The sequence below is a fragment of the Gouania willdenowi genome, chromosome 6 (assembly GCF_900634775.1).
Source record: "Gouania willdenowi chromosome 6, fGouWil2.1, whole genome shotgun sequence".
Lineage (NCBI taxonomy): Eukaryota > Metazoa > Chordata > Actinopteri > Blenniiformes > Gobiesocidae > Gouania > Gouania willdenowi.
Genome location: NC_041049.1, coordinates 4,220,052 through 4,364,230, shown reverse-complemented (window position 1 = coordinate 4,364,230; position 144,179 = coordinate 4,220,052). Strand labels below are relative to the sequence as shown.

General features: G+C 38.4%; 1 protein-coding gene across 1 annotated transcript; it reads right to left on the bottom strand.

The window, feature by feature from the left end:
• Positions 1-59,594: 59,594 nt before the first annotated feature.
• LOC114465285 (membrane-associated guanylate kinase, WW and PDZ domain-containing protein 2-like) lies at positions 59,595-121,021 on the bottom strand. The gene is made up of 3 exons (XM_028450194.1): positions 120,566-121,021; positions 59,862-59,978; positions 59,595-59,644 (listed from the first exon to the last, which is right to left on the bottom strand). Exons 1-3 carry the CDS (start codon positions 120,864-120,866, stop codon positions 59,595-59,597), a joined length of 468 nt encoding a protein of 155 aa, XP_028305995.1. The 5' UTR covers positions 120,867-121,021.
• Positions 121,022-144,179: the final 23,158 nt, after the last annotated feature.

Genomic DNA, 144,179 nt, shown 5'->3' with positions numbered 1-144,179 from the left:
CAGACGGACTTTTATTCTGCTGCGTTTGATAAAATTGATCTTGCATCATGTTTTCCACCTCACACTGATGGCAGAGACGTAATGTGTGTGTCAATGACATTTCGTCAAAGAGTTATTGATGCTCTGAACTCTGAATCTGTGAATATCTGACAACTTTACCCAACAGTGTTATGGTCCTAATAGTATCCAGATAAACTGGTGACTTTTGCTCCCGGTCCAGACATAAAAAGAAGCAATGCATAAGTCACATTACTGGTGAATTGAAACGTTATAAATACATAAATAAATCAAAACCAAAAAATGAATGTTATATAAAACATGCACGTGATATGTGGAACCAGAGGTGGTGTAATGAATCTACTAGTGCTCCTCGTTTTTTGTGATCAACTTCCGTGTGTGTTGACGGCTGCAAAGAACAAAGGGTACACGGATTCCGAATGAACTTGTTTTACGAAAACTAGAAAGTTAAACTGCATATGATAAATAAACATTTCAGTGCGTGACCCTGACATCGATGGTCTCGTCCACAACACGACACAACTTTTCCCACAGATCTTCTGTAGCTTTGATGAGATGTTAACACAGTTTCACAGGCACAGCAGAGTTAAGCAGGCACTGGTCGGCTCTGTATTAAGGAGTTAGTGATGATTTGCGTAGTTTTTTGGCAGTTTAGACGGGGTTTCAGGCGGTTTAGACGGTGTTTAATGCAGCCAAGACGGAAGGGGGAGGGCGGTGCACCTAATGAGCGCTCCCCGTAAACATGTCCCCATTAAAAAAAAACTGTTTCTTGCCTCACAGTGACGCATCTCATGCCAATTCTATCCATTTAATTCCGCCTGCGATTCCGTTAACGTGGATTTTATAGGGCCCTATACTTAACTTGTGTAATTAAAGTAAATTAGTGGTTCAATAAATGGGAAGAGATTCAAATTCTGATGGTTATGATTTACAGTTCGCATAAACAGGACTGAATCATAACATAACATAACCCAACCTCTAGAGCGGACATGGGCTCGTCTGTGAACAGTCGCATTTACAGACCTTGGAGTCGCTGTTAGCTTACCAATAAACGGGAAGAGATTTGTCACTTTTACAATAAGTATTGACTAGGCCACTGGGAGTGAGGCCCAAGGCCAAGGCTTGATAATAATGTATCATGTTGTTCTGCAGTCAGTGTCTTCTCCTCGTTCTTCTCTCTCTGCTCTGTTTCAGGTGTCGTGAAGCTGATGATGGCAGTTCCTGATCTGTGGTTCATGGCTCAACTAGTCTGGGACACTCTGATGTTCTATCTCTCTATCCTGTTCTGTTGGTCCTTATGTCCACTAACCCCAACCAGTCTACGCAGATGGCTGCCACCTCTAAACCTGGTTCTGCTGGAGTTGTTTCTTCCCACTGTCACTAAATGCTTGTTCATGTGGATCTTGTTGGGTTTTTTTCTTTCGTATTATGAATTTTATATTTTGATAAGCGCATTGAGATGACTTTGTTGAAAATTGCGCTATACAAATAAAGTTTAATTGAATTGAATTAACGCTAGCATTAGCCTTTCAATAAAATTATTAACCTAAAATTAGCAATAGCCTAACATTAGCACTACAAGCATTATCATTAGCTTAGTATTAGCATTAACCTAGAGTTAGCAATAGCCTAACAATAGCATTAGCATTAAGATTAACCTAGCATTAACATTAAGATTAACCTAGCATTAACATTAGCATCACCCTAGCATTAGCATTAGCCTAGTAACAGTATTAGCCTAGCATTAACAATAGCCGAACAAGGGGGGCTAGGTTGGGGTGCCTGGGGGCCGGCGGGGGGACTCCCAGCGGCCCCCTGGTGCCTTATGCGGCTTGGGGTGTGGTCGTCCTCCCTGGGCGGGCTGCTCCTGGTGCTGCATCCATTCCGGGTCCTTCTGGCCTGGGGTCGGGCCCCTGCTGGCTCTGGGCTCGCCGGCGGGTGCCCGCCGGCTGCCCGTTCGGCGCGGCTCTGGTCGTCTGCTGGGCGTGGGCTTCGGTTCCTCCGCTGGGGCCTCGGGCAGGGAGTTCTCTGGGCCCTCCCCTCGGGGGGTTGGGCGCGGGGGTGTGTGTGGGGGGGGGGGGTCGGTGGGGTGGGGGGTCTGGGGGTTGGGGGTGGGATCGGTGGCGTGGTGCGCTGGGTCCTTGGCTCCTTGGGGCTTTCTCGGGTGTGTATGGGGGGGGCGATGGCTGCCTCTCGGCTTGGGACCTTGGGGTCGTGCGGGGGGCTGCTTGGCCGTGGGGTGGTCGCCGGGGGCCCTTAGGCTGCCCGCTCTCGCTGCTGGCCTGACTGCTTCTTCGGGCCCGGGGGCGGCTCGTGGGTTTTGCAGTGGCGGTTCTTGGAAATACATTTGTCATGTATGCACTGGCCTTGGGCTGTGGGATAACACTCATACTGGGCTCAACCTTAGACACCTTGTTCCCAAATACCTGTTTTATGGAATTTCCACTCACCTCTTCCTCTGTTCACAGCCACCACTATTATTCCTAAACCGCACACTGGTCACCAAACTGCACAATATACACAACCACAATTTCACATCGCATCACTTGGAACCTAACAACTATTCCCCACTCATTCCATATCCTATCTTGTATCCCTCTTCCCTGTTAACTTCCCCACCCCCCTCCAACCCCTCACCTTGGTGTAACACTGCCCTCTCTTTTTTTACATCCTCCCTTTAATAAAGTATTTCTTACCCTTCCCTAGGGAGGGCTGGTGATGGTCACAATTATGCAATGAAATAAATAAATTTATTTAATTGCAATAATAAAATATGCATTGCTGTTAAAAGATTGCACTTCTTGTAGTGTTAACCTTCGACAGCATGTGCAGACAAGGTAAAAAAAAAAAAAAAAAAAAAAAAAAAAAAAAAAACAATAGCCGAACAATAGCACAAACCTAGAATTTGCATTAACATAGCATGAGCTGAACATTAGCAATAAGGTTGAAACAAGTTAAATAGTTTAAAAAGTTGTAAAGTTAGAAAAAAGCTAATATATAGCATGAAGGCCAGAAAATATTTGAACATTTTGACACCAAACTTGAAAAATTAGGGAGTAGTAGGATGAAAACGGAGGAATAATAATAACCAGAATAAGGTTTAAAGATAACAATAACACCCAACCCTGTTCCTAACAAATGTTGCAACACTCAAACTATCTCGACCTATCAGCATGGGTCAACTCTCCGCACCGAGCGCCACAAAAGCAGGAAATGACCCTGGACGACCCACATTAGCTTCCATTGGTGGCGTATGGGGGACAATGATGTGTCGGGTCATTTTCTGAGGTGTTTAACCTGATTATAGTCCTCTAGGTAGTCATAGCGTGGTCATTACCCCAGCGGGGCTCAGCTCTGACAGATGGATCTCTATTATGTGTCATTTGGCTTCTTCTGCCATTACGAGGTAATTTTATAGGTGTTGCTAGAAGTGCCAGAGCACCACTGCTGGTAATAACCAATAAAGGTTACACAGTCAGTAGCACAAATACTGAAAATACTGGAAATACTGGAAATAAGCCATCCTGCTGATTTAAATCCATAACTATCTCCACAAATAGAACGACAAAAGAAGGAAGGAAGGAGGTGGTGTCAAAAAAAAAGTCCGAGATGTAACGAATACAAATTACACCCGGCAGGAAACGTCATTAAAAAGACTCGTGCTGCGTTCCAGGCTCAGCACATCGAAATGTTTAAAAAAAGATGGCTGACCAGGAGTATAGTATTTAAAACTATACTTATTCAGAAAAGACAACAATGTGTAGCACATTTCAGCGACAAGGTATTCAAGGTGATTCATATAAGGCATTAAAACTGGACCCAAAAATAAAACTAAAAAAGTCATGAAAAATATAATAAAAGCATATGAAGCAATATGAAAATAATATATCAATAACTAGACAAACTGCATTTAGTGAGTATGCTGATATTTGTGACAAAAACAATAAAATATTGAAAATGTTACAAGAAAAATAGAAAAAGATAATTCACAAATAAGGTAAAACAAAAGAAATAAATAATAAAAATGAAACAAAATACATAAAACTAAATGAAGTAAGAAAATATATAATTAAAATACAAAATAAATAGTTTAGTTTTAGTCAAAATTTTGTCATCAGGACTATTTCAGTTATAGTCTTATTTTAGTCCATGAAACAACATCAAGACGTCAGTCGACTAAATCTGTTGGATAAAGTCGACTAAAATACAAAGATTCAATGACAGATTTGATGTGATCAATGGTTAAAACCACATGATCACATGACCTCTTTTTGGATTTCATCCCATGTCACGAAATTATCGTTCAGTTTTTATTAGTCAACAAAAATATCAATATATTATGATATAGTTTTCATCCACATGTGTTTTTTTCATTCAATTAGTCGAAGTTTAGTTACTGTCACTTTAAAAAAAGTAGTCGACAAAAATACTGGTCCATGCGCCATTTTCCAAATCTCTACAGTATCTTTCTCTAACTTTATGCTAGGGCTGGACGGTATACCCAGTTCATACCGAATACCGGTGTATTAATCTTTAATACACCGTCGTATCGGTGTATTTGATTATACAACTTTCTAAACGTTACGCTGCGCTGCGTTTCAGACCGGACCCTTTTCAACGTTGCACTTCTAAATATGAAGGTAAACAGTGGTGCTCTGGTGTTAGTTATGGTGTAAATCATACGTGTAAATGGATCAGAAAGATACAATAAAAGCTCTGAAGCTGCATGTGCGCGTGTGACTGCGTGCACATGCCTCTGCTACAGGAGAACAACACTCACGGACAAGGAGGCACGGTTAGCTTAGCATGTCGGCAGTTCGACAGTAATACACAAAAAAAGAGAGCAAAGGATCGCAATTTGTAATTCCTATAATGCGGAAATAAGTAGTGGTGGATCTGCAAACACAACGCTACATTATTCACCATAAGAAACCACTGAGTATGCAGCATTTAAAGCTAGAAATCAAGCTAATGCTAAAGCTAAGCTAGCACGGCAAAAAGACATTGGGCTGCTGTTGTAAACCTTTATACTGACCAGCCCTACTTTATGCTATCTGCTGCTCTTCTTCCTACCCACAATGCAGTGCACTATACATCACTGTTGGTTTACTTCCTGTTTGTGTTTCAACCACAACCGAATCACGCAAGATTCTCACTTTGGTTTTGTTTTCACACCAAAGTATGAACCCTGACACAGTGAATGACGTTTGCAGGCAGAATGATCCTGCAGGGAGAGGCGTGGCCTCAACATTTCATAACGTAACATTAGTGGTTTTGGTTGATTATGAGTGAGAAAGACTGAAGAGGAAGTTTTACGTACGTCGCTTGGAAACAGTAATGAAAAGCTTTCAAGAATGAGGGACGGGCTCTTCTGGGGATGGAAATAAAGACAGAACAGTTCCCCCTTAATGAGCGTATGCACGCACACACACACACACACACACACAGAGATAGACACACACACACACACACACACACACACACACACACACACACAAACAGCATCTCCCTGTCAACAAGAGAGGGTTGAGTATTAGAGCATGAAGAGGAGAGATGGAGCACAAGTGATGCTTTGATGTAGAGTGATGGACTGGCTGAGACGGGACCACGCTGGCACAAAACTGACTTTGAATTGACAGGAAAGAGAAAGAAATTACACAAAAGAGTGAAGACGATGATCAAAAACACATCAGGATGTTTAGATATAAAAGATTCAGTCGTCTGTAGCAGAGGAGAAGCTCAGAGATGGGAGAAGACGTGCGTTTCTGTATCTTTAAGTGATGCTCTCAGTCTTTTCACGGAAGAAAGATTCACTGTGGCAACGTGAAGATTTGTGACGCTGAGCAGTGGATGTGAGAGTGAAGGAATGAAGAAGATGTAAAGACAGGAGGAATAGAAGAGTAATAACAGAGGAAACCACAGCAGCAGCGAGTGGAAAAACACACAAACACTCATAATAAACATAGTGTAATAAACATCTTTATATCATTTAAGTGCTTCAAAGACATAAACACATGAACTTGTCATAATAAATCTGTGTACCTTTCGTTTTATGGTTATTTCATTTCAAAACCAAATTGAAAAACTGTTTTTTTTTGTTGTATTAATTTAAAACCAGAAACATAAAAACCACAAACCAAACAAGCAGCATTTTTCTGTTTTCAAATGAAATCTGTTTGTGTGATATTTGGATATTTACGGGGAAACTAAGACGAGAACGTCATGATTTTACCACTTTTTCTGTCCATTTTTGGCCACTCTAACTTGCAACTTTTAACCAAGTTCTGTGGTTTCTTTCACCACCATTTTTGATCAATTTAAACCCATTTTATTTCTGATTGAAACAAGGATTTACATCTTTAAGATGACTATATACTATGGCACACATAATAATATAAACGTTCCTGGATAACAATGGATATTATTGAGACAAATAAATAAATGAGGTTATCACAGATTCATAGAACAATGGACCATCATTTTACTGACTTTATGGATGGACCCCAAAAATCTCTCCCCTTTATTCCCCCTTATAGATGGTCCTGTCTCCACATGACTGTTGTTCAATGTTCATGTCTGTGTTCAACCACCTTCAGCTACAGTGGGGGTCCCCGCTCTCTGGAACCGTTATTTTGGGGGCTGAAAAGGATGAGAACCACTGATTTAAAGGACTTTAAGGTGTCTTTTGCTTTCTGTCCTGTGATGATAATCCACGGTTAGAATTGGCACGTACTAGCCTGTAACTGCAGCAGAGAGCACGCTGAATGAAAGGTGAAGGATCAAAAGGTGGGAAGGGAATGAAAATAATAATTTAATAAGCGTCCGCCCCCTGACTACAGGCAGCACAAAGGAGACGGGGCAGGTTGTGAGAGCGCAGCACGGATGACTAGAGGCCGACAGCTCTAATGAGTGTGAGCGGAAGGTCTACATCTTACTGTTGGAGCTGTTGGTCAGAGAAAAAGAAGAAGCAGAAAGTCCTCATAGAAAGGATTTGAAAGACCCAAAATCCATGGCCCGGTGCAAAATTTACGACTTATTCCCTTAAATGTTTTTGGTAAAAGAGACGCGAGTTAATTTACTCACGGAGATACTCAAGGGCATCCATTAGGTCTGATTAATGGCTGTAATACCTGTCTGAGTGTGATTAGATCTGCCTTAAATTACATGATAAATAGCAGAACATTAACACCTTGTTTACATGGTGGATGAGTTACAGATCAATAAATGTCTGCTCGGAGAATTTAAGTCAATAGTGAGCTGCTAATAAAGTTTTTGAATCAGAAAACGGGTATAATCACGGAGAATTAAACTCCAAGGCTGAACCACAAACACACACCACTTAAATGAAGGAAGCTCATTCACAGTGGATCAGGGGTAATTAAACTACGCTATATTTGAACATAATTTAGATTAATTAAATTAGTAATTAGTATAAAGTGCTGGGCAACAATTAAAACTCTTAATCCGAATAATTACAGTTACTTACATTTGCGAACTGTGATGGATTGTAATGATGTAGCTCGCTTTATTTTTTAAAAGCGCGGCAAAAAACTATCAACAATAATAACTATCATTAGAACCTTTATTCATCCGAATAACAAATCCTGTGGAGATTAAAACAACCTCTTCATAAACTCACAATCAAGATAATAAACTAAAATAATTCATTGACTATAAAAATGCAGTTAGTTTAAGATTATGCAGTAAAAAAAAACAAAACTAAATTTAAAGTAACAGGATTCTTACAATTACTATTGAGACAGTTATTATTATTATGTTGTTGTAAGTTCTATACTTATTAATTAAATGATGATTTTTTCCACAAAAGGAAGGAGAGAGGCTAAGGAAGTGCTCACGTCCTCTATTTATACCTTTATTGCTATCTATAATCATTATCATGCTAATGTTTGTTTACCAGCTGCATCTCTCTTAAGATATCATAATTTGACACTAAAAGGTTGTATACAGCATATTATATATTCACCTTTTAATATTGTTATTGTTACATAAATTAATACATATGACAGTGGCTCCCAATCTTTTTTCAGATCATGACCCCATTGTAAGTGCAAGTATAAAATACAGTGTTTTAATTTAAAAAAACAATAATAACTAAATATTTCCAAAAATTATTTTGAACCGGTATTTTTAATTATTTATTTTTATCATTTATTAGACATTTTAGGCGACCCCGAGGTTGAAAAACACTGATTTAGGATGTGTTTTGATTTCGTAAAGTCCCTATTATTTCCCATTAAATCTCATGAAAAATTCCCAACTTTGAAAGATCCCAGAATTTCACAACCCTATTTGAAATGCTATTTTTCTTTTAATTACATTATTTTGCATGAATGCTAATATTTATGTTTGGCTCCACGACAGTTATCTAAAACAATTCCCCATTTCCAGTTCATTCCAAAGAAATAAGTCCCAAGAAAACTTTATATTTTTCAATATTCCAAGTATTTCCGAGCTTAAATTCCAAGGAAAATTCTCTCTTGAAACCATAATCAGAAATTGCAAAACAAAACATGCTAAATGCAGTTACTTTTGTGTGCTAATGCTAGCCGGTTGCTAACTACGCTAGCAGTTAGTATTCTGTATAAAGGAAGCCCAGTTTCTCCTCTTTGCAACCACGAAGGAAAATAAACCTTCCAAGGTATAATTCTGAAGAAAAGTAAAACATTTGAGTGACTACTTTTGTGTGCTAATGCTAGTGAGTTGCTAACTAAGCTAGTAGTTAGCATTCTATATAAAGGAAGTTCAGGTTCTCCTCTTTCTTACCATGTTGGAAAATAAATCTAACATATATTTTTTTCTTTCATGGAAATTCTTGTTTGCAATTCTAATCAGAAATTGCAAATAAACCATGTTAAATGCAGTTACACTGCTTAAGTCGGCTGGTTGCTAGATAAGCTAGCAGCTAGCATTCTGTTTAAAGGAAGCCTAGTTTTTCCTCTTTGCTGCCACGTAGGAAAATAAATCTAAAAGCTTTAAGTGAGTGAGTTTGTGAGTGGTTCAGTCCACTCAGTCTGGGTTTACTTACTGATAACAACCGTGTGGATGCGAGTGTCCGTCCTTGCATTGGAGCAAAGTGATGAGTCATGGTGAGTCAGCACCAACGCTGACGACAGAACACAGGATAGATAGAAGATGGCTGAAGGCTAAAGAGTTGATCATGTTGTGATAAATCATCTTTGGTTCTTCACCTTTCTTTACATCCAAGAATAAAACGGACTAACACATTGGCCACGTTTACGTGATGTTTTTTAATTCGGAATTATTTATTCCGGTTTAAAATCATTCAGAATTAAAGTGTTCTGCTTTGTGTTTACGTGGAAATGGTAATTCCCAAACAAGGTTTCCATGGAAACTGGTTTATTCAGTGTTATTTAATTCTGCTTTAGGTCTGGGGGTTAGGAAGGCTCTGATTGGACAGGGGGAGAACGTGACGTATCACGTCTATCAGGAAAAACACAACAAACCTTTTATTGTCGGCTGTAACACAGACGACCACACATGAGAACTGTTTTCACCTTTATTTTGATTGTAGTGTTGAAGCAGCAGCTGGACAATAACACACGGTTTCAGTTTGGACAGCGGAGCGGAAGAAGTTAGGAACTAATCACTGGTAAATAAAGCCCAGTAAAACTCTGTAAAACAGTCACCAGGAATAAATATTTGCTCCCTGGTAAAGATAGTAGCTCTAATAACTGGTACAATGATAAACTTATGATATTACAGCCTGTGAATGCAGTACGGGGACGCATTTATTCCGCCTCCGGGTCCTAGTGCCAGCCGTCTGGTGAAACCTGTTCCGTTTACCGAGGTCCGTGTGTTTAATAAGTTCGTGTGAAAGTCTGCATGTTTATGCCTCTGTCCATCCACTGTTTTCATTATATCCATGTATTTTAAGGCTCTCATGAAATAGTCTAGCCTGGAGTCCGGGCCGCCGCCATCTTAGATTATGTCAATCAATCAATCAATCAATCTTTTATTTGTATAGCGCCAAATCATAACCAATGGTATCTCAAGGCACTTTACAGTAGAGCAGTCTTAAGGACGGACTCTTCATTTTATGGATACACACATACACACATATGCATATATACGTATATACACATACATATGTCATCACCCGCAGGTCAACACGCAGGCGCAAAGCGATGCGAATTACCCAAGTTAAGTGTTTACAAGAAAGAGGAATTAATGGCTGTAAAGCTCCCATTGTAAACGTAGCCTAGCCACGTTTACATCGGAGCGTTAATTCCTCTTTAAAGCAGAATGAAAGTGAATTCCTCTTTAACCTGACCTTGTAAACACTTCATTCCTAATGCTAATTTAATTCCGAACTAAACTTAAATCCGTATTAAGTGGCTGGTTTATTCCATTTTTAATTCTGAATTAAATAATATCTCTTTCTTGTAAACACTTACTGTAACTTGCTTAATTCCGCTTTGAGTTAATTCCGGTCGTTCTGCGCTTGCGCGACTTGTTGACGACACTTGTGGCCGAGGGCCGACACTATTTAATAAGACCCTTAAAAGACATAATCTAATGAAAAGAGTGGATGGACGGAGGCATAAACATGCGCACATTCACGCGAACACATGGACTTATTACATACGTAAAGGAAGAACAGCAAACAAAATGGCAGACGTTCTCTCCCTGTCCAATCAGAGCCTTCCTAACCCCCAGACCTAAAGCGGAATAAAATAAAGCTGAATAAACCTGTTTTCCATGTAAACCTCAATTCGGGAATTACTATTTACATGTAAACACGAAGCAGAACACTTTAATTCCGAATGATTTAATTCCAAATTAAAAAAACATCATGTAACCATGGCCACTGTGCTTGTGTTTTACCTGCGTAGACATTAGCACGAACCAGTAGCTTTGAGTTGATCAAACAAATCGTGTTTTTCCATAACTGGTGTGTAGAACATGCCTTTCACCTTAAATATACACAATAACGATCTGAATCATTGTCACAAAATACGTAAGAGGTTGACACAAAAGGTCGAGTCATGTTTCACACGAAATATGTAAAAATGTCAACTGTAGTCCTTGATCATTAAAGAGATCAGAAATAGCTTTAAAGAAACTTTTCTATAAATACTGGTTTTCATTGAACGAGGAATGCATCAAAAAAAGTGCAAGAAAAGACTTTTATTTGGAGGAAATATTACATTGGGTAGAAGAGAAGCTTTGACATAAAGGGAGTAGAGAAGTATGAAGGAGTGCCAGGTTAGCACGGTGTCACACAGCTGTTGGTTGTTAGTGGTTTAACTGGTGACCTTCCTCTCCAATCACTTATTCTGGCACACTTATCATTTTGAACTTCTCCACTTTATAATTACATTCAGATCTGCACAAGGCAATGATTAAACTCAAACTCTGAAAGGGAAAAATAAAAAAAATATTTTGCAGAAATAGACAAACTTTATTAAAAAGTGGGGAAAAAAAATGTGGGCGAGATGGTATTTTGGAAATATTAACGCTAATGAGGGAAAGCATCAAACCATCTGTCTTCATGATGATGGATGCCATTGTAGAATATCAGATATCAGACATGAGGCTATGTTCACACTGCAGGTTCATTCAGATTGTTTTGCCCACATGCGTCTGATTTTGTTCACGTTTATGTGAACAGTACAATTCAGACTTTTTCAAATCCATTTTCTTCCGCTTTATCCGGGGCCAGGTCGCGGAGGCAGCAGTCTCAGCAGAGATGCCCAGACCTCCCGATCCATACACACCTCCTCCAGCCGTTCTAGGGGAACCCCGAGGCGACACCAGGCCAGCTCAGAGACATAGTCCCTCCAGCGTGTCCTGGGCCTTCCACGAGGCCTCTTCCCAATAGGACATGCCCGAAACACCCCCCGAGAGAGGCGACCAGGAGGCATTCGAAACAGATGCCCGAGCCACCTCAGCTGGCTCCTTTCAACGTGAAGGAGCAGCGACTCTACTCCGAGCTCCTCCCGGGTGACTGAGCTTCTCACCCTATCTCGAAGGGTGCGCCCAGCCACCCTGCGGAGGAAACTCATTTTGGCCGCCTGTATCCGTGATCTTGTCCTTTGGGTCATTACCCTAATCTCATGACCGTAGGATTTTCAAATATAAGTGAGTTCTGTAATGTGGCTTAATTGGGGGAAGGTTTGGATGCCAAAACAGAAAAATATCAAGATTCTCGATGGTCCTACTATCATCACATCCCCAAAAATAAACAATGTACAAAGTCTTGTTCATCAAAGAAAGCTTTTGTTTTACAAACCCTTGATGCAGAGCAATTTCTAGCTTTTTGGGAGCCTTATGTATGATGCAGATTGGGATTAGGATTATCAAATATGATCATTTATGCATTTGGACAACTTTCATTTATTTCAGTTGAAATAACATTTCAATCATGCAAAAATGTCAGAAATTCAGGAATTTTTGGTAATTTTTTTTTTCTCGACTTTGTCTGCACATGCTGTCAAAGGTTAACATTACAAGAAGTGCAATCTATTATTGACAGCAATGCATGTTTTGTTATTGCAATTAAATAAATGAATGTATATGCATATTCCCTAAGAAAGGGTAAGAAACACTTTATTATAGGGCAGATATAAAAAGAGAGGGCAGTGTTACGCCTGGGTGAGGGGGGAGGGGAACAGGGAAGATGGAGTCAGGGTAGGGGGTGGGGCATTCAGTTTTAACTCTATCGTTGTATTCTGTAATAGTTGTAGTTTTTACATGAAAATGATGAAATATGACACAGTGTTAACCCAAAATAATAGTTTGCTAGTGCACCTACCCACTGTGTGTACTGGTTAGTGACATCAGGTGACCACGTCACTGCCATATAAGGTCATAGAATAATAATGTTGCACATTTTCTCAGGTATTCACCAGAGATGAATCATACTCAATCATTCTCTCATAGAGTTATCACCACATCCTACTGCTAGCCTGGATATTTGAGACATTCAAAGATACAGTACTGAGTTGATCCCTACAACAAAACTGCTCGTGAAACTTTTGATTTTGACTACATTCACGGCACGCTGAAAACACAGAGGACAAGGACATCCTCTCAAACGCTGACATAAGTGATATGAAGCCATCGCTAAGACCGTCACACAAGAGGTTGTGAATACACATCAGAGGGCTTCCTGCAATCTCATGAAGGACATCAGACAAGGTTCAAGAACTTGTGCTGAAGGCGATCAATGAACATTGATGAAATGATGGTGTTGTGAAGGACAGCGTTTCTCAAATGGAGAGAAAATTGACAGATAAATAAAGTGTGAGTCTTGGCTCCAGCCCAGGCGTGAGATGACCACAAATAATAAAAACTATAGATAGAAATCTATTCAGGAGCCACTAAATCAGTGTTTTTCAACCTTGGCACCGGGACCCCATGTGGGGTCGCCTGAAATTTTTGAAAAATTTAAATAGATTTTTGATATTTTTTAATAATTGTTCTTATTAAAAAAAATAAATAAAACAACACAATCTTAAACAACTGTATTTCTATAATTTCACTTTGTGACATATAAATCTAGTCCAACTAAAATGCAGTAAAAATATATATCTGAGCTCAAACATGATCAAAAATGTATTCTATAAAAAAAAAAAAAATGTCTTTGGGGCGCCAGAAATTCTTGGTATCAAAATGGGGTCACGATCCAAAAAAGGTTGGGAACCACTGCAATAAATACTGTTTATTTCCACTTATTTACAAAATGAGATTCTTCAGAATGAGTGTTATCACTCGTTCATTCCATCATTATGATCTATAGTTGTTTTTAAATAGTTTCCTAAATGAAACGTTGACGTCGGGCAAAGGGGGGGTACTTGGATTCAAAAATAAGAGGAAGGGGGTACTTGAGCTAAAAAAGTTTGAGAACCACTGGTGTAGGAGAATAAGTTCCTCAATCATTCCCATTACAGCTCACATACAAATGTTCCAATGACTTTTTCTACTTAAAGGTACAGTCCGTAACTTTCATAAAAGTGCCTTTTTGTCATATTTGCTAAAGCTGTCACAATGTAAGAACAGCCTTACATGAAACTAGTAATTTGCGTAAAAAAACAGGCTCATTGAGCCCCGCCCCCAGCTGCTCCTGCCAATGCACCGCGACTGAGCAAAAAGAACCAATCAGAGCCAGGATTGTGTTTGAAAGACTGTCTGACAGCTGTTGCTCACAGGCCCCGCCCCTTTCAGCTGTGGCCAAAACACAGCAATGCTCAAAGCAAGGTAGTGCCTGGAGCGCCGTCTTTTTTACAGTGTATGGTGTGGAAGAGTAGAAGATGGAACTGGTGACTTTTCTGCTTGAAAGGTAATTACTGCTGCTTGATTTGTAATTGTTACATTAGAACTCTGTAGTGCATGTGTTGTTCATGTGCGCGCTGTCATCACAGCAGCCTCTGTGTGGGCTGCTGTGAGTGACACTATGTTGTTGCTCCTGCTGCTGATAGATTGGTGTGTGCACATTGAGAGAGAGAAGTGCTGCAGTAATATGCTTTTAACAGAGCATGTTATATTACTGTGACGTTGCTGTCGGGCTAACGATAGCTTGTTAGCTCCTCTGAGGGAGGGACTTTGGAAAGTTTGGAGGCAGGGCAAGAGAGCAACAGAGAGGGAGGGGGAGGGAGGGACTGAAAGTTACAGACTGCACCTTTAATCCCGCCACTAAAACACAAGCAATGAATGAGAGGTCAAACACCTTCAAACCAAGCTGCATGAATTGTAACAGGAAGTTTCCTGAGGCTGGAGCAGTGTGTGTGAGTCACAGATTGTTTGACAGGAACAGATTCAGTGGCCAAAAAGGCAGAAGGGAGCAAAGCCAGAGCCACATGGAGCAGAAAGTCCATTTCACCAAAGCAGCTGTTCCTATACTTGACATTTTGACAGACGTGTTCCTATACGTGCTGCCCCTGATGGAGGTGTGGACGTCCTGCATGGAAGGAGGTGTGACTGAGGCTGAAATAGTGCTAATCACAACAACATGGCAGATCATTCTGCATCTGAGGAGACTCATTTTTTTTTAGCTCTGAAGGGATTTAACGTCACAAACTTCTTCTTCTTCTTGTGTCTTTGATGCAGGAATTCATCCCAGTTTATCTGGACTGTCTTTAAATGGATCCACACAGGCAACACAGCCAGGTGTAATAAACCATTTAATTAATTCCTCTTCTTTCCGTTCACAGTCTCGTCTTTGCTTACAATTATGGAACGCCGTTTCAGCATAAATTTGATATCTTGATATTTTGGAGTGTATGTACTTATTTACTTGTTGACTTTACTAGTGAAATAAAAACTGTCCCTCGTAAGGGTGTAAGAAAAAAAATCAATTTCACGATGTATCGCAATATTTCACTTCGCGATTATTATATTGATCCAAAAAATGTCCAAATTGTTTTTTTTAATTAATTATGGTTTTTAACGAAAAAAAAAACAAAAAAAAAAAACATTTAATTGCGCTAACATATGCAAAGCACGTAAACACCCAGTCACTAGGTGTCAGTGCCCACATCAGACCTTAAACTAACTCACTCATCAATGACTTTTAGCTGCAAAGTTGGACATACTGGGCACTTTTATATATGGTACCTTAAAAAAAAAGAATTTAAGAACTTAACAGAATCACAATCTGTTGTAGAAGCAAAAGTTATTATTCATTCATTCATTTTCAGACCCACTTATTTCTGTTCAGGGTCACGGGCTTCTGCTGGGGCCAATCTCCGGCTCTCATTGGGCGCTGGGCGGGGGTACACCCTGGACAGGGCGCCAGTCCATCGCAGGGCAACACAGACAGACAACCACTCAACAGTTATTATTATTTAAATGTCATTTGACAGTTTGATAAACACGCCACTTGTTTTTGATATTAGTACTTAATAATTACAGTTAGTAACCATTTACTTGTCCTCGCAAGTTAAAAAAAAAAAAAAATGTATTGCATTTCATTCCATTTTGTACTTGTAAAGGTGAAATTTGTAATTACTGACATTGCGATATATCGCAATGTTTATCGTATTGTTTAGTATCGAGATATATTGTATCGTGACATGCAAATTGTATCATCAGATTCATGGCAACGCACACCCCTAGTCCCCAGTATTACTAGTGATGCAAAACGTGCCACTAGGAAGCATCATATGCTAATAAGGGGGCGGGGAAAGCAAATTCAGGCTTGCCATTGGCTTTTGAAAATATGACAACCAATCAGGGAGCTGGATTTGGTTCTAGTCCCTCTTAATTCATTTGCATTAGGTCTACTAGTGCTACTGATGAATCCTTTGGCTTTACCAGTACTAATAGTAGACTAAAATATTCTACTTGTACTAATGAGATATTTTGTGTGTACTAGTTGTACTAGTAGACTATTTCTATGATACTAGTTGTACTAGTAGACTATTCGTGCACTATTAAACCAAAATTGAATATACATACTACAAAATTGAGCACTAATAGAGCTTAACAATGGTTAATATCGCTGATATCAAATTTATGCTCCAATGGCTTTCCATAAACGACCTCTTTTAAACCCTTTAACTTCAGCTCATACAATAAAAACAATACAATAAAGCAACAATTCACAGATCACTTCACACCAGCCATTACACCGTAAAATATCAGCAGATAAACAGCTAAAAAGTAATTATTACTTCTAGAGATAATTATGGTACACAAGCAGAGCTTAATTGATGGGAACGCATCAAGCTTTTATGGCTTTTAATCTGACAGAAAATAAAGATGTAGTAGTTTATGAGCAACACCTATAAGATTAAATATGTGTTCATCACTGCGGAGTGTAACCTTTGAATTTGGAAAGAAAATAACAAGTAATGATTAAATAAATTAAAGGTTGACATTTGTCCATTCAGTTATTTATTCCAAACATGATTTAATTAAAATATTCAGCGCTATTCATGAATGTTTCATGTTTTCTTGAAATATTAAGACATGAAAACGTTCTGTAATCTCGATCAGGTTATGTCAATCCAAAGGGCTTTACAGGATTTAACTTAAGTGATTGACAAAAGGTAAAATTATTAATAAAAAAAAAAGAGAGAGAGAGACTAATGCACACAGAAGTAATTCAATAAAACATTTAAAGGTTAACAATTAAGAAAGAATCAGATATTAAAAAAAAAAAAGCAGAGACGGGAATAATCTATAAAATATGAAGCATTCAAATTTGCAAAAAAAAACAGTAAACGTGAAAAACAATTATAATAAAAGATTCAACATGTCAAAAAAGTCAAAGAATAAAATTATAAAACGCTACATAAAAGCCAGACTGAATAAATAGGTTTTAAAATCATAATATTCTCAGCTCCTCCTACAACAGTATAGTATAGTATAGTATAGTATAGTATAGTATAGTATAGTATAGTATAGTATAGTATAGTATAGTATAGTATAGTAAAGTCTTTACACTGGCTCCCAGTCAGCCTCAGAATAGACTTTAAAGTTCTGCTGCTGGTGTATAAATCTGTGAATGGGTTTGGTCCAGAATACATCAGTGAGATGTTAGTCAGGTATGAACCCAGCAGGTCTCTCAGATCTATAGACACAGATCAGATAGTGGAGCCCATAGCTCACAGTAAACATGGTGATGCTGCTTTTAGTTGTTATGCTGCAAAGAAGTGGAACAAACTGCCAGCAGAGCTGAAGTCAGCAACACGTGAACATTTTTAAATCAAAGTTAAAGGCACTTTTTTTCTCTACTGCATATGATTGAGAGAGAGCTTTTTTGTCATGTTGTTGATGTAATGATGATTTTACTGATGATTTTAATTGATTTTACTGATGATTTTAAATGTTCTTATTGATTTTAAACAATTGAATGTTTTATCATGTAAAGCACATTGAGTTGCCTTGAGTATGAAATGCGCTATACAAATAAATTTGCCTTGCCTTGCCTTGCCTATAGCATAGCATAGCATAGCATAGCATAGCATAGCATAGCATAGTATAGTATAGTATAGTATAGTATAGTATAGTGTATAGTATAGTATAGTGATGCCATTTTGGTAAAAAATAGGACCTTCTCGGTTCCAAAAACGGTTGAATAAGAATTTTTTAAATGCAATTTAATGTATTAAATGCACTCAATGGATTGAGGACACATTGTGACGTGCAGCAGCCACGCATTCCTGATTTCCTGAGGTTTGTGTGGCTCATTAGTGCGTGAAGTGACATTTGCACACGTTTTAATACCCCTAAACCTTTAGTGAATCAGCCCCATAATGTTTTACACATTTTTTTAACACAAAGTGAGGCAGGCAGTACTGTTGCCTGAAGTAAGGGGCGATAGTGAGCCCAACAATTCTTCTTCTTCTACTGTACAGCCTCAGAGTAAGAACAGCCAGCGTTAACCCTGAACAATAAACTGTTAAAGACCATTTCAGATGACACTTAACATAGAAAGCTAATTTTAAACCTAATCTCTCTGCTTTAAATGTGTACAATAAATGTCTCCATCACCATCAGCATCATCGTTCACTTCATTCATTTGATTATGTTCTTTAAACATCCGCCCACACAAATCACATCAACAGTTAAAGAGCGCTGCTTTAAATTCACTATTTTAAGTGTGACGTGCTGACGCCAGATGCTTTGACATCTCACATCTCAAAACACTTCAAACTAAACACAAGTGTGCTTGTCTGAAGCTGTGGCATTTTGACTTCGGTAACGTTCATTACTATGTCGGAGTGTGAGAGAAAAAGCTCCAAACTGTTCAAATCAAAAGCCTTCGTGTCTACCACACGCAGCTGATTATGTATCACAGTCGAACCGTTAGAAAACAACAAACCTTTCAAACTAAGAATAGATAGAATGAAACACCTTTATCGTCAGTGTCGATCACTAGATAATGTTACAGGAGGAAACATACAGTAGAGCTGCTAAGAAAACAATAGTTTTTAACATTTAAGAACAAGAAGAATGTCATTGATCCACAATAAATCATTCTTTGACCAAATATAAACCAAGGCCTGTTCCTAATTGCAAGGTTGGGGTCAATTATAATTGAAATTGCATAATTGATAATTAATTACAACTATGACATAATTTTATTTATAACTGTAAAAAATCAGTTTCTGATGTAATCATAATTTAATTGTAATTGACTGTGTGATTGTAATTGGCAGAGAAATTCTATTTAATTAATTGCAAACTCGGGGAACCATGTTACAGTTCTATGGCTAACACGTATGTAGTTAATTATTACAATTCAACTGTTCCCAGTACCTGTCACTTTATTCGAAAATTATTTTACCATTTAAAAATAAAAAAAAATGAATCTAAATCTAATGCTATACGGACACAAAAGGGTCAGAATTGACCTGTTTTCATAAGAGATGCTAACAGAAAGCTAACACAAGAGGAAGGTTATGTTTTATTGGGTTATGTACGGTAATTGACTTTCAGGTGAAACATAGCAATTGTAATTTTAATTGTAATTGGAAAAATTCCAGTCAACATAATTGTAATTGAGTTGTAATTGAACATGGATAATTGAAGACGTACTGTAATTGTAATTGAAAAATGCCTCCTTGCTATTCCGTTATTGTCACCTCTCTAGCCTATTGTTTTCTCTTTTCAAGTTACTGGCAGTTCTTCTTCCTACCCACAATGCTGTGCTCACTACATCACATTTGGTGTTCAACAGTTTGAAGCTGGACTAGAGTCTGTTTCTTTGACCTGAACCAGAGTCTAGATTCCAGATGAATCCTTGGTGTGACTTGGACAAGTCAAGATAAGTTTATCAGATAAAGACAAGGTGTTGTTTAGTTGGTTTTGATCTCCACATTCTCCCTGCATTGCATTGTGGGATGCGGAGTCACGTAGACGGATGCGCTTAAGTGATTCTACTCCATTCTTATCAAAGTGACTTCCCAACACATTTTGGGAGTTTTCACTCAAAGTTGCAGCAAAACAATGAAGGATGTTTCTTTTTATCAGAATGCGGCCGGAATTGAATGTTTCGCAGAGTGAGGGGATATCACTGGTAATAGTGGGAACAAACTGGAATAAAAATGCAGTCAAGCCAATCACTGTCCTCATAGTATGGTGAAGTTAAAACACTACCGGACTCCACATTCCACAATGCAATGCGCTAAACTTTTCCAACAAGCTTAAAGGGCCAATGTTACGCTAAATCAACATTTCTGTGCTTTAAACATGATAAAGTGTTATTAGGGCTTCATACACATGTCCAAAGTGTTTTATTCATTGATTCCATCAATCGTTTGATGACGCGTTCCCACTTTGATGATGAATTTGACGCGGCACTGAGCTGGAGAAGCCACGCCTCCAGGAAGCTCTCTGACGTGATTGACATGTAAACAAACACGCCCACGGAGGTGATTATTTCAGCGTCCTTCCTGAAGCGCTATGTATGTATTTTCTACAGTCTATGTATGTACAGGTGAACGCCCCGCCCCCACGCTCTGTCTCATGTTTATAAAGCAGCATGAGCTCGGCTACGCAGTGGGTGGGAGGAGGACGGGCCGTCCTCTGGCCCTACGTCACCCTGTGGGGAGGAGGAAGTCAGTGTCTCGTCTATAGACACGCCCACTCATGAATATGCATAAGTAGGCCACAAATCAGCCTGTTTGTGTAGAGTTGCTCAGAAAGTGCCTTTTCAGAGGCTAAAACTCTGGAAATCAGGCCAGTTTGGGAAAATAAACCTCAAATACTATGTTTTTGGTGTTCTTAGAACAATTGGAGATGGGTGAAAAATAGCATGACATGAGACCTTTAACAAGCGAGTGTTTACACAAAAAACATTTACACCTGCATTTTTAGAGCAAATAGTCTGTGATTTATGTGGCCTACACGATGTCGTTATCTGATAAAAAGAAAACATTGCACTGAGCAGCTTTAAGTTCACTGAACTACGGAGGTTGGCTGATTTTTAAAGATTGTCTAAAATGTGCCCACCATGGTAATCTTTACCACAGTACACAGTGAAATGAATGAGGTGTGATACTCTCCATCCTGAAACCAATGGTGAAGCTGGTCTGAACTGGTCTGAACGGAGGTAAACTGTGAGCTGCAGGTGAAAAAGTAGCAGCGATGAACCGAGAACGTTGAAGCATTCACTGGAGCGACTCTCGTGCGCTTCTCCTCTTCAATCAACATCAAGCTCACTTGATTTGTCCTCTCCTTCACTCAATGGTTTCCCAGCCTCCTAACATGTCTACCTTTGCCTTTTCCATCTCACTGAGCGCACACACACACACACACACACACACACACACACACACACACACACACACACACACACACAGAATAGAAATCAGAACTATTCAAGAGTGACGAAAACACTAATATTACTAGATACGTAACTGCTCCGTAACGTCGTCGCTGCATTGACTGCTGTCCGTCAATCCCCATCGCCTCCATCTGTGATGCATAACTGTCGCGGCAAGGACTCAGGATATCTCGTTAATTCATGCTTCAATTGTCGCGCAATATAGCGAGTTGTAGTCAATACAAAGACAACCAAAGACATACAAACAGTTAACTGTGTTTTTGGAGAGGAGTAGAAAGAAATCGACTCCATGTAGATCTTCAGCTTTTCAGGAGATTATTGTGATTCAACCATGGATAAGTGCAATATTTATATGTGAAATACAATCCACTACTGCCCTGTCCAGGGTGTAGCGCCACCTAGTGCCAGAAGAAAGCTGGAGATAGTCACCAGGAGACCCCCGTTAACCCTGAAAAGGAGCAAGAGGGTCGGAAAATGGATGGAAATACAAACCGCCGTAAACACGGAGTATTTTATTTAGAAAATAAACCAGATATTTGGAGCCATGTCCGCTGCCCTTCACTACACCGCGGTATACGCTGATCGAATGGACTAACTCAGTGAAAAGGCCACATAGGTCCTCAGGGAGCAGCTGGACCATCTACATCTACAGTCAGGAGGAGTGGGAAAAGTGTGGTGTGTGAGTCACAGGAAAGGCTTTAAAGTGGTAACAAAGCCACTGGACTCCCAGCGAAGTTCAGCTTTAAACATTCTTCATGTCAGAGCTGCAGCGGCTTGGCAGAGAAACGGGTCACTGTGCATCACTGCAGCTCGTGCACAGCACACACACACACGCACACAGTAAATAAAGTCACTGAGGTCAGGTGGGGGCGTCCTTCAGTATAAAAGAGGGAGGGACGAAGACACTGAAACACACGTTGAAAGAATTCATGCAGAAATGGAAAAAACATTGCAGGATTTTAGCAACAGTTCATTTCAGTTTTTGAAACAGCCTCTAAAAACAATAACACACAAAGCATCAACAGACATACATTCATTCCAAGCTCCAGAAACATCACCAAATATGACCAGAATGTCAAAATTAAAGCTAATCAAGGAGCAAAAGTACAGAATTAAAATGCACGATGCTCAAATATTGTTATTCTTTTATAAATACAGAATTATCTGTGTCGTTTTGACAGGGAGAACATGCAAGCTCCACAAAGAAAGAAGGAAAAATCATCATTAATACAGGAGACACTTTAAGACGTCATCATCATCTGTTCTGTAATGTGTTTTCATTCTGATTTATTGTCTTATATTTCTAACTTTGTCTTTTATCTGCCTCAGGACTGCAGCTGCAAATGAGCATTTTTCCTCTAAAATCTGTCATGTTTACGTCTATTTCTCCATAAATAGATTTTCTTTAATGTGCATTGTCTAATAAACAAACAAGATGCCCCAGTAATGTAACTTTACATAACTTATTAAGTATTTTCTTTAGTAATAATGTGTTTATTTCAACACTTTAGGATGAATACAGATATCTATATCATTTATGTAAGTGGACATTTTGATTTTTTTGTCCACAGTGACTGAAGAGAAAAACAAATGATGCACCCCGGGGGATGATTCTGGAAATGTGTGTTTCTGTGCAAACAAAGAGTGAGTGAGGCATGAGTTGATAACAGCAGAAGAGATTTTTTTTTTTTTTTTTTTAAGTTTTTTTTAAAGGTACAGGCTCAATACGTAGAGCTTCCGATTTTCCGATTCAAAATTTCCTCAATTCTGTTTCAGCTCACCCGTTTCCGCGTCAGTTCACACATTGACCGTTTCATCAGCTTTCCTTAATCAGATGTCATTACATTGTCCAAAACATACTTACTTTCAATATTTCTGCCTTTACACAGCAGAAACACAACAGAAACAAGCACACGCTGAGTTCTGATGTCCAGACGTTTACCACACTTTCAAAAGTGGAAAATATGGTGAAAATGTGTGATATTGTTCCAAAACGTGTGAGGGTTCAGTCAGTGTCATATCAGAAGGTGAAGCCCATTATATCATGTCATATTTCATCAGAGTTTGCGCGAAAAATTAAATTTCCGACAGAAGTAGAAAAGTAGAAGTAACTGTTCCACTTTAACTTCTCCACATCTTTGGCAAACTACTCGACTCTGCCCCCTGTGGTTGATTTTTAGTTACAGAACAGTCTCCTGGTCAGTTCTGCTCAGACTAACCTAAGCAGGCCAGATACCATCGTACACTGATAGCACTCACCAAGGCCTCTGTCCGAGAAGGCTCCGCTCTGCTATGACTACCGCTATCAGCAACACATGTAACACTGAGAGACACATGCTGAAAGCTAGTTTACTCCTAATCCCAGACTAGTCTGTTCTGCCCAAAAAACCTTTGACATCACAAACCCTGTGTCCACATCTGACCAGCAACCCTAAAGCTAGACTCCATCTCATTCATCAAAACCGCCATAACAGTGGTGGTACTGCTCTGATTAGTCTTTACTCGGAATGTTACAGTAATGATAATATCAAGATACCGCACTATTACGAGTGCCTTGATATCATTGTGGTTATGTTACGGTATAAAATACTGAGTCGTTGCACTAAAAAAAATAAAAATGTTTCGGGTTGGCTGTAGCGGACCTTTTCAGCGTAAAAGTACTATAATGCTGTGGGGCGTGGTCATAGGTTACAGGTGGTTGAGCCAATGCTGCGGAGGTCAAAGGAAACATATGGTAGATGGTGGCAGCAGCAGAGTGAGGTAGAAACAGAGGCGTTTGTAGAACTTGTGCATGATGCAGCGGCTACAAGTCAGAGGAGTGGAAACATTTTGGTTTCACCACATCACGAAACCGTAACGGAGAAAAGGTGGACCATATGTAAACACTGCAAGTGTACCGTGCACTACTATTCTGGAAATACGAGCTACGTGAGAAGCTACTTGACAAACGTTTAAGGATTGTGTCAAACAAACAATCCAGTCTGGTTAAAAAAACATTTACAACAAAACTCCCTCAGAACAGCTGAAAAACTCAAGAAATAACGTTGCTCAGTTACAATTTTAAATGCTCAGAGATTACTTCTAACCTTAATTGTTGACTTGTTCATCTTTCTCTAGAAAAATCTCAAATTAAGCTAAACACAGATTGAGAAAGTTTGCACTACTTTGATTTCCTTGGCTGTTCTTTATTATTACTTTATTTATTGTTACTAGACTGTTTCTATACCTTTGTTAGTGCACTTTAGTGAAATAATCTATACATGTTAGCAGGTAGTATTAGATTTATAATGTCATACATGTAAAGGTTTTTCTTTATTTAAGTAGGGACAGTACATATCAATGAACATTCAGCAAAATGTAAATATGTCAGATTTTAGCCAAAGGCTAATTTCCATCTGTTGTCCCTCGACAGGCTGATGTAATAAAATGTCACACTTAACAATAAAACATGGTGAGACACAAAACAATATACAAAAGGATTACATACAGGACAAGGAACATAGGGATCATAAAATACAGTAAGTTTTCATTTAAATGAAACACTGGGATCAGAACAACTACATTATCAAGAGAATGGACAGGATGCTGTAGGGCAACAGTTTCTCAATAGTCATCATTCTTGTTATTGTTAGCATTGCTGCAAACTGTGTATCTTCCTGTAAAACCATGAGTTTTCCCACAGTATCACAATAAATACCGTACTGTAAGGTTACTGCCGTGATTATACCAAACCGTGAGATTTAGATATCGTTACATCCCTCGTCTTTATCCATTGTCTTCTAATTCAAAGCAGAAATATTAAAGACAGATAGAAGGCTGTCAGGAAGAAGCAGAAGGTAGTAGAACTTTGTGGAGTGTAGAAACCAGTGTCCGAAATGCAACTTATCATTGGCCGTTTCATCTTTGAATCCAATTTGTGCTGCTTTGGCTTAAAGAGGAGGATGGAACCAAAGCTTGACCTTGTTGTTTTTGGTCCATCACCTGAGCTCCACACAAGCCCTTCTTATATTACCGATATGATTCCCAAAAGAAAGCAAAAGAGACTCTAATCGATAGCTCGCCCTTGAAAACCCATCGGATCTTTTGAACCAAGTGATCCAGGTGAGGCTAAAGTGCTCTTTCCTAATCTTTGAGTGTAATGCTGATGGTGAAGCAGGTGGGAGAGTGAGCTTATAGTCTCACAACCGCTGTCTTTACGTCTGTCTCCATGGCGATGCGGAGGAAACAGAGGAAGAGAGACAGCGACGGAGGGAGACGGACGGAGAAAAAGAAGCGTCGGAAATCCTCCAGGAGAGGTGCAAAGGAACAGAGTGTCAGGAAGCTACTGGCTTGGAATGCTAATGCACGACACACACACACACACGCACACACGCACACGCACACACACAGTGCTGCTCTCAGTTTTGTCAACAGTCTGACGGTATCAGGTGAAAAACACCCTTTGAGCACAAATGTCAGCAGAGCCAGCAGTGACATTAAAGCCTATTGGACAGCAGACACAAAGACGGATGAATGTGAAAACCTCGTTTCAGATCTAAAAACTCAGTTTTACAATAGAAAACAAACAAAACAATGAAAAGGACCTTGAAGAGGAACCAAAGCAATGAGTCACAACAGGAATTCAATTCAATCATCACAAATGTCCTGATGCTTGAACTGATGACTTTAATTCTTTTATGAGTCACTCACTAAATTGATCTGGTTCCTTTGAGTCATTTGGTGAGTCCCCCAATCCAGGTCCTAAACCCACATGATTGGTGGGTCAACTCTGCATCCAGTGATGCTGCTACCTGCAGATACCTGAACCAGATCATTTCAGTCCTGAGGTTTCTCGTGGTTAAAGGCGTTTCCGAGATTTCGGGACAGAGGATTAACTGAACTCGTTGAGTTTAAGGTGAGTTTTGGTGACTTTACATCCCTTTGTTTGTATAATTAACACCAGGAGCTTTTTAGATGATTCATCAGATTCTTGAGTCCATCAGGATTGGGGTCAATTACATTTTTAAATTACAATTATGTCTTCAATTATCTATGTTCAATTACAATTCAATTAAGATACTGATAGATACTGGCAGTTCATCGTGGTTGATGGCATTTCCGGGATTCCAGGATAATTAATCATTTCTAAGGCTGAACGATTAATTGCATTTGCGATATCACAAAATGCAATTTTCTAAACGCAAAGGCTGCAATTTTTCATTTATATTTTTTTTTCTTGTCCCGTCTTGTTAAGTTCAGAGAGTGTTTATAAAGTGCAGTCCACATGTTCACATGTTTTATGAAATGTGACGTTAGTTAGATATGTTGAAGAGGTAAAGCCGCAGATTTGTTTGCTTTATTGTTGTAATATGTGCTTTAAAAATTACATTTTGTATTTATTTAAAGTTTAAATAAATCTGAAATTGTTTATTATGAAACAGATTGATTTATTGCTTGTGTTCATTGAAAAGAGGCCCTTGAAAAAATTATCGCATATTAAATCGCAATTGCAATATTGAGGGGAAAAAAATCACAATTACATTATTTTCCAAAATCGTTCAGCCCTAATCATTTCAACTGTATTCTGTAAGCTCTCTATGTTTAAGGCGAGTTTTGGCTACTTTAGGTCCTTTTGTATCATATCAAAACTTTGGTTTGGGGTCAATTACATTTTTAAATTACAATTGTTTCTTCAATTATCTATGTTCAATTCAAGTCAATTGAAATTATGGTAACCAGCACTTTTTCCAATTACGGAGATTTAAAATTAGAGTTATTATTTTCCCTCTGAAAGTCAATTACAGTTACGTTCTCAATTGTCAAAGTTCAAATGAAATGAATAAATAAATAAATAATAAAGAAATAACTAACCCAATACAACTGTTTTATTTATTTTACACCTGTCTTGTTTTATTATCTATTGGTTAACTTGTTAGACTTCCTTATCCATGAAATAAAGGTATTAATATTTTTGGTAATTTTGTTTATTACACCCGTTTTATTTGATTTTTTAAAATGGTAAAATGATACTCAAGAGAAAAACTCAATTGTACATACAGTATATTGTGTAAGCCACAGAACTGTAACATGGTTCCACAGGTTTGCGTTTTAATTAAATTGTAATTGACAATTTTTATAGAATTTCGATGCAAATTACAATTACAAAGTCAATTATCTGAACTCAATCAAAATTCAGTTATGATTACCATAGAAACAGATGTTTTAAATTATAATTAGAATTCTAATTACATCATAATTGTAATTATTGGTCAATTGCGTGATTGCAATTAAAATTGAGGCCAACCCTTGTCCTGATTCAGTACAAAGATCCGACTCTTTAACCCGGATTGTTCATTAATCAACCAGGTCTCCCAGATACAAACTGGTGCTGGTCAAAGAACAATCCCAGCAGCTTCGTAAACACGTTAGCGAGTCGACGATTGTCATTTATTGCACTTAAAAAACGACTTATGGACACGCCCACTCGCATATTTCCTGAAGTCACTTCCTCTCCCACAGTCCCATGCAGTCACTCCACTACCTGGTTGCTATGGCGACATCTCCAGCGTACGCACATGCTGTGAATCACAGCCTTTCAGAAACATTAAAGGAACCTTTGGGTCGCTACGATTCATTTGTGTTCATGTGCTGAATAGAGTTGGAGAAAAAGAAGAGCAATGGTGGAGAGCGAGGGCGACACATCTAAGGTCGACTGCAGTTCGTGCACCTTGAAATTGTAAAAAAAAAAAAACAAAAAAAAAGTCTTTTTAATGCAAGTAACCATTAATGGTCGAAGTAGCAGCAGCAGCAGAAGTAACAGAGTCTATAATACAGTAATTACAGCTCTGCTACCAAACCTGAACTCTGTATGAATACATGTTTGAACACTCCTGAGAAAAAGCTGCATTGGGTAATCGCTGCAAACCTTCATTTTATTGTGAAAAATCACCTGTGTTGTTGTGATGGACTTCTTTCATATAAAGAGTTGGGGATGATGAAAACAGTGGATGTTATTGCATTACTACATTTGTTTTCTCCTCCGTCGGAGCTAAAGTGCAGCGTCATTGACTTATTGTGCCTCCATTGGTCTTTAACGTCAGCACTCGTAGATGAATAAACTTAAATAGACTGCAGTTATCAACGTCAACACGGGCACAATATGACATCTGGGAATATATTCCTCCTTGTATGTAAACCTGTGTCGGCTCAGGGAGTCACACAGACGCTCTAAACATGTCTTGAACTTCAATGAGTCTAGAAACACAAAAACAAAAAAAAACTTCCAAAAACACAAAAAAATGACTTGTGTGACTGTCAATGACCCTTGAAAAAACATAATATGACTCTGTAAACAGATGAAACGACAACAAAAACCCACAAATTAATACATAAAATGACTCCAAAAACTTATATTACGACAAAAAAACCTAAATAAGCAAAAAAAATATAAAAAATACACAAAATGACAACAAAAATACATGACCCTTTTGTTAATAAACAGTCATCTTTCAGGGTCATCTTTCCCTAATTATTTGACTTTACTGGCTATTAAAGGTTTTGAAATCATAGGGTTAATAGAGTTAATCATGGACTGTTGAAGAACTCTCTATCCTCAGGGTTTGTGTGTCTTCAACACTCCGTCATTAACTTCAGCCACCAGAGCATGTCAGCGCACTGTTTAAGGGTGAGTAAAAGTCACCAATTTCTATTTAGTTAAGGAAAATATTGTGTCGTAATTTGATGAAAACTGAAGAATTTTGTACGAATTTTGTGTTTTTTTTTTTTAACAGTTTAACATTAAAAAATACTGCAATCATGCAACATAAGCACTGATAAAACTCATTTACACAATGATTAATGATTTCTATGTCAGTTTTACTTTCTCCTGCGGGCAGAATTTGGCCCCCGGACCATGAGTTTGACACTTGTGATATAAGCAATCGTATGAGATTCTTACATAACTACAGACTGTGACACTTTTCCAAAGCACACAGGTGGAAAATGCTTTAAAGACCAGTTCTTTAAGATGCTTTTTATTTCTTTTTAATTCTGCCAGAAGCTAAAATTAAAACCTAGATCGAGCGTGTAAAGCTTATCAGTTTGACGGCGAAACACTTCAAACCGAAAGATGGCGTATCAAACAAGACAGAGAAAATTGGAAATACAGGCAGGCAGGATGCACACACACATGCTGGCTCATAGCAACGTCCCCAATGTAAGGTTAGTTTCTGTAGTCATTTCTAAAGATCCCCGAGGCGTTTTATGTTTGTGACTTCCATCTCATATTCCAAGTCTTCTGCTGGCAGTGATGGCAGGTTTGTGTGTTGGCGCCACATCTGCGATACAGTCCTGCTCGCTAATCCAAGTGGATATATGATGTGATGGTGAGAGCCGTATTCAGCAAATTGACTCCTGCTACATTCTACTACATTACTGCTATGTCTCCTTGGGACGTGTAAAAGCGCCGAGCAACAGTTACATAATTTCCGAGAGGCCATTCCGGGATAGCCATTGTCCCTTTTCTGGCAGTATTTGACTGAGCATCTTGGCAGCTGCTAATAAAAAGGATTTGATGACAGATTGGGTTGGTTAAAGAAGATTAAGACTTAAAGAGATTTAGGTAAAAACCTTGGATTCGACCTGAATGTATCCTCACAGGAACGAGACACCTGCTGGGGAGGCGGGAACAAAGGAAGCCAGAAAACAGACATGAGGAAATCCACAAAATGTGATCATCTTGTGTGTTTCTTTACAGCTTTGATCTAAAGTAAATGAATCACCCTGTAGGCATCAGAAGGAAAGACGCTCAGGTTGTAGATCTACTAACGGAAGAAGCAAACGCTGCTTTCTCAAGAAAATGAGCTAGGACATTTTCGTCAATGCTTGTTACAGTATCAACCCGGAATGATATTTGTCCAGTGGCTTGTTAATCTCTATGAATTTAAAATGTGGTGGAAACGTGACTTATAACTTGCCACTTTGTTCTTGCTAAGAATATTCAACAATGCATGGACCAGAAGCTTTTGGGTAAAGTTCCTAGCACTGAGTGTGGTTTTTAGTTCCAGGGTATGTTTTAATTTTTGTAGTTTTGAGAGGTAGTTGTTCGAAGGATACATTTTTTATTTTGGGATAATTCCTTAGTTCAGGGTTAAATTCTTATTCTTGGTCGTAAAGTCTTTGCTTCAGGGGTTTGTATTTAGTTAAAGTAGTAAGTTCTTAGTTCTGTGGGTAAGTTCTTGGTTCAGGGGATAAGTTATTATTTCAGGGGTAGGTTCTTAGTTTTGGGGGTAAGTTCCGAGTTCAGGGGGTAAGTTCTTTGTTCTGGTGGTACGTTTTTACTTCAGGGGTAAGTTCTTAGATCTGGGGTAGGTTCTTAGTTCAGGGGGAAGGTTCTTAGTTCAGGGGGTAGCTTCTTAGTTCTGGGGTTAACTTCTTAGTTCAGGGGTGAGCTCTTAGTTGAGGGGGTAAGTTCTCCGTTTAAGGGATAACTTTTGAGTTCAGGGGGTAAATTCTGAGTTCTTGGGGTGAGTTCTTAGTTGAGGGGGTCAGCTTCAGCGTTGGAAATGTGCGTAATGAGGCCAGGCAAAGGCGACGCAGGCAAAGTAATTATGGAGAAGGCTTAATTAGTGGAGATGTGGATCCAGCTGAGGAAACAAAGCAGAGAAAAGGACAGCGTCCTGCTTTTATCATCAGCCTCTGAAGCACAAAGGCTCGTGTTTTCCCTTCAAGGACGAGGCTGCGCTAGAACTGTTTACCACTGCGTTCGGAGGTTGGTTCATCAAAGCGTCCTCTCTAGGCTGAGGCCTCTTCGTCTCTACTACCTTTTCTCCAGATATTGATTCACCTGTTTTGTAAACCTTTTGTGATTGAAGCTACTACAAAGTAATTGCTTATTAAGCAACTACTTTGAAAGGTTTTTATCGTTGTAATATATTCACTGTTCATCCACTTCTGCATGCTAAAAACTGTATTTGAAATAACATGTGGCCAAATGGTGTCTATTTTATGAAATACAGCTACAGCGGCCGGCTTAAGTGGACGACACAAAATAAGTATTTTACATCTAAGGTTAAGAATAAAGTCATCCTCAAAGGATGTGGTGTAGCAACAAGACTATATTCTTCAAAAAGCTACCTCCAAGATGCCGCCTCCTCAGGGGAAAACAAGTTTAGTCATTTTAATGTGGAGGAACTTGCACAAATAAACATCTTACTAAGCTAATGGACTGTGGTTTAAATCTCAGCCAAGATAAATTTGTCCTGTTCAAAAACACAAGACGAGATGAATAGGGTTAGTGAATGTAGTGTCTGCGTGAGCATGTTAGTGTCGTCTAACATTACAGACATTGTTGGAATTGTTAAACCATTCAGATTTTTTCTTATTGAAATCAATGTAGCTGCTTTTGACACATTTTTTCAGGTAGTTGTTCAGTTTCTTCACTGTTAGTGTATTTTACTCATGAGCTACGTAGGGGTTGCAAAACATCGATTCATTAATTAACAATTCAATTACACTGATTCACAATGAAAACATGATTAAACATCGTCATCTTTAAGATACGCCTTTATTTTGAAATTCACATAGCACCTCTGTACATCCGTACCACCATTTCCTGCATGGGGATGGTGGCATAACGTAGCTAACGCCACGCGACAACAAAGCCTTGCAACCCCTACTGCAACCCCAATTTGTACACGGTGTTATGCAGCCACCGACCAGTAATGCCCCGCTGCCACTTCCTGAATGTGGAGCCAACCGATATAAAACACCAACGAAGAAGACGCGGAAGTAACCAGAGTGTGGCACAGAACCTGCGTTGTTTACATTGTTGCTCGGCAAAGCGAGGAGTCAAAGAGAAAAACGCACGAGAGCAAAGAGGTAAAAATGATGAACTATATATCAGGATATGGAATAATAATGAAAGCGCAGCGCAATAGTAGTGATGTTGATTTTAAGACAATAAGAATTGGGTTGAAGAAGGTTGTTTAGCTAGGGGTTTAGCATGCACGTGAGTGCATGCTAAACACGATCTCATGCAAACTGAGATCGTGATTCGGTCTGTGCTCGTAAATGGGTTGATTTATACTAACTTCCCACAACAAAGAGCGTCTGTTCATGTAAATAAACATGACTATTGAATAAAAAGTGTCTGGAAGACCACTTGAGATATTTATTTAATATTAAAGAAGAAAAAAGTATCAAAACCATATATGTATTATTATCCGTGTAACCTTTGTTCTGTGGTTATTCCATTTTAATGTGGTTATTTTTGTTTTACACAAATTCATCATATGCCTCTTAAAATACGTTATTATACTTAGTTATATAACAGTGTGGCATCATTAACAATGTTAAAATAATAATAATATTATTAATAATAATGTGCCAGTGACACTTTTTTCCTCATCTGGTTACAGCTTGTTACAGTGAAACCAACAGTTTTTAAAGCCATATTTTTGTATTATTAAAAACGTAACTCACACAACTGAAAGTCCAACAGTTTGTTAAATGTTACAGAAAGGTGTTTATACTGTTTATTTAATGCCTGATACCTGAAAGACCTTAGAAATAAAATGGTCAAATCATATTTCAGTTGTTTTTTGGGAGTTGATATACATGTAAATGATTGTGTGAGATGGGGATATGACATCACATCATATCGATCGCAGGCTTGTGAATCGAATCGAAATCGTATCGTGACAGACTTTGTGATATCGGCAAACATCGTATCGCCATCCAAACAAATCTACATCGTATTGTATCGTATCGTGACGAAGCTGGTGATTTACACCCCTAAGTTTTATACGTAAGGCTGACATTATGCTGTCATTATCATGAATAAGGTGTCATGAGGGCTGTCATTAATTGTTGTTTGCTAAATTATGACACCTTTGGAGCTATGTTGGAATTTTTTGGGTTAGGTGGAGAGATCTAGTGGGGTTAGGTTAAGGTTAGGGTTAAGGTTAGGGTAACAAATTACACTTAATGACAGCCTTCTTGACACCTTATTCATGCTAATGACTAGGGATGTAACGATTCACTCAACTCCCGATACGATTCGATTCACGATACTGGGTTCACGATACGATTCGATTCACAATACTGGGTTCACGATACGATTCTCTCACGATTTATTTTACAAAATGGGACTGTAGACAAAAAACTGTACTGTTTTCCTTTTATTTTTCATTGTCAAAATAATCCCTTGATAAACTACTAAAAACAATGCAATTTAACTAAAAATAAATCTTCAATTAAATAAATAAAGGAATAATACAAATGAAGAAGAAGCCTATTAATTTAAATTCTGGTTCTATAGTAAACAATGCAAAACTGCATAATAGTTATTTTTCTTTTTAAAAGTGCAACTGCAAATGTATTTTGTGCCTTAATAATTGGACTTAAAAAAACCCCCACTCATTTCACTGCATATACGTCAGATATTTGTTTGGACCAGCAGAGGGCGCTGGTAACCCAGTGGTTGGTTGGCATGCAGACATCTTGCAGTGAAGGAGAGATGCTATGCTAGCAGACAGAGCTAATAGAAAAACGTGACTTTTACAGATATTAACGTAATATTACAGATATTCTTTCGGTGATAAAGGGGGAAGGAATTATTTATGAATATGTTTAAGAGTAGAAGGTGGCCAGAAAGAGAGTAGTAGCAGATTCCGCCCGCCGCCTACACTTTTGGATAGCGCTTTCTGCTGTTTAAAAAAAGTACTGCGATTCAATTTTCACAGTATCGATGTGAACAGTGATACCTATGAATCGAATTTTAACTGCCTTACGATTAATCGTTACATCCCTATTAATGACAGATGTCATAATAATGATAGCATAATATCAGCCCTATGTATAAGTCATGTTCTAATCTTCGCTAGTAGATACTGTTGTGTTTTGGATCTCTTGGCATCCATTTAACTGGTGAACAACCTGGTGTCATATTTAAAATTCCACACCTGCTACAAATTGGCTTTTCTCTAGTGTTTAATTGACAAATTTCAGGAAGAAACAAGTTGGTTTGTTAGACTTCATACACACATACAAACACGCTTTGTTGGTTGTACGGCTAATCCAATCCCAGTGCTCTAATTGGCAATGTGCAACCATTTTCTCTCTACTTTTTCGTGTGGAGATGTGTGCATAAATGAGTCACACTGAGGGTACAACCCCTCTAAGAAAGGACTGAAAGGATCCCACCCACACACACACAAACCCAGCCACAACAGAAGGACTGCTAGTGAAACGACAGAGACGACTCCACATGTGCACAGCGGCCTGTTTCTGATGCTTCCTCGTGTTTCTGACGCCCCACAGTGAGACCGTGTGATGAATGGATCGGAGCAACCGAGGCCAGGGCTCCACGCACTTACCCCGAGCTCACCTGAACACTGCAGAGGGACGTCTCGCCTTGATGTAAATATCAATAATGGATGCCGCCTGCGGCCAAACACCCCGTTACACTGTTCACACAGTGCTCGTGTCTCATAAACACTGTCACATACACTGTTCTGCTCTCATCTCACGATGCAATATTAACGATTTATGGCAAATTTATAGGAACTTTTCCATAGACTCCAAGAAAATAAAAAACAACTACTATCAATCAATGTTTTCTTTTGCTATTAAAAAAAAACAAAACATTTGGGTTTAACTCTCAAGAGGTAGGACAATCTAACACAAAGTCAAACATGTATTTTCTTAACCTTCCAGACTTCTTCTCATGATATAGTCAGTTAATTAATGTGTCATATTTTTACATAACAATGAAATTAATGATGTTTGCCATTGATCAACTGTGCCAAATATTTGGGTTTTGTACAATTACATGCACCCTAGCTTCGTAATGTTGCTAAAAATGTTATAAAATGTAATTATTGAAGGAATAATCAATGATATGTAATTGTATTTGTTGTTTACCAAATGGTTGATAGCAGTGGGTCTTCTCATTCTTCCTAGTCTACAAAGTAAGACAAAGTACATTTTTATCATAGTTTTCCTTGATGAGCCGTTTAAACTATAAACAGTGTTTGATCATTGTTGATTGTACTTTAAAAACCAAACAAATTAGAAAAGTCTAGCTTTTTACATTGTTTTGTAATGCTTTATGCTAGTTGCTAATAAATGGTGCAAAAATGGTCATTTATTATTTATTAAGCCTAAAATTGCGTGAGCTACATGCTACAATCTCAGCTAATCTATGTAGCGTTACGTTTGAGAGCAGAACAGATACAGTCAGTGTTACAGAGGAAACTTCTCAAAGCCAAAAAGCTGCAGGGTTTCTCGCTACTTGGGAGGTTTCAATCGATGATAATATAAGCAGTTGTACAAGGAGAAGCACACCTACACACACACTATTTTTACCACGTAAAGCTGGCGTTCACTTTAAAGATACTTTATGCTGTTTCTGTTTTCTTCCTTTAATATATGGAGGAAAAAAACTACACACAATCTGATGTTGCTCACATGGAAAAACAGCTACAGGGTGCCTGTAATCCTGATTTACTCGTCACTTTATTCATTAGTTTGAGCTTCATGTCATTCGTCAACACTTCAAATTACATTCAGCGGCATTTATCAAAACTTTCTGAGCAAGAACAGGGAAATAGCTGCTTGTAAAAGCCTTATAAGAAGTAAAAGGTGGCACAAAATGACAAGCTAACGTCATTTAATTGGTGAATAAACTCAATTGGATCAATTGGTTTTTCAGATTCTTTGAATCTGAAAAACTAGGTCCAACAGTCAATTGCCAAATCCGTTAAAGAACACCAATACAGAAAGTTTAAAGTAATGATGCTTTTCATATGAACAGTACTTTATTTGTGAAGTGACGTGTCGCAAACTTTCTTCAGTTTATTTTCAAAGGTTTCAAACCCCTCTAGTGAATCTTTTCCAAAAAAGCATCAAATATAGCTTTTTTTGTGTTACTGGCAATGGGAGAACGTATTGTTACTCTTCTTAACAAGAAGCAGGTGGGGCCATAAGCCCCTCCTCCATCCCAAAGCACCCACAGGTGGCCCACCAGTTCTCACGTGCTAAAATTCCTTGTTTTTTTAAATGAACTTTGGTGAGACATTCAGGGTGTGTGGAAATGCAAAAATAAAAATAAATCTGGAAGTTAAATGCCCCAAAGCCCTGGACAAGGACGGTGCTTCTCAAAGTGTGTAGCGCGCCCCCCGTGGTGGGGAATGGACGCAACAATCTTACCAATCTTCCTAAAAAACCTTTCTTCACTAACAATCAGTGTTGGGCAGTAACGCATTACTTGTAGCGCGTTATCGCCCCAACGTTACTTTTGACAGTAACTAGTATTCTAATGCAATATTTAAAAAAATTATAAACGCAGTTACCGTTACAACATGGTGCGTTTGTCCCTTACTTTGCTAGCTGCAGTGTACTTCCTGTTTACAGTGGCGCTACATATTTTTGTGGGATGCCGTGCCAACCACGGTAAAACAGAAGAAGAAGAAGCATTGTCGGCGTGTCTCTGTTTACATCACGTGCGCTAATCATGCTGAGTCAATGCGAGAGCAGCAAAAGTTTCTCTTAGCTCAGTGAAGCTAAGCTAACGCTGCGTTGGTGGACGTGACGGAAGCCTCTGCACCGAAACAACAGCGTATGTTGTCACAGACTGTGACAGTTATCCAGGGACAGATCAGCCAAACTCTTGCACGGTATGTTGTTGTAAATAAGCAGCCTGTCGCTACTGCTGAGTCACTGCTAACAGCAGCTCGTTAGCCTGATATGTTTAGCTTTGTGTAGCTGAGAAAAATGCTGTGAATGAGTTTTTCCATATTTATTTTTATAAGCATTTTCAACAGTAGAACGTACACTTGGAATATGCACAGCTTACTTTACATTACTGTACTAAGGTTGAAAAATTACTGTTTTAATTTTGGAACAGCTGTTTTGTGCTTCATATTATGCACATCATTTATGGTTGTTTTATAGCAGTTTTTGTAAAGCAGAGCTGGTCAAAATGTAATCTGAATGTTATTCAGATTGCTTTCATTTATTTATTTTAGACATTTTTTTGTGTTTATGTTGAACATTGTTGCTAGTTTTTGTATTAAGGCTGTAAGGGAACATTCTAAGGCTGAACACAACCATTTTTATAATGCCGACGCCACTTTAATTTTTGATTCTGAATAATATTCAGGTTGTTTTGTGTTGTTTATTTCACAATTCCTTGTAACATTTTCAGTTTCTGCTGGTCTCAAGTAAATAAACTGGTATTGAAAGAATACTTGGTGTTTTGAGTCAAATTGGTGTTTGTAAAGATTAATACTGAGCAGAGTTTAGTACTGTTAATGTAAATGATTATAAAATGTAGGGTTGGATACAATAACATTTCATTTTATCCAAAGCAATGTTAATACAGGAGCAGTAGTGGTAGGAGGGATTCAAACCACTGACCCAGCTTCCGTAACCACTATTCCTCCACTGCACAGTTGATAAACAGTGCATTATTTTATTATTACAGCACTGATATGAAGCTGTATGGACACTAATGACCCACAACAATAATATATTATTTCAAGTAACTTAAAAGCTACTTTTTACAGTAACGCATTAGTTTTTGGGGTAAGTAATCAAAATAGTAACTGAAGTAACTAGTAACAGAAACTAGTTACATTTTTACAGTAACTAGCACAACGCTGCTGACAATAAAGATCATTAACACTAAACAAAACGCCTACACACATTAGATATGCAATCAGTAATGAAATATAACGTGGAAGTTTAAATTTAAAAATAAAAATTAATAATTGGTTTTCTTAAGCTTTTTGTCACAGATTCTAAACAATGTTTGGTTATTTCCTGTATTTTTGACTACTGTACTTTTACATTTGTGCATTTATGGAGGTGATTAGTTTAATTTAGTTTTTGAGTTTATGAATTATGCTACTTGTATTATAAACATTACGTGCTTTCTGTTCATTCCATCCTTAAACTGAATTTCCTGTTTTGTTTGTTTTTATGCAGGTAATTAGTTTAATCTAGATTTAGATTTTTGATTTCTTTAGATGAAATATGATGTTACTTCTAGGGGTGGGAACCTCTGGGTACCTCACGATACGATACGCGATACAAAGATCACGATAACAATTATTTCACGATAAACGATTATCGATATATTAGAAATCAATCTATGATAATCTATGACATAACAAGAAAAAAAAGATTAAGTGAAAAAATCCAATGTTTATTTTATATCTGAAAGACAATACATTTAAAAAGTGTCCTATGAACAGTGACACTATTTTAGTGCAACATTTCTGCGAAGACGTACCTGCACATTTTAGTGAAAAAGCAGAAAAGGTTTTGAAAAAAATGAATAAATAAAAAAAATAAAATTGATAGTGCAAGCATATAATCCATCATGTGGAAAAATATTGCGATAGATCGCCGTATCGAGATATCGTCACACTCCTAGTTACTTCTTTCCTGTTCGTTCAATACATTTGAAAATGTGATATTTGTCAGGATTATTTGGGGGGCAATGGGTGCAGGTGGATCTTGAAACCTTTGTTCAAAGTGAGAAAAAACCAAAAAAAAAGTTTGAGAACCACTAGACGATAATAAATAAACCTTTTCTGACCAGAAAAAGCCTTCATTGAGATGATCAATAGTTAGCTAAACTGTTAGCCACTGCTTGTTCTGTGTGTACAGCTGAATGATGCAAATGTAGATGTTATTATCTTAAATATTCAGACATGTCCCAGATATTGCAGTCATTTAGTGATCCATGTTGCACCGTTTGACATTTGATTTTATAAAAACACATAAAAGCCTAATTTGCAATTCCCTTTTCTTTCCAAACATGATATGATGATGAAATATTGGTCACATTCTGTTCAAATATAAGTACAAATAGTAAAGATAATAACAGAAACAACACTCCATGACTAAAAAGGAGTAGGATGAAGCATTAGCTTGTTCCACCTACACTTTACTGTATATACATGGTTTGTGGATGAACGGATCCATACAGACAGGTTTGAGCTGTAATCCTAATAATCATCTGAATCCTCTTCTAATTGGCTCTCGTCCCGTCCCTACAGATGTCAGGCACCAGTGCTACAACCAGACGCCTCACACCTTGGCTGTGTTTCACTGGAGGAATGACACTAGTTTGGTCTGAGCGTCACATTAAAGCACACATGAGTAATGACTGTCACTCACAGCGATGCCGTGGTTTTCCCATAAGCTGGTCACAAGTAAATAACACGCAGAGAGACGAACAAAACCGGCTCCTGCCCACACGTCCCAAAATAAGACGACGACACCATTCAATCAGTTTGTGGCAGCAGGTACGAACACGGTGTGAGTGAATGAGTGGGTGGGTGTGGAACAAAAGGCCTAATGAAAGCAGACGTGCACACCTCACTCCTCTGACACACGAGTGTGGATTTAAGTTTGCAACAATGGGGGAACAAGAAGGAATGTTGGACACTTGAATAAAGTTTGAGTGCTGCTGTAAAATATAGAAATCCAGCCTCAACATCTTTAAACAATCTCGCCGCAAAAAACTTTCCAACACATTTCTGTTTTCACGAGCTGAAAGTTTAGACAAAACGATGGCGGATGTTTCTTTTTTTAATGCTGCTGCTGTTGGGGTTCTGTTGTGTTATTATTAGAAGTGTGACTATATCGCGATACGGCGATATATGGGGATATTTTTTTCATACGATCGATTATCGACATGCTCGCGCTAAGTATCGATTTTTTTTTCGGATTTAAGATTTATTTTATTATTTTCAAAACCTTTTCTGCTTTTTCTCTAAAATGTGCAGGTAGGTCTTCACATACATTTTGTCACTGTTTGTTGAAGGAACCAATATATTGTTTACTGGAATATTCCACTATCATGGTGTCACTGGTAACAAAGACCCTATTTTTTGTTTACATAAAGCACTATTGGAGATACTTATTCATTACATTGGTATGTTGACAGTTCATAGGACACTTTTTCAATTTATTGTCTTTCAGAGATATAAAATAAAAATTGTATTTTTTCACCTAATCTTTTTTTTTCTTGTTGTCAGATTGATTTCTGATCAATATATTGATAATCACAGTATTTTCATATTGTGAGCTTTGTATCGTGTATCGTATCGTGAGGTACCCACCTCTGTACATTTGTATTATTTTTGTATTTATTCTATTTATATCACTGCTGTTTTTCTATTTTTATACTGTTCTTTACTGGGAAATTGTCAATATATACAGTACATGTTCATGCATATAATGACAAATTAAAATCCTTGAATCCTTAAACAGAAAGATTTGAATCAGACTGATATTAATTGCATAATGAGGTGAAATCACGGGGATTAATGGAAATAAACTAGAACAGTTGTTCCCAACCTTTTTTTGTGGCTCTTAATTCAAATTATGAATCCCCAGAAAACCTTAAAAGGAGAAAAGTTTTTAACCCCTTTTTTTTTTTTTTTACCTTTTTCTTTGGCAATTTTTCAAATTCCTTTGTCCCATTTTTGCCCCTCCCCAAAAAATTTGACACTGTTTTCATATTTAAGCTTCCTTTTGCCAATAAATTTCCCTTTTTCCTAATTTTTGTCCATTTTTGCAAGTTCTTTTTGCCACTTTGATCCAATTTTTGTCGCTTCTTTAACCATTTTTTTTCCCTGCCACTTCTCATCCAAATAAGCTTCTACCCAATAAAACTTGTTTTCTTTTTTCCCTACATTTAGCCTCTTTTTGTTGCACATTTTTGCAATTTCTCACTATTGTTTGCCACATTTTGCTGTTTAAACTACCTATTGTCATTACATACCACCCGTTTCCTCTTTTTTGTAATTTTGTAATTTTGACTGTGTTTGGCCTATTTTAGTCATTTTTCATTCTTTTCTTGCCACCTTTGGACCATTTTTTGCCAACAGTTACTCAATTTTAGTCACTTTACTCATCGCTCTTTGTTTACCTTCTCAGAACGGTGGCTTCGTTAAATGGCTCGCTGTGATTGACTTGATCACCATACAATCAATCTAACTGAACCAATACGTTTTCAACAATGAATCCCTCTGTAAAAAGTGAGGGGGTGGATTTTTGTTTTTATGAAAGAGTGGGTGTCGCATCCCCCACGGGTGACACGCGTCTGCATACGGTAATTCTACTGAAACCAGTTTTGATGTTTTGGTTGATTGTGTCGATCGTGTCGAACAAAAGTAAACATGCTCCAGCTTCCTGTTGATCAGACTGAGAATCTCCCCTTGAGAGAGCGAAACAACCTCCTGAGCACTGAGGCGCGCTGCAAACAAGGAAAACAACAGAGAAAGGCAGAAGACAACGTTCAGGAATAAACATCTTTACACAGAAGTGGGACTCAAAGGCACAATTTATCGATTTGTACGATTCACAAAGAGCCAAGACACAAAAAAAGATACCAAGATTTTAAAAAGGCATTGTTTACTTTAAAGATGCCCTCAGACTCTGGAGAGAACATGCAAACTCAGGTAAATTCAAACACTATTCCTTTAAAAGCAGCCTTTCAAACCTCAGCCTCACATGAAAAGTAGAGTTTCTAACCATTTGCATCGACACCTCTCATTACCAGAGCAATAACTCTGCCTTGTTTCTCCATGAAACGAGTCTTAAGTGCCCGTCCCATCTGTTCTCCGCCCACAAATGAAGACATCTACTAATCCCCTCCAGCTACAGTACGTGTGGCTGTGATGAAGGAATCAAAGAGAATCGTCCACTTTCTGCTTTGAGAATTAGCTTCTGCTAAGGTGAGCGCGAAAACGCTGCTAATGACGTACCAACCTGCTGCATCAGAGCCGGGGCTTTGATGGAGAATGTGAGGGCTGCAGTCTACTCAGATGTAACTTTAATCATCCCTGCAGGGGAGCGGAGCCATTGTCGGCCGAGAAAGTAGGAGGAATCGTGCAGCCATACAAATATATGACGTGTAAAGTATAACCACAGGGAAGGTTGACTCAGATGTAGAGATTATTGGCCTTGCTATCGAAGAGTGTGTAAGGAATCACAACAACAATTCACATCTGACAAACTTATTTCATTCCCATCAGTGAGGAGGAGGGAGCTAGAACATAGAATGGTCAGGCCTAAACTTCTATGTCTTGCTCTAGAGAAGTGATTCCTTACCAGAGGTCCACGAGTCCACTAGCACATGTACACGTTTGAGTATTAAGTGTTTCCGGTAGATTCATTCTGCTACCTGGTTCTTTAACCCAGATCGTTTTAGAGTTGATAATCTCATTAACTTGTGTTCTGACTCTTTCAGAGGAGTAGGACCAAATTCTTTGAGCCCTTATAAGTCTGGGACACCCAGATGGACTGATCATTGGTTCACGACTCCACTAGTCTGGGCCGCTCGGATGGACTATCCTTCTATCCTATCCTGTTTTCCCTTCTGTTCACTAACCCCAACCAGTCGACGCAGATGGCTGCCACCTCTGAACCTGGTTTCTTCCTATAAAAAAGAGTTTTTTATTCCACTGTCACTAAATGCCTGTTCATGTGGATCTTGTTGGGTTCTTTCTTTCTTATTATGGACTGGAATAAAGTTGAATTGAATTGAATTATCTTCTCAGGAGTCAGGTGAGTAGAACCAGACCATTTAAGTCATTATTATCTCAGGGGAGTAGAACTGGATTGTGTGACACCTCACGGTTTCCAAGCAGAAGAGTCTTTAGTGTTTCCAGTAGGTTCCTTCTGCTACCTGGATCATTTTAGAGGCTTTAGAAGTAGATTGTTTGAGTCCTGACTCTTTCAGGGGAGTAGAACCAAATTCTTTGACTCCTCACTGTCTAGTAGAACTGGACCGTTTGAGTCCTGATTGTTTCTTGGGAATAGAACCTGATTATGTCACTGCACGTGTGCCATACCTTTCACACTCATACATAAATAGGTTAAAAGTTACTAATGATAGTCATAAAAGTGCACATTGTATATTCTTATAGCAGCCGGGATAAAAGACCTCCTGAACCTTCATTTACAGCCTCATTCACCAGACAAATAAACATCTGATTTTCAGATATTTAAATATAACCCTGGACTTATTAGTGGATTTCACATGGATTTATTTATTTAGAGAATCAACAGAGATATTTAGTCTCAGTTTGATTCAGGTTTTTGTTGTTGTAGGTTCCAAATGCATCTTGGGAAACTTGGAAGTATACTTCAGTGGGAACGCTCATCATCCTAACCATACTAATAGTATATAGTAGACAGTATAGTGTATACTCATTGAGTTTGTAGTGTATAGTACGTTAGTGAGACATTTCCAAAGCAGTCTTGGTCTGATAGTGTGGTCTTGAGTCCAAAACTATTACTGAACATAATCCTGTCATTTGATTTGAAACAATAAATAAGCTTCAGTCGAGGTTGATGTGCAGGTGCTTGAAAAACTGTCGACGGTAAAGCTTTCAAATTGAATACTTGTAATGTCACAGAGCGACAATGTGTCTCTCATTCACCATCTTACATTGTGAGATAGCGCGGCGCCCTCTGCTCATTCAATTCCCCGTCACGCTGATGTGGCAGAGATGGAATAGTTCATTAAAGCTGGAATAAACCGAATCAGCACTCTGATCCATCGGCGTGAGCACACCGAGCAGTTGTCCCACCATTACCTAAACCCTGAGAGAGCAGCACAAACACAAATTGGATCTCTGATTGCACGGGACAAAATTATTACTGTAATATAACGGAGACGAGATGATGAAAAAAATCAGCGTGCAAAGCATCAGCGGCTCACTCTGGAGAAATTGACGCTACAATCATTCGGAGCAGCGAGAGCGGTCAGACGGGGTGACTGCACACCTTACGGCGTCTCGGCTCATTTGATGGAAAAACACAAGAGACGCTGGGACAAAGGAGGAGATCTGTGATGATGTTCAAACGCAGAGAGGATGGCTGATGTGCAAAAACCACTTCTTCCCTAATCCTCACCTCAAACAGCCAAACTCTGGTCGCGCAGCGTAAAAATAGGCCCAGTGTGTGATTTGGAACACTAAATGGGATCTGGACTCAGCCTTCTCCTTGGCTCACTGTGTGTTCCTTGGTCATTAGCATGAGCAATGGCACACGCTAACCCGGCTCGGACCGGAGAGTCGTGACAGAGAAACCATCCCTAATGAGACGGACTCTGGGGTGGGGTGGGGGTGGGGGGATCCACCCGTACTGCTTGCCCTGGTCTTAGCGATGGATGGAGCTAATTGCTACAACTGAAGCAGTGTCACATTTGAAGACAGAACGTAACGGTGAGAAGATTAATGAGGGAGGACGGTGAAGGAAGCATAAAGTCAGTTTAATGACAAAGTGTTAGCATGGATGCTAACACTGAATGTGTCAGCACCATAACCTGTTTAAATCACACAGATTAGTAAAAATGCAGTTAATTTGGACCAAAACTGTAAATACTCTTAGTTTTTGACCTCAGATTAATTTGAGTGAAGTTTGCTAAATCTGTAGATAATTTAGTGACTATAACATCCTCTAGTTAAAATTTAATAAGCCTTTTCACCTTTGTCATAGGTCAAAAGGGATATAAATGTCAACACGACGCTGTTTGTGCTATGTGATGAGATTTTCAGCAGACTTACTGTACAATGATTCACTTTACAGTAAAGCTTTTAGTTATACTGGATTTAAATTTTTATTTATCCTTTAATGTTGCTGTTCTTATGATATTTATGCACTTCTTGTTTTATTATTTTATTGTGTTGCACTTGTACTTTTACCACAACTCTGTACAGCACTTTGTGATTTTATCTGCAAAAAGCGCTTTATAAATAAACTACTTACTTACTTACTTACTGTACGATAAAAGTAGGTCTAATCTATCTGATATTCAATATATCGCTCAGACAGCAGTCACTCACTTATTTCACTCACTCACGGCTTTCAAGGCTTTTATTTGTAATGGACGAGGAGTGCCTGGCATAATCTATGGTTAGCTGAATGTGTGAATAAAATTGATACATATACATTATATATTACATTGTTTAATATTATAAATGATAACTAAACATATATTAATGGTAGTGGTACTGTGAGATGGTGAAAATATACACAGATATACTGTATGGCCTATTTCTTTACTTAGTCTAATCTTGATGTGTTCATGACTAATAATTGATCCATATCACAGACATGTACTGTACATGTATATAAACTAGTCATTATATGACACCAGTCAGGTATTACAGTATGAGTTTTCACTTTGAAAAGGGTCATTTATGAGTTACATCATTCATTAACCAGGTCCATATGATTATTTTTAATAAGCTATTATATTATTTCATTATTATTTATTACATTACATTTCATTTGCACATGTTCTTTGTGTAGTCTTGCTCCTTTTTTCTCTGTGTATAATAATCATTATTAGTGTTGTTTTTTTTTTTTTTTTTTAATACACCTGAATATATAACACGGGCTTTTCACTCCAAACAGGATCTTTTATTTTGAAATAAAGACTTTCCCAATTTTAAAATTAAAACACTTTATTATTTAACACACAAATTTTCAGATTTTATTTAGCACTTTAAAGAGATCTATACTTCAAAAACTTTGCTTATAATTTGAAACAGTTGGATTTTAATTGAAATGATTCAAAAATAAAAGTGTTAAATCTATAGGAAACATTGTTTTAGTTGTGAGATTGTATTTTATTTTGAAAAACAGTTATTTCTTTAAAACAAAGTTGATTAAGTGGGGGTTTTAATTTGGCATTACTAACTTTTTCCAAAGACTATTATTCAATGGAGGATTTATTAATAAAAGCTTAAAGATCTTCTAATCAGAAATGTGGGCTTTTATTTTGAAACCGGTCTGAAATAATGACTTTTTTTCAGAGAGGGAATACATTTTCTAGCAGGTTTCGGTCCAAATATAAACATTCCTACAACAAAAGTTGCTTTTATAATATAATAAAAATGACAAGTCATGGTTGAAATATTATTTTGAAAAGTTAATGTAATGTATGCGTTTGTTTAGTTTCTTTTATTAAGGGATGGTGACAGGAAGAAGGAGCTGTTGACCGTCACCATCAATTCTGCAGGATTTAGTAATCAGGTTACGTCTCTTGTGATTACAGCATAACATGATACCAGTGGCTGTAATCAGAGTACTTATGGTAATCCAATTACTGCCCTGGATGTGAATATGTATGAGAGTACGGTAGCGTCTCTGTGTGTGTGTGTGTGTGTGTGTGTGTGTGTGTGTGTGGGTGTGTGTGTGTGTGTGTGTGTGTGTTCAGGAGGAAAAAGGAACGGCCGCACAGCCTGTGACATGAATATGGAACGATGGCTGTGCTCTGTGGACCGAATCAAACGCACCCCTTTGTTTTCATTCTGGAGGCGACGGAGTGGAGAATGTGTTGGAGTGAAGGGAGTGAAGGGAGTTAAGGTGAGGGAAAGCCTCGAAAAGAAAAAAATAGTAAAACAATTTGGATGATTTTACTGACATTTTATACTGCTGAAATTTAGACTAATCAATAAATGGAGAGAACATGCAAACTCAACACAGAATGGAATCAAACGTCCAGCACCGGGATTTTGAACCCAGGACCTTTTTGCTGAGGCAGGCAGACCCGCTACGTTTCAATATTTGAAAATTAAAATAATCAGTTGGTGAATAAAAAAGATCCATATTTTCAGAACTATCGCACACGGCATATTCACCAGGAAAAATCTGCAAATAAGTCACATCCCTGTATGTTCTGCCTCTCTTCTTAAAAGATGTGCTATTGGCTGAAAAAGTGCTGATCAATAATATACTCAGACAACTGCTGTAATTTTGTATCGTTACCTTATATGTTTTTGGTTACTTGGTGTGTTTTTGTTGTTATTTCATATGTTTTTGGAGTGATTTCCTGTATTTTGTTGTTATTTTATATGTTTTTTGAGTCATTTTGTGTATTCATGTCTTTCTTTTTGTATTTTTAGAATTATCTTGTTGGTCTTTGTTATCATTTTGTGTAATTTATCATTTTGTCAATGTTTTTTTGTGTATTTTTTTTTTTTTTTTTTTAAATCATTTTGCGTAATTGTTATTTTTTTGTGGGTTTTTGGAGTCGTTTTGTGTACTTTAGTTTTTTTTTAAAATGTTTTTAGAGTCATTTTGTGTATTTTAGTTGTTTTTTTATGTTCTTAAAGTTATTTTGAGTATTTTAGTCTTTAATTTGTGTATTTATGATTGTTATATGTTTTTAAAGTCATCTATCTTGTGGGCTTTTGTTGTTGTTTAGTCAGTTTTGTGTGTTATTGTAATCATTTGGTGTCATTCTTTCAGTCATTTTGTGTATTTTTGTGTATTACGAGTCATTTATGGGTCTTGTGTGCTGTAGTTGGTGCTGAAAAAGTCCACATATACAGTAGGTCGTTGTGCTGTATAAGTTGAAGAAAATATGATACTCTGTTGTGTTTATTAGTTATGAAAATCAGTGTGTCTGAGAGAATAAACCAGAAAATAAAGAAAAGTCGAGCGTTTTCTGGCTTTTCTGTCCTCTTCATCAATCCGTCCTTAGTCTTTTTAGTGGTGTGTGTAGAAAACGCCGTATGTCCTGATGTCATGGTAACGCTTGTCCTCTGAGGTGATAAAGCGTCAGGTGTAATGAGGATTTAATCAGCGTTTGTGTACCTCAGCCGTCCTTTGTTGTTGTAATCTGCATATATTTTAAAATCAGTGCTTTGTACGACCTTAAGAGAAAAAGCAGCTCCAGGAGAACGAAGGGCGTTTTCTTTTAGTGACGCGTCTTTAGAAGCTCCACCCTAAACCACAGAAGTTCTAATTGACTGATCTGAGGGCCACATTAGCCACATTTAGAATAATGACCATTCTGAGCATTAATACAGGAAACAATAAAGGCTTTTAGCCTGTTTTCGTTGTCATTTTGTATATTTTTCTGCAATTTCTATGTATGCTTTGCTTATATTGTGTTTTGATTGTCATTTGGTGTGTTTATACAGACATTTTATGTGTTTTTGTTCTTGTTTTGTGTGATTGTTGGAGGCTTTTTGTGTACTTTTGTGTTTTTGGAGTTATTTCGTTGGTTTTCTTTGAGTTGCATTTTCTGTATTTGTTGTTGTTTTGTCTGTTTTAGAGTCGTTTCACGTGTTTCAGTTGTTGTTTTGATGTATTTTCCCATGATTCTTTGTACACCATTTTAATATTGTGTTTTTGTTGTCATTTGGTGTGTTTTTGGAGTCATTTCAGTGTATTTTGTTTTGTTTGTTTATGAACATAATTTGTATATTTATGCACCTGTTTTGTGTGAGTTTGGAGTTTTTTGTGTACTTTCGTGTGTTTTTGGAGTAATTTTATGTATTACTTCATTTTGTGTGTTTTCTTGTTCTTATGTGTGTTAATGAACTTAACGATAATTCACTTTTTGTGTACTTGTATGTGTTTTTGGAGTTAATTTGTTGGTTGTCATTGAGTTTTTGATCTGTTTTATGTTTAATTTTCTGCATTTTCATGGTTTTGAACATGATTAAAGGTTTCACAAACAATGTTTAGGGACCATATCACACGTTTCCATTGGACTTTTCCAGTTAAACTCCCTCTTTGTGAGTCGTGGAGCATCAGTGGGAATATTACACTGTGTCTTGATCATTTTCTGATCTCGCTGCAATCCCAGCGTCCTGCCCTTGGATCTCTGCTGCGTTCTCTACACTCATCCATCACAGACGCCTCAGCAGCTGTTCCTGAACACTTTCACTTTCCTTAAGTTTGAGGTTGGGTTAGAAACGATAGCCTGAGTCTGGCGCTTCCATTTAGCTCTCTGGAGATAAGGCTCACCTCAGCACCAAAATGGATCCCCGGCATTCAGAGGAGGGAGAGCAGCGCTGTGCAGAGCCTTAATGAAAGGGATCGCTCTCTACCTGCTGCTTCAACGGCTCCACTGACAGGACGGTAATAAGGATGGAGGCAATAACTGCAGCCCAGCAACAACAGGGGACCAACGTGTCCCAGATTAGCATCCAGTACTCAGGCTGACTGCTAGTGGTATAGGTACGAAAGTGTTTCACAATAAAAGCCCTTTTTTTTTTTTTTAACAACGTGTGATTTAAAGCACAAGCCAAGAGAACAACAGCATTAAAGAAGGTAAATAAATGGGACGCAGAGGTACAGTAAAACAAATAAAGCAGGAGATTTAGTGTGTGACTTTAGCTCCAATTTAGTGACACTAGTACAGTGCCCCTTGGAAGTATGTATTCATATAGTGGGAGGAGCTTAAGTAGAGTTGTCAATTATGGCCAAATGAGTGTGTTTGAAGGTTGGATGTACAAAAAGGTGTACATACTCTGTACTCTGTAGTGTTATAAAGGGGTTTATTTGTGGGTGCAAAGTAAAATAGCGTGTGCAATTTCCCTGGTTAAATTCTATGGGACATGTGCATGATACATGTGTTCGGTTTTTTTTTTATTCATTTTTACATATTTTTCGTTTGGTGTATTTTTCTGTAATGTATGTTTTTTGGAGTCGTTATGTGTATTTTTGTATCTTTCTGTTGTGTTTTAGTGCATTTTTTGAATAATTATAGTTTTTTGTTGCCATTGTAGTGTGACTCCAGAGACATTTTGTGTATTTTTGTATATTTTTTGGTGTAGTTTTGTGTATTTCTTGTATAAATATTGCCGTGTGGGACTCTCCATCTTCTCCGTGGGTTCTCTCACATGTGCATCAGCCGCGCACATGGACATACTCCGTCACAGGTTGTTGAAATGCGTGTGTCTCACGTCCAATGCGTGAGACTTGAATGAAAAAGAACCGGAGCCACAATTTTGCAACACCAAATAACTCCAAAATAATGGATGCACATCATGGGGCCATGTGCAAGCTGTTAAAATGTTTCAGATAGAACAGACACCGCAATATTGACCTTCTTTAGTGGGCTGGAGGAGGGTCTTCTTCTACTGAATATTAGAGGTTGTAAATGAACAAATTGGCACGCTAGCACCCCCTCACACTGAGGTCAAAAGCTGAATAGGTTTTATTTCTGGGTAAACTTAAAATAAACGTTTTGCAACACCAAATAAGTCCAAAATAATGCATGCACACACTCAACCTATGTACAAGCAGTCAAAAAAGTTTCAGGTCCAACTTCGCTCCAAAAATGAACTTCTTTGATTTATTAGAGAGATATAATGTGAAATATTAATCTAGTTCCACTAAAATGCAGTAAGAGAAAAAAGCTCAAACATGATCAAAAACTAAATCTAGAAAAAAAATGTCTTTGGGGTCGCCAGAAATTCTTGATACCAAACCGGGGTCACGAGCCAAAAAAAGGTTGGGAACCACTGCACTAAATACTGTTTCTTTCCACTTATTTACAAAAAGAGATTCTTTAAAATGTGTGTTATCACTCGCTCATTCTATCATTATACTTTAAATAGTTTTATAGTTTTACTTGGATCCAGAAAAAGACAAAGGGGGTACTGGAGCCAAAACAGTTTGAGAACCACTGAACTAGAGTATCTTCATATTTTAACCTTTTTTCATCACTTTTTCTTGCCATGTTTTTGCTCCTTTTAATGCATTTTTGCTACATTACTCCCATTTCTACCACTTCTCCATCACATTTCAATGCCTTTCCTGCACATTTTTTCCACTATCAAGACATTTTCGGCACTTGTAAACCCTTTCCATCACTTTTCCACCTATTTTTTTTATTTTTTTTTTTGAAAATTTAACCTCATTCACCATTTGTCATGCAAATTATTTGCCAGTTTAAACTAATTTTTCCTACTTTTTAAATTACATTACCCCATTTCTGCCACTTTTAAGCCAATATTGACACATTGAACCCATTTAACCACTTATTGTCCATTTTTAGTCACTGTAATTTGAAACTTTTAACCAACTTTTAACTCTCTGACATGGCGGTATTAAGTACGGAGTGTCCCAGATTAGCATACAGTCCTCAGGCAGGATGCTAGTGGAAGATACAAACGGTTTCAGAATAAAAGCCCCCCCTTTTTTTTTTAACTCAACGTGTGATCCAAAGCACAAGCTGAGTGAACAACAGTATTAATGAAGGTAAATATTCTGTAATGGGACGCAGAGGGACCGTAAATTTAGACGAGAGCAGGAGATTTAGCGTGTGACTTTAGCTCCAATTTAGAACAGATATCTTTAATCTTTAACATTTAACTATAATATCTTCACATTAATACAGCCATTAATCCTTCTGCAGGTGCCTGTGGATGATGCTTGAATCCACTCTGAAGCAACGTTTTATTCAGTTTCTCTGAGGGAATCCAAAGGTGTTCCCAGGTCAGGGCAAAGGTGTGGTCTATCCACTCCACTTTATCCTAGGCAGTGGCTCTCATTTACCAACCTTAAGTGAAAACGGGTGCAAATTTGAGTGCACAGTTGTCCGTACGACAGGACCAACGTGTGATTTATGAAACATTCGTATCTGATCAATCCCAGCGTACAAATGATCGGGTGTTGATAAATGAACTTAATCGTCATTGACATGTTACGCCCTTCTGTTTCAGAGTTCCCGCCCACTGAGGTCAAACAAGAAAATTGGCATCCTCACATCTGAGGTGGAGCAAAACAAAGATGTGCTTTTTGAACGTGTAAAAACTGGAACCTGTGTGGAAGAGGATCAGCTACTGAGCAGGTGAAGTCTGCCCCCCTGTGTGCTCTGCAAACAACTTCACAAAAGAGACCCTAGAGACACGCAGAAATACGACGTTTATATCGACCTCAGTCCACACGCTTTAGGCAATAAATATCACAATAAAGAAATTAAAGTTCAAAATGCTTAAAAATAGCCTTAAAAATGATGTCCCTCGTCTGTGTTTATTATGCCATCAGCCAATTTCACCAATAATTCATCACATTAACGATTACTGCAGCACATTAAAAGTTTAAGGAACCATTTACATTTTAAAGCATGACGTGCTTTTTGAAGGTGTGAAAACTGGAATTAAAGAAGAGCATTTAGAAAGAGGATCAGCTACCGATCAGGTGAAGTCTGCCCCCCTGTGTGCACTGAGAACAACGAATGAGGTCCTATTTCCTCCGTACAGCCCCCATGTGCTGTACGGAGGAAATAGGACCTCATTCTCCAAGACAGCATAGCAGCTCTGCGACCCAAGAGTGTGTGTGTGTGTGTGTGTGTGTGTGTGTGTGTGTGTGTGTGTGCACTGGGTGAACCTATACGCTCCTGCTCAGTAGCAGAGTTTATCAGCAGTAGGGTTATACAGTATTCCGTGAAAGGAAAACAGAAAAAGTGGCATCAGTAATAAGGTGAAAAAACTCAAAAGGACACATCAAAGCAATCAGTAGACGCCTCTGAGGAAGACTGAGATCAAAGTAAATTTCAAAGTTCAAAATTCCTGAAAAAAGTTGTCTGAATAAATGAAACCATAACATATTACAATAAAAACGGAAACATTATCAGCCACGACGTTGCCTTTTTACTCTTAGTAACATGATTGGTTTTGTTACTGTTGTCATCCAGCGACCAAAAACACAAACAGAATGCAGACATCAGTTTGATACGAGGCCTTCTATATGATGACACATTGAAACCCTGCAGGACTGCTGCCCTCTAGGACAGGGTTTAAAGATACACAATGATGCAGTTTTTCCCTTCTAGAAAATGTGCATAAAAACCTTCAAACTTCCACATTTGATGGACTTTTTGGATGCGATGTTTGAAAATGACTCAGGCCGTTTCACCTCCTCAGGCTTCCTCTGAACGCTCACAAACTGAACGCTGGAGCTGAAGAAGAGGCGACGGCTTTGACAAATCAAATGAGTTACGGTTCAGGTTTTACGGCTCTCCCCCACCCCCCCACCCCCACAGAGGCTGGATCATCACGCCTCAGACCTCGCTGGAGGACTTAGTGCTGGCGTCATGGTGAGGTGATGAGTTTATTTCACCCTGGACGTGAGTCGGCAGCCGGAGTCGGGCTGAGGAGCCAATTACAGAGCAAATTTCACACCTCTACGTCTCAAAGTCGCATCTGCTGGCGAGCGTGGAGCGACTCATCCACGTGTGTCACTTTCATCCCACACACCCCCCCCCACACACACACACTCTGGAAGGTTCTTCAGCATCTGTTCAAACTGAATCAGAGTCCTGAGACTGGAACGGGCGACACAGGAGCAGAATTAAAACATTTCTATAGTCATCGACTCTCCTGACGCAGGAGGAGAGTGCACACGGGGTTGCCATGGTAACCGCACCCTCCCTGCTTCAATGAATGAGTGAAAGGCAAAGGAGCAGGAGCCAAGGCATCGCCGGAGACTCAGGGCCTCGGGCGCTTGTTTGATCTGCTTCACCTTTGTCAACAAACAAACAAACAAACAAACAAACAAACAGATGACCTAATTTCCCCCAAAAATACTGCCACTCTTTCCAAACGAGGCTTCGTTCCCTTCAGTTTTACACATCGACATTTACAGACGGTGGGACCGACTTTTTATTATCCTGATAATGGCTGTCGCTTACCAGATGTGATCAACATCAACATCAACATCAACCAGTGCCAAACTAGAGAGAGGAGAACAACAACAGAAACAATGAGTTGATTCACAGCCTTAAAAACAATATTCAATGTCTTGATCAATTAGAAAAGCAAGAGATCTAACTGAGCATCAAAATAATAATTTCATAATAATTATGTATTTATTTGTTATTGTTATTGGTATTATCATTATTCTTATTTAATAAAGTTAATTTAAAATTTAATAATGTAATCATTATTTCTATTTATTATTATTATTATTATTATTATTATTCAATAAAGTTAATTCAAAATTGAATAATGCTATCATTATTTCTATTTATTATTATTATTATTATTATTATTATTATTATTATTATTATTATTATTTAATAAAGTTAATTTAAAATTGAATAATGTTATCATTATTTATTTATTTATTATTATTATTATTATTATTATTTAATAAAGTTAATTTAAAATTTTATTATTTATTTACTTATTATTATTATTATTATTCAATAAAGTTGAACTGAATCATTATCAATATAATTATTTTTTCTATTATTTAATCAAGTTTTTTATTTAATCATCATTATCTTTATTTTATTATTATGTTTTTTTTTTTAAATATAAAACTTGTATTTTGTTTAAATTACAGTAATTTGGTTATTTAAAAAAGGCAGTTTTCTGTATTGTTGTTTTTTTTGGATCATAAACTCAGTAAAATATGTCGACGGTTCCAATATTGTGACTGTTCTTTAATTTCAATATAATTTGTATTATCTCAGCTATAAACCTCTCAATATTTAAAAGTCATAAAAGTTGTGTTGTGGCTTGTTATTTAAAGATGATGTCACTGTGTCAGAGCAATATTTATACTTTTTGAGTTTCCCGAGGTCGGGGCGTCCGTGTACGGTGTTAGAAACACAATCAGCTGCACTGACACTTAGATCTTTGCACTGATTTGTTTGAAACTGCCAGAAAATTGCAGAGATTTAGAAAAATGTCAAGCTCTCGCCAATATTGTGAAGTTTCATTGAATTTTGTGTTTATTTCTCTAATCGTAAAATGACAATTTTCAGTTGAAACTGTATGGAAGCATCTCCAGCGCTGACTAAAGTCGACGAGCAGTGATTATTAAAAAATGAAGAAATAAGTAGAAAAATGAAAGCTACCAGTGATGGATGTGAAGTAATATCTCACAGCAATAGAAATGTAATCCTGGAGCTGTAATGTGTCATCTGAAGAAAGGATGGAGCTGCACAGTTTTTCATTTTAGTTGTTGTTTTTGTGTTTGTTATGTACATTTGTGTGTTTCAGTTATTGTTTTGTGTATTTTATTGTCAGTTTCTTGGTTTTGGTTTTTGTAGTTGTTTTCTGTACTTTTCTGTCATTTTGTGGGTTTTTTCTGTTATTATCTTGTATAGTTATGTTGCCTTCTTCTGTTTTTTTAAACTTTGTGTGTTTTTATTGTAGATTTTTGCACTTTTATGTAATTTTTAATGTTTTTTTATGTAATTTTGTGTGCTTTTTGTGTGCTTTTTATGTATTTTATTGTCAGTTTCTTGGTTTTTAATTTTGTTTGTGTGTTTTTGTTGTTATTTTGTGTACTTTTATGTCATTTTGAGTGTTTCTGTTATTGTCTTGTGTATTTATGTTGTCCTTTTCTGTTTTTTTTTTAATTTTGTTTGTGTGTTTTTGTTGTCTTTTGAGTATTTTTAAGTCATTTTGTGGGGGTTTTTTTTCTGTGATGTTGTGTGCTTTTTGTGTTTTTTATTGTCAGTTTCTAGGTTTTTAATTTTGTTTGGGTGTTTTTGTTGTTGTTTTGTGTATTTCCAAAGTCCTTTTGAAATCTAGGGGTATGCTGACACAAAAAAGGCTCAGATGTCCACACCAAAAATGTTCAAACCTGTATTTTCATTGATTAGGAACCATCACAATGTTACCAATAGATAGGAAAGAAATGAAATGATAGGTATTTGTTTTAGTGTATTTTACAGCTGATTTCAGACCCGTTATTAAAAGAGATGCTAACAGAAAGCTAACACGAGAGGAAGGTTAAGTTTTATCAGGCTATTTATTTCAGGCTCAGAAATTGTGATGATTGTAATTTAACGTTAGTAATTGAAAACGTAATTACTTGTAATTTAATTGTGATTGGAGAATATGCTGTTCACCGTAATTGTAATTCGATTGTAATTGAAAACTTAACTGTAACTGAAAACTGTATTTGACCCCAACCCTGGTTAGTACCAATGCTGGAGTTTTAGCTGTAGCGGTAACAGCGAGTGCACGTATGAAACTAGGCCTATCGTCTGCTAATCCTCACAGATTAGACGCCAGGGATGGAAGAGGGAAACACCTGAACAAGCCGCACCAATCTGACGCCGTGGAGCCCACAAAAATGAGCTCAGGGATGATTTAACACCAAATTCCAAATGAAACAGTGATTTAAAATAACTCGTGAAAGATTTAGAAATACAAGTGTGTGTGTGTGTGTGTGTGTGTGTGTGTATCGTGTTTTGAATCAATAATGAATGTGCGCAGGGACGTTTCTGTTGCAGCGCAACAAGATGAAGGTCAACAGGATTACCAGACTCATTTCCCAAATCCACTGCACCTATGATGTACTGCACACGTTTGTTCCTCTGCTCTACTCTCCGCTCGCTAATCTATCAGCAGCTCGCACTGCACAGTGTTACAAACATACACCATACAGGGCGAGATGAGAGAGCGATGGAGACAGTATAGGGAAGACGACAAAACACAATCTTTAACCAAACCAAATAATGACTGGCCTTAAGGATTGCTGCATACACTGACTGTTAAAGCTGCAGTATGTACGTTTTTTTTGCCGCAATTTGGTAAAAAATTAATGCTAACCTTGGAGCATGAGAGTGTAACAAAATATTTAACTGGTGATATAATATGAAATGCGATACAGGGCTTACTACATACTTGTAAGTTGACGAAGCATCCACAAGCAAGAGGGTCAAATGTCATTGTGTTGCTGTGGTCCATTAAAACATTTTTTAATTGATTTTATTTTTTGAACCTTCGAATTTCGTATTGCGTTTTTTTTTATATCGTGAAATTTTGTGCCACAAAATTTTGTTACATTCCCATTGTAGCATATTGTAATTCAAAGTGTTCTGGGAGGACTCTGGACCACTGCTCCTTCTCTTGGTTCTGTATTTCAACTTTAGAAATCAAGGAGAGTGACATAATTCTACATACTGCAGCTTTAAGTTGTGCAGAAAGGTCAATGCGCAACAATTGGATGCGTCGCGAAGAGACAGAAATGTTTAATCTCACTACGAATATTCACATCCTGTAATAAAAAGTGAAAGTGACCAAACCCTCACCTACAAGTTGTGGTAAAATATCACACATTTCCTTGATATTTTTCCACGTTAAATGTTGATTGTCTAGAAAGCATAGCACATGGACGGAAAAAATAAATAAAAGTAATCTTAGTCCATATGTTCGCTTCTGGTCATCTGAAGCATATAAACAATCATTTATAACTCTATTAAGCATGTTTGGCATGATTTGGGGAAGATTAGCAGCCAATAATGACTCATTAGGGATTAAGATACAGATACTGAACAGAAATAGAATTGGGGAAAATTCAAAATGAAACACTGGAGCTAAATTAGGTAAATAGGCTCCATGAATGTATTACAGCCCCCTACAGGTCTTATAAAAGGTTGGTTACTGATTAGACAGCATTAAACACATCTTAAGAAACAAAGTATCATTGAAAGTCCCCGCCCACTTCACCAATGCAGCAGTTATTCCTCAGTTTTCATGGTTTGTGCTGAGTTTAGCAGACAGAGTCCACTGATACACACACAAACAAACACAATGCTAACATTTCTCAATAACAGTGATCTCGCTCAGCGACTGACTATCAGCACCTCAAAGCCTCCCTGATCTAATCTCAGCCTGCAGTCACAGCTCGTCGGTGCTACACTTCATGCAGATCATTACAGACTCACGGCCGCAGTCAACACTCGCTTTCAAGGATTCAAAGTTCCACAAGCGACCGATTACAGCCGAGTTCCCACGGACAATTGATCACCGCCGTGACGAGACTGAGGCATAAACAAGGCGCGAGGGAATCATCCAGTAGGGCTTAGAAATGGAGGAAAACACAGATGGAAGAGAACAAGGGAGAACATTACCACAAAGCGACTTGGGAGCTACTTCGGGTTCAGTGGAATGCCATTGATTATTAAATATCATTAAATATATCAAAAATATAACTTTGGATCGAACCATCAACCTCTCTAAAAGAAGACGTCCCCTCTACCACCTGGGCCTGGGTCAACCATATCTTACAAAGTTGGGTTATCGTACCTAGACATCGTCAGCAATGCTTTTCCCTTGTGGCAAAAGAAAAATGAAGTGAAAGAGAAAAACCAATCAGAACAAACATCACCCGACCAGAGGGTAAACTTCATGTAGGGCTGAATTATTGTGAAAGGCAGCTAAATGAGCCAATGAGCCAAATACCGGCCTTGGCCATTGGGCGATGCCAACACGATATCAGCATGAATTACACACACTTTTCTGACTTTTATTTTGTAGTGTTGAATGTTCAAAAATGCTTGATCAAGTGCTGTTACTCAAACAGAAAACAACAGTCAACAACAGAAAAAAAACTGACCCATTCATTATCGACCAATGGGTTACAGACATTTAAACCTTTAACAGTAGAATATTCTACAATGGAATAAAATAAAGACCCAGAACAATCACCTCAAAAAATCCAATAAAAACAAAATATTTCAAAGTGCAAAACAACACTTCATGTTCACTTCAGTTATTTTCAGACCGTCAGTACAAGGTGGGAACAACTGAGGGACGGAAATAACAACTTCATATTTTCTATTGCTCTTGCATGTATTGGAGATTTTAGATGAAGGCTGATATAATCCGATACTCTTTTAACAACATCGTATAGAGACGCTCGTACATAGCAATAGACATTCTCCAATGTGGCTCAAGATCACTTGACTCCGGGTAACGTCGTCACAATAGACGACGCAGTGGAACTATCAGAAGTTTTTTACAAAATAAAAGCCATATTTCTAAAATTTTGACAAATCATAATAGCGTTTTGCCAGTGAAGGCTGTTTTGGGCAGGATCCTTGTGACTCCCCTGAAATCTCATCCCGTGAGACTTGGCTGCAGGAAGATGGACGCTCAAAAGCTCTCTATAAAACTCTGCTTTCCTTTGTTGCTCTCTGTCTAAAGTGGCAGTAATAATAAGTCTAATGCTAAGAAAGTCTTGGTCTCCTCTTCTATTCTATTCACACGTAACAGAAGTGGAGAGAAGTGGTCATGTGACCAGGTAGGTCATGTCCTGTGATGTGTAATTGTCCTTTTGCGACACATTCCAGCATCGAAACATCTGAAAAACCTTGTCATGACAGCATAACAACTTTTAGTGTTATTTGAGTGTTTTTTTCAAAACTCAGGTGTTTCCATTACCAGATTTTTATTGTGCAATTTAAATTTCACACATTTCCAAGTGTGATGGAAATTCAGCTAGAGATACGAGAATCTTTATTACAGACTTAACTTTTCAGATTTAGTTTGTTTGATGAGCCTAAAGTTGTTAACACAGGCAGAAAATCGTGATTCTGGAGTCACTTTGGCGACTTTTTCAGTGCAGATATAGATCAATGTGGCAGATGGGCAGCTGCACTCATTAAATCCATAATTAATCATAAATGAATGAAGCCTCAGCATTAAATCCCTTTAAAGCAGTGAGAGGAGAGTTCTTGTCTCTCGGATATTTACAACAACAGGTGTTTTTTTGACGATAATGCTGTTAGGCTAGCTCACTGCTTATTCTGACTCCCACTGAAGGACGAGTGAAGAGAACGAGAGGCTGAGGAGAGTTTAACAGAATGAAAAAGCTGAGGAAGGATTGGTTTGCAGTAATTGAAAAGACGCAGAGCTCTTCAACGCTTCACATCGTGACATTTAAAGCTTTACATCTGCTTCGTCTTCACAACAACACTCTTGGCAACGGCTCTGCCAATTCAACCCTGGCAACCAGCAACAACGAAGGCCAGCGAGGCGAGAGACAAAAAAGGGTAACTCACAGGGAACCGTGCGCAGGTACAGGTTGTCCCGGATGATCTGCTGCAGCTCGTGGTCCACCGAGCCTTTCTGGAAGCGCAGGTTGAGGTAGTGCCGCAGGTCCTTGTCTATCACTCCCCCTGTTGGGACAAAAAGGGTCGTTAAGCACATGTCAAAGCCAATCACCATCCAGCTTGTCAATGGGACCTTAGAAACACACAGATCACAATGACCAGATTGGAAATGTGCACAGAGGAAGATCCAAAAGACCCAGAATCTCTGAAAAAAACCCAAAACAAACATCCAACGCTAACGAAGGCACTCGGCCCTACTTAGGACTGGGCAATTCAAGATTCAAGCGATATATAGATTTATATTTTGGCGATATAGAAAATTTCAATATTGCTAGTCAATATATATTTATTTTATAGCTTATTTTGTATTAACATATTTGTTTTAGGAGTCTCACAACAGCATGAAAAGCACAGCTAGTTGGATTTCTGAGTGCGTCCTAAACCAGACCTTCCCCTAAACAAGCCACACTACAGAACTCACTCACACGTGCTGTCCCTTACAGGAGAAAAAGTCAAAAGTGTAGAGTAGAGAAACTTTATTGATCCCAAAGGGGGGAAATTTACTGTTGTTATAGCTCAGAAAAGAACTGAAGGCGACACACAGAGAAAACCCTAAAGACACCAGAAAAATAGTAGTAAAATGAAAGAGATAAAATGACAATACAATAATAGAGGCTACATATAAATATAAATAGAAAAATAATATAGGATGAAAATATATATCTATATTCTTTATACTTTTTACAAGAGTGTATATATAATACACTTTACTTGAAGTTTTATCCATAATAAGGCTGATATTAAGCTGTCATTAAGTGTTGTTCGCTATGTTGGCATTTTTTTGGATTAGGTGGAGGGATATAGTGGGTTTAGGTAGGGTTAAGGGGAGGGGTTAGGGTAAGGAGCGACACCTTATTCATGCTAATGACAGGTGTCATGTCATAATAATGACAGCGTAATGTCAGCCTTTATGTACAAAACTTCAAGTTAAGTGTTAGCAAATATATGTGTAGCACATATTGTGCAGCTATTGGTTAATAAATGGTCTAATGTGGCATTTTACATCTGCAAATTTAATCCAGAATTGTCTTTCTGGTAAAAGTTTTGAGTTAAAAATATCATTTATCACCATTTTGTGTTTTGGTTCATATTGCCCAGCCCAACTCGGCCCACGCTCCGATTCAGCATCAGTCGGACCAGGCCGAGGATTGGTTAAGGTGTTTATTGGGACGTTGGCCCATAATCTTCTGCATGTGAATCACCCATAGACTCCCTAAGGGGCTGTTTCACTTCCTTCCTCTCCCTCACCTGGGTCAAGTCCTTCCCTCTTCTCCTCCCTTTCCCTCTCCAGGAATTCTCCTCCTGGGAATAGACTTCCACTTATGACTGGTAAATCTCGCTGGCTCCGCAGAACGGAACGATGGAGATGACACAGAAGATGGAAGAAGCATTTACCAAATACTCCAATAGCTACGAACATGAAATGATGGTGTTAAAACAAAGTACTGTAGATGACAAAAAATTACCAACAAATGACTTTAATCAAGGACCTCATCGAGCCCCTTAAGAGGCAGGTTATGCAGCATTTAACCCTTTCCTTCTCTCCTACTGAACCACGTCCAGAGGCGTGATGTGATGTGATTGGTTGCAATAATCACAAATATGAAATAAAAGGACGTAGCGTTGGCAAAAGGAATTACCGTAGAAAATGGCCAACATTGATTTTAATCAAGGACCTCATCAAGGCCCTCAGAGGTAGTTCATACAGCATTTAACCCTTAATTTCTTAGGCCGACACTTTTGTCAACAATGCTTTTCCTTCCCAACAAAAGAGAAATGAAGTCAAAGAGAAACACCAATCAGAGCAACAATCGCCCAACCAATGGGTAAACTTCATGTAGGGGCGGAATTATTGTGAAAGGGCGTTAAATGAGCGAATCACCGACACATTACCAATAGAAAAAACTGACCCATTCATTCCCTCACCTGGGTCAAGTCCTTCCCCTTACCCTCCAGGAATCCTCCTCCTGGGAATAGACTTCCACTTATATGGCTAGTAAATATCGTTGGATCAGCAGGGCGGAGCCATGGAGATGACACAGGAGATGGAAGAAAGGGAAAATTCCTCGGGGAGTGAAAGGCCGACAAACACCTCAAACATCCACCAAATACTCCAATAGTCACAAATATGAAATGAAAGGACGTAGCGTTTGTTAAAAGGAATTACCGTAGAAAATGACCAACATTGATTTTAATCAAGGACCTCATCTAATTTTGTTGTCCAAGACTTTTCGTCAACAATGCTTTTCCCTTCTGGCAGAAGATAAAGGAAGTCAAAGAGAAACACCAATCAGAACAACCAATGGGTAAACTTGATGTAGGGTCATTGTGAAAGGGCAATAAATGAGCGAAACACAGACATAATACCAATATTGCGGCCTTGCCTAATGGCTGATACGTTATCAGCACGAATCACACACACCTTTGTGATTTATTTTGTATTGTTGAATGTTAAACACTGTTCGATCAAGTCAGTCAGAAACAGTAAGTTCTAGAAAAAATTGACCCATTAATTCCCTCACCTGGGTCAAGACCTCCCCCACCCCATCCTTATTCAGGAATCCTCCTCCTGGGAATAGACTTCCACTTATGACTAGTAAATCTCGCTGGCTCAGCAGGACGGAGCCATGGAGATGACAGAAGATGGAAGAAAGGGAAAATTCCTCGGGGAGTGAAAGGCCGACAAGCACCTCAAACATCCACCAAATGCTCCAATACTTACGAATATGAAATGATGTTGTCAAAACAAAGTACTGTAGATGACGAAAATGACCAAAAGATGACTTTAATTAAGGACCTCATCAAGCCCATTAAGAGGCAGTTCATGCAGCATTTAACCCTTTCCTTCTCTCCTCCTGAACCACGTCCAGGCGCGATGTGATGTGATTGGTTGCATGTTTGTCTACTCCAAACATCTCGCCACACGCTCGTATGGAGAGTTAACGCCTGAAGCACCTGCTTTGGTAGTTTTCATTCATTCTAGGAAGGTTTCTCACACTCACACACACACACACACACACACACATTATTCCCTCAGAGAATCAAAGAGCGTGTCATTAAAACCCAGCTCCCCACAGCTCCCCAGTGAGGATTTGGAGATGCACAACCAGTTGGTTTCCCATTAGCATGAGAAAAGATGCCGAGCCAATGAATGTGCATACTGAAAAGGTGAGCACACTCCAATCTCTCACGCACACACACACATGCACGCGTGCACAAACAAACGCAGTAAATGCCACCTCCTGCGCAGACGTGTAGTCCGTGCAGTGTCACGCTCCTCTTTTCCACAGGTTTTGTGATGCAAATATTTCTCCTCGTCTCGCTGCTGCTGCTGGAAAGATCTCCTCACATCATGACTGGATCCATCCTCACCCTCGTCCTCTTGTCCACTGCTGTCCCTTGGCTCCTCAACTCTAATTGTCCAAAAAAAGCCACAGCCAGGAGGACTGAATGATCACAGCATCACCTCTTCTGTTCTCTGCAGAAAGCGGCACCACAAGCGGCTGAAGCAGAGCCAGCGCGCGCCTGTGTGTGTGTGTGTGTGTGAGACAGACAGTGAGGGGATGGGGAGAAGAAGTGTGTGTTGATGCCAGTGAGGTAGAGCGCTCCACTGGTCCCCTCTTCTCTTCTCTCCACTCCTTCCAGTGCAACAACGCCCCCTATCTGCAGGACAGGGAACTCATTGTGATTTATTGTGGATTCACATCCATCTTCACACGGCGCTTATGTCGTCTGTACGGCCGTGACCTCCTTAGACTCTCAGCTGATCATATTGACTGCTGATTGGCCACCAGTTTCTTTACTCGGCGATGAAATTTTGCACAAACAATCACTCCTCCACACACCCTTTCCTTTCCTTTCTTTCAATTTGATCGTATTTAAAAGCATACATTTGTTCCTGAGCAAGTCAAAAACTATGAGTAACCACATGTAACACTAAGGCCTTATCCACACGTAGCTGGGTATTTTTTATAAACGTACTGTATATACACACTCCTCCATTTAAAAAAAAAAAAAAGTTACCTCACAGCACCTCCCAAACCACACCGGCCCCACGGAGCATGGCGGCACCCCAAACACCCCAGGCACAGCGAGGCACCAGCCACACCCCTCAGCAGCCCAGGGGGCGACCCCTACCGCACGCTGGCGCCGAGTGGCCTGCCCCGCCACAACTGGGAGCAACCGCGCAGCAGAGAAACTAGCGCCCGCACCAGGACCAGCACAGGCCCGCACCGCCCCAACGATACATCACCACCCACAGGGAGATGAACCCGGCCCCCCCGATGAGAAAGGACGCCATCAACCACCCAAGCAGGGCCACCCCGCCAGCCAGGCATACCAAAGCACCCCCGACCGGGCACCGCTACCCCACACCAACGCCACCAGCACAGTCTCTGTGACGTTTGGAAACGTAAAACTCTGGTTATCTACTGTATCTCCACACTCAAACGCAAAACCGGAGTTTTCCCAGATCTTCACTTTGGTCAGAGTTTTCCACAAGCCCAGATTTTTAACTCATTCACTGCCATTGATGTAAATATACATCATTTCAAATCCAAACGCTCGCTGCCAATGACGTATATGTACGTCAATTGTGTTTTTCAACGGGGGTTGCTAGGAGACAGTGTGACAGAGCTCTTCCATGAATATCAGCCTTGTACTATGATTTAGTGACAAACTGATGCCATGTAGGTGGCAGCAGCGCACCTTTAGATGAGAGATTAGCCATGATTATTACTTTCGCTTAGGAGAGGCAGAAAATGGCGGTACGAGGGAAGATTGTGAAGTTCACAGCAGCTCACACTCGACCAGAGCATGTGTGAACCTAAGTCCACTATTGAGAGTGTCACGATCGTGAGAGAAAATGATCAAAAAACCAGGGAAAGCGGTGAGACTCGACATGTCTGGGAGGAGGAGGAGGAAGTTGCGTGTGAGAGACTGACGGGGGGAGAGACTTGGAGGAACGCCAAAATACAGTCAGAAAACCATTCAATTCTGACCCAAATAGTAAAATATTAATAATTTTGCCATCAAAAGCCATGTCTCAGTGTTGTTTTTGTAGTTTCATAGGAAGAAACCAATGCTAAGGTGTCCCTAAAGCAAAAAAAATACAAATTAGTTTCAAAGTCACTGACAGGATTTTTCAGAAAAAGCCTTTTTTTTGCTCAAAAACTGGCATTTTGTGTCAAACTACCTCTATTCAACTGCTGATTACGGAAGAACGAAATGAGCTAGAAACACATTTTCTTATGAAAGTAGAGAGTCTATTCTTTCAAAATGAGGTTTCAGATTTTACATTGTCATAGCACAAAATAGACTGTGGGTCTTCAAAAATCAGTGAAAATGCTCTAAAATGGCTGAGAGTGAGGAGGGCAGCTAGGCAGTGAATGAGTTATTGACCTTAACCTGTGTTTTTGTGTGGATGACAGGCCAAACCATAGAAAAATATACTGGTTTTAGCAGATACCCAGCAACATGTGGACAGGGCCTTAGTCACAAACAGCAGAAAATGGTTTTAAATAACAATACATGTTATTACAATCACACACACACACACACACCTGTAACTATTCAATGCTTTCTGTCTGCATAAGGGCAGTTTATAATGTTTTATAATGTAATGGTAATTTACTTGAACTGTGAGTCAGTTTGGAATCAGTTCCTCCAGAATTTGTATGCTTGATCTGCTCCAGGCTTTGTGTTCACACTGGCCAAACTAGGCAGACTATAAGGCTCTGATCGTCTGTAATCGCCAAAAACAGACAGAAAAAAACAAAACAAAACTGGAATTGAAAAATGTATCAGACACGTTTTTTCTCCCTGTCTATTTAAAATCAGATCCCAACATGACACGAAAATGCCTCACATGCTTGTTTTGGGACAACATCACACATTTACACCAGAAAACAGGTGATAGAGTGTTATGGTGATGACAATTATGTCCAATTCTGCCCAATAATAATAATGTTTAAAATCTTGCACTATGCGTTATGGTTTGTCTACCGTAACACATACTGAGTAGAGCTTCATCTGAAGTGTGTTTACATTAATTATAACTTCATTGAAATGTGAAAAGGCTCTGCTACAAAGACAGGTTTAGCTGATGGTGTATTTGTTGTGCTGGAGTCATACTTTTTAGTTTTTGTTTCGAGTGTATTACATATTTTTGGTGTTTTTGGAGTTATTTTGTGTAACTCGTAATTTTGTGTATTTTTTGGATCCATACTTTTAATTGTTGTTTTATGTGATTTTAAACAATTTTTGTGTGTTTTTTGTTGTCGTTGTGTGTATGTTTTGTGTTTTTGGACTCGATATGTGAAATTAGTTGTCATTTAGTGTATTTTTCTTGTTTTTTTGTGCATTTTTGTTATTGTTTTGTGTGTTTATGGTGTCATTGTGTGTATGTTTTGTGTTTTTGGACTCAGTATGTGAAATTCGCTGTCATTTAGTGTATTTTTCTTGTCGTTTTGTGCATTTTTGTTATTGTTCCGTGTGTTTTTGGTGTCATTTTGTGTCATTTTTGGTCTTTTTGTGTTGTTGTTTGGCTGTTTCTGTGTTTTTAGACTCATTTTGCAATTATTTTATAGTTTCCATTGTGTGTATTTTTGTGCATTTCCTTTCGAGGGCCACACACAACCATTGCCACTGTATACGAGTATAGGGAGGCAAGCTGAACAGTAATTACAACAAAGCCTGACCTAATATTTGGGCGAGTATCCTAAAATAGAGGCTGTGTGCGCCCATGCAACAACGCACGAGGGTCCAATGGCTGCATCGACGCTGCTGATGGAAAATATGATGGAAATGGTGGAGGAAGCTGGAGGAGGTCAAGGAGACAGAGGAGGAGAGGCAGCTATTGTGCTTCTTTAGCAACTATTCCAGCTTCCGGGAAGAAAAGACTCTGAACTGTCAATCAAACCCTTTTGTTTAAAACAGGAGCCAAAAAAACAGAGAAATGACAGAAAAGACTGGCATGAATTTGAAAAGAATCCCAGTAAGTTGGGAGGGTGTTTACTGGAAGCGTGTTTGGAGCATCCTACTGTTTCCCAAACAGATGGAGATAGAAAATATGAAAGAATTGAATTCCCCTGATTAACTCAGCAGGTGTGAGGAAGAATTCCTCAGGGAGAGAAAAGAGAGTGGGAGCAGGAGAGCAGCTGCTTCCTGTAGGAGATGGTGGTGCTCAGCACACCAAACCATTAACACCAGTCCCACTCACAGTGAGAGGCACAGGAGGGACATGGTGCACTGCATTAGACATGGCAACAAATCTTCTGCGGCGCAGAAAATAAATACAGAAAATGATAAAAAAAAATTAAAAAAACACCAAAAAACTAATAATACAAAATGACTGCAAAGACACAATAAATGACAACAGAAACAAAATAATTCTAAAGACACACAAAAACACAAAACAACAAAATCATAGAAAAACCCATGTTAACAAATTGACTCCAAAAACATACAAAACGACAGAAAAAAACACGCAAAATGACACAAAACAAGAAAACACAAAATAATAACTACATTTTTTTGAATGCACAAAATGACTCTAAAAGCACAAAAAACAAAACAAAAAAAAAAAAACTGTTGAACAAAATGAATGAAAAAAACAAAAAATGCCTAAAAACACACAAACTACACAACATACAATTACAAAAAATTACTAAAAACATGCAAAACGACATAAAACAACAAAAATATACAAAATAACAATAAATAACTCAACTTAAGTTTGAAAAAATACAGAGTGACTCTGAAAAACAATTACAAAACTCTAAAGACACAAAACATGCAAAAAAAATGGCAGGAAAACATACAAAATTCCATATAAACACACAAAAAGTCTTTGTTTTTTCCTGTTTTAATGTTCACAGGTTAAAAAAGCAGGCTTTTAATCACAGGGTCACTGGCTGGAATCCAACCATCACTGTGGGATATTGATCAAGTCCCTTATCAACTCTAACTGATCTTGCTGTACGTTGCTTTGGATAAAAGTGTCTGATAAATGAAATTGTAATTTGTCATTTTGTGGCCCTGCTGTGATAAAAGCTGCTCGTCTCTGTATTATATAATGGAGATGACGGTATGCATTAATATCTAATTATCCACTTACGTTGACAGATCATATATGTGACTATGTTTGCTACTAACTGAGCAGGCAGTTGCCCACATCTGATTAATTTCTTAATAAAAACAGCTTTGAAATGGTTCCTGTGATGCTTCTGCTCCTGTGTTTCACCTGAGAACAGGACAGCGACTGTCCTGAAATAAAAGAGGTCCTTGATGTCCCATCAATGGATGGATTGATGATCCCAGACGCGTTACTTCCATTTAAACTCATAAAGTGTGACATCCGCTAAAATTGGAGCGGGAAAAAAGTTGGCTGAACTTCCACTGAACCTGGTTTAGCATAAAAAGCCTGTGATTCCAGGAGGTGCTGCTCTACCTCCTGAGCTAAATATTTGCATGCATGAACGTTAGCGGGCACTAGGCGTGATTAGCATGCTAGCTCGGACGCTGTCGTGTTGATGAGCGACGCTGAGTGAGAATGACGCTGATTGTTAATTCAGCTCTTTACCTGCTCATGGTGGTTAGAATGTACCACCACACTTCAATCTGTCATATTTATACAGATACAGTATGTTTGAACAGGTGGGTTTTGGGATGTGATTTGAAGATGGTCAGAGTGTCAATGTTTCGGATGACAGGTGGGAGGGAGTTCCAGAGGTGGGGGGCAGAGCGGCTGAAGGCTCTGGACCCCATGGTGATCATGCAGACAGGAGAGATGAGAAGGCTGAGAGAGGAAGACGATCTGATTGGGTGTGTTTATGTGGAGGAGTTCAGTGAGATACGGAGGAGCGAGATCATGGAGGGCCTTGAAGGTTAGGAGGAGAGTTTTGTAGTGATTGGGAGCCAGTGGAGTTGTTGGAGAACAGGTGTGATGTGGTGGATGAAAGGTGTTGCTGCAGCATTCTGAACCAGTTGTAGTTTGTTTTTTTACTTGTCTGCACATGCTGTCAAAGGTCAACACTACAAGAAGTGCAATCATTATGAGACAGCAATGCATGTTTTGTTATTGCAATACAATAAAAAAATAAATGTATATATTTTATTGCTTAATTGTGACCATCACCAGCCCTCCCTAAGGAAGGGTAAGACATCTTGTGTTATAGAGAGGATATAAAAAGGGAGAGCAGTGTTACACTTAGATGGATGGGGGGGAGCAGGGTGTGAGATGTGAAATTGTAGTAGAACATATTGTGCTTATTATGTTGTGTAATCAGTGTGAAGCTTAGCTATAATGTTTAAAATGACTCCATAAACACAGAAAACCACAACAATTATACACAGAAGACAACATAAACAAAGCAATAATATTAAAAATGACTCCAATACACAAAATATTATAATAAAAAAGTAAGTAAAAATAAGTAAAAATACACAACATGACTGAAGAAAATAAACTAAATGACATTTAAAACACACTAAACTAAAAACACAGAAAACCACGACAATACATAAAAAGAGAATAGTCAAAATGACTACAAAAACATAACATTACAGAATAATACACAACATAACTCCAAAAACACACAAAATAAAGGAAAAATACACAAAATGACTATAAAAACACAGAAAATGACAGAATATAACACAAAAAGATGAAATAATACACAAAATGACTCCAAAAACACACAAAATTAAGGAATAATACACAAAATGACTATAAAAACACACAAAATGACACAATATAACACAAAAAGATGAAATAATACACAAAATGACTCCAAAAACACACAAAATTACAGAATAATGCACAACACGAATCAATAAATCACAAAAGCATAAAATGATTCTAAAAAATGTTTCAATCTCTCTCTTCTGGAAGGAGGTTTCGGTCCATCAGGACCAGAACCTCCAGACACAAAAACAGCTTCTTTCCCTCTGCCACCATCCACATGAACACACCCCAAGTCACCCACTGAACCCCCCCACCCGATCACCACCTCCATGATGACATCATCTGCTGCACTGTATATATATATATATATATATATATATATTTATATGTATCCTATTTATCCTTTATTCTCTATCTATCCTTTATTTGTCCCTCATCCTTTATATTTATCATTATCATTATTATTATTATTATTGTTGCTGGGTTGTTCTTTGTTTTTTTTATTTTATTTTTGTTGTTGTTTGTTTTGTGCACCAACTACCAAGACAAATTCCTTGTACTGTCCTTAAAACTGTACATGACCATTAAAAACATTTCTGATTTCTAAAAACAAGCTTTTGATAGAGCTTACATTGACTACAGACTGTTTAAATAGAGGCAGAAGGTTCACAGCTTCACTCTCTATCCACCAATAAAAGCAACATTAGTTCCTTCCTGACTGAGTGTTGATTAGCTGCTAACATTTAGTTCTTTTCAGGAAGTGATGATAGCGTTCACGTCTACAGATTCACCCAATAGTGTGATTTGATTGGTCAGTATTGATGTAGTGGATGTGTTCATGTTGTCTCCTGTTCTAATGTTGGAGGCTTTAGTCACTAGTCATTCATTGGCTCAGATGAGTGTGGTGGTGGTGGTGGTGGTGGTGGAGGCAGATTGATGGGATTGCAGTTGAATCACACTCTGCACATCCCAACATGGTCTCCATGGTAGTGTGGGGTGGAGGAGATGAATGATGAGATGATGAGAACTCACCAGGCGGCTCTGACTCTGTGGGAGCAAACACTGCCTGAGATGATGTCTATGTAAATGTTGCTTTAGCAAGTGTAATGAGGTGCGCTCGTGTGTGTGTGTGTGTGTGTGTGAGCGGATCAACGCTTCCTTCAGTTAGGTTTTAACAAACTGTGACAGTGGGCGGCTCAGAGGAGGAAGTATGTGTGCTGCAGATGTAGTTTTTAAAGAAGGCGGCGTGGGGATGCTAGCAGCTAGCAGTTTGATTTGTCACAAACACGCTGAGAAGGATGCACACGTGCACACTAGTGCATGACCTCACTGAGTTCAGTGATCTCTGGGCCAGGCCACATGCAAAGATGGTCCCACGTTTATACACTGGTGTCACATGATACTGTGGTCACATCACGTTAGCCTTGTTAGCATGGCTAAAACAGGGATTCAAATGTTGTTAAAAGTGGGTTCAATAAGACTTTTGTAAGATAACACACATTAGAAATCTTCTAAATCTTTTTATCAGCATCAAAAGAAAACAATGAGTTGACACAGTCATTCTTCCATACAAGCAGCCCCCAACGCCCCCCCCCCCCCAATAAACCTTGACTCCACTCCGTTACTTTTTGTGGTAACGGAGTGGAAAGGACAACATGAGGTTTGGCCACAGCAATCACACACTGAGGTACAACTCACCGGTTCCTGTTGTAATCCCTAATATCCTTCATTGCCTTTTTAAAAAATGACATAAAAAAGTTGTTCTCGGGTTTCCATGGATACGGTTGATGATAACGGAGTGAAAAGGAAAAGAAAAACTGCTGAAAATCATCAAAAGAACCTGCATTACAAAAAAACTAGCAAAACTAGGACACTTAATTACAGAAATGTTGCACTAAAATAGTGTCAATTTTAACTGATTTTCTTTCAGAGACATAAAATAAAAATTGTATTTTTTCACTTAATCTTTTTTTCTTGTTATGTCATAGATTATTGTAGATTGATTTCTGACCAATATATTGCTGTATCGTGAGATCATCGCTACAGTGAGCTTTGTATCGCGTATCGTATCGTGAGGTACCCAGAGGTTCTCACCCCTACTTGATATTTCAGTGGGTAAAAAAGTTCCTGAAAATAATTAGTTAAAAAGTATCGAGCCAGTACATATTTTTCCCCAAATGTGCCCCTAATAACAATGTCACCCTTATAAGAGCAACATTATAGTGGTTTAACAGTGAAAACACCAATAAAGACAAATACTGACTGCATAATACTTTAGGTTTTTACATGTAATAAAGTTGAAATAGGTTTAAAACAATACTTGAAATGAAAGGAGAAAAGCTGATTCAGGTCAGCCCTACTATGACTCAGCAACAACAGCCGTGCAACCAGTCATCCATCTCAAATTCTCCCATGTCATTCCTCAAAGGAAAAATCCCTGTTTGAGACGCTGCTCCCCATAACTCCCAGTCACGGTCCAGTTCCCGCACTGGTCGGATAAAGACGGCACTGTTGTTGCTCAGAGGATTTCTTACGTTTTTCAGCAAAAAATCACATCTTCTACTTCATCTCTAGGCTTCTGCGACGTCCTGTCTGAGGTTGATTGTGACATTTGAAAGCATCCACGCTGGCATTTGTTTTAATTTCTTTAATGCAATTTGACAGTTTTGTCAGCTGCCCTTTACCGAGAGGATCAGGACGTCAGCGGAGGCTTTCAGAGCCTGAGTGCAGACAATTACCTGGAAAGCCCTTCAATAGCAGAGAACCAGCGCCTGAACGGGCCTGTCGCAGTCATCTGGCTTTCCCAATAATGAAAGCACAGGCTGTCCGATTGATCCGCTGCACGGGAGGCAGTCCAACCTGCAGGGAAGGTGCATGCAGCGTGCACATTGGCCACGGGAAGAAAAGAAAAAAAGAGGATTCCCACAAACAGTGTGTTTTTCCACCCTGGATCTATAGCTCTCATTTACCGTCAAGGACTCCCTTTATTGCTTGTATTTGTTCTGGCAGGAGAGAGCTTTTTGAGCACTTAAGATAAATGCTTTTTCGTCTCCTGGAGGAGAGAAGATATCTCAGTTCGAGGCTCCTTCACATCTTCAACGCGCCCTTTGAATCTTATCGACGTCCCCAATCGTTCTGGAGGCTGCGCAAGAGAAACTAAGCTTAAAGAGACGGAGACGAGGGAATAAAAGTTTTGGCATCGTCGTAAATTTGGGAGGTTTAAATAGATTTGAATCTGACTCCGATGGAGGAAATAATCAAAGCTCCTTTACTGCGGGGTTTGATCACCGAAATGAAACTGCATCGCTTTGTCAGCAAGAAACTTGCATTTTCTCATCAACGTCAAGTTTATGTTCAGGATAAAATTATCGTCACGATGCTCAGGGGTTTTACACAGTACGCCGCACTAGGCAGACTTCATTTGTATTTATCTCTTTATCCGTTCTGCGTGTCGTGCAACAGAGTATTGAAGGGGTCAGGATGGATGAGGACCAGCACCTCCAAGTCTGAGGTCATGGTTCTCAGTGGGAAACAGGAGGATTGCCCACTCCAGGTCAGGGGAGAGGTCCTGCCTCTAAAAGAGGAGTTTGATGATCTCAGGATCTTATTTATGAGTGAGAATAAGAGATGGACCACTGGATCGGGTAATGGGGATGGTTAACTGTCCGTTGGTCTGGTCAATCTATGTTCCAGTTTTCACTTATGGTCGTGAGCTCTGGGTCATAAACAACCCTAAGAACAAGCATCTGAAATAAGTTTTCTCTTCAGGGCTCAGAGACTGGGTGAGAAGATCAGAGTAGAGCCACTGCTCCTCCACATCTAAAGGAGCCAGTTAAGGTGGTTCGGATTAATAATAATAATAATAATAATAATAATAATAATAATAATAATAATAGCAATGCATTGGATTTTATATAGCGCTTTTCATAGATACTTAAAGCGCTTTACATTGATGTGCATTATTCTTTCACTCCACACACAGTGGTGGTAAGCTTCTATTGTGGCCACAGCTGCCCTGGGGCAGACTGTCAGAAGCGAGGCTGCCATAGTGCGCCATCAGCAACACTCTTTCTCACACCACATTCATACTAGGCAATGTGGGTGAAGTGCCTTGCCCAAGGACACAAAGACTTGATGATAGAGTGGGATTCAAACCCCCAACGCTTCATCTATTGGACGACCCACTCTAGCACTGAGCCACAGTCGCCCATTACGATGCCAAGACTAATCCTAGAGTGGTTCAAACGCTCTAGGATAGTTCTCCTTGTTTGGTTGGTGTGAACACAAACCAAGTCTAGAGCGGATCAAACAGGAGAATTCTAGAGCGATTGTTTCTGGTGGTCTCGGAGCGTTTCCAATCCAAGCCTAAAGCAATTAGGAGCGTAGTGAACATAACCGCTCTCGAAGCGGATCAAAGTATCGGCAATGACGTAGAGCACACTGTACTATGGATGGCCAATAGAACCAGGGACTACTGCACAACAGGGCTTTTAAACCTCCAAAAACACAGCAACTTGTTGCTGCTCCATTGTTTAATGTAAATAAGTTTCTGTGCACTCTTAAGCGTTTGCTTTGACCCATAGATGAGATCCTCTTCTTCAAGTTTCTGTTTCTCTGCCTAGAGAAGTCTCTATTCTAGTAACACCCCCTCAAGTGGTTAACTCAAGGAACTGCACCAGAGGATGTTTGGAGCAGATCAGAAGTTGTTCTCTGAAAGCAAACCAAGCCAAACCAAGATGATAAAATTATCACTTGTTCTCCGCCCATTCAGACCAAGTCTGGGACCGAAGTAACTTCACCCTATGTCTTTGTCTGATTAGAAAAATAATCATCTTCAGCTGCTTTAACCTAAGCAGTTTAGATATTACTCCTCATGTCCTCTTCTTTTCTGTGTGAAAGAAGCTCATAGGATAGTTAACTGTCAGGTCTTGTCACTGTTGCATTCTGGTTTATGTAGTTCAAGCCCCTGAGGGCTGCAGAGAATGTAGAAACTGGGTTTTTAAAACTCATCAAGGAGTCTCAGACGAGGACATGATTCCAGAGACGCCTCCTACTGGTTGTGGGTTGCAGCGTGTTGCTCAGCCGCCCTGAGGGAGGGAACTGACTTTGAACGCTCAGCTTGGCAGGCAATTGAGTGTGAAGCCTCAGATGTGTCCCATAAACATGACAGTGTTTCCTACATTTGATCAACATCAATGTCTGTGAGCACGTCCAGTGTCTGCGACCTCTGACCCCCACACTGAACGCCTTTAATAGAAAGTTTAAACACCCCCACCCTCCCCTACCTGCCATAACCAGTTGTCTGCAGAGGGAGCGTCTCATCAGCAAATGGCTCCCTTAAAACTCCCCCTCATTTATATGCAGATGAAATAAATATTGATGTGCTGCCTCGCTCCTGCCGTGTTTTCCCTAATTGATAAAACAGCTTTGGTGAATCACTCCCGCAGCTTTAGAGAGGAGAACTGGCCTACTGCTGTTTGCTGCAAAACAAGTCAAAGGTAGCGCTTTCACCCAGGACGCAGACCAGGACCGTTAGGGTCAGGTTTATACCCCATTTTGGGGTTGCAGGACACCAAATGCCTTTAAGAAACCATACATTTTTTGAACAATTCAAGCCGATTTTTGCATATTTATACCCGTCTCAGCAACGACATCAAACTTGCCATATTTTGCACCTTTTAATGCATTTTTACTCCCATTTCTGACACTTCTCCATCAAATGTCAAAGTCTTTTCTGCACATTTATTCCACTTTCAAGACGTTTTCAGCACTTTTTCCACCTAATGTCACACATGTTGACCCATTATTTTCATTCGATTTGTCATGCCCATGATTTGCCAGTTTAAACTACGGTAATTGTTCTAATTTTGACACTTTGAATCCTTTTAACCACTTTTTACTGTTTTTGTCCACTCTAATTTTCAACTTTTAACTCATTTCTGTGGATTTTAAAATCTCATTTCATCACCATTTTTTTTTGTCAATTTTAATACATTTTATTTAGGATTAAAACAAGGATTTACATCTTTAAGATGACTATATACTATGGTGCAAATAATACTAAACGTTCCTGGATAACAGTGGATATTATTCAGATGAATAAATAAATATGGTTATCACAGATTCATAGAACAATGGACCATCATTTTACTGACTTTATGGATGGACCCCAAAAATCTCTCCCCGTTATTCCCCCTTATAGATGGTCCTGTCTCCACATGACTGTTCTTCAATGTTCATGTTTGTGTTCCATCACCTTCAGCTACAGTGGGGGTCCCCGCTCTCTGGGACCTTTATTTTGGGCGTCGTGGGGCTGAAAAGGTTGAGAACCACTGGTTTACAGGATGGGCTTGATGTTTTGTGACAGTTGGTTCCTCCTGAGACATCTCTACTAAACCACTAACGCATCCACTCCAATCTGGTACAAATGACCACATTTCATACATGATAAATCATCATTCAGTGCAATACTTCAGAGATAATATCCCACATCTGCAAACTAATAACGGCCTCTCACGGCTCATCTGCTTCTTGATTTTTCAGACACAAATAAACGAAGTTGCAGCAGTTTGATATTTGCATCTCACTGAATATGCATCATTTATATCAATAACATCAGACGTACACATATTATTCTGCCCTACTTGAGATTGTAACAAAAACTTATACATCATGTTTCACTGCATTACGGTTGGGGACACATGGAGAACTGGTGGCTCGGTCTCATTTTATGACACACACACACACGCACGCACGCACACATGCAAAGTAAACTCTGAAGACACATAAATTGACAGATTAATACACCAAATGAAAACAAAAGTATGCAAAATGCTCCCAAAACACACAACAATACATAAATAGGACATTAAAAATACACAAAATGAGAGAAAAATACATTGAAGGAAAACAAAAATTACAACAACAAAAAAGAAAACGCAAAAAAATAAATAAATACAAATGGACAAAAATATATATAAAATGACTCCCAAAATACAAACAATTACAGGAAAATACATAAAAATCATTGTTTAAATCAAAAATAAAATGGGTGAAAAGTGACCAAAAATGGTGAAAATGGGATTTTAAAAACCACAGAAATTGGTTAAAAGTTGCAAATTAAAGACAAAAAGTGGTAAAAAAAAAAGGGTTCAAAGTGTCAATACTGTAACAGATGGGCATGACAAATCGTGAATTTGGTAAAATCGGCAAAAACAAGCATGAAATATGGTTATAAGAGGTTCTAAGAGTTATTAAGAGGTTAAAAGTGACAATAATGGCATTAGGCATTAACATATGTGACAATAGGTGGAAAAATGGTGGAAAGAGTTTATAAGTGAAAAAAAAAATGTGCAAAAAAGGCATTGAAATGTGATGAAGTGGCAGAAATGGGAGTAATGTAGCAAAAATGCATTAAAAGGAAGAAAAATATGGTGAGAAAAAGTGATGAAAATAGTTTAAAATATGTAAAGTTTAGTGAAGTTGCTGAAAAAGGGTAAAAATAAGCAAAAATGCGTTTAAATTGTTAAAAAAAAAAAAACATATTCTGAGTTTCTTTAAGGAATCCACAATGTGATTTTTCAGTCTTTCTAAAGGAGTTGCATTATTTTAGGTACACTAGTGATACTTTAGTAGTTATTAGCTGCATCTTCATTACTTGAGTCCACATTGATATTCAGCTCCTATAATTCTGTTTTCAACCAAGTGTACGATCAACAGTGTCATTAATTAATCTGTCTGTTTTTATCCGACACGTGGACTCTCTGACAGACTTGTAACTGATTAATTTGGCTTGAGATTAATTGCCAGGCAAACAGTCGTCTGGTTTGGACTCATTTAAAGGACGGTCGTGTTAAATTAGTGTGAATGTCAGTGATACGTGTGTACGATAACAGCGCGACTGAAACTGTGCGACTTCTGTGACGAGTGGTCACAATGTCACGCATTTAAAATGAGCACGGAGGAAAAAAAAAGTGGATGTTTTAACTGTAAAGAATGTTCGCTTTAAAACACAGAACAAGGTTTATAGAAACCAACAATATCAACACACAATTATTGCTTCGTACGTAAAGGTTTTTAGGGAAACTATCTTTATTGTGTTAACTTGTGTACAGGATTTATTCTAATTTTTCTCTTTAGTATTAACCCCACTCTGCACCAGCTCCATTTGTTTGTGTCTTAAATATGAGATCAGAAGTAAAAAGTCATAAACATCCATAAAAGACCATAAAAATCGTGGTTTGCGTGGGTTTTTCAATAAAAACCGTGTTCCTAAAAGAGTTTTGAGATCCCGGACAAGCCCCCACTTATGTTACGACCCCTTTATGTCTAGCATACGAGCAGTAACCAGGTGTAACTGGTTAAAACAATTTATTAATTCATAAAAACAGGTTCACAACATAAGGTCAAAGTAAAGGTTAACACAACAGTTTTGTCTTAATATCTCTATAAAAGCAAGGCATCTCTGTGTGTGTTCCTCAAATATCTCTGTGGATCAGGATCAGACTGATCTGAGACTTTCAACATGGCTGCTGCTTGGTTCAAGGGTGTGCGACGTTCAAATGTTTGAACTGCAATGATACCGTTAATAAATTGTTTTATGAATGCTTTACAAAGTCCGTTACAGTTCTCCCTCTACGGTGATGTCATCAGTCCTACCTCTACAGTGATGATGTCATCAGTCCAACTTTCACTATGTCATCAGTCCTACCCCTAAAGTGATGATGTCATCATTCCTACCACCACAGTGATGATATCATCGGTCCCGTGATGATGTCATTAGTCCTACCTCTACAGTGGTGATGTCATCGGTCCTACCTCTCTACAATGATGATGTCATCGGTCCTACCTCTCTACAATGATGATGTCATCGGTCCTACCTCTACAGTGATGATGTCATCGGTCCTACCTCTAAAATGATGATGTCATCAGTCCTACCTCTCTACAATGATGATGTCATCATTCCTACCACCACAGTGATGATGAAAGTCCGATTTTTAACTGCCTTACGATTAATCGTTACATCCCTAGTTGAAATAATCACTTCTGATAAAAATAAAATATCTCCTCATGCATTATGTAAGTTACGGTATATCAGCTGCACAGTGTGCGTGAGAGTAGCTAAATTTCACTTAACACAACGAAAAAAACAAATACAAGGTCAACAAAAAACACAAGAACTCCAAAAATGCATAACTGCCAACAAAAATACACAAATGACTTCAAAAATGCAATTAAGATTCCAAACACACATTAACTAACAACAAAAATATGACTTTAAAAAGGCATAAAATGGAAAATGAATCACACAAAAATAAAGATATATCCCAAACAATAAAAGTACACTAACTGACAAAAACACACAAACCCTTTGTCCTTAATATTAATAATGTGACCCTGAGATCAGAAAAGCACTTTTTTGTGGCTCTGCTGGGATAAAAGTCACTCGTCTGCTTAAAAAGTTTGTTTATTTATTGATAGCATGAGTCAGTGACTTGGTGAGTTAATAAGTCAGTGACTTGGTGAGTTAATAAGTCAGTGACTTGGTGAGTTAATACGTCAGTGACTTGGTGAGTTATTAAGTCAGTGACTTGGTGAGTTAATACGTCAGTGACTTGGTGAGTTAATACGTCAGTGACTTGGTGAGTTAATACGTCAGTGACTTGGTGAGTTAATACGTCAGTGACTTGGTGAGTTAATACGTCAGTGACTTGGTGAGTTAATACGTCAGTGACTTGGTGAGTTAATACGTCAGTGACTTGGTGAGTTAATACGTCAGTGACGTGGTGAGTTAATACGTCAGTGACGTGGTGAGTTAATACGTCAGTGACTTGGTGAGTTAATACGTCAGTGACTTGGTGAGTTAATACGTCAGTGACTTGGTGAGTTAATAAGTCAGTGACTTGGTGAGTTAATAAGTCAGTGACTTGGTGAGTTAATACGTCAGTGACTTGGTGAGTTAATACGTCAGTGACTTGGTGAGTTAATAAGTCAGTGACTTGGTGAGTTAATAAGTCAGTGACTTGGTGAGTTAATACGTCAGTGACTTGGTGAGTTATTAAGTCAGTGACTTGGTGAGTTAATACGTCAGTGACTTGGTGAGTTAATACGTCAGTGACTTGGTGAGTTAATACGTCAGTGACTTGGTGAGTTAATACGTCAGTGACTTGGTGAGTTAATACGTCAGTGACTTGGTGAGTTAATACGTCAGTGACTTGGTGAGTTAATACGTCAGTGACTTGGTGAGTTAATACGTCAGTGACTTGGTGAGTTAATACGTCAGTGACGTGGTGAGTTAATACGTCAGTGACGTGGTGAGTTAATACGTCAGTGACTTGGTGAGTTAATACGTCAGTGACTTGGTGAGTTAATACGTCAGTGACGTGGTGAGTTAATACGTCAGTGACGTGGTGAGTTAATACGTCAGTGACTTGGTGAGTTAATACGTCAGTGACTTGGTGAGTTAATACGTCAGTGACTTGGTGAGTTAATAAGTCAGTGACTTGGTGAGTTAATAAGTCAGTGACTTGGTGAGTTAATACGTCAGTGACTTGGTGAGTTAATAAGTCAGTGACTTGGTGAGTTAATAAGTCAGTGACTTGGTGAGTTAATACGTCAGTGACTTGGTGAGTTATTAAGTCAGTGACTTGGTGAGTTAATACGTCAGTGACTTGGTGAGTTAATACGTCAGTGACTTGGTGAGTTAATACGTCAGTGACTTGGTGAGTTAATACGTCAGTGACTTGGTGAGTTAATACGTCAGTGACTTGGTGAGTTAATACGTCAGTGACTTGGTGAGTTAATACGTCAGTGACTTGGTGAGTTAATACGTCAGTGACTTGGTGAGTTAATACGTCAGTGACGTGGTGAGTTAATACGTCAGTGACGTGGTGAGTTAATACGTCAGTGACTTGGTGAGTTAATACGTCAGTGACTTGGTGAGTTAATACGTCAGTGACTTGGTGAGTTAATAAGTCAGTGACTTGGTGAGTTAATAAGTCAGTGACTTGGTGAGTTAATAAGTCAGTGACTTGGTGAGTTAATAAGTCAGTGACTTGGTGAGTTAATAAGTGAGTGACTTGGTGAGTTAATAAGTGAGTGACTTGGTGAGTTAATAAGTGAGTGACTTGGTGAGTTAATACGTCAGTGACTTGGTGAGTTAATACGTCAGTGACTTGGTGAGTTAATACGTCAGTGACTTGGTGAGTTAATACGTCAGTGACTTAATAAGTCAGTGACTTAGTGAGTTAATACGTCAGTGATTTAGTGAGTTAATACGTCAGTGACTTAGTGAGTTAATACGTCAGTGACTTGGTTGTTTTCTAATCACATTGATCAGAATGGACATTAGCTGCTTTAACTTCAGTTCTTTCCTCTGAAATAAAGGAAAGTCATTTCTGCAGTCGCTCCAGGCAACGTTTCTCGACCAATCCGCTGTCAGATCAGACCCCTGCATCAGGAAGTGACAGCTGGATTATTTACGAGCATGAGTTATCAGGTGGTGTTACGTCTCAATCTGATCCAGGATTCCAGATGTTTTCCTTAGTGTCAGGTTGAATTACCTATAGCAGCGTTTATCTGTGTTTCTGCTGCTGCTGTTGCCACATCTGGATCTAATGGATCATAAACAGTCGACGCTGAGCTGCCGTTTCAGCAGTGATCACACATTTAGTTAAACTATCAGCTTTAGGATCCCAGAGGTAAAGAAGAAGAGTCATCAGGGCCACAAACATGTGATTGTTTGATCCAACATTCACGTCAGCATTTAGAATAAAGACCAATACAATAAACACTAATGTGAGCATTAACACAGGAAACAAGGCAACTCAATGTGCTTTACATGATAAAACATTCAATTGTTTAAAATCAATAAGAACATTTAAAATCATCAGTAAAATCAATTAAAATCATCAGTAAAATCAATTAAAATCATCAGTAAAATCATCATTACATTAACAACATGACTAAAAGTCTCTCTCTCAATCATATGCAGTAGAGAAAAAAAGTGCCTTTAACTTTGATTTAAAAATGTTCACATGTGATGCTGACTTCAGCTCTGCTGCAGTTTGTTCCACTTCTTTGCAGCATAACAACTAAAAGCAGCATCACCATGTTTACTGTGAGCTCTGGGCTCCACTATCTGACCTGTGTCCATAGATCTGACAACACAAGGTTTGTGTGTTGTTTGGTCATTTTGTGTATTTTTGAGTCATTTTGTTTTATTTATATATGTCATATGGCTTCTGTGTGTTTTTGGGATCATTTTGTGCATATCTGGAGTCTTTTTAAGTATTTTAGTGTAATTTGGTTTATTTTATGTGATTGTTTGAAGTGTTTTTGGAGGCATTTTGTCTCTTTTTCTAGGCTTGTGCTTGGAGTCATTTTGTGTTACTGTAGAATTTTTGTAAATTATATTATTGCTTTGTGGATTGTCATGTTCATTGAGTATTTTTTGTCATCATTTTATGTGTTTCACTTCTGGTTCTGTGTGTTTTTGTGGTCTTTTTGTGTATTGTGTTGTTTTATGCAATTTTGTTGCCTTTTTTTTTAAATTTTGCAATAATTGTGATTTTTTTTGTTTTGTTTTGAGTCTTTTTGATGTAATTTTGTTTGTTTGGTTATTTTTTTAATAATTGTGTGTCCTTTTCTCTACTTAGGAATCATTTTATGCATTTTTGATACAGTTTTTTTTGTTTAGCAGTAATTGTGATTTTGTTTTTCATTCTTTTGTGCGTTTCTGTTACTATTTTGTGTCATTTTTAAAAATAATTTTGTATCTGTTTCTCTATTGCGTGTGATTTTGGAATCAATTTACACATTTTTTTTGTCGTTTTTGTGTGTTTTTTTGAGTCATTTTGTGTTTGTTTTTTTTGGTATTTTTGCAGTAATTTTGTGCATTTTGTTATGATTTTGTTTTGTTTTAAGATGCTGATACTCAGTAGTAAGACAACCTTTGAACCCAATGAAGGAAATAATTGAGTTTTATTCAGTAATATACTGTACATCTGCAAATGTATGGTTTCTATACTTTACGGCTGATGAGACTTCAAAGAGTCATTTTCAGTTGAAGGTAGTGCAGCGATACAGAAACAGTGTATAAGAAAAGAATAAGCATTAAAAGCAGCTTAAAGGTAAATCCGTGGCAGTTGCAGTGTCTTTAAAAGCTGGATCTCACTGCTGCTTATACATATATATTCCTTATACAGTTGTGAGTGAAAAAACATCAAATGTGGCTAAAAAAGCAGATAAAAGCAGTGATCCCAGTCCATGGTGAGGAGAAGGTTTGGTCAGCTGACCAGGAAGAGGCTCAGACATTTTTAATCACAGCTGATGAAAGCTAAAAACAGCTCTTCATATCACGACTACAATGCGTGTGCACGTCTCTACAGCGACGTTCCTCCGACTCCTTCAGTATCCACACATCGTTTTTCTCCCCCATGATTCTCAGCTTTCAATTCGAGCATCAGCAGAATAACAACATCTATTTTTCATTTCAATTTACAGAGGAAGTCAGGAATTACCGCGAGAGAATAATTATCTGTTTGGATAAAAGAGAGCACACTTGATCAGTCGCACAGTGGGGGTAAAAATTACTTCAATTATGCTGCTTCACTGCAAATCAATCAGATTTATTGGTGGGATAAATTGTCAAAAACAAAGCCTTTAAACTAGTTTTACAGATTGTTTTCTTCATTGAAACTTAGGGGTCAAATGCTTTTACACAAAGGGACGATACATGTGCTAAAACAGACCATTAAAGCTAGGGTAGGCGATTTTCTCCAGATACACTTTTTCAGTTTTTGGGTGAAATTGTCTTTATGTCCTGACAGAAATTAAGATCGTATGTGCTCAGAAACAGGAACGAAGAAAATCCATCAACCGTAGCAGCTAACTAAATCTGTAAAGGCGGAGCCATCGGGGAAGCAACATTCAAAATCATGCTAGCTTTTGAGAATCGCCTACCCTACCTTTAAGTAGATGACTGATCTGTGATCACGAAAAACCGACAGAAATCACAAAATTGACGTTTCAAAAAGAAATCCAAGCCTTATTTTACCCCATTTATTTATTTATCTAAAACCAGGACACAATATGACACAGAAATACTTCACGTACAAGTTCTGGGACAATATGAAAGCTAAGGTTATTTGGAAAAAGGGTTAGCCAGAGAACATGTCCTGTTGCTTTGGATTCTCAGATTTGGCTGCCACTGCTAATATACATTGTTATTGACGTACTAAAAAGTAGTGAAAACCAAAATTCCGTCCACCAAAAATTTTTGTCCGAAAAGCAAAAATGCACTTTTGGGACATTTTTGGCTGAAAATCGCAGACCGAAACAGTATGTTGTGATGATGCGGTCAGGCGCGTGGGCCAACTTTTCCGTGGACTCACGGAGTATCTGTAATTCAATACATCTGAGCACTACAGCGTTTCCTCAGCAGAGCTGAAGGAGCAGTAACTCAAGCATTGCGCTAGTTCAGGCAAGCATGGAAGTGAAGCTAGTCCAACCCTTTCATCTGTCAGTAGCTGTTAACAACTGACAGCATCCATCCCCTAATCAGTTCATCATCCAGTTGATCATGTTCTATGCTTCCTATTGGTTAGAGTTGGCCTCAGCGCTGCATTTAAACCATGGCAACACGCCTGCTTCCACAAACTTCGTCTGCAAACGCCTCTTAACCCCCAGCTCCTCCTCTTCTGTTTAATTAAACATCTAAACATCTGCGCTTCTGTTCCAGGGGGTCATGCTGACCGCCCTCTCTGCTTATGCCCCTTCATGTAGCTCATGGAAAAGTGAATGGGAGCTCAGTTTGTTCAGGCTTTCAACGCAGCTGCTGGAAAGGGCAGAGAAATCTAAAATACAGGCTAAATAAAGCTATTTGATTAAAGTGATTCTGACTGAAGTGCATTTTATGTTTCTGTGTCACGTCGACACCGTGGTTACGTGTAGCCCATCCGTTAACATGGACCGTGTGCATTGATAGCATGTGGTTTCAGTCTGTCAGCGCATGTTTTACTTGGTTTGCGTTGTAAAGATCATTACTTTGATGGGATTAAAATTAAACCAGCACGCACAACAACTGATCCACGCCGCAATGCACTTTGTGTTTTAATGAGAACATATTTAATTTGACTCTCTTTCAGCAGCTCAGTCAGTAATAGGCCTGTACAATATTATGTAAGGTCTGAGTTAAACATTTTATTATATATTGTGCATCATTGGAATGTCAGTGCTAACTAAATATTTTCATATTTTTAATTGATTTATTCTTTGAAGCATTAAAATACATTTATACAGTTGCAATGTTTTAATTTTAGTCAAGTTGGTACATATTCAGGGCCAGAAATGCAAGGAGAGATGCAATAATTTGCATAATAATTTCAGTTTTTGGTTTTGGTGCATCCCTGGTATTTATTTCAGTTTATTTTTTATTTTGGCAAAAAAGTTTTAAGTCACAGTCATTTTGGGTCGAATCATTTTAAATTAACCAATACTGTCTTTGAATTGAATCCCTAGAAATATTGATAATGGGTCTCGGTCTGAATGTAATCCTCAGCATTGTAGTGGACCATTAGTAGAAGCTTTATTCTCATACCTTTACCAATCCAAAAAGCAGAATAGGTTGAGCCTGAACTGGGAACCAGCCCCATCCAGTACCAAACCAGTATCAAATCAGTCCAGACTGGTCCCTGTAGTCCCACAGCACTCCATTGAAGCTACTGCCTATTCTTAGTGGGAGAGTAGGCGTCCTGCCCTGTTTCTGCAGGGCTTTTCACAACGGGACGACCACAGATTTAAGTGTCTGATTGGATAAATTCACACAAAAACACGTCTACAAACTCCAGTATAATCGTATTTAGCCACGGTTTTCTTTAGAGCCTATAAATCTGTAACTGCTGTGTACGAAGCTGTAATTCATTTGACGACTAAATGCTAAATTCTTCATTTTCTGTCACACGGCAGCTGAATGGAGATGAATTTTTAAAAAAGAAAGAAGAAAACCACATCACAGATGAGCCACAATATAAAAATTGAGCTGAGATTCACGGTGAGACGTGTCAAAGAAAACGTGCGAGCAAAGGCAGAGAAACACCTGCAGGGAGAGACTAAACTAATTTATACTTTACCGTCAAAAAAATAACAAATGAGTCTTTGGGCCAACTTTTAAAATGTCACCAACAAATAAACTGTGGAAAAGCTTCTACTCAGCACAAAGGTTAGAGCGACCAAGAGGCAGGAATATATTTATAAGGAAAGTGAATGGAGAGAAAAATCTGCTGGGATGCATTTTTAATCCCGGTCAGTTCTCAAATGAGTTTTCTTGTTTTTTTTATCATCACCGTCATCAGAAAACACATTAAATAGATCCTAAATTATTAGAAAATCTGTTTCTTTGTGACATCACATGTAGAAAACAGTCCAATGGGAGCAGTTTGCATGAAAATACAGCGTTATTGTGCTGCTAGCTACTGCTAAAGGTACCCTCCACTGTTTTTACAAATGTGGCATAAACATGGAAATGTACTAGATCTATGTCGAACAAAACACATTATTATGCACCATATTTGTGTCATTTTAAAATGGGACTACTTTATGGTTTCATCTTGGAATCACGTGATTGATGATGTCACACGGCTCCACCGCCTGCAAACATTGTTTTCTTTTGGAGTGATGCATTCAGCCTGTTTTTTTAGATTATTTAGCAGCTTTTACTGTCAAAATGACAACTTGTGCTACTTTTGGTTGCTCTAAATAATCAGGAAACGTTACAGATGCCGATGTAAACCTCTTTTGTTTACCAAAACAGGATAAAAACAGTTGTGACCCGTAAAAATTTGGTGACCACAGGGGGCGACAGTTTCAACTCTGTGGTTTTGTAGCAGACAATGAAGCAGAGAAGAAGAGCTCTAAGGGACCTTTACTCTCCCTTAAATAGTGTGCATCTGACGCTCTGATGGCTGAAGTTAATGAGTAAATCACAGACTGTTGAAGACACACAAACGTCTTTTTGGGTTGGAGTCCTTCACTTTGCGCAACATCTGATCCAACCTCTGGTGCAGTTCCATGTGTGAACCACTTAAGGGAGTCGTTACTAGAGTAGAGACTTCTTTAGGCAAAAAAACGAAAACTGAAGAAGAAGCTCTCACCTATGGGTCAAAGTGAAGAGTGCTCAGAAACTTCTTCCTTCTCCGTTTGTTATTTCACAACATTCATCAATGGAGCAGCAACAAGTCTCAGTGCTTTTGGTGGTTTTAAAGCCATGATTTGCACCGTCGCTGGTTCTACTGATCACCTACGATGCCATGAGCTCTACGTCATCACCGATACTTCCTGTGTTTGATCTACTCAGAGAGCGGTTGTGTTCACGGTGCTCCTAATCATTCTAGACTTTAATCGGAAATGCTCTGAGACTGACAGAAACAATCACACTAGAATTCTCCTGTCTGATCTGCTCTAGACTTTGTTTGCGCGTTCACACCGAACAAACGAGAAGGACTATAAAAGAAACGTTTTAACCGCTCTAGGATCCGTCGTTGTGAACGCACACGTACTTTCAGGATAAACCTCAAAGGATTTCATCATCAGTAAAACAACTCAACCGTCACGTAAACCAAGACGTGGAAAAGTGACGGTCGCACGGAAACGTCATCACTGTCACTTTCACTTGATGACCAATCGAAATATTTCCCCTCAGAATTATAATGCAACATAATAATTTAATCGGCTTTATAGCATGTGATCCGTCATCTTGAATTACCACAAAGCGTCATGGTTGATGACGTACAGTTGGACTGTGTTGCAAATATCATTCTATGTACTACTCATACTAAGTCTGACGTCAAAATGAGTATGTAGTGCGTTCACATTAGATAGTATGCAAAGATTGAGTACGCGAGAAATACCAGGATGTATATTATATGAGGACATTTTTATAGTATGCACAGTGGGCACACTAGTCATACTCAATCATTCCATAACGCACTGCGAGTGGAATGTAAAATGGTCCTGGGACCGGCTTCAAGCTAAAAATCAAACATCCACTTTTCAAAATAAAAGCATCTCTTCTTGTCATCCATTAGTTTTTGTTTGTTTTTTTGTAACTCTTTTGTAAATTGGGCTCTTATTTTGAAGTTAAGAGACTGGAGGGTCTCTGAAATGTGTTAACGTGAGTTTTATGGATGAAATGAGCACATGTTGATATTCTACTTGGTCACTTTCTCACTTCAAATGTTTTCAGAACTTTCAAAGATGGAGAATCAACAGAGAGGGAGGTTTTTGTCCTTGTAGGTTCCAAATGCATCTTGGGAAACTTGGAACTATACGTCAGTGGGAACGGTCATCATCCTAATCATACTTATAGTATATAGTATATACTTTGTTTGTAAGGTATAGTATGTTAGTGTGACATATGGAACACAGCCTTGGACTTTTATCTTTGCAGTGAAGCTCTGTTGAGTTTGCTTTGCTTACATTGATAATCAAGAATAGAAAATTAACAAAAGGTGCTAAAATCTCCCTCACTAGGTGAAATCAGAGTTTTTCTCAGATAAGGAAAGAAAAGGAGGAGGTGATGCAGAGGAGGAAGAAAGTGAAAGTCTGTTTGTGATCTTCTTACCTTCTCTTTTGATTTCAGAGTGGGACACAGTTTGTAGGCTGGTCACATACTGAGGGCCTATTCCCAGTACAATCCCATTTGTAGGTTTACAACAGTATTGGATTGTAGTGACAGGCTGTAGTGATTCCTGTGATCCATTAGTCAGTGGGAGCGCCTGTGTCCCTCTCAGCCTCCACTTCCATCCAATTTGTCTGTAATTAGATGACCAGGATTCGTCCTACCGTACTGGGTGATTAATTACTCAGGAAGATGGCGAGACCGCGGCCCCTCCCTCTCCATTTTCCCTTGGTAACCATGACGATGAGTCAAACATGTTAATGTGATTTAAGCAAAAATGCGCGTGGAGTCTCGACCCAAAGACCCTGGAACTGAACTGAACTGGCAGATTTCAGCATCAATTTCAGTCTTGATTTATTATTTATACAGATTTTTTTGTGTCACACGTTTCAAGTGCAAGTGCTTCAGAGAAGAGATGCAGAATAGAAACAATGAAACACCTTTTCTGCAGTTCTCCCTTTTGATTAATTTAAGTGCTGCACTCTCTCCTGTATAGCTCTGATTCCAATCAGGAAGTACTAGGAAACATTTATCAATACATTTCTGCAAAAATGGCAGAAATGTCCTAGTCTTTCAGGTGATTATTTCAAATGAGGTACAGCAATTTATCTTCCTTTTCATCTCTAATAAATTGTGGCAAACTCTGTAAAGGCACCAAATGGAAGAATAACAGCACTATTTCATTAATAAATGATCTACTGCTGCACTCGAATGATCAAAGACATAAAAGGGACAGCCAAAAAACTCACAAAAAACTAAACTTACAAAATGAAAAATACTGAAAATGATAAAAAAAAATTAAGTGAAAAGACAACATAATTACATGAGAAGACCCCAAAAATACACAGAATGACAACACAAAATGACAAAACAATGACAAAATACACAAAATCACAACAAAATACACAAAAAGACAACAAAAATTACAAAAACTCACATAATACACAAAAAATTAAAACAACATTTACAAAATACACAAAAAATTACAAAAATCCATGGAAAAAATACACAAAACGAGAACAAAAAGACAGCAAAAACTTACAAAAACAATGACGAAACACACAAAATGAAAATAAAAAATTACAAAAAAACATGATAAAATACACAAAACATCAGAAAAATACACAAAACGTCTACAAAGACAGAAACCCTTTGTTGTTTCCTCTATTAACGCTCACTTCGGTCATTATTCTAAATACTGGCGTGAATGTTGATCAAGTTAATTGGCTCACATCATGTGCACTCACAGCTTGCAACAGGCTGCACTTGATTATTGACAGAAGTGCCTCATGCAACTAATCAGTTGTTAACTATGTTGTTGACTGGAAAATTAGGGGTAATAAACTTGTATAAAGATATATTCTGCTTGGTTTCACCTCAATATAACCTTGCACTGATTTTGCATATTCATAAGTATCGTCCAAACCCAAGGTCTCATCTGGACTCCTCGTTCCTCTCGTAGCAGCGACGACAAGAAGGCGTCCATGTGTTCCATGTGTAAAGAAGAAAATAATTAACATAATAATAATAATTTATTTTTAAATATTTGGGGGCTTGTCCGGGATCCCAAAAATTGCCACATCTTTCAGTAAGGAACTGAAACGACGCAGACAGTGGAGATCAACCACACAAGGTGATATAAAACACACAACACGCTACTAGACTGTTTAATAAAAGGAAGAGATAAACCTCAATCACAGATTTAGGGACTTGGAGGAGTTAAAGTAAAGTCATTACTTGTCATTTCATAAATGGTCTCAAAAAATTGTTCCATGATTATTCAATAGGTACACTATACATTTTTAGTTTGATCGGATGAAAAGTTTTTAAAATATGGACAATTTAGTGAGGTGTGTATGTGTCGATTTTCACTCGTCCTCGTTTATCTTCCATTTTCAGCTTCCAATATCTCAGGAACTACATCACATAGGAAACTGAAATCTGGTATAGTAATAGAGCTACACATACTCTCTCAGAATATACAAAAATATCTGCTATACATCCTATCTGGTGGACATGCCAGACCCTCATATTTGGAAAAAGGTTTGTCTGTGTTTGGGTCTGGAACATGTTTGGTCCTTCAGTAAACAACTTAGCATATGCCTCAGCTCCCTGTAAATCTATCAGTTTAGAGCTATGAACATAGACTGTTCACATCACTAATGATTAGTCACATATATGCATTGGTTCTTGGGTCACATGCTCTGGAATTATGAAAAAATACTTTTTTTTTTACTATTTTCATTGGCCCATAACTGCATGTGGGCAAGTATGAAAAAAACAGATCTCTGTTTAATTTAATAGTATAAAGGTTAGTATTTCTTGGGATTTAAAAAATTTTCTTTATGCTATTCCTTCATTTTTATTTTGGACCCCAACTTTGGGTTATTTCACCACTCACGGATATGAAAATCCTTATTCCTAATCCTAATATTAAGCAAAAATTTGTAAGATTTTCAGAATTTGTCCTGAAAATTTGTTGAAAATGACATGGTATGACCTAATGATGATTTTCATTGTAAGTTAAGCTAAATTGCAGAATATCGGAGAGGCCTCATTTATTTGATCTGGTTATATTTACAGATACTTAGTGAACATCAATGCTTTTAATCCTGTTTTTCTCAATATTAAATAAATATGCCACTATAGCCTCGACTATCGTTAAATGTGATAGAATGGTTCTCTAATGGATATGATCCTGATTATTTATGTAGACAGAGGCTAGATGCTATGCGCAGTAACTACCAGGCAAGATGGCGTCCATTTTTGGACCATTTGGCACAACGGCCGAATAGTCCAGAAATCTCTGTATTATAACTCCCTATACAGTATATCTATGGTCAAGGTCCAGAATTTGAGAAAACATCATCTTAAATCCAGCATCTTTACATATCCATGCACAGCCCAAAAAACCCCTTACAGCACACCTCCATGTACTGATAGAGTGATAAGATTTAACATTTGTGTCACAACTTGCCATTAGCATCAATGATGTCATAAAAATCCTATTCCCACATAATGGTGAAAGTGACATGTTGTCTCAGGAGCTCATGCTTGTAAATAGTTAATAAATCAGGAAGTGATGAGCAGCTCTGATCCCATCTCGCTCCCACGGCGCACATGATGACGCCGTGATGTATTCACAAACATGCTGACGAGCAAAGCTGGAGGATTATGAAAATACAGAGACGTGGCTGACCAAGGAGCAGGAATTACACATTTAGATCGGAGCGCCTCAGGGAAGCTCAGGGGGGCAGTTACGATCTGTCACTGAGCGTTTAATGGAAACATTAGGAAATCATTTCCACTGATGGCAGCGGAGCTTAATGAGGGATTTATGTGTTTGTAGTGCACGTGATGAGGTGGTAGCGTAGCCACGCAGGGCTTATCAGGAGGTGTTTATACTCAAATAATAGTAATAAAAACAATTCTAATAATAATAATAATATCTACAGGGCATGCCTGTCTTTTTCCAAAGGGAAGACATTATTAAAAATGTTCTTTAATACAGAAAAATAATCATTACTTTTTTTGTAGTGTGGAATGTTAGAAAACGCTTGATCAAGTGTCACTCAAACAGAACAATAGTCAGCAACAGTAGGTATGAGAAAAACTGACCCATTTATTATTAACCAATTGGCTACATACATTTTAACCTTCAACATTATATCTACAGTATTCTACAATTGAATAAAAAAAATAAAAAATTAATTGCAAAAAAATAAAAAAATCGGAAATTTGAATCCGATATTTGTTTTCAAGCTGATATCGGATCAGGACACCCCTAGCAAAAACTGAGACCATACGTTTTATTTCTAGTCAGAAATACCTCTGTATGTTTACTGTACATTTATTTGACAGATAAAAATCTTTTTAAATAACTCTGAACTTATCAGTGACTTTTTAATACATACAAGTTTATTTTTTCCAAGAATTTAGTGAAACCAATTTGTGAGTGTTGTCATTTGAAAAAGTTGCAGACAGGTCTTGTCTCCGTCTCATCTCAGTCTTGGTCTTTGACTCAGTTTTGGTCTTGTTCTTGGTCTTGTCTCAGTCTTGGTCTTGTTCTTTGACTCAGTTTTGGTCTTGTTCTTGGTCTTGTCTCAGTCTTGGTCTTGTTCTTTGACTTGGTCTTGGTCTTGGTCTTGTCTTGGTCTTGGTCTTAATTCAGTCTTGGTCTTGTTCTTTGACTTGATCTTGGTCTTGGTCTTGTCTTGGTCTTTGACTTAGTCTTGGTCTTAACTCAGTCTTGGTCTTGTTCTTTGACTCAGTTTTGGTCTTGTTCTTGGTCTTGTCTCAGTCTTGGTCTTGTTCTTTGACTTGGTCTTAACTCAGTCTTGGTATTGTTCTTTGACTTGGTCTTGGTCTTGATCGCGACTCCCAAAAGTCCGGGTCTTGTCTTCATCTCAGTGCATATTGGTCTCGAGCAAGTCTTGATCTCGGATACTGTGGTTGAACTTGAACACAACACTAGATTTTAATGCGTGCATTCAGTGCGAACAATGTGAAAGAGAAATGTGAAATTAATGACAATAGTAAACTCAATTAACCAAATCGATATCAAGCAGTTTAAAAGCCAGTAATGGCATCTGATTCAGTAAAGACAATGAAACGGAAACAAAACAGAAAAGGGAAAACTCTGAAACAGAATATGGAAAATGTGTAAAAGGAAGGCCTGAGCCTCTACTTGAAGTTATCTAAAACCTGACAAGGAAGCCAATGAATACGATCAAATGATTTTAAATATTTAAAAATGATTCCTTGTACGTGGAGCGAAAGAACAAGTCTTCACTCCCTCCTGTGTTGTTGTTGTGTTTGTTTTTGTTGTGTTTTGTCTGGATCGGACAGACTCAACAAAGTCAGAAGGAGGTCGACCCAGGTCTGTGACCTCACCACCGTCTGAGTAAGAGTGATCATTTCCCTGCATAACCTCCACAGCTTCTACGTGTCAGTCTGACACTTACTGTATCTGTTCTGTGCAGCGCCACAATAGCACGTCTAACGCTGTGTTAAGATACTGCCATATGACATAAGTGAGAGGCAGTGGATTGCTAGTGTCAGCAGCTCAGTAGACAGAGGGAAGGTTTGAACATCCAAAACTCAACGTTCCACAAACTTTCTCCAAGTATCTCAAAAAAAGAAGGAGTTCCTTTAAACGAACTTTGAAAGCTGTTCAATGCTGCCTCACACGACTGTGACGTTTCTCACTGTATGTTTTTTGTAGAATCGATTCAATTTGGAAATAATTGTCTAATATTAGATGTTAGGGAGAGATTTTTCCATTTCTGCACAATAAAGAATTTAAACTTTTCCCCTAAAATGTATTTTACCAAGTCTCCATATCACTTTTATCATCTTTTCACCATACTTCATGTCCATTATTTGCCAGTTTTAACTAATCGTTCCTACTTTTTTCTGCCACTTTTAAGTCAAAATCAACACTTTGAACCAGTTTTTGCCCAGTTTTTGCCCACATTTAACCAATTTCTGTGGTTTTTAAAATCCCATTTCACCACCTTTTCCACATTTTTTTGGTCACTTTTAACCCATTTTATTTCTGATTCAAACAAGGATTTACATCTTTAATATGACTATATACTATAATAATAAACGTTCCTGGATAACAGTGGATATTATTCAGATGCATAAATAAATGAGGTTATCACAGATTCATAGAACAATAGACCATCATTTTACTGACTTTATGAATGGACCCCAAAAATCTCTCCCCTTTATTCCCCCTTATAGATGGTCCTGTCTCCACGTGACTGTTGTTCAATGTTCATGTCTGTGTTCAACCACCTTCAGCTACAGTGGGGGTCCCTGGTCTATGGCACCTTTATTTTGGAGGTTGTGGGCTGAAAAGGTTGAGAACCACTAGCTTAGCACAACACACCCAAAGATCCACATCACAAATTGGTGAATTTGGTCCAATCCAACAGATTATTGGACACAAGTGATACATTTTTCTCCCAAATTTCTGCGAACTGTAAAATAAGCACCACTTTGTCTTTGGGCTGATCCCAAAGGAGCAGCGAGAGATCCATAAAATAACAATGATGAGAGCAAATGAGATGGCAACGTGAAAAGAAGCTGAAAAGGAGACACACAAACACCTTGGAGAGTTTGACATTCAAGCACAGAGCATCTTTGTGCCTTGTTGTGTGTGTAAATGCTCAGAGGTTGTCCACACAAAGGCAGTGTTAAACAGTCTGACCTTCCATCGGCCCAGAAGAAGCCGTTTGAATAGCGAAAGGTTAAAAACTGCAGCCGCGGTGGAACGATAACAGCCTCCAGACATTATTCACACAGCTCCAGAAACACGTCTACCTTCATTTTCACATTCTCACAGCCAAACTCTGCACGCCGCCCACTTTTCCCTGAGTGTCGGAGGAAATTAAGGATGCGCCGCTTTCTCCAAATCACATTTTCTCAGAGCAGCGGCTCCGTTTGATTGAATCTCAACACTAAACTCTCTCGTAAGGACAGAACTTTGCCGTGGACATAAGAGGGTCAGCGCTTGGTGCAGTGGTCCTACTGGCATATTGCCAAGTGTTGAGATAAAGCAAAGAGGAATGTTAGCGAACGTTTATACGATTGTTCTCAGATTTAAAGTGCGGGTTGTGGACCATGACATTTGCAAAGATTAAAAAAGCAAAAGACATATCCTGTGCTTTTATTTTTAAGGAGATTCATTCATGTAGGGCTGACAAGGGCAACTGGCGAACCAGGAGTCACATGTGGCCCAATGTCTAATTTTGTCAATGCATTAATTAACTCTAAGAAAAAAAAAAACTAAACCAAAGTAAAATATGCAAAAATCTGCAAAAGTACACAAAAGACAACAAAAATAAACAACAAAAATACACAATAAACTGCAAAAATAAACAAAATGACTCGCAAAATTACAAGTAAACAAAAAGTAAAATATATACACAAAATTACTACAAAAAGACGACAACAAATAAATAATTGAAAAACAAAAATCTGACAACAAATATAAACAAACTATTTTAGAAACACACTAAACAACAAAAATGTACAAAATGACTCAAAAAAGTGATGTTTTTTTAAAATAAAGAATAACAACAAATAAGAAAAACAACAACAAAAATACACAAAATGACACAACACACAAAATGTCAACAGAAAAACATTAAAAACAACAAAATGCCAAAAGTATCATATATACTCGCATATATCCTGCATTTTTATTTTGAAAGTGATTCCTGTGGCCCTAAAACTAAACTAAAGTACACAAAAACAGCACAAAATGACTCGCAGTGATTGTACAAAATTACAGACAAATACACAAAAAGGACAAGAAAATACACAAGATTACTACAAAAACTCACAAGATGGCTACAAATAAATAACTGGAAAAAATATACAAAACGACAACAAAAATGAATCAAAAAACACAAAACTAAAATATAAAGAATGACAAAATAAGTGCAAAACGACAAGAAAAACACAAAATTACTCATAACGTGCAAAATAACAAAAATAATAACAATAGAAAGGTCAAATGTATCACAAATTGCATCGCGATACTGGTTAATTAACGTCTCTGCTTCTAAAGTGCTTCAATAAGCCTTTAATCTTTTAATCTGACCTCAGTTTATTTATTTAATTCAGACTACTATTCATAGTTCCTGACCACTGCAGAGTGGATGCAAACTGAAGACAGTAAACAAGTGTGAAGCAGGGATTGAAAGATATATTGTGTTCTCCATCTACAGCCTGATCCGCTATAGGAGTGTGTCCTTATTTATCAACATACTGGAGGAACACTAAATGTTTTGTCTCTATTCTCTGTAGCTGGGATTAAAGAACGAGAGCTGCCTCTGCAGCACAACATTTTAATTGCTTTAAGCCAATAAGGAACTGCAAGGTGGAGACTGAATGTCTTATTTGCTGCTTCCCAAGCGAGACAGCAAAACAAACTTCTCCTGGTCTCACAGATTAGCTCATGGCTAAATCCCAAAGACGGTCTTATTGCCCCCCGCCCCCCTCCCTCTGCTGCAGAAAGAGAAAGGGTTGTGTAGACGAGAACCAGGAGGGAGATGAGTTAAAGCTGATTTTCATTTGGACAGAGCTGCTCCCATGAGGCCAAAGGCACCGTCTGAGTCAATGCAGCGATATTGAAGATTACAGACCTGTGAGGCTCTGGGAACCCAAGTTGGCAAAACCAGAATTTATTAGAACTACACAAATAAGATAGAGAAAGAGAGTGGACAGCAAAATCCCACAACTTATTAATGAGTTTCTACCCTGCAGTTGTTTGAACGTAGCGCGAGTGATTAATGTGGCCATCTGATGCTGGACTACAGACCGAGTGGTCCAGGGCCTCAGACGCGGCTAATCGCTCATGATCCCACGTGGCCAAATGATGAGCCGTTAGCATCCGAAGCTAAAGTTGTGTCACACACCATACTATACACTACAAACTCAATGAGTATATACTGTCTACTATATACTATATGATTAGGATGGTGAGCGTTCCCACTGAAGTATATTTCCAAGTTTCCCAAGATGCATTTGGAACCTACAACGTTAAAAACCTTGTTCACACTGAGGCTAAATATCTGTTGATTCTCCACCTTTGAAAGTTCTGAAAACATTTAAAGTGAGAAAGTGACCAAGTAGAATATAAACATGTGCTCATTTGATCCATAAAACTTGCAGAAAACACGTTTCATTCTGACATTTCGGAGATCCTACATTGTGCTCCTGATAAAACTTCTGGTTAACTTCAAAACAAGAGCCCTATTTACAAAAGTGTTAAAAAGAACTACTGGAAGACAAGACAAAAGGATCTTTGATTTTTAGCTTGAAGCTAGTCCCTAGACCATTTTACATTCAGCTCGCAATGCATCATGGGACGGTTGAGTATGACTGGTGCATCAAGGTCAAGGTCAGGTTTGCGTCAAAGTGTCAAAAACCAATCTTTTCCATATCTCGACGAATAATTATCCTACAAGTTTGATGCCTACATTTATGAAAAGCTCATCTCAAGTGGAGTATTTTATTTTATTCGGCTGAAGCTGTACGACCTACCAGTAAAAATATTGGTAGAGGTCAAAGTTCATGATGTCACAAAAAAAAAACTTGGCCACAAATTGAGATACAGTGCTCAGACCGGTACCATTGAACAACATTTCCTTTCAATGTGTGACCTTGACCTTTGCCCAAGGTCAGTCTTCTGTTTTTCCTGCATTATATAACTTGTCAACAAATCAGTCATTTTTGCCATTTTTTTCAAATTGCCAAATACGTATTTGCATTGCGAATACAGGTCTTGCCTAGTTTTTAATCTCAAATTGTTAAAAAACTAAAATTTTCCTCAGATTATTCCACAAAAGTCACCCAAAATCAGGAAAATTTAAGTGAAGATCCTGCAGGGACTGATATGATCACATTCTTTAATGGTGGCCCAGTGGTTAAGGACACTGGGCTTGTAATAGGAGGGTTGCCGGTTCAAGCCTCACCTGGGCCATCACTGTGGGATGTTGAGAAAGTCCCTTAACCCCGAATTGCGCCGCAAAAATGGCTGCCCACAGCTCCTAAGGGATGGGTTAAATGCAAAGGACAAATTCCATTAATGTAATAACATTACATGGCCAATTAAAGGCGAAAGCCCCGATTTAATCTTAATCTTTATCAATTATATTGCATTTATACGTAAAAGTGCAAACCAGGTCACATTAATGTCGAAAAATCTGTGGCCCACTTAAGATCAAACAGACCAACAGTTTTGGTCCCTGAACTAAAATGACTTTGACACCCCAGCCATACACTGTAATATACATCTGGGAATTTCTCGCATACTCAATCTTGTCATACTATCTAATGTGAACACATTGCATACTCATTTTGACATCTAGTTAGTATGAGTAGTACGTTAGTATGATATTTACAACACGGCCTAAATCAGAGTCTTTTCAGTGGCTCGTTTCGTTTCAGTTCTCCTGGAAAATAGTGCAGATTCTCCTCAAACCCAAACACATCTGCTCCTGGTTATAAACACAGAGTCCAGGTTCCGTCTGAGCAGCTTTTCCACGCGGCCTCAGACGAGGGCGGATGTCCGTCATGTGCACGCGCTCACTGGCCATTGTTTGGGTTGAGGAGCATTCCTCACATTCCAACAGCTTTGTCTCCGTTTCAATCCTCTGAGAGAAGACGGAGAACCAATGGTAACGCCTCACAGCTCCTACCTGAGCTCACACTTATTCTAACATCTTAAAAACCAGTAGAACTAGGCCAATTGTTCATGTTCAAGACAATTTTATCATAAAAAAGTATCTTATAGATCAGAGATACACAACTTTATCACAGATTATCTGATCCTAGAGCCACATGATCAACATTCAATGTCAGTATTTGTAATAATGACCAATCTGAGCATTTACACAGGAATAAATAAGACCTTTAGTCTGTTTTTGTTCTTGTTTGGTGTATTTTTAGAGTCAGTTTGTGTATTTCAGTTGTTATTTGTGTTTTTGTGTTTTTAAAGTATTTTTTTTTGTAATTGTGCAGTCATTTTAATGATTTTTTTGACGGAATTTGTGTTTTTATTTTTGTTGTTTTGTATATTTCTCTTTCATTTTGTGTGATTTTGCTGTTTTTAGTGTTTTTGAAGTACCAGGAATTTTCAAAATTTTATATTATAATACATTTTACATTCATTTTGTGTTCTTTTGCTGTTGTTTAGTGTGTTTTTAAAGTATTTTTTGTAATTGTTAAGTAATTTTATTGTTGTTTTGTAGATTTTTATTTTTTGTTGTTTTTTACTAGTTATTTTGCAGTTTTTGTATATTTGTATATTTTACAGTTATTTTGTGTAATTTTGCTGTTTAGTGTGTTTTTGAAGTAATTTTCTGGTATTTTACAGTCATTTTAATGTTTTTTTTTTTTTTTACTCATTGTGTGTATATATTATTATTTTTGTGTGTTTTTTGCTGCTGTTTAGAGTGTTTTTGAAGTACTGGTAAATTTCTGTAACTGTGCAGTCATTTCAAAGTTGTTGTTTTTTTTTTAACTCATTTTGTGTATTTATATTGTCGTTTTGAACATTTATAGTTATTTTATAGTTATGTTGTGTATTTTTGCTGTTTAGTGAAGTAATTTTCTGTAATTGTTCAGCAATTTTAGGATTGTTTGCATATTCCTATTGTTGCATTGGATATTTCTCTGTCATTTTGTGTGGTTTTGGAGTTATTATGTGTATTGGTTTTGGCGGTTTCATAAATTTTAGATGGAGGGCAACATGTAGCACGTCTGGAGCCAGGGGTCTGTAATGGTATTCAGCTTAAAGGGCCGGTGTCACGCTAAAACAACTTTTTTGAGTTTTTTTACCTTGTTACAATGTTAATTCCTGTTAATCAATGTTAATCAAAAACACTCCCAAAGTATTACTGGGCTTCCTTCCTGCATCGCTGAGCAATCCTCACTGAGCTGCTGCTCCGCCCTCTTCTGAAAAACGAGCGCACAGACTTTTGTGACATCAAAAATGTCTGAACCGCCCCCTCCAGGAAGCGCCTGCTGCCGTCAGCGTCTCCACAGTGAACACACACGCCCACTCTCTCGAAACTAAAGTAATGCGAGCTACATATACGAAATGTGTTCTCTGCATTTAACCCATCCCTAAGGAGTAGCGGGCAGCAACAGAGGAGAACCAAGGGAGCAGTTCCATTTTTAGTATCCGTTATTTCACCTTTGACTTGATCTAACATGTTTGTGACACAATGCGACGCAGCGGTTGGACAAAACAAATGACTATCACCTTAAATGCACTATTCCTGTAGTTAATAGAGATAAGAAGGAGAAGAAAGTGACTTAGCGGCTTAACACTGCAGTGTTGGAAGCAGCTGAATGACTCCGCTGCTGTGATAAACATACAGCCTGAAGCGCTGAGACGGACTCACAGTCACAATAGCTGCTTAAATATCAATGTGTTTTACTGTAATGTGCAGTTTTTGGCCTGAAAACAATAACAACAGTGTGTGGATAGCAAAAAGAAAATTGCTTTGGTGATCACTGATCTACCTCGCTCAGCGTCTACAGACACGCCCACTCATGAATATGCGTAAGTAGGCTCCAAAACAGCCAGTTTTTATAAATGCTCAGAAAGTCACTTTTCAGAGGCTAAAACTCTAGAAAACAGGCGAGTTTGGGAAAATAAACCTCAAATACTGTGTTGTTGGGGTTCTTAGAACAAATGGAGATAGTAAATACCTGTAAGACTCTAGACCTGAAAATAGACTTTTTAATGAGTCTCTGGTTCTTTATTTCTGATGCCACAAAGGGAAAATTTTCTGTTCCACTGATCGTTCCTCAAACAGGAAGTCTTAGAACCATCTATGTGCATTTGGAACGTTTGTGTTCACACTAAACATCTGGAATCACTTGAAGTCTTGAAGAGTCGAGGTTTAGGTTTGAGACGTTCTACAAGTTTTGAATGTCCATTTCTCATGGTTTCGGACGCAACCATTAGTCTGAGTCTGATTTTCTTTCTTCCCAAACTGTGTGTGTGTGTGTGTGTGTGTGTGTGTGTGTGTGTGTGTGTGTGTGTGTGTGTGTGTGATGAGCCCAGCACGCCTTTGGTTGGCCTACTGTGATGATTTGTTGAAGCCCAGTAAACAGGGCTTAGAAAAGCCTCCTGGCTGCAGCGTGGCTCTGCTGGAATGTCTTAAACAGAGATGTTTAGTGAACTGTGTGTATCTGTTTGACCTCATTAGTACCGTAGACCACGGCTGTGCCAAGTCTGTCCGTTCCCTGGTGCTCATACACACCCAAGAGGAGCTCCTTCTCTCAGATAGATGCAGGGAGAAACTCCAAAAAGGATTGTGTGTGTGTGTGTGTGTGTGTGTATTTGCATAGGGATTAACTCTCCCAGTTGGCATGTTGATAAGAGCACCGCTTGTAAGATTTGGGTGCAAACGCATGAGAATAAGAGAGAAACTAGGCAAAAGCATACATATGCATTATATACAGAATTCTCTACGTAGCAACAGGTGATGTGTAGCTAAGCTATAGCACGCATGCACACGCACGCACACAAAAAGACAGGCTGTTTGTCCCTTTCTGCTGGAAATAAACAAAAACAATTTAAAGGTCCCATGTCATGCTATTTTTCACCCATCTCCATTTGTTCTAAGAACACCAAAAACATAGTATTTGAGGTTTATTTTCCCAAACGCGCCTGTTTTACAGAGTTTTAGCCTCTGAAAAGTCACTTTCTGAGCAACTCTACACAAACAGGCTGATTTCTGGCCTACATATGCATATTCATGAGTGGGCGTGTCTACAGACGGGACACTGACCTCCTCCTACCCGCACGGTGACGTAGGGCCACCCACCACCACCCACTCCGTAGCCGAGCTCATGCTGCTTTATAAACATGAGACAGAGCGTGGGGGCGGGGCGTTCACCTGTACATACATAGACTGTAGAAAATACATACATAGCACTGCGCGGACATTGAAACGCTCACCTTCGTGGGCGTGTATGTTTACATGTCAATCACGACAGAGAGCTTCCTGGAGGCGTGGCTTCTCCAGCTAAGTGCCGCGTCAAATGTGTCATCAAAGTGGGAACGCTTCATCAAACTGTAGCGATGTGTTTGTGCTCACCCTGCAGTAAGAAAGGAGCAAATCACCCTCGAACTAATGTTTGATGGAATCAATGAATAAAACACTTTGGACATGTATATGAAGCCCTAATAACACTTTATCATGTTTAAAGCTCAGAAAAGTCCATTTAGCTTAACTTGGGCCCTTTTAGTAAAGCATAGAAATAGAATATTAAACAGAGGGAAGTTAAAACAATACTGAAAGAATTGTATTTGTCTTGCTTGTGAAACCTTTTAAGGCTGTTGCGAAAACTACAATAAATAGGAACGTTTAATCTGCCTGTTCACCATTTCATCTGACCTACAAACAAAGCTTTAGTTTGTAATAGGGGTGTGCATTGTCATGAATCTGACGATACAATTCACGAGTTGCATGTCACGATATGATATATCTTGATACTATACAATATTATATACATCACAATATATCACAATATTAAAAATTAGAATTTCACCTTTACAAGTACAAAATGGTATGAAATACATTTTTTTTTTAAACTTTTGATTCTACAACATATTCTGATTAGTTCTTAAATTCTTTAAAAAAAAAAAAAAGAAAAAAAAAAAAGAAAAACTAACCACATACATCTATAAAAGTGTCTGGTAAGTGCCGTTAACTTTGTGACTCACCTATAGTGACTGGGCGTTTACATGCTATGCATAGGTTTTTTTCATTAACATGATTAAAAAAATCGATTTGGACATTTTTTTGAAACGATATGATAATTGTGGGGTGAAATATCGCGATATATCGCCAAATCGACTTTTCTTACCCCCTTAGTTTGTAGTGGTTATCTCCTATAGTGAAACTGGATTCTCTCGCCTCCAGTTGATCAACTTGTTGGAAGAAGCCTCTGTCAAGCAGACTTATAGATTCTGTTTGCGTTCAGAAAACCATCCTGGAGTTTTCAAAACCAATGCTAATTTCTCTAATCCGGGTCCATCCTCGGCCCTGAAAAATCTACTTGGGATAAATATTACAGACATTTTTATCAGTTAAAAGAAACAATACTTATGGTAGTTCATGACGTACGTTAGTGCACGTTGCACTGTAACGTACACCGACAACAGGCCACGACTCACACATGTTCATACTTAATTGCCCATGCCGCTGTCAGCGAGCGAGGAGCGTGGGCATTGCTCTTTCTAACGCATTTAACTTGTCATAACAGATTCCCGACGGGCGGTCAGCGTGTGACCAAACACGGGGGGGCATGTTGAGTGTGTAGCTGCCAGGAGGACCCAGGCTTGTGGTAAATCGAGCGACAGATTAGTTCAGACATCCTGCAAAAGTGGAAATTGAGGTAAAAGGCAGCACGCAGAGGTTCTGGATGCTTGTGGTGAGGAGCAGATTTAAAGTCGTGGTCTCATAATTTAACGCAGACACCGACTCGTCCCAAACGTTAATGGTGAAAAAGAACCTGGAAGCTGATCAAAGATCTGAGCTGAGTCTGAGGGAAGGAAACGTGGCTTTAATCTCAACACGATGTTGCGCAATCTATGTAACTATTTGTATTCAGACTCCATTGCATCCGTGTCTAGAGTTAGTTTCTTTGATCCTTGCCAGGGTTCGGTTGCGTGTTCACACCTGGTCACAAGAGCCAGACTTTCCAGGAAAAATGAACCCACCTAGCGAGCTACAGTGGTTGGTGTGAGAACACTCCAACAAAAGCTGCCAATTCACACTTATCCCAACGGAGTTGTCATAAACTGTGTTTCCATTACCCTTGAAAATGCTCTAAATCTAAATAGCGCAATAGGAAATGGTAATGGAAACTCTGGGATTTTGAAAAAACACTAAAATATTGCTTTTTCTGCAATTACACACCACGGGATGTGACGTACCTGGTCACATGACCACTTCTCTCTGAGAAAACATGGCACGCTACATGTCGACAGAAGAGGAGACCCAGACATTTCTTAGTATTAGACTTAAAAAATTATTAGTGAAACACATTAGACGTGAAACAACAACGGAATGAAAAGTGTTATAAGGAGGTTTGGAGGAAAGGTTAGATTTTAGGGCCGAACCCGAACCGACCCAAAATTCGGGCTGGGCTGGGCCGGGATGTCACGCATTAGAGTCGGGTTAGGGTCGGGTTTCAAGATTTTATTTTTTATCTTTTTATCTTTTTTAGTCTTTATTACATTAATATTATTTTTTAATAAACACAAAAACACTTTTATATTGTTGTGGTATCATTTCTAAAGTGATTTCTGCTACTAGATGGACAGGATATTGACGGAGTTGTGTTGCGTTTTGTTTTTTAGCATTCACATTCACTGAATATTATTTGCGGATTTTGCTCATTCCTTACTTGCTGCTCAGGATGCCCAGTCTGGTTTCTGGTCTGCCTATTGTAACGGACTGGGTTCTATGTTCTGCTTTGGTCCCACTTGTGTGTATTCAGTGGTTAACTGATGTTGAAATTTCCCATGGCTATGAAGGCATCATGGTTACGTGCAGCTTTCTCTGCCAATATGTGTCCTGAGTGTTGATTGGCTGGGAGGCTGGGGTAGTGTGAGTAACTGACGATGTGAGACGGTTCTCTGTGTGTTTGATTGTTTATTTTTGGCGTTACCACGACCTCCATTAAAGCCTGTAAAACTGTGATAACGGCTCGAATCACATCATTACAATACCTTTTGGGTAGAGCTACAGTGCAAGAGGCACTGCGCTACTAATCTACCGGCTGCAATACGTTCAATAAAATAATAATTTACATTGGGTTTGCTTCGGGCTACAATTTAAGTTCATTGGTCGGGCTCGGTTTGAGTCGGGCTTTATGCCCACGGGCCCGGGTCGGGTAGGGCTGGAATTTTTGGGCCCGATCTAACGTCTTGTTTGGAGCGTCCATCTTCATGCAGCAAAGTCTCGCGGGATGAGATTTCACTGATTCTCCAAAACAGCCTGAAATGGAAATAAGTTCAAAGCACACTTATAATTTGTCAGAATTTTAGAAATATTGCTTTTATTTTGCAAAAAACTGTATTGGAAACACAGCTATACGCCCTGAAGTCTGAATGATGCAGTAAACATCAGGTCCACATTGCACAGTAGTGAATATCCATCAGGACCAGAACCTCCAGACACAAAAACAGCTTCTTTCCCTCTGCCACCATCCACATGAACACACCCCAAGTCACCCACTGAAATGTATATATATATACATTTATCCTATTTATCCTTTATTCTCTATCTATCCTTTATTTATCCCTCATCCTTTATATTTATCATTATTATTATTATTATTGTTGCTGGGTTGTTCTTTGTTTTTTTGTTGTTTGTTTTGTTGTTTGTTTTGTGCACCAACTACCAAGACAAATTCCTTGTACTGTCCTTAAAACTGTACATGGCCATTAAAAACATTTCTGATTCTGATCCAGCCTCCAATTTCCCATTTCAGCTTCAGTTTATGCATTTCCATTTTGTTTCATTGCCAGATGTCATTACAGCCAATTAAACTTCACAAAATCGCGCCGGAGATACATAACTTTGTTAACTGAGCTACTGTATCTCTTGTGGTTAATTTCATATTTACACACAGCAGAAATGAGTCAAAACAACCACACACTGAGATCATACGAGATTTAGCCTCAAGCAGCTTGCTACGCTAGCTAAAGCTAGCATTAGACCGTCCGTTTTACAACATAAAATACAGCAAAAACATGGGTTTAGTCCATGTTGTGTATTACGTCACATTTTGTACCAGATATCAGCATTATCTCCCTGTGCACCCGTATACGAAGACAAATTGTGTATAATTGCATGATATAATTTCCCCTAGATTTTGTTTAGGAAAATATTATAATAATTTCATAAATATTAACAATTTTGCCATTTCAGATCATCTAAAATCACACGCCCTACAGGTCATTTAAGTGTTTACATCTCAGTGCATTATAAACAGGTTGATATTTAATGTTCATAAATGTGACATCGGCTTAAATTAACTTCTATTTGTTGATTTTGTCTGTATTTTTTTCCATTTACTATCAGGACAGCTTTAAAATACTAACCAACACAATTAGTCCAAATGGAAAAAGTCTTTCTGGGCTCAGAGGTTAGAGTTTTTAACGAAAGAATAAAGCATATTAGTTGAACAAAAGGCGAATCCACCGCTGAGCTTTTCAAAGACAAAACAGGCAGATTGAGTGAAATGACGGGATCGTCCACGGAGCACAAAGCTTATTCACAGAGTATTTAAAAAGTGTTAATAATGAATAGAACTTACAATCATTTAAATGAAGGAAATGGCTTTAATTAGTATGATCAGCGGGAGAGTTTTTACTCTTTGAGCTTTTATACAAAAAAAAAACCTAATTAATAGCAGGAAAGGAATACAGTGTTTTCTCCTCCCTTCTTTTAATCGTAATAAACTGTGGTTTCTTTTACTCAAAAAGGTCACACAGAGAGAAGAAAGACAATATTCAAAGAAAGAACCAACAGAGGGAGACACGAGAAATGCTCAATACTCAATGACTTAAGATCAGAACTTCCACCCTGGAGATACATTTGTAGATGACGTCACGCTATTTTTCTACCTGAAAAAAAGTGTGTTAAAAGTGTTTAGAAAGTGTCCAAAACGGACAAATGTCGATACGTGTCATGGTTTTTCTAGTGATCGTGTTATCCTGTGACAGAAGATAAATGCAGAGCTTCATTTGAAATGTATTTTTAATGTGTACGGAAGCAGATTAGGGCCAATTTTGATTGACAAACTAATGTTAGGCAAATGTAGAATAAAGTCGAAATGTCGAGATTAAAGTTGAAATTTGGAAAATAAACTCAAAATAAAATATTGTGACAAAAGTCAAAGATTTGCTCATAAAGTCCCATCTACGGGAGTGAACTAGGGCCAATTCACCATATACAGTACAAGTCTTCATCAAAACTGTTTATGATCTACAAGAAAAAGAATCTCTTAAACCCAACTTATCACGATATTGTGATTTGAGTTTATTTTCGACATTTCGACTTTATTCTTGATTTGCCCAAAATGATTTTTTCCATCAAAATCGGCCCTAATGCGCTTCCGTAAATGTGTCATTATAATGTATGACTGCATTCAAATCTGAAAGGGTTCAGTTTTAGCTGATGGTGCATTAGCTTAACTGGTGATCAGTTTACCTGGTGACACAGAAGCATCTCCAGTCAAACGGCGACGCAGGATTTAACGCAATAAGCGTGCGGGTGATTCTCCAGCTGGCATTAATTAAAGGTTTCACAAATAATATTTTGGGACCATGTCACACGTTTTAATGGTTCTTCCTAGAGTCTAGCAGTGTGGCTAACGGGTATGCTAACCTCTCACAACGTAATCTCACGTGACATCCGCGTAACTAAAAGAGTCAACTACTGTTATTAACTTAACATTCATACTGTATGCTTCAGATTATTAATCATGTTTAGCACGTTTGGAAGGATTACAGGAAGTTTATTAGCCAGTAAAGCCAAACAAGAAGACACAGTCATCAACATCCCTCAAGGGCAAAAACTCCGTGCTTCTCATTTTCGAACTCCATCAAGGTATTGATACCCTGAAGCCAGACACCAAATTTGGTTACCCTATCTTAAACAGTTTCTGAGAAAAGCTGTCCCCTTTAACTCGGACGGACGGACCTCAAACCCATATCCTCCTTCCACACTTTGTGGCGAGGGATAATAAACAGGGAAAGACAATGAAATGCAAACAAAATAGTAAATAAGTATGAAAAGGGAACAGTTCAAAACAGATAACAGAAGCAACCATGTGTGTATGTATGTAGTAACGCAGCAAAAATGCAGACATCTAAGGGCCAGGGGTAAAATGTCCTTTTGGGTAGATAACTACCATGAACTAAAAAGTTCTTGTTCATTTTGGTAGAAAAGCAGCTTTAAAGACAGAAAGCAGACACATCATCAACCTTATTCAGTCCAGCACAGAGAAATCAATAATATACGCTTGTCCAGTTCTCTTGGTTTCCTCACCAGGACTGTTAAATACGGGCAGTTTTTAAGAGTTTTCTCTACTGATGCTGCGGTCGTCCCATGTGAAGACACGCCTGGGTAAAGACGTGGAGACAGAAGCAGCTTCCACTCCACAGCTGGAGGAAAATCTTTTTCCACTTCAAAGAACCAAACTGAACGTCTGACTCAACCGAGGCGTGAGGAAGAGTTCAACACGCCACACACAACGTGGCCTTCTTAGTTTAGCGTTCACTGCCTCTCAGCCAGAGACGGACGGACACTTCTACCAAGTTTCTGTAGCTTCACATATTCATCTTTTCACCTTTTTCATCATTTCTAGACAACAATTTAAACTGGATTAAATGTTGGCCCTTTTTATCATAAATATAATGACAGATCTTGATGAAGTAACAGAATAACCCAAAGTTGAGGTCCACAATAAAAATGAAGAAGTCGCATAAATAGAAATTGTTTTATATCCCAAGAAAGAGTAACCTAGATACTAGAGATTTTTTCAGATTTCAGGAGATTGTCGCCATAGAACCGATGTATAAACTGTATGTGACTAATAATTAGTGATGTGAACAGTCTATGTTCATAGCTCTAAGCTGATCTAATTACAGGGAGCTGAGGCATATGCTATGTTGTTTACTGAAGGCGCAAACATGTTCCAGGGCTGGCATGTCCACCAGATAGGATGTATAGCAGATATTTTTAAATATTCTGAGAGAGTAGGTGGAGCTGTACTGCTATACTAGATTTCTGTTTCCTATGTGATGTAGTTCCTGAGATATTAGAAGCTGAAGATAGAATAAAAATCAATAAATGGGCCATATCTCAGAAAGTGTTCATTCGATCAAAGTAAACATTTACAGTGTGTCTAGTGAATTATCACAGAACAATTGGTGAAAATCTTGGAATTTTGTTAGACCGACGTATGTGGGTTGTCCTGACGATCATTTGAAACGACATGGAAAGAAGCCAATGTTAAAGAGTTGTCCGTTATCTGTTGAACATTAAAGCATAAAGATGTCCACACTCTACCGTTTCCTTCTCTTTCTTCCTGTGTTTACGTCTCTAGTCACCTCACCTTTCTCTCTCTCCAAGGCCGTACATTTTTATTCTGCAGTGAGGCCATAAACGTGGTCACAGCCACAACTCTCTTCATCTTAAATGCGGGTCGGCCTTGGCTCCCAGTGGAGGCCGGGATGAAAAGAGCATGTGAATGTAGAGGACAGAGACAGACGAAGAGAGCAACAGAGCGCTGGTGATGGGAACTGACTTTAAGCAGCTGGAGGTGACCTCGCTGCAGGCCATAGCAGCGACAGAGGAAGTAAAAAAAACTCATATGGAATCCTAAAAATCACATCGAGTGAGATAGATGATGGTCAGTGAGTACACACAACTACTGGATGGACAGATAACAGTGTGTGTGTGTGTGTGTGTGTGTGTGTGTGTGTGTGTGTGTGTGTGTGTGTGTGTCTTCAGGCGGTGGTAAGAAATGATGCAGTAGTTACAGGTTTTATTAGCTTGCTTTAACCACATCATGGTTTGTTTTCTGAGAGCAGTAGGGGGAAACTTTTACTACACTGGGCCACAAAAATGTATCTGATCTGAGGGCCACGTTATCAACATTCATGTGATGTCAACATTTAGAATAATGACCAATCTGAGAATTAACACAGGAAACAACAAAGGGTTTGTGTTAATGTCGTTTTGTGCATTTTTTAAAGAATCTTCTGTATTTTTCTGTAATTTTTGTGTATTTTAGTAGTTGTTTTGTGGATTTTTTTGTCATTCTGTATATTTTTGTCGTCATTTTGTGGATTTTTCCGTCATTCTTTGCATTTTTTGTTGTATTTTAGTGTATTTTGCTGTCATTCTGCATTTTTTGTTGTCATTTTGTGTATTTCTCTCTCATTCTGTGTATTTTTTTGTCATTCTGTGTATTCTTTGTTGTTGTTTTGTGTATTTTTCTGTCATTCTGTTTATTTTTTGTTGTCGTTTTGTGTATTTTGCTGTCATTCTGCATTTTTTTGTAGTCGTTTTGTGTATTTTCCTGTCATTCTGTGTAATTTTTGTTATTTTCTGTGCTTTTATTGTTCTTTCGAAAATGTTGCCATCGTTATTATACATTTTCGTTGTTGTTGAACTCCAAAAACAGACAAAACAACAACAAAAATACACGACATGATCGATTTACACAAATGAAAACAAAAAACCACAAAATAACTAAAAACACACATAAAAAAACAAAGAAAAAGCCTTTAAAAACACACAAAACAACAAAAATACACAACATAACTGCAAAAACAGATCAAATGACAAATGAAAAAACAAAAACACACAAATGCCTTTATATAGAGAAAAGAACAACCAAAATACACAAAATAGCTTTAAAACACAAATCTACTACAAATAGTATTAATTATTATTGTATTAATGCTCTGATACGTCATTATTCTAAATGATGACGTGAATGTTGATAATTTTTTGTTCTGTTTACTTTAACTAATTATACATTTACATAAATAACAAAATAGTAAAAACAAACAAAATAATACAAAAACACACAAAAGGCATTTAAATAGCACAAAAATGTACAAAATAAAACCAAATACAGCCAATAGAACAACAGAAATACACAACATGATCAATTTACACAAGTAACACACAAAAAGCTAAAAACACAAAAACAAAAGCACACAAATGAAAAACAAAAATACACAACATAACGCCAAAAACACACAAAATGCCTTTAAAACCAACACAGTCTCACTCCCAACTCGTCACATATTGACGAACAGTCAGGACCCTTTAAGCGTCACTATTCTTTGGTGTTCATTTTCAACGCTGAGGTTCCGTAAGATGCTTTTCAACGAGCAGACGTCGGGTTACGTGACCGCTGACTCATCAATAAAAAACTGTACTTAGTTATTCGCAATGAACATTGGGAGCGTTCTTCTTCTTCTTGTGTATTTTTATGGCAGTTGACATCCTGAAAGTTGCATTACCGCCACCCACTGGATTATTATGTTAATGTCGCTGGACCGTATAGGCGAGCCCACCCAAGTGCGCATACGCGTCTCGTTACCAGGTTTTTGATAAACAAGCCAAACATCTGCATTACGAAAACATAGAAAGAGCCCCACCCATTATTTCTGCATACCTTTTAGAGTCCGACAGCATACTTACTGGTCCACTACGCCTCCTGGGACACCAGTGAGCTGGTCATTTTAGAGATGGAAAAAATAATAACGCGGGTGAATATAATTAAATCAAATTACATGTTTTTATCTGTTGTGATCTCAACTCACTAAAAAATAAAAGCTTACAATTTTATATATATTCCATTACTTTTGCTTTGCAGTTTTTTGGCGTCCATAGGTTGTCATAGCAACCACAAAAGAATGTCCATTGTAACGAAAAAAAATACAGATCGTTTACATAAACCGAATGGATACTATAAAAGATAAGGGTACATTTTTCACTAGAAATGTCATCAAAACAATTCTAAAACCACAATCTATCTTGAAATAACGCAATTTGCCACTAAAAATACAAAATGTCTGCCATGTTTTTCATTGAGGAGTCAGCAGTGACGTGACCTGACGTCAGCTCGTTGAAAAGCATCTTATGGACCCTCAGCGTTGTAAATCAACACCAAAGGGGTACCCCGTACGTTGAACGCTGACGCTAAGGGGTCCTGACCGATTGTCAATATGTGACGAGTTGGGAGTGAGACTGTGTTGGTAAAACCATACAAAGCAACAAAAATATACAAATAGCTCTAAAAACAGAAAAAAACAACAACAAAAATACATGAAATGATTAAACTACACAAATAACTCCAAAAACACAAAATATCAAAAGAACACCAAAAATACACAAAATGGCTTTAAAAACACACACAAACCCTTTATTGTGTCCCTGTATAAACGATCAGATTGGTCATTATTATTTCAAATAACCAAAAGTGTCTCATCTCTGCAGTGGAATATCTGGACTTTCCGTCGATATTTACTTGACTTCATCAGAAATAAAAGTCACACACACACACACACACCCACGCACTTGTACACACACACGCACTATAGCATCAGGTTGAAAACTTAAATTAATGCAAAGAGGAAAGTCGGAGCTTGCTCAGGAAGTGATGTTGGGCTGTGAGGTGTCTGTGTGTGTGGCAGTGTGTGTGTGTGTGTGTGTGTGTGTGTGTGTGTGTGTGTGTGTGTGCGTAGTGCTTATCATTGCCCGTCCCCTGAGGAATCCCCAACAGTCAGACTGTAACAACAAGATCTCTCCAGTAAAACTCTGTCGAGCACGATTGGACAGGATGTGGAAAGTGTTGCTAAAGCCCCAGGGACACACACACACACACACACACACACACAGAGTCACACACACACACACTGAAGTGTAGAAACTTGTCTGTCACACTTTATCTGCAGTTCTACACTCTCACTAGGCTTGGGACGTGGAGACGAACGACCGCGAGTGTGGGGACGATCATTAACACAAACACACACACACACACATACATAGTGTGTGTGTGCTTCTAACTGAACACAACAACTCGACTTGTGCCCAGTTCAACAGTCCTAACTCATCAGTCATCCTATCAGTTGTCTGTGCATGAAAAACTGCTCCCGACCTTCAAATTCTGCATAAAATACCAAGATTAAAATAATAAATGCTGCTAACACTCCAAGGTTTTGCATCTGCCACCAAATTTTGAGTCCAAAGTCAACCAAGAGGCAGGAAATTACCCAATCTGGCTACGTTAGCATAAACCAGAATATGACGACATGTAGCAAAGCATTTCATCAGTCTGAGAAGGATGACGATGTAGCGGTTAGCACGTTAGCATGTTAGCAGCTGAAGGCCTGGCTTTGTGTGTTTTGTGAGTAATTTTGTGTATTTTACTCGTTTTGTGTGTGGAGTCATTTTGTGCGTTTTTAGTGTTGTATGTCATGAGTCAGCAAAAATATATATATGCCTCTAGAACCACACAACTACACAAAATGATAAAGTTACACAAAGCTCCAAAAATCCACAAAATGCCTTTAAAAACACACACGCACACACGCGCACACACGCACACACGCACACACGCACACACGATCCATTAGATCGATGAATCAATTTATATTCCTACGATACAAAGTTCTCCTTACGGATGACATTATCGATCAATCGATTGTATTGATACAAAGAAGTAATGCATTAGATTTAAAGGGTACCTGTAGTGTAAATGTATTTATGAAAAATTGTGTTTAATGTATAACCAATAAACAAAATATGTGCACCTTTTTATTACAAAAAACTTTTTAGAGCGATTTTAGACCTTGGGGCACAAACTATGGAGAGCCAAAAAAAAAAAAAAAACTATGGAGAGCTGTCATTTTGGACAGGAGCCTCCGGACAAGGTCCCTGTTGAGAGCCCCCCCCCCCCCCCGCTCGCAAACCAGCCCCCTTCTGGCAGGACCGCACAGCCACAGATGGCACAAGGACAGTAATCCAGGCCCCGCCACCCGCCAGACAGCACGAGCCACGGGACGAAGCCCCCCATTGTCACGCAACCAACCGACAGCCACCCCCCACGAGAAGGAGACACACCAATGGCACACACGTGATGTAGTGCAGCAGCCCCCAGCCAAGGGCGCCCGAACCCCCCCCCAGCAAACAGCCGCCGCGCAGACGCCATAATGACCCAGCGTGCCCACCGCCCAGACTGGTGCCACAGGCCACCCCGGGCCAACACACCGACGAGGCCAGCACCCAGCTACAACAGAAGAAGAGAGGTACCCCATACCCCGCAAGGCCGGTACGGCACGTAGAAACCCAGCAAACCAGTTCCCTGGCCATACATCCAAAGACCTCCAAAAGGCCAACGCCACACCCGACTGAACCATTAAGATGTATGATTGAATCATTCTAAAATAACCAATATCATCCAGGATTTGAATCATTGTTAAAACGAAGCAATAGACCCCTAAAGCCATGCATGCTGGTGACTTGGAGTGGCTGTAGGTGTGAGTGTTTGTTCATTTGTGTGTTTCTCTGTGACGGTGACAGACCAGTGTTGTTTAAAGATTAAAGGGCGTACCCACCCAACGCCCAATGAGGACGGATGGATGTTGCCTCACAGCTGGAGGCTTCAGCTTTGATTCCACTTCCTGAGTGTTGCCACAACGCCAAGGAACTCTGAAAACCTACATTTGTTTTCCTTCCTGTTGGTTTGGAGAGTTTTAAAAATGTCATTATGAAGTTTAAAACGATCACACACAAAATGCCTTTAAAAACCCAAAATAACTAAAAAAAAAAAAAAAAAACACAAAATGCCTTTAAAAGAACACAGAGAAAAACTAAAATATTCACTAGGTCAGTGATTCTCAACTGGTGGGTCGGGACTCAAAAGTGGGTCGAGGACCAGTGCTGGGTGGGTCGCAGACAGCTGGTCAAAAATAAATACTTAATAGGGATGTAACGATTCACTCAACTCCCGATACGATTCGATTCACGATACTGGGTTCACGATACGATTCTCTCACGATTTATTTTACAAAATAAGACTGTGGAAAAATGACTGAAAAATATTTCTTTATTTTTTGTGGATAAAACTAGAAAATACTGTACTATTTTCCTATTATTTTTCATTGTCAAAAGAATCCATTGATAAACTATTCAAAACAATGCTATCTAACTAAACATCTTGAATGAAATAAATAAATAATACAAATGAAAAAGAAGCCTATTAATTTAAATTCTGGTTCTACAGTAAACAATGCAAAACTGCATAATAGTTATTTTTCTTTTTAAATGTGCAACTGAAAATGTATTTTGTGCCTTAACAATTGGACTTAAAAAAAATAAAAGAAATTGAACTGTTTTTACGTCAGATATTAGTTTGGACCAGCAGAGGGCGCTGGTAACCCAGTGGTCGGTTGGCATGCAGCTAAGTGCAGTGAAGAAGAGATGCTATGCTAGCAGACAGAGCTAATATTAACGTAACTTTTACATTTATTCACGTAATATCATAGATATTCTTTTGGTGCAAAAGGGGTAAGGAATCATTTATGATCATATTTAAGAGTATAACGCGGCCAGAAAGAGAGTAGTAAGAGATGCCGCCTGCTGCCGACACTTATGGACGAGAGAAGGGATAAATATATAGCGCCCTCTGCTGTTTAAAAAAAGTACTGCGATTCAATTTTCAGAGCATCGATGTGTACCGTTACACCTATGAATCGATTTTTAACTGCCTTACGATTAATCGTTACATCCCTACCAGATACGATGCGATTCACAATACTGGCTTCAAGATACGATTCTCTCATGATTTATTTTACAAAATGGGACTGGAGGCAAATGACTGAAAAATATTCCTTAAACTAGAAACTACAAAATACTGTGTTATTTTCCTTTTATTTTTCATTATCAAAAGAATCCCTTGATAAACTATTCAAAACAATGCAATTTAACAAAAAATAAATCTTAAATGAAATAAACAAATAAATAATACAAATGAAGAAGAAGCCTATTAATTTAAATTCTGGTTCTATAGTAAAAAAAAACAAAAACACTCAAAATGGCTCTAAAAACACAAAACGATCAGCCTTTCTCTGCCCATTGAAGCGAGTCGTGAACGATGCTGGACTAAAAACAGCCTCACTTTACTTTTTTGTCTTAATCTGCAGTATTTTCTTTCGTTTTTTTTTTTAAAGCCAATACCAGCAGACCTGAGGGCAAAACTGTGCTCATAAAACAAAGGTAAAGCTAATAAAGCGTCTCCACTGGGAGCAGAATGAGCTTCATAAACTAATAAATGAAGCTATGACAGATTGGGATCTACAGTCTGTGGCTTATTCTGGTTCACGGTGAATTTACCCTTCAAAGCGGTGAATTCAGACGTTATTTCTTTTTCTTCTGTTGATTTGCTTCCGTTGGATAGTTTGGCAGCAGGTATCAGACGAAAGAGTTTCTATTTAAGGTTCAGAAGAAGACAAATGTGGAGTCTAATCACAAACTAAAGGAGAAGTGCTTCCAACACCTCCGATAAAGTCACCACTTTCCATTTAGTAAGCCAGCCAAAGGAAAGACGGATATTTATCTCTAAGGACCGACTGTTTCACCTCTTATCTTTGCTGAGTCAGCAAGTGGAATTAAACCTCTGGGAACGAATCAATCTTTAAGGCTTTCTATCTGAGCTGAGATCCTGTCATGACTTTTCCTCGACACTTAGCGCAACCATTGCTATAAGACGACCTGGAACCTTCTGCTCCAACCGTCCCAACGTCCCTCCAACGAGGCCCGCTGTAGCAGCTAGCGCACGTTAGCATCAAACCAGGACGTTTCAGTCTGTGAAAGGTTAATTTAGTTCAGTAATGAGTGACATAATGCAATAATGCAGGTCATCCAAGGTAATGTTTTTTTTTTTTTTTTTTTTTTTTAATTTAGCGTTTCAGAACACCTTTATCTGGCTTCTGCTTTTCTATGATTGTGAAAAAAGGAAAAGAAATTTGGAACTTATTTGGAAATATTGTTTTTTTTAAACAAAATTAAGTAACCTGAAACATGCTTGTTTTGGGAAAATGTCTTCAACGCAAATGTTAATTTTCACACAAAACCTGACGTAAAAGGACGCGATGCGATATGACTGTAATGACATCTGATTAGAAAAAGAAAAAGAAATGTGCAAATTGACGCGGAAATGTGTAAACTCTGAAATGGAACTGAGGAACGTTTCGTGGGAAAATATCACGCATTTAAATTAAATTTATCTTCAATGCACGTAATATTATTATTATTATTATTATTATTATTATTATTATTATTTTTAACACAAAATCAAGAGGAAATTGCAAGAAACATGCCTGTTTTGCGAAAATATCACATTTAAATGAAATTTATCTTCGATGCAAATGTCAATTCTAGTGCAAAATCTGACGTTAATGGACGTGATACGACTGTAATGACATCTGATTCAGGAAATGAGTCAAAATGGAAATGTGTAATCTAATGTGGAAATGTGTAAACTCTGAAAAGGAACTGATTAGTGTTTCAGTGGCTCTACTGATTAATGCGTGATAATTATTGTAGCCATAACCCTTTGTTTTTGTTTTTTTTTGCGAAGTTCTTTCTTTATAGAAGCATAGGGTAAGATCTAGAAATCAGACTCCATAGTGACACCATGGTGGTTAGTGTAACTGCAGCCATCAGCCAAGCATCAACTGTTTACAGCTGATACTAGAGGACGGATACCCGACGACAAGAGACGAGTCGGGTTCGGACAGATATTTAGAACTGGTGTTCGGGTTCGGTCACATAATGTCGTTTGCGCGCAGTATTGCAACTTCCATTCCTGCTACAGCTGCTGTAGCCCTGCAGACTGCAGCTTTATCTGTGACAGTGAGAGCAGTGATCCGGGGGCAAGGAGAGTCGAGTAGAGGACAAATATAAAGGAATACACTGTTGAAATATTCCTTTTTCTGAACAATAACATGGGTTATACTTATTTTTGATAAATGGATTATGGAAAAAGATCCGATGGGTCTCTTGCGTGCACTGCGCCCGCTTGAGTTTCACTTTTTCTTGATTCCCGTGCACTGATCTGATGTTGACATTAACAGTTGTTAATAAAATCTTTGCTAACCACTAAAACAAACGTAAATATGTCATTTCTTTAAGAAACTAAAGAAACATTTAAATATTCCTGTTCATCAATGTGTATTCTCCTATTTTATGATCATTTTATCAAACCAATTCAAGCTGCTCAATGGTAGAAAAACTCATTTGTTGGTTACAGTTTAACAGCCTATACTGTGAGCTTTTATTGTGAAAAATAATAAGTTGTTTTAGAGTGAAACAGTTCACTGTTTAAGTTAAATTGACCTCCTGAAAGGCACTGAAACACAACTTTTTTTTTTTTTTTTAAACACAAATTGACAATATAAACAACCATTGAAGTGAACTGAGTCAGAGCTGCAGCAGAATATGAAGCACTTTCATCGCTGTTGGGTTTTAATAATACATGAATAGAGTAACACGTCGGATCAGTGATCCTTGAAACAAGAATCAAAAGCAGCAACGAGACGCCTCGACTCCAGAGCGTGGAAAGAAGTTCCCACATGAGAAATTAAAAAGCCTTTCAAACTTAAAGAACGTCTTCATTTCATGTCTGTCTGAGTCGTAAACATTAATGACCTTTACTTTAGTCACCAGGACACTTCTTGACTTGAGGAGATTTTCTTTTCAAACTCAATTAATCTGAAGCCAAACTATTAGTGAGTCATGGGTCAAAGTCAGACTGTGAAGGACACTTTTAAATCTCGTGTTAGTGTTAGGGATGTAACGATTCACTCAACTGGGTTCATGATATGATTCTCTCACGATTTATTTTACAAAATGGGACTGTAGACAAATGATGACTGAAAAATATTCCTTTATTTTTTTGGGGGAAAAAAATACTGTATTATTTTCCTTTTATTTTTCATTGTCAAAAGAACCCCTTGATAAACTATTCAAAACAATGCAATTTAACTAAAAATAAATCTTGAATTAAATAAATAAAGGAATAATGCAAATGAAGAAGAAGCCTATTAATTTAAATTCTGGTTCTATAGTAAACAATGCAGAAGTGCATAATAGTTATTTTTCTTTTTAAAAGTGCAGCTGCAATTTGTATTTTGTGCCTTAACAATTGGACTTAAAAAAAATAAAAGAAATTGAACTGTTTTTACGTCAGATATTAGTTTGGACCAGCAGAGGGCGCTGGTAACCCAGTGGTTGGTTGGCATGCAGCTAAGTGCAGTGAAGAAGAGATGCTATGCTAGCAGACAGAGCTAATAGAAAAACGTGACTTTTACATTTATTCATGTAATATCATAGACATTCTTTTGGTGCTAAAGGGGTAAGGAATCATTTATGATCATATTTAAGAGTATAAGGCGGCCAGAAAGAGAGTAGTAAGAGATGCCGCCCACTGCCGACACTTATGGATGAGAGAAGGGGATAAATATACAGTCGCACTATATTTACGTCAGATATTTGTTTGGACCAGCAGAGGGCGCTGGTAACCCAGTGGTCGGTTGGCATGCAGTTATTCTAGCAGTGAAGAAGAGATGCTATGCTAGCAGACAGAGCTAATAGAAAAACATGACTTTTCCAGATATTCACGTAATATTACAGATATTCTTTCGGTGCTAAAGGGGTATGGAATCATTTATGAACATGTTTAAGAGTAGTAGGCAGCCAAAAAGAAAGTAGTAGCAGACTCTGCCCGCCGCCTACGTTTCTGGACAAGAGAATAAATATATAGCCCCCTCTGCTGTTTAAAAAAAGTACGGCGATTCAATTTTCAGTGTATCGATGTGAACCGTGATACGTATGAATCGATTTTTAACTGCCTTACGATTAATCGTTACATCTCTAGTTAGTGTTCGTCCAGAATACTAAAGAAATGTATGAAATAAGTTGAAATAAATAGTTCAAATCTATCAAGAAAAAAGGCAAACATGCTAATGACAGTCAGGTAAGTGAATTGTTGATAGCAGCGGATCTTAACTAATTTTCTAGTGTGATGATAATAATATAATCCATATGAAGCTACTGCATGTGGCATTATTGACTTAATATAATCACATTTAATAACCTGCTACAGTAGCAACATAGTTGTTAAAATGTAGGGCTGTATTTCTCATTGTATTCCAGGTTAAAGGTCTGAACTTTTACCGTTACTGCATTACTAACTTTGGCCTTTACAACACATCTGTTGTTGATGACTTGATCCACAACATCTGGTTATAGACCTCCAAACTTTAATTAGACTTAAGGTATTCCGCTGTGTATGGGCTTGGGTAGTTGACATTATCAGGATACATAATAAACAGAAGACTCTCCTGGTCGTCATTGATCCGAGACGAGAGAGTCGACTCGTATGGATCTGCACCACCAATAAAACGTAACTTTTCAAAAATATCGTACCCTTCACTGTGAACCAATTACTTCCCTGTTTGCCTTTGCATCTATAACGTATTTTGAGGAGCTTTTCTGTGACTCATCCATTGCAATAATTCACCATTTCCTCTCAAAATTCAGGGATTGGCTTGTGTGCGTACGGTTTGTTTTGCTGCTGCTTATCGCCAAAATGGCGACTTCTGGGTTGAAGACTCTCCGTGAAAACCTTCTATAGGCAATCTGAAGTATTTAACATTGATAAAGTTTCTTCTTTTCTTTTTCTAAGAAAAAAATTGCAAATTCATATTGAGTTGAGTAACAGCTGGAAGGGCTCCGGCCCTCAGGTCAAAACTGTTGCAAACCACTTATTTGATCAAATTCTGCAGCCTTTAAATACTTTTGATATCAAACTAGTCCTCTATTGATAAGGTTAAGACTGACCCATGGACAGACAACCACTACCAGGATGCGCTACTAAGTTGGTGGTGCTGATACCACAGCGCACCTTCAGAGGTCTGGTAGGAGTCCTGACTCTGCAGGTTTGAAACCTCCTGCAGCAACAATCACAGCAACTTCACACAACAAGGAAAAAGTAGCAGTTTTATACATTTGGGGTCGATCATGAACGCGCACTGAGCCAGAGAGCGCGCACGCGTCTCCAAAAGAAGCGCGTAAAGAGCCTCAGTCTCACCTTGTTTGACACACTTGAGTCTCAGCGGGTCTTTGCTGTGTTTGACCACGGCGTGCACGTCCCTGGTGGTGAGTCCGGCCACGGGAGTGTCGTTGACCTCCAGCAGCAGGAGCGGCAGCGGCTCATCCTGGCTCTGTGCCCCCCCGCTGAGCAGCTCCACGACCACCGGGAACTGTCCGTTCTCCGCCCCGCCGCGCAGCTCCAGCTCAAGCCCCAGACCTCCATCCTCAGCCCTGCCGGCCACCCGCTCCTGGACTCTGGTGCTCCAGTGGTTCCTCCTCCTCTTCAGGCTCCTGGACATGGCGCACAGCGGGCGGACTCACGCGCTCACATGTCGGAGGACAAGTTCGCTCCGCTTTTTGGACTTTTACGCAACAATGTAGCGACTCTCACTTACACACGCGCACACACACACACGCACAGCAGCTGGATCATCTGCCTGTCTTTGCATTAAACTCTCAGAGCTGCTCAACTTAGGACGCGTTCACGGACCGCCTCAAGGCTCGGAACTCACAAGTTCTGTGCGTAAAAACAAGTAAGAAAAAGTCACTTTAATATCAGTCATGAATTATGTAATTGTTACCAACAACCACAACAAATACATGTATCCAAAGTTGGGATGGATAAGAACTTGTTGCAAATTTGAAAATAAATTGTTCCTTTTTTTCAATTTTGCACCAAATTGTGCAGTTTGGAAGTATTTTGTCTAGCGTCAATTATGTCATCAATTATATCATTATTGCAAATTTCCAAATTTGTATCATAACAAAAAAAAAATGTGGCCATATTGCCCTGTACTAATCCCAAACCATAAATTACATTCTTTTTTAAAAAACCATTTAAGCTTAAAAGTAAAAAAAACTAATAAAAAATGAATTATGTGATGATTAGAAACCTGTTTGTCAGATTCATGAATTCATGTTGGGTGTGGGATACAAATGTATGTGTATATACATATATATGCATATGTGTGTATCCATAAAATGAAGAGTCCGTCCTTAAGACTGCTCTACTGTATAGTGTCTTGAGATACCATTGGTTATGATTTGGCGCTATACAAATAAAAGATTGATTGATTGATTGATTCTATGGATCTTATTTGAAATAATCCAATAAAAGTTATGATTCATTCATTACATTCATGCTTGTTTTTTATGCTCCACAAACAACTTTAGCACAACTCCCTGCATTTAAACTTTAAATTACATATATTTCTTTCTTTCACAATGTGACAGTCAAAAGACTATAGTTTACAAATTTTCGAGCTTCACTTTAAGGCACCATTTCGCTCGCACCAAGCCAACTGACCCGGATGTGAAGGGAGGAGGAGGAGGAGGGTGATGAAGAGGGGGGAGTGGGTTTTCCCAAATCAGCCTTCCCAGCATCCCAGGTTGCCAGGTTAGGCAGTGTACCGCGCTTGGAGGATGTGTGAACTTTATTTTGAAGGGTACAAAAAAAGCCAATTTTTGCTTGTCTTTTTATTTTTTTTAATCTTTTTTCTGTAGCTTCACCAAACTTGCCAGATTTTAACCCATTTCTGCCACTTTTTCATCAAATTTCAATGTCTTTTCTGCACATTTTTTCCACTTACAAGACATTTTTGGCACTTATTAACCATTTCTTTTTCTACCTAATGTCACATACAGTATGTGGACACATTTTTTGCCATTTTAACCACATTCACAATTTTTCATGCTCATTATTTGCCAGTTTAAACTAATTCTTCTAATATTGACACTATGAACCCTTTTTACCACTTTTCTCTCCATTTGTGCCCACTTTTAACACATTTCTGTGATTTTTAAAATCCCATTTCACCACCATTTTTGGTCACTTTTAACCCATTTTATTTCTGATTAAAAGAAGAATTTCCATCTTTAAGATGACTATAATAATAATAAACGTTCCAGGATAACAGTGGATATTATTCAGATAAATAAATAAATGTGGTTATCACAGATTCATAGAACAATGGACCATCATTTTACTGACTTTATGGATGGACCCCAAAAATCTCTTTATTCCCCCTTATATGGTCCTGTCTCCACATGACTGTTCTTCAATGTTCATGCCTGTGTTCAACCACCTTCAGCCATAGTGGGGGTCCCTGGTCTCTGGAACCTTTATTTTGGAGGTTGTGGCCTGAAAAGGTTGAGAGGAATAACTGTTTCCTTTGGATGTTTCTCAGCAGTTTAGTTTATGAAACCCTTAAAGGGGACATATCATGTTAAATCCACTTTTTTAGCCCTTAAATGCATTTTGATGTATATTTAGATTGTTTAGAAGTACAGAAAAGTTCAAATTAGTCTCTTCAGGTTCTCCGTTGATATCTTTATTTTCTGTTTTGGTCATATTTTTCAATCTGTTTCGATTTTTCTATTCTCTATTACGTTTTTTGAACAATAACGTCACAGTATTTGCAGCAGAACTGCCAAATTAAGACATCGACTCCAGGTCCAACACTTCGAGCAATCCGCCATTTTTATTTCTCGCTTTTATTTTGTAGTCCAAGCTCAAGGATGCAGAAGTTATGAGAGGATAAGTCAAAATGTTCGGTTGTTGGATGTAGTAACCCACACGCTTCATTACACCGTCTCCCAGCATCAGAACCTTTTCGAAGTGCTTGGTTGAGTTTTATTTTTCACAGAAATGTTCCCACATCTGTGGGTAAGGTCATTTTAGTGTGTGTGAAGCACTTCAAGGATGACTGCTTCAACAACCTCCACCAGTATAAAGAAGGATTTGTCTGATTGAGGGTTCAATTCCTTCTGTCTTTGGAAACGATGAACAGAGCACTTCGGTAAGCTGTAAATAATGCTAAAAAGTGTGATAAGACGTCCCTGTCATTGTTTTGTTAGCATTAGCAGTTGCACCGTCTTCATATGTTAGCGCTGTGTGCTCGTTTTAGATCCTTGATGATATGGCCTACGTGATTTAATTTAAGTCTAAAGATTTCATTAGTCATTTCATTTTGCCGTTTTTGTCTCCGAAAAGACTGTATTAAAATGCATTTCGCGACGTTAGCTTGGCGCTAGCGTTAGCTCGGTGGTTGTGTTAGCTCACTTGTTAGGGTTCTGCAGGTTCATCATCTTCATTTTCATCTCGCTCCGCCGGGTCCGACTCTGGCTCGAACATGTAAAGCTGGATGGACAAGTCTTCTGTTGTTGACATTTTGTAAATAACGTGTGAATAAATAATCGTATCTCTTCTATCAAACTACAAAAATGGCCGAACAGGGTGGAGTTGAACCGAGTGTCACCTCTGCAACCTGGAGAGGGGGCGGGGTATGAAGTGTCTCATTTGCATTTAAAGAGACCGCACCAAAACGAGTTGCTCTCAGAAGTACATCAGAAAAGGGTAGAAAAGGGGTGGAGCTATAATAATAATAATTGCAGTTCTGCTTTATATAGACCACAACTGTATGATTTATATGTAAAAAGGAAGGATTTAAAACCATGATATGTCTCCTTTAATTCTGACCTGTAATATCCTAAATCATGTGTTCATTAATATTAAAAGCACCATTGACGTGTCTTTAGCTTCTGAATCTGTCGTTTATTTCTGCTCTTTATCACTTTTAGTCAATAGTTGAATATGATACAAACTGCATCAGCTCAGCATATCAGACTATCATTCGTACCTGAAATGTTTAGAGCATCTAAAGTCACTTTATTAAACCCATTACTTCACAGGAAGTCTGGAAAACTACAGACATACATTTTCTTACATTTATGAAGTCATTTATGAGTCGAAAAGCATCTTTTTGTGGCTCCAAAGGGATTATATTGCTTTGTGTTTATGGTAAACCAGAGGAAAAGGAGCGAGTATAAACAAATCTTTGCTGCTTTTTTCTTCTTCTCTCACACTTTTACGTCCATTCTCACTAATGATGGTTTGTAGCTCAGATGCAAAACTGTTTGAACACAAACAATTGTTTTCAGAGCTTTTCTTCAATGTGTCCGACGTGTTTATGACGAGACATCGCTGACGGATTTACAATGTTTTGCAAAAATAGGCATTTACAGGTTAACCAAACCAACACTATTCCCTTCATTCATCCTATAATACTGAACAGTTGAGTCATTCTCATTAACAACAACAACTTCATGTTTCACCTTGATGTTTAAATTAGGGCTGGAACTTTAACGCGTTTATTGCGATTAATTAATTACAGAAAAATAAGGCACTAAAAAAACCTACAGAAAATTGCTTCTTTTTTTATTGCACTTCAAATCGTGCAGAACTTTTCTCATTGCATGAGTTCCCAGTATACTCATAATACTGATGCACAGACCACAACACAAGAAACAGGAGAACCAGAGAAGAAGTTATTGCTGTGCTTCACGGGCATTAATTTTAGTTAAAAAAAGTCAATTTGTGTGCAAAATGTACAAGAAAGAGTTTGTCGATCACCAAATCCCTTATTTTATTTATAAATATGAGGAAATCTGATATTCATTGTATTTCATAGATGTTGGCTATTCTTTTCCAATTCCAAATAGATAGTTTTGTCCCATTTAAAGAAAAATTTAAAAACCCTTTACTGTGTATTTTTCAGTATTATTCGACTAATGGTGAATATATTACTGTAAATAACCAGCTGCATTTGTGTATTTCCACTTGTATTTCATTCTTATTTAATATTTAACCATTTATTCTTGTTTTTACTTTTATCCTTTTTAATCATACATACAATTTCCATCTTGTTATAATTTCTACTTGGAGCCATTTCAGTAAATCTGATTTATGTGATTGTTTACTTTTTGATGATTGTCTTATATCTCTGAGGTCTAATCCATGATTTAACGCTTTTATTTCCAGGTTTCACAATACGAGGACTTTTATTTTGGTGGGATTGGTGCAACAATAAATATAGAGAAAAAGAAGGAGATTGTTGAACCATTTGCTGAGATTGGTTGTGTCCATTTGCTACAGACAGAGGAGGGATATCGATTGTGTTATTGACTCGTCTGAGAACACGTATCGATGTTTCACTTCTCACCTGAGAGGCTTTTTCAGCTCAGATTATCTTTGGTCTTTAACTCTCCTCATCTTTGGACCGATACTGTTACATCGTAGCGTTTAGTTAGAACAATGGACGCTCGCAGACTTGCCTCAAACCCCTTGAGTCAACATTTTTAAAGGCCTTGGAGATAAACCACCGCCCTGTTCATCAAGACTTTTGTGAAACTCTTCTTTTCATTTGCAACAAAAATGTAAAAATCTGTCCATCGTTGCCAGAAAAGCAAAGTGACAGACGCAGCATTGTTTCTCTGCATTCCAGAGGTGGGAGCAGCGTGGGGAGGAAAATTAAAAAACCAGGAGAGGAGGAATGAGGGAGTATCTGAACCAGGCCAGGAATTCTGGAGGCAGTGTTTGAACAGGGAGAGGAATGCTCTGCGCGTGGCGGAATACGAGATGGGAAGGAGGCGAGAGCATCAACAGCTCAGGGAGAGAAAAGGACTGATAAGAAGACTTCATCTATCTATGCTAGGAGGAGGATGTGTTGACACAAATAGCAGCTTTAACGACTCGGGTCAGTCACATCTCACAGGCCTTGGCTAGGCGTTGGTTGCTAACACTGTTCTGCTACTCAATGTAACAGTTATTATAAGTTTTATACATAAAGTCTGAGATTACATGGCACCTGTCCTTAGCATGAATAAGGTGTCATAAAGGCTGTCATTAAGTTGTTCGTAAACCTTAATCCTTCATTACCCTGACCCCTGACCCCTAGCCCCTAACCCTAACCCTAACCCTACACAAGGAAGAGAGGAACACGAATAACAAGCGTCGGCCCGTGCCTGCCTTTGATTCCCTGTTCAACTGGGGGGTCCTCGAATCCCCCCGGGGGGTCTCATTGAGAAAACACATTCCTTTACTTAACCCCTAACCTTAACCTTAACCCCAACACCTAACCTTTCATTACCCAAACCCCTAACCCTAACCCTAACCCTAACCTGAACCCATAAACTTTCGTTACCCTAACCCCTAACACTAACCTTAACCCTAACACTAACCTTAACCCTAACCTTAACCTTTAATTACCCTAACCTTAACCCTAACCTTGACCTTTAATTACCCTAACCTTAACCTTAACCCATAACCTTTCGTTACCCTAACCCCTAACACTAACCTTAACCTTTCAATACCCTAACGCAAACCATTTTTTAGTGTCATCAGATGATTACTTTTTGAGATATGGCCAATTTTGTGAGGGGGGTATGTGTCAATGTTTGTGTATAGTAACACAGCTCCACCTACTTTCTCAGAATATACAAAAATATCTGCAATACATCATATCTGGTGGACATAACAGCTCCTCAAGTTTGGAAAAAGGTTTTTCAGGATTTGAGTCTGGAGCATGTTTGGTCCTTCAGTAAACAATTTAACATATGCCTCAGCTTCCTGTAATTTGATCAGCTTAGAGCTATGAACATAGACTGTTCACATCACTAATGATTAGTCACATACATGCATTGGTTCTTCAGTCACACCCTCTACAAATGCAAAAAAGTACTTTTGTGACAGATTTTCATTGGCCCATAACTGCATGTGGGAATGTAAGAAAAAATCTAATCTCGGTTTTAATTTATAGTATAAAAGTTACTCTTTCTTAGGATATAAAACAATTTTTCTTTATGTGACTTTTTCATTTTTATTTTGGACCCCATCTTTGGGTTATTTCACCACATGGGAATATTGAAATCCTCTACAGCCACCTACTTTGGATTTAAGTTTAATTCAGAATGGCCATTTTCATTCAGAATTAGGTAATATTTAATCTTTTTAAAGAGGATTTTATTTTTATTCTGAATTAAAAGTGATGTAAAAGTAGCCAGTGTTTTTTCTATGTTTTTCCTGTTGGTTTCTTGGCATTTTTTACCTTTATACAGTGTCAGAAACATAAACAGAAGCTATTCTCTGGTCTGAACTGGGTAGTTTGGTTGGTTTGTGGGCTTTTTATTGGTTCTGCTAGTTGTTTACTTGGTTGGTTGCTCATCTTGTTCTTGGTTTGTAAGTCAGTTGGCGTGTCTGTAGTTGTAGCTCACGTCTGATTGGATCAACCGTCATTGGGGCCGATACGGCGTCTGTTTCTCTCCATTATGAGAGTGAGCTGATTGAATAATCATGCATGAAAACAATAGCTGAGAATTATGGGACTTCAGGGTGAAATTGAATGATTGTATTACAAAGAGGTTTGATTGGATTGGCCTTTGCATAATTTTTCAGTGTTTTACTTTGATTAGAAAGTACAGATCAAAGCTGCTGCAGGTTCAGGTTATTATGGAACAACAGGGTGAAAGAATTCCCTCGACATCAGCGTCATATTCACACCTCTACGTGATTTTCCTCCATCCTTGCACCCTGCCAGCTGTGATTGAAACAAAAAGTGGTTTTTACACCACAAAAACCTACATTTTAAGATCTTCATCGATACAAGCACTGAAGAGAAGTTGCGTTTGCGCTCCCACGGTGAGTCATTGTCGTCTTCATCCATCATTTATCAGTGTGACAGTTTGATTGACTTTCATAAGGCTCCTTTCCAATCCCACACATCGCTTATATTTAGCTTTTATTACCCAACACTTATTACACAACCTTTTACACATAGTAATACTGATTTAAAGTAATACGCATTGACGTTATTAAAGGGATCTTCCACTGTTTTTACAAATGTGACCTAAACCTTTGAAATGTCCTTATGAGAAGATCTATCCCTTATCCATTATTTTGCACCGTATTTGTGTTATTATCTTTTAAAAATGGGACAACTTTACAGTTTAAGAGCCTGTCTTCCTCCATCCTAAAATCATGTGACTGATGATGTCACACGGCCCCACTGCCTGTAAACGTCCCATTGTTTTCTATTGGAGTGAAACATTCAGACTGATTTATAGATCTTTTGGCAGCTTTTTAAGTCAAAATTACAACTTGTGTGACTTTTGGTTGCTCTAAATAATCAAGAAAAGTTAAAGATGTCCATGTAACGGCCGCTCACTGTTTGAGGGAGAGTAAAGGTCCCTTAGGAGAGCTCTTCTTCTCTGCTTCATTGTCAACTACGAAACCGCAGAGTTGGAACTGTCACCCCCTGTGGCAACAGATTATTTTTGGGTCACAACTGTTTTTATCCAAACAAAAGAGGTTTATGTCGACATCTTTAACTTTTCCTGGTTATCTAGAACATGGGTGTCAAACTCATTTAAGTTCATGGGCAAAATACGGAGAAGTTTATCTTAAGTGGGTCGCAAATAAACCAGCACAAGTTGTAATTTTGACTGAAAAAGTTGTTAAATGATTTAAAAAACAGGCTGAATACTTCACTCTAATAGAAAACAATGGGATGTTTACAGTCAGTGGGGCTGTGTGACATCATCAATCACATGATTTCATGATGGCAGAACACAGGCTCTAAAACTGTAAAGTAGTCCCATTTTTAAAAGTTCATAAAATGAATATGGTACACAAAAATGTGTTTTGTGAGGCATATATCTACTAATAAGTACATTTCAAAGGTTTTAGGCCACATTTGTAAAAACAGTGGAGGATCCCTTTAAGACTACTGTATATCTCTACAGTGGTTTTATTTTAGTGCATTAGACACAAAGATCCACACACTGTATTTATGTTTGCATACTTTCATCTTTTCTTTCCATGACAGAGAATCCGTGTTGAATGAAGGTCACAAAGTGGCGTCTGTCTCTGCAAAGCAACAGTCATTCTGCTCTCGTCCCAGTTTAATCTGTGCATGCATTTAAACATCAGGATTCTTTATCACCTCCTGCACATTTCTGCTGCCGGACACAGATTATAGCAGGACCAGGTCACACCCAGCACATGCTGCATGGCCTACGAATACCAATCAGCACAGTGCTTTCAATCCCACACTAGGGATATTGGCCTCCAGAAAATTATATTCAGACAATTCTCAAATTTTCTGATAACATTAATGACCACAAGAGTATGAACCGTATTGGTTTCCTGTAGCGCCATCGGGTCAAACTTTCAGTTGTAGAGTTAGTGTATCCTGAAAATCTTCCATTCAAATCTTTTTTAAATTTGGGACAGACAAGTTTTACACAATTAAAACCGTTTGGGGTCAAGTCGACCCCCAGATGAACACGAATGCGAGCAATATGTGTTCAGCAGATTGAAAAAAATATGATATTTTTATGCTTAAATCAATTCTACCCATCAAATTAGGTAAAGTCATGAAATATGAAGCAAAAAAATTAAATACTGAATGGTGTGAAATTGACTCCAAGTATAATAGGAGGGTTAATGTTGGAATGTATAAAGCAGAAGTGAGCAACCTTTACCTCAGCGGGGGCCAACAAAAATGTGATTTTCTGATCTGAGGGCACATTATCAACATTCATGTCAGCATTTAGAATAATAACCATTATCTGAGCATTAATACAGGGAAGAACAATGAGTTTGTGTTGTCGTTTCACGTGTTTTTTGGTGTAATTTATTATTTTGTTGATTTTTTTCTGGACATTTTGTGTATTTTCCTCTCATTTATTTATTTATTTATTTTGTTGTTGGTTCGTGTATTTTTGTTGTCATTTTGTAATTTTGGAGACATTTTTTTGTGTATTCATTGTCCGTGTTTTTGTTTTGTAATTTTTTAATTTTTCTCTAACTTTATGTTGCTGTTTTTTGTTTTGTTTCCGTTTCGTGTTTTTTGAGTCGTTTTGTGTATTTATGTTGTGTATAATTCTGTAATTTTGTATGTTTTTTTTTTTTTTTTTTTTTTGTATTTACTTCAAGGGGCCGCTCAAAATCGGAGCCAGGGCCGTATGTGGCCCCCGAGCCGCCAATTGCCTATGTGTGATATAAAGAATAGAGCCTGTGATCATCATCATCAATACCCTTCCTAAACTAAAGCTCTCGTGACTTTAAATTATTTAGATGTTAAAGCTAGAAAAAACAAAAAAAAAAAAGACAGAATGGCTTTTTAATGAATGGCATAAGTTATATCAGAGTCACGCTTATCACGCTGCTCAGTCACCTTGGATATAAATAGGAGCGACAACTGCTCTTTATATTATAAAAAAACACCTTTAATACTTAACACTTCATCCTTGATAAATGAAAGCAGCAGTGTTTGGTTCTCTCCACGTGTGATGTGGATGTGAGATGGTTTTCAAGGGTAAACTCGGCCTGGAAAGACACAAAGTACGGAACTCAATAACAGTCGAGAACTCTTAGAATCTGTGGTTCGTACGAGTCAGCGATTATAAGACAGGATACGTTAAGACAACAACACAAAATGGGGTAAAACCAGAAGGAAAAACAAGATGAGATACTGCAAGATGAGACGAGATAAGATAAGATAGGATAAGGTAACGCAAGATTAGACAAGACAAGAAACCACAAGATGAGACGAGATAAGATAAGATAGGATAAGGTAACACAAGATTAGACAAGACAAGAAACCACAAGATGATAGAAGAGAAGATAAGGAAAGACAAGAGAAGGTAAGACTATAAAACAAAGGTAAGACAACGTATACAAGACAAGTTAAGATACTGAAAGGCAACATAAGGTAAGACTAGATAAGGCAAGACAACGTAAAGATGGGTTAAGACAGGACAAAGTAAGATAACAAGATAAGATAAGGTAAGATAAGTTCAGGGGCCAAATAAGGACCAGTTGATCTTAGGTGGTCCCCCAGATTTTAGACGGGAAAATGAGTGATTTAATCATTATTGTGCTCTAGTTTGCACTTCCACGTATATAAATAAGATAAATTATAAAAATATCAAAGCAATAAGTGACAGATATTTTCAGTTTATTAGTTTTTGTCACCCATTTTTATGTAATTTGGGGAAATTTTGTGAAATAATTTGAAGAAAGTTACAAGATTTGGGAAAAATTTTGATTTCTTTTAAGAATTTCAGATAAAAAATTACAACTATTTACAACTGAAATAGTTGATAAACACAGAGACGTTTTTGCTTTCTGCTGAGGGCCGAATTGGAGGCTCTAAAGCTGTGGTTCTCAAACTTTTTTGGCTCACGTACCACCTTTTTCTTATTTTTGAATCCAAGTACTATAGATCATAATGATTGAATGAAAGAGTGATAACACACACTTTAAAGAATCTCATTTAATAAGTGGAAATAAACAGTATTTAGTGCAGTGGTCCCCAACCTTTTTTGGATCGCGACCCCATTTTGGTATTAAGAATTTCTGTTTTTTTCTAGAATTAGTTTTTGATCATGTTTGAGCTCAAATATTTATTTGTTTAATTGGATTTATAGAAATACACTTGTTTAGGATCGTGTGTTGTTTTAATTAAAAAATTCCAGGCGACCCCATTTAAACTCCAGGTGACCCCACATGGGGTCCCGACCTCAAGGTTGAAAAACATTGATTTAATGGCTCCTGAATTGATGGTTTTTTATCATTTCCGGTCATTTCACGCCTAAGGTGGGACCTACACTGACAATTTATTTGTTAATTTTCCGCACTCTTTGTCTTTCAAGTACGAACTGTAGTGCCACCATGTACCCCGATTTGAGAAACACTGCTCTAAAGGGCCGGATTTGGCCCCCTGACCTTAAGTTTAACAGAGCGTCCCTGCCCTCATACTATACTTAATATTCAGGCCTTGCAGCGACACTGACTGATGCCCTTCAGCTCTAAGTTCCCCTGTTTGTCCAGTGGTTTCTAAACAGACTCAGTGAGCTCCTGCTGCTGCTGGACCAGTGCGTGGCCCTCAGGCCTTTAGCTATTCTGTTCACAAAGCCCTTTTTAAAGAGCCTCATTGATCAGCGGCTCCTTTGGATCCGCTCTTCTCGTTTAGTGTTACATCACTGTCACAGGAAACGGACAAATGGTTCAGCTGATTTATGAGCTGAGTTGCGACTCGCTCCTCCTGAAGCTACAAAATCCCTTTTCTGCATCGCTCCAGCTTCAAGTATCAGTAAAGCAGCTCCGTGGTTGATTTGAGTGCTTTTAATACGATAGAATTCAGCCTTTAGGATGTGAACGCAGCACAAAATCAAAACGATTCTGAAACCATCTGTCAGAAGACAATACATTTTTCCTGTGTGTGTGTGTGTGTGTGTGTGTGTGTAGTATCATTTAATTAAAGAGTTAGGATGGTTTAATGCACACATGGGCAACTGGCAACCCAGGGGCCCACACGTGACCCTTGGTTTAATTTTGTGCAGCTCTTAAATGCAAAAAATTATTCCAGGGACACAAAAAACATGAAAAAAATCCACAAAATTATATATATATATATATACAAATGATTCACACAAAATTACTAAACATTTGCACATAAGGACAACAAAAATACACAAAACAAAGAAAACGAGAACAAAAATGACTCCAAGACACAAAACCAAACAAACAAAGTGACAAAAAAACTAAAGAAATGATAATAAATTACAAAACAATCGCACAAATGGCTAACAAAAACAAAAACAAAAATACACAAAAACAAAGAAAACTAGAACAAAAATGACTCCAATATTTAAAAAACTAAAAATTATACCAAATATGCCAAACAACAAAACAGACTTTTTATTGTTCCCTAGAGACATTGTTAGAGACATTTTTGGAGTGTTTTAGTTGTGTGTGTTGCATAACTTTGTGTATTTTTATTGTTGTATGTATGTCATGTTTCTAAAACCACACAGAACAAAAATACACAAAATGTTAGATTGACACAAATAACTCCAAAAACTCACAAAATGCCTTTAAAAACACACAAAACAACAAAAATATACAAAATACCTCCAAAAACAGACCAAACAACTACAAAAATACACAAAAAAGGCCCTAGAAACACACACACACACACACACACACACACACACACACACACACACACACACACACACACACACACACACACACACACACACACACACACACACACACACACACACACACACTTTGTTTACTGCTACACAGTTATGTTGGCATAACGAGGGGCCGTCTCCAAACTGCTCCCACAAAGCTGGAAGCATCACATCGTCTAAAATGCCATGGCGTGCTGAAGCGTTAGGATTGACCTTTACGTGAGAAAATGGACCAAAACCCTGAAATACTTTAGTCCATGTGGTGCACGTGTGAGTGTTCTGTCTTTACACGTTAATCACTAACTCTCTGCATCCGTCTCTGAAAGTGTGGAGAAGCGTTTGCTGCGGGCGGAAACGCCACGGCGAGGAAAACTCTGACCTTCAGCAGCTGTCGGCTCAGACTGTCCCAGAAACAGGAAGTAATCGGGACGACAGAGGACACCGTGTGGAGAGTTTTACTGCTGACGCTTCACCAACACTTCTGAAGAGTGATTATTAGCTTCTGCTTTATTTTCCACCTGTTCCTATTTGTCCTTTTTTCTACTCAGTCTTTCATGTCAGTTCTCCTTCTGATTCCTATTCTTTACTTTCTCACTCATCGATAAGGTTCCCTTTATATTCTCATGTGTGATCATTTCTTATTTTCTACAATATGAGTCCAACAATTCTTTTTACTTGTTCCATTTACTTGTTTCTACTCGTTTTGTCTGTTAACCTTGTAAGTTCTTTATTACTGAGGTATAGAAGGTTCTGGACAGTTCCACTCAGTATGTTCAGCTTTCTCATGGTAGTGAGCGAGGATCGACAGAGACTAGAACCGTTTTTTTTTCCACTGAAAGAACCATGTGATTGATCCTAAGAACCGCTTTGGTTTTTTAATCGACATGGGGCCGAGTTGGAGCCACGCCGTTACTTCACAGAGAACTGAGAAGACAGTTAAAGTTGTTTTGATTCCTAAGAATGAACGTGTTAGCGTTAGCCTTTGCTAGGCTACTTAGCGCTGACTACGCTAGCCCTGAGTACATAGCAGTTAAAGAACACAATAAGTTGACAATATTTGTTTGTGATTCTAGACTGTCCATGAACATGCTATTGGTGGAACACAACGGTACTAGATTTCAGCACGCAACAGTTTTTGGTAAAACTTCCGTGTACGTTCCATTCCGTCAGCGATCGGAACTACTGACCAAAAATGACCAATTACCTCTTGTGTGTCACAGTCCAAAAGTGGGTCGCAATTGCCCTTTGGAAAGTATCTTCTGGCAGTGAACACAGAACCATCTTGTCGTAGTTAGAAGTCCAACTTTGTCCAGTAATTTTGTACCGCAGTAAACAAGATGCTTCTTTCTGTACATATCACGACTCCTGATGCCACCTAGTTAACAGAAACGGCCATGTTTTTTAAAGAAAGTCCCACAGTGTGTGGGTGAAATAGATGGTCAACATGTGCCAATAGAAGAATATCCCAGAAAATATTATAACAGCAGAGGAATGCATTCAGTTGTTCTGCGAGCTGTTCTGGATGCCAAGGACATTTGTGGAACGTGTGTGTTGGCTTTCCTGGAAACGTGTATGACGCAAGATTCCTTCGTCAGTCACGTTTGTGGAGAATTTAAAGCGATGGACAGTTAGTGGCAAAACAAGATAACCTTCTCTGGCTGTGACATTGGACATGATCTTATTGGTGACCTGGAGTGGCTCGTGCAGGAAGACTAACCTCCAAAAACTTCAACTACAGGCAATCAGTGCACGGTCGTACAAATGTTTTTTTGAGAGATAAAAAAATGATGGAGGAATGACAGCAAGCTGGAGCTGAGCAAGAAAATGGCGCCAAACCTGCCGTGTACGGCATCACATGTGTGAGGAACATGAGGATAACATCATCTAGGAGCTCCAGTCCAACCATTACATGCTAATGGCAGTGGCGTCACGAAGCTGTTTATTATATTATACAGAATGTAAACTTTTTTGAAGAAAAAAAAATCTACTTTTTGACGGTCCTTGAACGCTCCTCGTTTACCGCACGACAACAAAATCTCCATATTCTCCGTTGTCAAATAAACTAATAAAATAAATTATGTAGAGGTTCCAAACCTACGGACCGTGACCCCATTTTGATATCAAGAATTTCTGGCGACTTTAAAGACTTTATTTCTAGAATTAAATTTTCTTTTATCAAGTTTGTTATACTGTATTACAAGTGGTGCCAGATTATATTTTCATACTGCATTTTATTATTATTAATAATAATAATAATAATAATAATAGCTAGATTTACATTTGACAAAGTGAAAGTATATAATACAGTTGTTTCAGATTGTGTACCGTTTTGATTTGTAAAAGAATAATAATTAAAAAAAATGTTTTGTTTTTTTTTTTAACATTTTCTATCATTACTAGACATTTCAGGTGACCCTGATTTAAACTCCAGGCAACCTCAGGTTGAAAAACATTGTTCTAATGTGTTAAATCACACTGGGGGCCCAAATCAGACACCCAGAATGGCTACATTTTGGATCCGGGCCCCGAGTTTGACACTTGTGCTTTAAAGAAAAGTTCCAATTTTCTTTTTTATCGTAATCTATATATTTTTTTGGTAGTATTCTTATTGTCATGACGCATAAATTAGGCACTACGTCCGTTAGCGTTTGTGATGTTTCTGATCATAATAAATTAAATGAAGCTTCATTTAACTATTTTTTATTTAACAATAAATACCACGTTTTATAAAAAGATGTGAAAATGTATAGAATTCTCTTTAGCCTAAACTCAACAAAAAAGTGAAGTGAGTCAGCATTTAACAAAAACTACAGGAGAAAAAAAAGTGGCAATTGTACTGCTTTGTTTGTCTACAGAGATTTTCTGATACAATCTCACCCATAGAGAGAATTTAGTCAGAAAACCTGTCGATGCGTGACCGTCTGTTTGTAGCCTCCACTGCAGTCCCAGTAATGAGTGGAGTCACGCTGACAGACTGTTTTGTGCTTCAAAGCCGATGGTCCTTCAAAGCTCCGTCACTGATTCCATCAGACGTCACAACCTCAGAAATACAACAAACGCTTCAGAAGTCTGACATCAAGCTGCTGCCTGTCAGCGCCACAAACAGACACACACGGCTGGTGACAGCAGTGCATCCAACGTGATCCAACACGCTCATCATCACATCCACACAGCAAGTATTAGGACATAGGCAACTGGTGGCCCTTGGTGTAGTTTTTTGTGGCCCCAAAGCAAATGTAGAAAATGACTTCAGAACACAACCATAATGATAAAATACACAAAATTGATGGGAAACACACTGAATTAGAAAATGACCAGAAAAAAAAACACAAATGACATGAGAATAGAACATTAAGTCAAAATAAAACACACAATAAGTCTAAAAACAGAGCAACTTCTATCTATAAAACAAGGAATCTCTGTCTGTGTGTCTCAAATATCTCTGTGGATCAGGATCAAACTGCCATGAGACTTTCAACATGGCTGCTGCTTCATGGTTCAAGGGTGTGCAACGTCCTACCTCTACAGTGATGATGTCATCAGTCTTACCTCTATAAAAAGCAAGGAATGTCTGTGTGTGTGTTCCTCAAATATCTCTGCGAATCAGAATCAGACTGATCTGACACTTTCAACATGGCTGCTGCTTGGTTCAAGAATGTGCAACGTCAGATTTGTTTGGACTGCAATGATACCGTTCATAAATGCTTTACAAATTCCGTGTGAATCTAAACTGACTGTTGTGGATTAATGACACTAAACGAGTCCGGACAGAGTCTGTTCCGGTCTGAGGAGATCCGGATCCGCTAGGACAACAAACTGGAATCAGAATAGATGGGTGTGCTGTCTTCACTAAAAGTTGTTGGCAAGCAACGTGATTTTTAGCTATTCAGCTAGCTAAACATAGTATTCTTATTCTCCAATGTTGCATCCTCCAAGGATCAGACTGGTGATGTAGTGGCAGGATGCAACATTGGAGAATAAGAATATTATGTTTAGCTAGCTGAATAGCTAAAAATCACGTTGCTTGCCAACAACTTTTAGTGAAGACAGCACAGTAAAAGGATGAAGCCGTTTATGTGGACTTAGATGCAAGATTTAGCTGTACTGGACGGACACAGATCTTCCGTTGCGTGTGGACAGGTCAAAAAAGGAAGTACATTACAGAGTCGACAGAAGTGGCAAGAACAGAAGCCCAACCTCAAAGAGGGAGATATAGTTTTGTTGAAGGACAGTCAGACAAAAAGAAATCAGTGGCCAATGGGAATTATTGTGAATGCAATTCCAAGCAAAGATGGTCTGGTTAGGAAAGTGGAAGTCAAAGTGACAAGGAATCAGACGGTCAAGAACTTCTTCAGGTCCATTTCTGAGGTGGTCCTGCTTTTCTCACAAACGGACAAGGAAATTCGCACAGCTGCCAAAAACTCTTCAACATGTTAGTCAGTAACAGCGCGACTGACTCAGGTGACATTGTGTAAAAAACTGAGTAGAAAAAAACGTTGGTAATATGTTGAAAGTGGCATATTTCTTAATATGCCAGACGGGGAGTGTATTGTAAATCAGTTCATGTTTATCTATGTGTTGTGGCCGCCATCTAGCAGCAGAAAAGTGTAACTGCACTGTATCAGAAAGGGCTTAGATAACCCGGAAGTAATGTACTTCCTTTTTTGACCTGTCCACACGCAACGGAAGATCTGTGTCCGTCTAGTACAGCTAAATCTTGCATCTAAGTCCACATAAACGGCTTCATCCGTAAATTATGCATTATATATCATTGTGTTACCATGTTTGGTTAATTTATATGTACTTTGCATACTTTTTTGAGTGGTGTTTTGGAAGATGGCTACGAGCTAACGGTTAGCATCAGATAAATGTGCTAGTCCTATAGTTAATAACTTGAGTGTTATGCAGACTTATTTACATGTGTACATTTCTTTGCATGTATATATGGTCATTTAGACATTTGGAATGTGTTATGTTAATTATCTCATCTTTTGTTGGAGCACAAAAAAGAACATTTATATTTGTATTGTTTGTGTTCTTTTTTCAGTTTTACAAATTGAATGTATGAATATTCCCAATCATTAAATCCTGCCACTACATCACCAGTCTGATCCTTGGAGGATGCAACATTGGAGAATAAGAATACTATGTTTAGCTAGCTGAATAGCTAAAAATCACGTTGCTTGCCAACAACTTTTAGTGAAGACAGCACAATGGGGTTCAACTCTCTACAGTGTCGTTGCTAAAAGCCAAAATATATGAAAACACAATAGTTATCACTCTACATATTTCACAACAAACCTATATGTCCCTGACGTCCCACAAACACAACCTCATTTAACCATCTATGAAAAAGATACTGAACCTCCCACTTTTCTATAGTAAATACATACTGTACTTCCTACTGACACTGCACTGGTATAGTAAATACAGAAAATGAAAAGAAAAACAAAACAAAACACAAATGACAGAAAACACCAAATAAACACATAAGGCAACCAAAAACATTCATAAAAAACAAACTAAATATACACAAAATGACAGAAAACACACTAAAAATAAACTTCCAAAGCACAACAAATGATTGAAAAATACATGACAACAAAAATGACAAATGACAAAAAACTATTATTCCCAATTTCCAGTTAATTACAAAACATTCTAATAAAAAGTGTATATTATTGAATATTCTACAAATTCCAAAGCTTAAGTTCACGTGCAAAGTTATTAGACATTTCCCGCTCTTTTACAACCCCACACATGTCACAGTGAAGCATTAGAAACATTGGTTTATACGTGTTAGTGAAGGTCAGTGCTTTTCCCTGGACTTTTCTCTTCAGAGGTAACTTTGGGTGAAAGCACAGACAAGGTGACTTGTAGATGAGCTACGACCACACTCTTTATTCCCGTCCCTTTGTATCTGTGACGATCGTGGATCTCCCTGAACGACGTAGGGAGAGGATGACGGATTCGTCTCTCCTTCACTGTCACTGCTTCCTGTCTGCGCGCTCCGATAACGCAATAACAACTCACTAATTAATGGCCGAGTGTTGCATCCATAACAGTCACAACCTCTCAAAGCCACGGCCACGGCCTTCAGAGGTGGTGGAGATACCACACGGGTGCTCAACGTGACGCTGGAAAAGCAAAACGTCTGTGTCACCCCTTGTGAAATGCATAATTCATTGGTTCATTGTGTAAAGTGTGATCGAGACCTTGGATGAGATCGGAGCGGCGGTGCAGAGACTATAAAACGGCGTTTTGTGTTTTGACAGAAGGAAGCTGTTACCATAAAAATAGAGATCAACACAGCAATAACCCTGCTGCAGTCTATTTGATTGTAAATGTCAGTGGAATATAAAGCAGCGATGAGACCTGTTCACCAGCACTGCTGGAAAAAAAAACAGATGGAGGTCAAAGACGAGAACGAGAAACAATAACACTGTTAGAACGCTTTGTGTTCAATAGAAAACATGCACTGACGTTAATGTAGCACATGCTAAAACTGATGAAACAGATGTTTTAATGTCAACATTTTCATCTGATCTTTAAAGGGAACATATTGTATCAACTTCTCACCTTTTAAAACAGTTCCCTGTGTTCTAAATGACATATCTGTGCTGGTGTTTGGTCAAAAAATAACATGAATTAAGCAACAGGGGAGGTTTAAGACTCTGAATTATCGAGATCTTTGAGAGCACTCTGTTTTGGGGGGTGTGTCCTTGGATTTGCATAGACCCCCCCCCCTTACCCGCCCCTCTCTTCCGCGGGGTGGCACACATGTTCACACCGAACGCGACTGAAGTGACTAGAATACATTCAAAATCAATGTAAATGACGCAACTTCAAGAGGTCATGCGCGACCTAGTCCCTCAAAGTTGACAAATTTGAACTTTTCAAGTGACTTCAAGCAACACCTCCCCCGTCCTTCACTGTCTGTAGAGCCGAGGCAGCAGCCCCTCCCTCCCGCTACAGTGAGACGGCTGCAGCGGCTGAACACTTCCTTATCTTACCGGGGCAAAGCAGTTAACTTCTTGAATAAGCCCACATTCTGAGTAAATTCATCCGTAAGTCGATCATTTAAACCTCAAAAGCGGCGCTGTCTATGATAAGTGCTGGAGAAGAAGTGATCAGCACTCTCTCTCCCCTGTCACACACACTGTTGGTGGAGTCCATGGGTGGAGTTACCAGCGGGGGGAGGGTATTTTATTTCCCGATTTAGCTTGTGACGTCACAAACTTTGAAAATTTGAAACAGTCTGTGTTATCAGACTTACACAGACCACAAACAAACAACTGGATGGTTTTATTTCACATTACGTACACTCACGTTACCTCATATGGGTTAAAAAAAACTGCTTAAGTGGATTTTTCACAATATGTCCCCTATAACATTTCCAAAACTAGGAGGAATGGATACTTTTATTTTGAAGAAGCTATGGCACATGTGTCCAACTCAAACCTGGCCCTTTAGACCAGTGTTTGTTTCAAATCTGGGTATGTGTACCCCTTGGGGTACGCGATGGAACTACAGGGGGTACTAGAGAAAGAGAGAGAGGAAAATTAACAAATTAAAGCATTAAAAATATGAGGTTTTATAATTGAGGTTTATTATCATACTAAATATTACCAGCAACTCACAAAACGACAACAAAAACACACAAAATTAGAGAAAAATATACTGAATAATAGAAAACAAAGAAAATACACAAAATGACCAAAAACGCACACACTACTGGAGAAAAATACTTAGCATTACCAGCAACACACAAAACAACAACAAAGATTCTCTAAATTAGAGAAAAATACACAAGATCACAACAAAATACACAAAAAAAACAGAGAAACGTACAAAACGACACCAAAAACACACACAGAGAATAATCTAAATAATACCAACAACACACAAACATTACGACAAAGACACCCAAAATAAAAGAAAAATACATTGAATAAAAGGACAGACAAACAACAAGAAAATACACCAAATTACACCAAAAACACAAAAAAGCACAAAATGATCATAGACATTATCTTGATTAGAACAGGAACTTAAATACAAAGGTCAGTGTTGGTCCCACATCAGGAGGGAGTGACAGGAAATGATAAAAACTATAAAAATAAATCTATTCAGGAGGCATTAAATACTGTTTCTTTTCACTTACCTACAAAATAAGATTCTTTAAAATGTGAGTTATCACTCATTCATTCTATTATTATGATCTATAAGTGTTTTTTCAGAGTTCTGAGAAAAATGTAGTTTGTCACATTAAGGGGTACTTGGATTCAGAAATAAGAGAAAGGGGTACTTGAGCTAAAAATTATTTTTAAAGTTACTATTTGAGGTTAGCAATTTTCCCACGCTTTTCTTCACATGTGACTGCATTAACTTTAAATCTCAAATTGTTCAACTAAATTTTCCTGAAATTATTTCACAAAATTTCCCCAAAATAAATAAAAATTGGTCACAGAATCAATGAAATTTAAAAGAGAAAATCCTGCAGGGACTCATAACTGTTTTTATTATTATTAATAATAATAATAATAATAATAATAATAATAATAATAATAATAATAATAATAATAATTACTAGTCACGTATTGCCTGGATATTTTCGGTGCCTTACATACTTTATGTCATTTATAAGTCTTGTAAAGTATAAACTTGGGGATGTTAATGATGAAATGACTTGTTTTATCCCCTAAAATCTACTTAAGGCCCACTTAAGATTAAATTATGTGGAACCTGAACTAATATGAGTTTGACACCCATGAGCTATATTATAATAATATGTATTTTGAATACATTTTAAATCATCACATTAAAAAGGGCAATAATAAGAAATTTGCCATAAGGAAGACTTCAAAAACCCAAACTATAATAAACACAATTAGATTAAAAAAAAAAAAAAAGGATTTCTCCATTTTCTCCAGAAGAAGAAGAATTTTGTTGGCTAGAGATTTAGACAAATGGTTTTATTTTAGTAAAACAAACCTAAAGAATGAGGATCTGTGGTGACTTCAAAATAAAAGCTCAACACTTAAAGCTGCTCTGCTGCCATCTGCTGGTGTTATGCTTTATTGCATAACATTTGAATAAAATAATTCTTGTTAAATGTTATGATTTACTTAAGGTGATGTGGATCAATGAAATCTGCTTAAACTGTGAGATTGGTTTCCAATCCAGTCGAGATTTTTGGTCATTGTTGATGTAATGTGTTTGTTGATGATTTTACTGATGATTTTAATTGATTTTAAATGTTCTTATTGATTTTAAACAATTGAATGTTTTATCATGTAAAGCACATTGAGTTGCCTTGAGTATGAAATGCGCTATACAAATACATTTCCCTTGCCTATATAACATTATGTGTTCTAGTTTTGTAGGGGTTACATGACTTCAGGTTAATTGTCTGAAGGGGTACAGGACTGTGAAAAGTTTGGGAACCACTGGTCTATACTATAAAATCTCCAATGAACAATCTATGCTATGCTAACTAGCTACTTATTACTAAATGTACCTCTCTATTCACTCTATCAATCCAACTTTCTCACCACTGATTGTAGAGTCGACAGGTGATAGTTTTTATAAAAGGGGCGGGACTATCAGTGCTTGTTTATGACGCAAAATGGTCCCAAAACATCACATGATCTTGTTCTCAGCCAATAGCAAAATTGAATTCTAATAGCCTGGTTTCAACACATGAGGCAGTCACTCAAAATTGAAGTACTTGAAGGATCAATCAACATCGGTGTTCCCGTTGTGCATCCTGCGCCTCCTGTCCGGCGCGTTTTGAAGCTTTTTGCGTAAATAAAACCAAGCCACTCTCTGGATAATGTAGAGCTGATGAACAGGGGTCGGAGGCGGCATATTCAACAAGGAACTCCAAACTTTATTCTCCATTCAACCACACTTCTCTATAGTCTCTATAGGCAACAGAGAAGCCCCTCCCCTCGACGCGCTGGATGCCCGTCCCGAGCATCTTTGGCACTGGTGACAAGCATCTGTATTCAATGAGCACAAGTATCCAACAATGCGTGAGGTACGATTTTGACGTCCGAAACGCGTTTGGTGTGAACGTACCATAACCCTAACAATAGTTGCGATATAGGGTTATAACCTAACCCTAACACTATGATGCTACGTACGTGTACTTCGGTAAACATACTAATTGCACCAGGGGTTGTCCGTACAACAACTGTACAAATAGACACTTTTGTTTTACTAGTACGTGTTCACATCTCAGTATCAGAACATCTCTAATTCTATCCACAGGAAATCCTCAGCTTGTAAATACTGGTACGGAGTGTTTTGGTGTTTGTGTGGCAGAAAGGGGGCGTGGCTGACGTGAAGATGCCAACCACACGTGTCCTTGGTTGATCAGCTGTTTCCATAGAAACAAGCACACTTTGATGTCGTCACAGTGGATGCTGGGTAACGGCTGAGCTGGAGTCCTTAAAATAGCCTTTCAGTGTAGATGATTGTGACCTCCGTGCACTCTTCAGCCACCGGCGCAGAATACTGACTAACCAATCATAAAACAGAACTGCCCTCCAAACAGACATGAGGCAAAAAACACAATAATATGACCTCTGAGGATTTATTTAAAAAGGAATCTAATTAGCATATATAAAGTTTTACACTCGTTTGACGACAAACAAAACCTAAACCTTTAACCTTAACTTTGGAATCACCAAATAGTCCATTTTTTACATCTGTGACTGAGCAGCTTGTCTGTGAACTGTAAGTTGTTGTCTTTATAACTCACACACAACTTATAAAGTCGTTTG

Coding starts and splice junctions, on each gene's coding strand:
- LOC114465285 (XM_028450194.1), bottom strand. CDS start 120,866: ATGTCCAGGAGCCTGAAGAGGAGGAGGAACCACTGGAGCACCAGAGTC. Junction 59,979..120,565: donor ACTCAAGTGTGTCAAACAAG/GTGAGACTGAGG, acceptor TTGTCCCAACAG/GGGGAGTGATAGACAAGGAC. Junction 59,645..59,861: donor GTACCTGCGCACGGTTCCCT/GTGAGTTACCCT, acceptor AACTCTCCTCAG/CCTCTCGTTCTCTTCACTCG.